The sequence below is a fragment of the Simochromis diagramma genome, unplaced genomic scaffold, assembly GCF_900408965.1.
Source record: "Simochromis diagramma unplaced genomic scaffold, fSimDia1.1 OVJJ01000321.1, whole genome shotgun sequence".
NCBI lineage: Eukaryota > Metazoa > Chordata > Actinopteri > Cichliformes > Cichlidae > Simochromis > Simochromis diagramma.
Window position 1 is genome coordinate 2,544,969 of NW_024386772.1, and position 144,179 is coordinate 2,689,147.

Genomic DNA, 144,179 nt, shown 5'->3' on the forward strand with positions numbered 1-144,179 from the left:
AAAGTAACAGGATTACTTTCTTGGAGAAATAATCAGTAATTAGCAACTAATTAATTTTTTCAAGTAACTTGACCAACACTGATCATGAGTACCCACATGGTGTATTTGTAACTGTCAAAAAGCAGAGAATAGAACTGTTGCGCTTAGTAATTAGTAATCATTATCATATTGGCTATAGCAGAGGGGAGGGACCACCGAGCAAAGGACTGGGCTTAAAACATTAAAAAAAAAACCAAAAGATATTTCATCAGCACCCATAACAATCTCTGCTAGCTAACTGTCTGCTAGCTAGCTAGCTAGCTAATACAAAGAGAAAAACAATCATTTATGTCCACAATATCCAGTTTAAGTTATAAAAGGCAGAACAGTGAGTAAAAAAGGTCCTAAATGCATTTAGAATTTATTTAGAACTACAAATTAAATTTCTTTTAGCAATTATTGTTTTTTTAATGTCACAATTCCAACCCTGCTCCTTTATCCAGGCTTGGACCAGCAAAAGTGACCCGAAATAGGCACTCTGGTGGAGTTACTTTGTGTGTGTGTGTTTATAAGTAGTTTTAAACCTTGTGATCCACAAAACAGCATAACAGTAAAAGAAGAACTGCGTTACAGTCAGTGCGGGAGCGGCGGCTTCGCTCATGGGCGATTCATTTGCAGTTTGGACGCATAGGTGTGAACATCTCCTGCCCTGATAGCAGCTGGGGGAGGATTATCCTCCGCCCGTGAGCGCTTTGGCACAGGCGAGGTGCCCACGGCAGCACCCGCTGCTTGTTGAGAGTAAGAACGATACGCGGTTTCGCGTCAAAAAGTCGTCATAAATAAGTCTCTAACTACAATTTGTCGCTAAAAATGGTAAATGGCCTGTATTTGTATAGCGCTTTACTCAGTCCCTAAGGACCCCAAAGCACTTTACACTACATTCAGTCATCCACCCATTCACACACACATTCACACACTGGTGATGGCAGCTACATTGTAGCCACAGCCACCCTGGGGCGCACTGACAGAGACGAGGCTGCCGGACACTGGCGCCACCGGCCCTGACCACCACCAGTAGGCAACGGGTGAAGCGTCTTGCCCAAGGACACAACAACCGAGACTGTCGGAGCCGGGGCTCGAACTTGCAACCTTCTGATTACAAGACGAACTGCCAACTGTTGAGCCACGATTGCCCCACGTCGCTAGTGGCTTTTTAGAAAAAAAGTCGCTAAGGGGGTTTTAGCGACTTATAAATATAAATATAGCGACAAAGTTGCTAAGTTGGCCACACTGATCATGTCATGTGGAAAATCTCTACATGCTTTTGTGGCTTTGTAACATTTGGGGATTTTATGTCATTCAATGCAACCTGAACAGCCACAGAAAATGACAAAACTTAGGAATTTGGGGATTATTATTAATATTTACTGTCTGTTATTTTTATTTTACCATCTCAGCAAAAGATTCAGAAGTAAACCCACAATTCAATAATAATAATTATAATAATGATAATCTTTAAAGTCTCTGAATCCTTGAGGCACTAAAATTAACTGATCAAATAAGAACATACACACCTATCACGGACCCTCATCTCGTATTTCTTCTTTTAAGCTGAAAGCATCAAACATCACCCAGAGCAACACATAAGCACCACGTAGCTGTGGTTACCAAGAAGCAAGGACACCCTTTTCTAGACTTTAGGTAGTGTGTGTGCAGTGCTGGGTGAAATTAGCACTCTCTGATTTGGCAAATCACAGGAGGGAAACAATATTAATTAGGTTAGCAGTTAGCCTGGTTTTCACATCCCTGGAATCAAATGCAGCACTTTTCATCTGGCAATTCATGCAGTCTGGCTGTGCCTCTTTCTGAAATGCCTCTACACCCATACGCTGAATTTTTTGTGGCACATAACCTCGTTTTCGGGTCCCAAATTTCAGATGACCCCCCGCAGAGTTGTCAAGTTATTGTGTAATTTTCACAAATTCTATTTTCAGATCTCAGCCATATTAGCATAATAAGCTGAACTGCGTGGCTTTGAGCCATAAAATGAGAAACCTCCATTTTAGCTCCATTACTTGTACGGTATGACAAAGATTTACTTCAAGTTTCACAGAAAGTCTGAGGAAAAGAATACATTGACTATTTTTTTTTTAAAATCTAAAGCAGGGCTCAGATGAGTCAGTCTAAAAACTGGAAGCACAGACAATATAAAAGATGGATGTAGCCACCCTGATGTCACCCAGTGGCTTTTAGCCAGAAGTCACCTTATACTGATTAAAATTAGCAAACCTGGTTAACAAGGATTCATAAACTTTGCACATTAAGTGCACAGAGACACGTATCAGCTAAATGGTGCTAAGTAGCATGCTATTAATATGCTAAAACTTCACTTACCAAAACTGAAGCACAAATTTGTTGAATGCTCTGCATCTCTGTTTGTCAGACGCTTCCATTGAAACACTCCAAAACACACCAATAGCACAAACATGCTTGAGAGGTCTAATTAGCAGAGGGGAGCAAACAGCTTTCAGCTACAGCTGGCTGATCAACAAACCTGCCAGTCAAGCACTCCAATCAAGTTTAAGCCTTAGAAAAATCCAGAAGAAGGGCGAGATTAAAAAACCCATTGTGCGCTATTTTTTAAAGAGGCACCAAAACTAACCACACTAGGTAATAACTCTGCATATGTAACTTTGGGCTCCAGAAGGAACCAAGTCTGCAGCCGATCACAATGGCAATGTCCATCGTTTGTATAAAGCCTATGGGGTTGTGATGACAAAAATGATCATTTCTCTTATTTTTTACTCTCTTTTTATTTTCACTTTCATTCTCGGTCACGTTTAGGCTCTCACAACGTGTTTGTTATGGTTGGTATGAGATTGTCTTTCACGCCAGTAACCCTTTTCAGTGAAAAATGAGGAGTTACAGTTACGGCCTGATGCTCAAGGACATACTGAGACACACCAGCAGCCTGGACCGGCTGGCATTGTTTGACACTCCTCAGAACAGTGGTACCAGTCTACCCAACAACCCCCCCGATTAAAATAAACAAACAATAATTAAATAAACATCTCTGTCAAATAGAAGCTTTTAGCATGGCTAATTATATTTTACTCTATGTATCAGAACTGTGACTTTTAAATGAGTACAGGTATGTTACTATAATGATCATAGTATATATATGTCTATATGTGCCCTATCTCCTTAACGACTGGGTCTATCTTAATGAAACACAGTCAAACATACAGTGAGTATTAACATGTATACGTTTTAAAAAACTGATTTCCTATAAATCCAAGGTCTTTTGATTTTCATATATATTATGTTCATTTCATGACTCCCCTGCCAGTGTGGTGTAAACTGTCTGTTTGCATTTCTTTTACATGCCTACATATGTTGCCTGTATGTAGCTTTTCAGTCATCAAACAGCCTGAAGGCTGAGCTTCCACCATTTTATCTAAAACATGCTGGATGTGTGGGTAGGTGTATTGTTACAGGCACAGATAAGGTGATGAAAAACAGTCCAGGAAGGCTAGATTGGCTAATGGCTGCATGCGTAATCTATGAGCAGGTATCTAACGAGCTAAAGAGCTCGTCAGATTTATATGTGAAATTTAAGGCTCAAGCAGAATACAGCATTGGTATTGTTAGTGTCAATGGCTGTAAGGTGCTATCTCAAACTCTGAGTTAAAGTAGGCTGCACCAGATCACAGTGCTCAAACACAGGGTGCTGCTTTTCCTCCAGGCTTAAGGAAATAAATCAGAGCTCTGTAGGTTTCTCTACAGTAGAAATCAAGGTCATACACTGTTTTTTAAATCTAGGACAGTTCGCCTCATGAGACAAGCTGCTCATCTACCTCATATTACTGGGGTGGCACCATGCAAGTCCACAAAATCAGCAGCACAAGTACAAATGTCACTGCACAGCTGGACAGGTTTACTGCAACGCCCACAACAAGGTGGTATAAATATTATTACCTGTTCTCATGTAAATCCTGGCATATCTGAGGACCCAGAGATCCATTGGAGGATCCTAGGCTCGGGGTTGTGTCCACTGCGGGATCAATACTGTTAACTGATGAATTTGTTACATGATCTCGTGAACAAGCCACCTACTATAGAAGCATGTGACAGCTGAGAAAGCTGCAGACCATTTTTCTTTCTTTTGTGTGCTTACTTTGTGCCCCTCCTGTTTCCTCTGAGACGCTTCAGCCTAGTTGCCCAGATTAAAGCTGGGCAAACACTGTGCGATTCAGCTCCTGCTCAAACTGTACGATTGACTCGCAGAGGTTAGAAGTTCGTAGGTCACGATGCAGGGTCTCACACTATACGACCTTTCCAAAGTTCTACAAGTGCCTCCATCGCTTGTGTCCAGATCACACGCTGCACTGCCGTGCTACTCCGTCTTTTTCACCGACATTTATGTGCTTGCGCGTGTGCAGTGTGACAAGCTGCGGTGACACCCTCAGGACGGTGATGGTGTCACGGCCTGATTTTGGCCTTCATCGTGCGTCGTGCATCGTGTAGTATACGTGGGGTAACGAGAATCAATTAACACCTCACGACCAGCTCCCGATCATCAATCGCTTGGTCGGGAGGATTTCAAGCAGGTTTGAAATCCTCACAACCAGTGTTGAAAACTTAGCGACTTTTTTTTTCTAAAAAAAATTACATTAGCATGACCTATTATGCAAATTAGGCGATGACATCATTTAGCGACTTCTAGCGATTTTTGGGACAGCCAATAGCGATTTTCCTTACTGAGGAGTTGGCAACACTGCTCACGACCACGTGATGCACGACGATGCACGATGAATACCCAAATCGGGCTGATCGCCAAAACGGTCACACGACTGAAAAATCGGCTCAAAATGGGCCAAAAATCGCACAGTGTATGCCCAGCTTAAGACTCTGTCTGCATGTTTCAGCTTGCATGCAACCTGGCGTAAAATGAATCTAAATATGTTAAAGTGTTAGACAGAGGAGGTGTTTTTAAACCATTCACTAAGTCTACTGCATCATAGTCTCTTAAGCCACAAACAACAACCAACAGCGTTTATTTAAAGATAAACCTGCACAGTGAACACGCGCGCAATACACATAAACCTCTTTGTAAACAAGTGATGGTCTCTGCTGGTGGTTCCCTCTGTCAGACGCTTCCCAGCAGGATACAGTCAGATTAGCAGCATCTCATTGATGGCTTGTGAACATCCTCGTTTCATCATGTTCACACAGTGGGAAGCTTCACATCCCACCTCAGCCCCATCCTCGCACAAAGTGAAGAGGGGGTGTCACGTGCTACGGTGTTGCTGGCAGAAACCACACTCAGACCGGCACAAGTAACGCTTATCAATGTAACCTATCACACGTTAGGTTTAAATTACATGTGCTGAGGACTTTTTTCTTTTCCTTCACTACGCCATTCACGGGTACAGGTCTGGTGATCGTTCAGGTCAGCCCATGTGATGGAGCACTCACACTCACTCCGCTTCTTGATCAAATAGCCCTTACATAGCCTCGAGGTTAATTTTGGCTAAGGCTCAAGCTAAACCTTTGATGATATAAAAGTGAAGCCTAAGATCTCTTGAATGGCCACTGAGGATAACCCATACACTGTACATGGAGGACAGGTGTAGCTTGTCAAGGTGAAGGGATCCGAAAAGTGAAGCAAGCATAGGTATTTTTAAATATCTCAACCTTGTGAATTTTGTTAAGGCTTAAAGTTAGAACACGTTGACTGGCAGGTTTGTTGATCAGCCAGCTGTAGCTGAGCGCTGTTTGCTAGGCTTCCTACTGCTAATTGGACCTCTCATGGATGTTTGTGCTGTTGGTGCCTTTTGGAGCCTTTTAATGGAAGTAAGTGAAAACAATAAATATGTCTTGCTGAGAGATACAGAGGGTCTTTGTCCTTTGAGTTTTGGTGAGAAACTTCTGGTATTTTCTCGTATATTATGGTTGTTATTAGCATGTTACTTAGCACCAGTTAGAACCCAGAGAGGATGGATGTAGCTTGCTATCTTGCACACCAGGTTCTGGACTAAACATGGCCACTTCTCTCTCCAAAAAAAAACCAACAGGGAGGTTTCCAAAAGGTTAACACACACTTCAAAATGTGGATTGGAGAATAGGTGTCACGTTAGCTATGGCTATTATTTATATATCATACAGTTAGTATAGCTGTATTTAAAGCATGTTTAATGCTTTGAAGAAAGCACTGAAGTCTTTTTTTTAATAGTTGGTTGATATTTCCATTCTTCAGTTTTTTTTAGCTTTAATTTACTCAAAAACTTTGTGTATTTTTGTGTGTATTTCTTGTTAAATGGGTAAAACCATAATGGGTAAATTACCTAATATGGTCAAACACTGCTGCAGTGCAAATAATCAGGTATAACATATATAGGGTGTTATAATGTAATTTTATATAATCTATATTTTATGTAATGAAATGATATACCACCCATAAAAAATGCCACAATACTAGTAAATGGGTATATAACTACAATATTAATTTTAATAAATTCATTAATTTTTGATTATATAAACAGTAATATGGGTTTTCATGTTTAACTTAAAAATGTCCAGAAAATGTTATTACAATATACTAAAAACCATACACTGTTATTTACAGTTTGGCCTCTTGTAGACAGAAAACCTCTGTTTCAGTCCAGGTACAACTTCACAGCGAAGCAGAATGAAACAGTTACATGTTTCAGGTACCTGTTGTTACCTGAGTCGATACTTGCAGCCCATTCAGGTTGAACAAGCAGTTTCACTTCTCCAGGATGGTGCATTCATGGGTGCCATTGCAAGAAAGTTTGCTGTGTCTCACAGCACAGTATTAAGAGGCTCCAGGAGACGGGCTGTTACACATGGAGAGCTGCAAAAGCTTGTAGAAGGGCATGAATCACACCGCAGAACCAATATCTGCTGCTTAGTGTGAGGAGCTGCAAGACTCCTACAAAATGCATATAGACCAAATTGTCAGAAGCAGACTCCATGCCATCACCTAACACCCTTTAGCGGGACCTGTGTTCACAGCCCAGCACTGCAACCCATTTGGTATTTCAGAGAATATCAAAACTGGAACCTGTTTGGGTCACAGATGAGAGCACAACTTTAGTTATAGGAGACCGATCGAACACCAAATGCCTGCTGGAAGTCTCCTCCTCTGTTTCTCGCACGTATTACCTTAAGTTTTAAAAAAAAAATAGTTTTAAAGTTTGTGTACACATTTACAAACCTTAAAAACATATCCATCTCATATTTACATGCTTATTAAAACTGCATCTGCATATGACCATTCATTTACACGGGAGCTGTCTTAAACTGTTCAACAGTTTCAAGCAGCTTTAATTCTGGACATTTAATCATTCATGGAATTGCTGTACTGTTGCAGCGCAGCTCGAGTGCAACCTTTAAGTAACAGGGCTGTTGAACACTGAGCTGTTCTGACTGCAAATAAACTGTGAGTAGTTTTAAAAAATCCGGAGTGCTTTCATTTTGGTTGCATGAAAAGAAAGGCGTTACTTTTTTCTGCTGGCATTTGATCAAATGGACACGAGAGCCGAGCTCGGACTCTGGAGAGGGCCCGGCCTCTGGTGTTCTGCACATTGATCTGCTCTGTGACCTGTACTGTCTGAAGTCTGGAGTATCTGCTGTGCTTCACGAGTTAAAGTCCAGGTTGAGGGAGGGAAAAACTCTGAGTTTGCCTAGAATGTGTGAAAAAAATGAAGGAGAAAACAGAAGGGAAGGAGGTAAAGAATGACTGAGAATTGTGAGCATCCAGCGTGTGTGACTTCAGCAAAACTAGTGCCATTGTTATCTCGGTAGCAGATGGAGAATGAATGGTGTGTATGGTGTGTGATTAATGAAGGCTGTTGTCAATAAGACAATGCAGGCAGGATATCTGTGAGGCAGTAAGCTTTGTATTTAATTGAACACTGGAGCAAAGAAACAGGACTTTTTAAGAGCTTGGAAGATAGTTATGTGCAATATCACAATATAATTTAGGCAGTTACATTCAACAAACATCTAATTATGGTCAATTTTGGAGGGATTTGGAATGAATTTGCAGATTTTGTGTCTTGTTTTCACTTTGTTCTCTTCAGGGTCTGATGACTGTGTTTGACAAGTATGTTAAAGTCACTCATGAAACCGTGGCCATTTGGATGCATTGTGACATTTATAGCAATGGCTGCTCTTATTTGTTGTAAAACCCTGCAGCTACTCTGATAAACATAAGGCTTCCTTTGGTCTACCCTAACGAGGATGTTTCCATGATATTTGAGGAGGGAGTTTGCAAGAACTCCCATAACTGTTGTTATTATCGTTATGACGGTAATTATCATAATCATTTTCTGGACAGAGTCCTCATCTCTGATGCGCAGCTCAGCGGCCCTCTAACTTTTCTTGGTGGGTAAAATTGACCAAGGTGATGAGGTCTGGGATCATTTGAGGTATACAACTAATCCATCTGTGGTCCGCCGGTGCTTTGCCGAGCCCATTAGGAAATTACTCTAATCACATCCGAGTTATGGATTATTATCATCTGCAGGTAGCCACTTCATAATCATTCACTGCTTAATTTGTGGGTTATAAAATCACGAAAGGGATCATTCTGTGGATCCTGTGTAGGATTCACAATGAGAAATGTCTTATGTGACAGAAAGGAAATAATGAGGTTCATGTAAATGCAATGAACAGCAGCACATCAGCGCAGACCACAAGAAGGTAAGACACACCACACAGTTCCTACGGAGACAGTCATTTTGGATCAAAGGAGAGCCCTGTAAATGATACGAACCACATTTGATTAGCAGAGTCATTTGTTATTTCTTAATTAGTCATTTATGTATTCCCCGATAAAGTCATTTATTTATATACTATAAAGTTTATGCTGCATAAATGCCAATACATATCACACAGTAAGGATTGAAAGCCAGGTCAAATCTGTGAAACTAAGTCAATGAAGAGATCTGAGGTTCTTCCCTTCTAGAGGGAGTCAAGGAAACATGGATGTGTCCTATGCAGAAGCCTTCAGTCAAGTAAATTCAGCCACCTTCAGTCACCTTTCTCATTCACTATGTGTTAACAGACCTCTCTGCAGTGATTCATACTTGTTATTAACCTCTGTCTCTCTTCCACAGCATGTCTTTGATCCTGTCTTCCTTCTCTCACCCCAACCGGTCGCAGCAGATGGCCCCGCCCCTCCCTGAGCCTGGTTCTGCTGGAGGTTTCTTCCTGTTAAAAGGGAGTTTTTCCTTCCCACTGTCGCCATGACCCCCTATGAGTGCTTGCTCATAGGGGGTCATATGATTGTTGGGTTTTTCTCTGTATGCATTATTGTAGGGGTCTACCTTACAATATAAAGCACCTTGAAGCGACTGTTGTTGTGATTTGGCGCTGTATAAATACAACTGAATTGTATTTATACAGTGTATGCAGCACTTTTCATATACTTTGAATGCTTTTCTTTTTCCTTTTATTATGATTTAAAACACAAAGGATTAAAACACTTAAGGCACTCTCTTGTGACTGTAAGAATCTCAGACGAATGCTCGATTGTCTGTCAAACTCATAAAATTAACACAAAAAAACTTAGATTGTATTTATCTGCAGAATGCACATCCTTTCCAGGTTATTGTTACTTTTTATGTTATAGTTATACAATTTCCTCCCACCCATCCCCTCCACCCCCATTCACCAACTATCACTAGAGGCTATCTCACACACAGCTCTGCTACTGACTGCTCTCATTTAAGCAACAGCGAAGCAGTATGTCGGAGGGATCGATAGCAGCCGCCTACGAGAAAGTCGTATGTGTGTGTGCTTTGCAGTGGGAACAGCCGCAGCCTGTTAGCTGCATTCATCTTCAAACTCCCATGGTGCTATGGTCACCAGTGAATGGCACGGTGTTTACACAGGCTCCTTAAGCACCCTACTCTATTAACTCTCTGCATTTACATGGTGCCCACATCCATTCATTTCTCCCGGGAGGTGAGAACTCTCGTAGTGAACCATAGATTACATGAATTGTCCAATTTCTGCTCAGGTTGGATCCTATTGGTATAATAGCAGCAAAGATAATAGCTTCTATTTCCACCCCTGTGGCTGGTCAGCCGCATTTATTATTTGAGTATTTCCTCTTTATGGTTAGGTAAATATTCTACTTAACAATCTAATGCATTCACTCATCTGCCAGCTATGAGTATGTGTTGCACAGTTGGAGCTTATATAAAGGTATGATTACAGTTTAAAGTGTAGAATGATTGAAATTTAAGAGTGTTGGATGCAAATATGAGATGATAGACGGAGGAGATGAAATTCAGTTCTGATGAGTTTGAGAGTTTTAGTGTTTTGACAAAGTGACGAACAGACTAAGTTAAAGTAAGAGAAAACTGGAAATTCAAGAAAATTAAATAAAAACGTTTTTAGTATAAATCAAAGAATATAAACTCAAAGTATTTCATGAAGATCTTATAAAAATGGGCCCTGAATAAAACCAAGGAGTGCCAATTGTGAATCTGCAATATTGGAAAAAATCATCAGGTAGGAAGAAGGGGAAGAAAAGTAAATAAGTTAAAAGACTAGAACACACAGATTGAGAGAGACTCGTACAATAAAATGGAGGAGACACAGTGGAAGGGTAAACACCAAAGAGCGCTATAAAAATTCAAAAGTTGTCTAAAGTGGATGGTGAGGATAAGGCTATGGGTTTTTTCCTTTGGTTCTTGCTTGCTTGCCTTCTGTCCGTTCTTTGTTTGGCACATCAATCAATCAGAGCAGCGTTTGTCCCTCACGCTGCTGTGGCTTCTGATTGGATCACAGTGGTGATTCAGCAGCTTGAAATCCTTTGTCCTTCCAGACAACTCAGATCCCATATTTCAGCACAGATAAAACCCTGAAGTTCTCTGCATGTTTTTTTGTTTGTTTTGTTTTTTTCTTCAGAAAAATACCAACAACAACAAAGGAATGATTCATGAGTGTACTTGGTTATTTTGCATTGTTGGAATTAGCACTATAGGGCTCAATAGCACAAGGATATATCCTTCTGACTGTTGGTTTACCACATTACAGTATACACCATATCACCTTTTTGAACACCAGTGGCTGTTGATGATGGTCGGAATCATTCAAGCAGCTATCTGAATTAATTAACCTGATAAAGGACACAGAGGGAACAGGATTAAATTGCTTAATGGCCAAACATTTGACCATTGCTCCTCAATTTGGGCCACAGTTGTCCAAATAACCTTGTTCGTTTTTCCATCTAAATGCAAATGGATGGGTGTTGAAGAAAGTGGAAACCACTGCTATTTGCCATCTGCCCATTTGTGTGTGCACTATTGTGACCATTAGGTTTTGTTCTGGTATTGTACAAAATGCATGGCCTGCTCACTCCGCTATGAATTTCAAGAGGGTTTCAGATGGACCAGGACATGATGGGAGCAAAAGGTATTAATACATGTGTCATAAAAGTAATGAGGCTCAGTGCTTTTTGTTGATGGTGTCAGTGACCAGGAATGCAAAGGCAGGTTGGGGTACTGGTATTTTTGTGTGTTCTTTGAAATTATTATAAAGCGAAACCAACCACATTGTAATTCTCAGTGGATCCAAATCTGTTTTTTTTGTCTTAGAGATATGCACAAGGTGTCTGTTGGTGTGCCAGGACACACCTGGTTATAACAATGCTGAGATGGTTCTTATGCCCAACTCATCTTTTCTCATAGAACGACCTTTACCGGCAATAACCTTGAAGTAAACATTTTCTGTATGACTTTATCAACCTCTCAGGTTGTTTTGTAGGAATGTTGACCAACTCTTCTTCATTAATTGCTTCAGTTCTGTGATTTTGCAGGCATTCATCTATGCACAGCTCTCTTAAGGCCAAGCCCCCAGCATTTCAGTCAGGGTGAGGTCTGTATTCTGACTGGACCATTCTACTGTAGATTCACTGATTTGCTTGGCATCATCATCCTGTTGCATGATCCAATTTTTAGGCCAAGCTTGATCTGTCTGACAGAAGGCCTCACATTTGACTCTAGGATAGCTTGGTGTACCGAGGAGTTCACAGTCAACTCAATGCCTGGAAGGTAGCTTGAGTTGACTGTTATTGTGAGTAACAGTGTACTGTAAATGAAAGGAAAGGAAATGAAGTGAATAAAAGAAAAAACATACTCGGTATTTTTCTAATTATTCTGTAATGCACGTTGACTTCTCACACTAACTGAGGCCTGTAGAGTCTGAATGTAGCTCTTATGTTGTTGTTGTACAGTTATTTTATTTTCAACTTTAATTTATATATTTTATCTTATTCTTTCCCAGTTAAATTTACCCTTCATTCTAATTTGTGTTGTACAGTTATTTCATTTTTAACCTTAATTTATATTTTATTCCCTCCTAGTTAAATTTACCCTTTTTAATTTTTCATATTTATTTCCTATCTTATTCATAGCCTTTTTTTTTTTTTAGGTCACGAGCAGTTGTCCAAGCATTTCACTGCATATCGTACTGTGTATGACTGTGTACGTGACAAATAAAATTTGAATTTGAATTTGAAATTTTATTTTATTTTTTATAATTTCACTGAGCATTGCATGGTCAGCACCTAAATGCTGCACATCAGTAAACTGCTAAAACCTTTTGCTTTTATAGAGGTGGTCACACTTCCAGATGATCAAGTAGATTTTATTAAGTGCACTTAACTGTTATTTACCCCCAGAATTCCTATGGAAACACTTCCAGGACTGCATAGATTCTTTTTTCACTGTAGATTATTGTAAGAGAGCCCTTTGGACTCATTTTTGAATGCAGAATCTTACTCTACTTACTTTATCTAGAGCAGACCTTCCCAAAGTGTGGGGCCTACCCCCCTGGGGGGGTATGGCGCAGAGCCATTGCAAAGGGGGGGGGGTATGAAAAGGGGAAAAAAAACAACAACGCTTGGACACTACTAGTACGGGGCGCCCACACAAACGCAAAGCAGGAGATGAAGCATCACTGAATATGTTTCCAAACCAACTTCATTCTAAGCCAAAGACTAGAAAATATGGTGAAGCAAATCTTCCCTTTGGCTTCACCTGCACAAGTGCCGAGGTAGGTCTCCCTGCAGAATTGGTTTTCCCTTCCTCGGGAGCAGCGCTGGGCTCTTCATATCACGGACAAACAGTATCCCACATTCTTGATTTTTAGTTCACAAACACTTGTTGTAATGACTAACTACTCCTGACATTTTGGAGATGTTAGCTCTTTATACAGTAAAGTTACAGCTGGATACAAATAACATCAGGCTGATCCTGCCACGATTTGTTCCCTCGGTTCAAATCACGGACAAACAGGATCCCACAGCTGTTTATGTTTTTAAACCTATTTTGCACAGAGAGGCATTTTTTTGAAAAAGGTATTGTAATTATTGCAATGTTGAATATTATAGCACAGGAAAAAAACAACTACACGTAAAACAATTACACTGTGACGCCTCTGCCTTTGTAAATGGAGGGACAGTAACTGCGATTCTGCAATTCATCTCATGTAAACAATAACGTGGCGCACAGCGTGATGTGAAAAAAGATGTGAACATTTTTCTTGTAAAACAAAAGGTGGCCTAGCAATAAAGTTTGGGAACCACTATCTAGAGCATATTTATGGCCAATTTAGAATCACCAGCTAACCTGACATGCACTGGACTGTGTTAGGAAGCTAGAGTATCCATGGAAAGCACACAGAAGTGAACCCACCAGGGTTCAAACCAGGAAACTTGCTGGGAGGCTCCAGTTTTGACCAAGTATGCCACCTGTGAAGGATTAATTAGTGAAGTAGATCGCCCACTTTTTTGCAAAAAGGCTATCAGACGAGGGTAGTGAAACGTCAAACGCTCAAACCACAAACAAAAACAACAATTGTGTCCCACTGCTGAAACCATCATGTTTCCAAAGGTTTGCATTGCAAGTTTCACAGTTTTGCAACCTCTTAGTGAGTAGTTGGCGAGAGTTCAATACAAAGTACTGACTGTCAGGGCAATCTGCTAGCAACAAAAGCAATTGCAAGGAGGTTTTTGCTGCAGCATCATATCTTTCTTTGTGACTAATTTCACCTAGCAACAGCAAGCAACCTCCTGCAAACACTTACCAACTGGCCCGAATTCACATTTTTTCCAGCTGTAAGCAGTAAGGTTAGTGACCAGGCCTATGTGGCAGAGACCTTACTTTGTTTTTTACTGGCTTTTGGAGGAAAACTCATGTGGCCATTTGAGGAACTGCAGTTTTTCGTGCTTCTGCATCTGCATAATATCCAAGTCCTCCCCAGGTTCACGCTACGGGTTTCATAGTTTTGTTATCTTGGACTAATATAAGCACACATTATTAAACGCATATATACAACACACATGGTTTGCTTTAATAATTTGTAAACAAACAGAAAAATGCACAAGAACAGTCATAATTTGTTTGTTGAAGCCTTTAAGTTAGTCTCCGGTTATTTGTGCAGTTACATAGACGTGTTTTCATTCATACCACATTTATCTGTATTATAAAAACTCCTCTTTGACTATGAAAGACAACACAATCCTAAATAAAAAGGACAACAAAGCCTGTATGGCAGCCAATGAACTTCACAACTTTTTAAAAAGAGTAATAGAGCTATAGAGCTATACTGCATGAACAGGAAATATTGCACATAGAGAAAAGGCTCTTGGGATGACATCATTATTAATTAAGTGAAAAGAAGGAGCAGAAGTTTGTGAAATTAGTCGAGCGAGTTGGATGAACACATATCTGTCTAAAGCAGTCTATTAATCACGCCGCCTTCAAATGGCCCTCATTTGTGCAAGCACTTTCCAATATAGGAAGAAAAAAATAGTGTACAAAGACAGTAAAGTTGGAAAAAAGACAACCTCAAACTGACATCATTAAATGCATATCTGACATTAAAACATAAAGTGGCACATTAAAACAAAGAAATACATTTCTTGAACTTAAGATACATTTGGCCAACCTTTCATGCTCCACAACGTAAATCAATTTTAAATGTATTGTCATGACAAGAAATGAAGCACACTTAAGGAAAACGTGCAACAATGCATGAGCGTACTTGAGCATAATCACAGAATTGAATGGAATGAGCCATTGCTTTCCTTTGAAGTTTTCCATTTAAATTGCACAGTCCAAATCACAAGTAACATTGTATCCAAGTTGTATATACAGTGGCTGACCACTCAAATATCTAAAGAAACAACAGTTTTCCTGATATCTTACTTGTCCAGTCTGCTGAGAGTTGTCACAAAGAGACACGATTTCAATTTCTTATTTCCTGACATTTTGGGAATGGAAATAGCAAGTCTGTAGAAATACAAAGGTTATTCTGAGGAGCATTTCCTGACCTTTAATGAAAACATAATGTCATTTCTGGCCTTTATACCATAAACTGAGCTACAATATAAAAGTTGGATGTAGCTTTAAATCTCTAATTTATGGAGCCCCGCAGGGGACATGGGAGAAAAAACAATTAAGACGGACTTTTGCGAGATATCGCAAAACAAACTCGGGATCTCGCAAAAGTTTTAGCCGCATTCTTCGGAGGCCGCCAGCTCGAAGCCGACCGGGAGGTCGAGGCACGATGTGCCGGGAAAGCAGTGTTCCTCCCGGCTGTAGTAGGTCTCGACCTCCCGTCAGCTTCGAGATGGTGGGTGTCAGATCTCCGAAAACGTCGGAGCACTTTTGCAAATATGTGATGTCTTGTAAACCGAGCAGGTATCTGACGTTTACACAACTACATTCACGCCTCAAAATATCTTAAAAGTGTATTTTGTGACCCAGAAAGAGTTTGTTTTGCGAGATCTCGCAAAAGTTTTGCGAGATCCCGAGTTTGTTTTGCGAGATCTCGCAAAAGTCCGCCTTAATTTTTTTTCTCCCATGTCCCCTGTGGGGCTCCGTACTAATTTTATAAAAGTCTATCAGAAAATGACTGTACTGCTCACTTGATGTGTGACACTTTCTGTATGAGTTCATAGTTTCAATTGTTAGTTACAAATTATCTTTAATTTAGCAGGATGTTTATTTCTAAAGGGTGTGAAAGTGTTTTTGGATTCTCCATCAGACACACCGCTTCAGCAGAAAGCTGAAGTTGGTGGCTACGTCCATCTTTTATATTCAGTCTAGGCTTAAATTAAGATGGGACTTGTCTTAGTGAGAAAGCTATTTTTTTGGACATGTGACCATTTCCTAAAGGAGGTGCTTAACTGGCTTTATTGGGATTTGAATTGGGACTTAAATAGGGACTAGATTGGCAGGAAGCAGCATGACACTCCACCTGTAGTTAAAAAGTGCAATGGCACGCTTAAATTTTCCTGCACTTAATAGAAATTTGCCTTAAAAAACTGTCTTTGGCAATCTTTATGACACACTGTGGCGAGTCCATGTAGAAAACCCAAGCCCTGAAGGAATTACACAAATCCTAACAGCCACACTTCTATTAATAGTATAAAATCTGGACCCCGACTGTCTCACTTCCTGGACTGGATCTTCATATAGCAACCGAGAAAACCTTCCCCACCTCCCAGGTCAACTGAAAACAGAAGCACAGTATTTTCACATACCTGTAAGCCCATAAAACTTTAATAAATCTTCGTCGAGTAAAGTTTAAACAACTTTCAATAAGAATTGGAAGATTGATATACCTAATGGTTGTTTTGGCTGCAAAGTTTGAGACTTCTTCAATTGAATTTTTGAGGTATATATACTGCAACATCTCTCAGCGTATAGGTTTTCGCTGCTGGTTCTGCTGGTAAACTATAGTCAATAATATTGCACAGAAAGCAAAGACAACAAGCATGATTGTTCAGTTAAGAGCATATGGGATTCCATACAATAAGGCATTGCTTTAATGAAAATATCTCAAACATTTTAATCAATGCTTCACTGACAGGCGATTGTGATGTCCTCTTTAGTACTGATTGGTCCATCACATCGACAAACTATTACACAACCTGTGCGCTTCTTAACACGGAGTGCTTGATATGTAGAGATGGAAGCAGCTGACCAATCACAAACTGAGAATTATGGATGGATGGGGTTACGGATGACAAAGCAAGGATATGGAAATTCAGCAAATTTGAATGACCATCAGGCTCCGTTTTCACCTGTAGACTTATTTCTGCAGACTGAAGCTGCCAGTCAACACTGGTAAAAGTTTTTTTCACACACAATCATTCTATGCTACAAGCACAGGTAGTAAAGAAAAAAATACCCCCCAGATATATATTAAATCCACATATTTTGCCGACATCTGTGGAAATAATGTTATTTGGGGGAATTCACCTTATCTAAAACAAAATTTTAAAGTAGGAATCAAGGATTCCAGGTGGGAGAAAAAATAATGCCGGAGGGCCAGCTTTTCTAGGTTAATGCTGCTAATGTAGCCTATTTACAATCTCCTATTATATGCAACAAAAATAGCCTCGTTTTTCACTAATAAGCTGATATGTTCTGGCCATTCACCGAAGAAGAAGAAGAAGAAGAAGAAGAGAAAACTTAATCGAAAAAAAGGGAAGTCATTAATTGTGCTTTTTAACCCACAAATCCACTTCATCGCTGAAATGGGACAATTCAAGAGGCACCATCTGAAGTGCTTACATCAGTTAATGAGAATCTCTAAAGCTATAACAAGGACTGAAAATACAAATAGTAAATATATTATATTTATATATTTATAAAGTTGATACAATTCCCTTCCAGTCCCAAATCCAGTTTAAAAAATATTTTCTTCACATTGTCTAATGTCCGACATGAAGGATCTTTGTGTCGCCGCGCAAAGCCCTTATGATGCTCTAAAAGAGAAATGTCTTTGCCAGGGTTTGATTCTAATTATCCAAAATCTGGATGACACAGAAAGCTTGTGCTAAAAAGCCGGAAGAGTTATTTTTTTTGTTCTCTTTTCTTAAATGCAGGAGGTTGTTTTGATGAGAAGACTGAACAGTTCTGCTGAGTATCCTTCTGTCGATGTTGGTGGTGGGTGTCAGGAATGCTTCAACCCCGGAGTTAAACAGTTACCTCGTTCTTACTGGCAGTGTGGTATGTGTGGTGGTGGCCGGGAATGTACTGCAGGTGGTCCACCGTGTGTGTTCGTCGGGAAGCAAACGCCTGCCTCTTAGACGTGGTCACTTGGTGGTTGACCGTCAGCGTGTTGTAGGAGTCAGTAGAGGCACTGGGTTGAGAGTACATCTTGGTCACCTTGTGGCGGTCCATAACTGGCGTGGTGGGTATCAGCATGTCAGCATGAGACATCGCCCTCGCCATGGCCTTCTCCCGGAACTTGTCACGCCTCATTGCTGGGGACAGCAACAGCGGATCCTGGGAATGGAGGCGGTCCGCTGAGAGCAGCTGCTCTTCCGAGAGGTGGCGGCTGCTTCCATATGCTGCAGCCGCCATCACACCGTATGAAGACAGGCCGTACTCTCCACGTCGCGGCGTCCTGGGAGGAGACAGGACGTGGTCCTGCGACATGGCCCTTTGGACTCGACGAGGACGTTGCCGCTGCTGGTGCTGCTGGTGTTGCTGGGGTTCTGCGTTCAGCTTCACCATGTGGGTTGGTCCCCGTCCACCAAAGTCAGGATGATGCTTCCTGGCGTAGTAGTCATCTATGTCTTTATCACCTGGGGAGTTAGGAGACAAAGATCATCAGGGAGAGGCAGGCGCATTGAGTCTTAATGGCTTTGCTTTGAATGGCTGTAATTTTGGATAGCTTGGCTTATGACACATCTCTCCGCAGCTAGCTTTATTTCAACAAATTAGCAAAATGCACCCATCAATCACTGAAACAGCAACATTGCATCCCTGGTCAAAAATAGCTGCAGTACACTGGCAAAAACTGCAGTGTGGCTTATGAGGTGGAAAGACAGATGGGGGGTGGGGGTGCTGTTTCCATGCTCAACAGCGGGAGTCGGGAACCTTTCTTATAAACCAGGAAATTATGAGCATCCACCCAGTTTCTTAACTGTTTATCCAGCTTATGATCAGGGGCAGCCTGATCCTGTCTCCCCTCTCATAGGGCAAAAGGAAGGATACACCCTGGGCAAGTCACAAGTCCAGAACAAACAGAGAAAGGCAGACAATCACACATTCATACCCATGGCCAAGTCTTTAAACCGTGGGAGGAAAACGAAGAGAGTACTAGGAGAACATGCATATACAGAAAGGCACCGGTAAATCAGGGAACACTGAATAAACATGTTTATGTCGTTTATGTACACAGGAACATCATGGTGAGCTTAGCTGTACTGACCTTCAGACTGTCACATAATGCCCGACGATCATCACTCTGCTCTTTCGGTATGAGTAATATAATCCAGTCGTGTCTAACCCTGGACTGTCAGCAGCATAAGTCAGTGTGTTAGGAATCAAAGGTTGCAGAATAATCCCACCTTGTAGCTCGTGAATTAAAAATTATCTTATTTCCATTTGATTTACAAAGAATTCTGGGTAATAAGCCCCCGTTGCTAGAAAGTCTAAATTTGGTCCAATCATGACACAATGTGTTGAATGAATATTAAAGCAATGGTTGCTCATTGCCAAAATGTTTCCTGGGCAAGTCGTGCTTTGCAGCATATTAGATCATTTTTCATTCTGATACGTTTTAGTAATCAAAACAAATCATTGCACAAGCAAGAGCCTGTACCTGCATCAGAAAAATAAAATCTCTCCCCAGTCTTGGTGTCCACCTCTAAGGAGACTCCTTACTGAGCATAAAATCTCTTTTCTGTGGCCATTTGGGTATTAGAAGCTTTCTATCTACTATTACTGAAGGCCAGGCTCGTGCCATTTGTGTGGCTCAGTACAGATGACGGTTGTGTAGTGCGTCTCGCGACATCATTAAGTCAAATAACTAAACACTCAGCTGCGGCGGCAGATTAACCCGGTCTTTCACAAAAACGCGATCCCCACGGTAATAGTGGCAGTAAGAACTGATAATATAATCCCACACCAGCTGGAAAGTGCTATTCAAAGCAGTTTGAATTGGTTTGTCCTTTCCCCTTCGTGAAAAACAGGATAACTCCAAGCTCTTGTCAATGTGTTTGTCCTTCAGCATTGAGAACACTCATCAGCAAACCACAGTACTCAACAGTTCATGCGCGGGTGGTGCCTGAACGGGCAACCAGTCATTTAATCCTCTGCCAGAAAGCAGGCCGCCGCTCCGCTGTGTGCACACACTCCTAATGGTAAAATCATTACCGCAGTATTAGCCACAGGTAGCTCTCAGCAGACTTCTGTCTACCTGGTTTTTGGCCGTGCTCGCAAAAAGGGGAAGGCTACCAAGGAGCCTGCCTGATTAACTATTGTGCTGAGCAGTTGTTACCTCTGCAGTAGTTAATTACTGCAGAACACAGAGGTTGAATTGGCGCTTTAGGACTATATCACGCTTCACCAGGTCGTGGAGAAAGGGGATGATGGGAATTGTTTGTCTGGATGCTCGTCTCTCTGGGAGAGATGTCACGCCTGGATGCAGAAGGTCACCTTATTTTCTCCCACTCTGAGGTTTTAATGTCCACTAGTCTCTGCATTCCTAATGAGGGAAGCCCAACTCTTGCCTGTGGCGATGCGGTCTAGCATTCTTCCCCGAAGGGTTGGTTTAGATATGACATTACGGCGGGAAATGTCAACCGAACTACAAGTATAGACACAACTGACAAGCTGCGGCTCATATCTCTAATGACAGGTCAAAGTAAAGTTTCCAGTCAATAAGATCTCAAGAGTTACACTCAGATAATGATATGGCATAAATAAGAAAAAAACCCACAACACGGAGCAGAGTCTATATAACCTTAGGGTCTGAAAAGGGAAGATTAAAGATTAAATTAGCATTCATTCCTTGTGGTAAAATGTCGTAAACTGTGGTCTATGTGAACACCACCATGGGGATATCTAAGGTTGCAAAAAGTCTCATAAAAAGTCTACGAGAAGCAACTTTCTGATTTCGTTTCCAAAAGGATGACCATCTGTGGTATTTTCTGCGAACTTGTTTGCTAACGAATTGTCAGTCGTTAGCTAATGAGCAGGCAGTTTAAGTCTTCCCAACTCCTCCCCACATATATTTTTTGCAGTCAAGATGCCTGAAAAGCTCATCTTGAGGCTTGAAAACAGGAATTTGCAAACCAACAGGTGACGTCACAGTAACGACATCTATCTTTTGCACTGTCTCGACTGTGGTGCAAAATGCCTGTTTTAGTATAGAAGTCTATGGGAAAATGACTGTACTGCTTTTATGATTTATGACCTCAGTAACCACTTTTCTATTCAGTTTACTGTCTCACTCTCTACTTTTTCTTTATATAACTCAGTATTTATCTTGGAAAGTATGATCCCATTTAGATGGATGCTGAAGGATGCCATTCTTTAGGGTTGGATGCTTTGCTATTGACACATCACTACTGCAGTGTTTTCAGTTTCTCAACACAGAGATGGCGATGTAGTAAAATGTAGCAACGTCCCCCACTTTCTACAAATTCCTACACATTGTTTACTTTTATATTTGAAGTCAAAGTTTTCATAGGACAGGACAAGAACAGATCAGAAAACAAGAGATGCTTTTTGTTACAATCAGCTGAAATTAGCTATTTTTTCCTTTCTGCCACTGAGATAAGTAAAGTCATCCTCGAAATGGCCTGCTCCTCTATAACTGCCTCCGCTTCCATTTGATTTAGGTCTTATTCTTTATGGATGTACACATGTTCCACTGTTTACAGTGTAAGTGGCTGAAATGATTTAAGAAGGGCAATGGAAATTACTTGATCTCATCTCTGCGGCTCAGATAAAACGCAGCACTTTACTGTTAAAATGATTGCGAGAGGCTGAAGGGTCCCAAATGTGAAGCAGCGCTACAACACAGGAAATTGCTAACAACTGCTAATTAAACCCCAGCTCCCACTTTGCTAGATTACATGCAGTATAGCCAGTGTATTTATGTGTCAGCTATTGATCACAGAACACCGTAATCATATAATGCGCTAACACTCGTGAAACTGGTGGAACATCAATTATAAAGTGATTGTCAGAGGTTTGGAGTAGGAGTGGTAGAATGTAAAAGGGCGATAGAGTAATATCATTTAGGTATTTCTTTTTGGGCGGATTAAAGGTGGCTTATTTGTTCTAAAAGGTGTTTTAATCCCTTTTAAGGGTGATTAAGGGGAAAAACAGCAGAGCCAAATATGATTGGTTTCTCCTTCTTTGTGCCGCCTCCTTGGAGGAGCTAAGCGGGTTATTTTAGAGCTGCGTCCTCAATCCCTGCGTCGTTGACGTCGTTGAAGGACGGAGAGGATGGAAGTGCCGCTCTCGCTCTCTCTCTCATACACACACAAAAACTACACACCAGAAATGATTTATAATTGCCAATTTTAAATTGCAAATAAACCATGCTAATTTAATTTACTAATCATCGTCTCTCCAGATGGTTTCATTAAAATTGCAACTAATTATATTACTTTTAGGCTTGTTTCCAAAGATCTCACTCATGCTAGAACTTCTTTTTTCTTCAAGGGATGACTTTCCTTGCGTGTTTGACAAATTCTGCCGGGCCCCTGTCTCAAATTCAAAAAGCTTCTTTGTAGTTCAACATGATTCATCTCTGTGATTTTCTGTGTTTGTACAGGACTCTGGCAAGATAAGAGCAAAGCCCTGAGTTGATAAGTGAAAGAAAAGACAAACTTATAAAAGACAAATGTGGAATGCGCTGAGAGGAGATTGCTCTGATGCATGTTTTTCTATCACATAACCACACAGTGTAAAAAAGGACCAGTGACATGTTTAAGTGGCTTTCTCTGTGTGCGTACCTTGTCTTAAGATTCCTCCTGATGCTTTGAAGGTTTTATTTGAACCATTTTTGCAAACTCTTGTGAAGCTCTTTCTGAGCTTAAGGGAAAACTAACATACACCCAGAAGTCAGCGATGAAATGTGTACTTTCTGGGTGCTAAAGCTATAAGCGAGTAGGATAAAAGCAATTTTATATATACATATAATATATATGCCAGTTGTTAACAGTCATGTCAGCCCACATCAGCTGCTGGAATGACTGATCTGCTTCAGCTTTATATGTTTTGTGGAATTTTAGAGCATTTAGAGCATACTATTTAAAAAGGGAGTTTTTCCTTCCTACTGTCGCCAAAGTGCTTGCTCATAGGGGGTCGTATGATTGTTGGGTTTTTCTCTGCATGTGTTATTGTAGGGTCTACCTTATAATATAAAGCACCTTGAGGCAACTCATGTTGTGATTTGGGGCTGTATAAATAAAATTGAATTGAATTGAACTATTTAATGCCCCACTCACACAGGCCTAGACACTGGTTGGCAACTGCCTGGCAACCACCAGTTGCTAGAGAAAAAGCAGTTGCTGGAGGTTATAGGCGGTTGCTGTGAAATTGTCTGCAAAGCCAAGGACACACAGACCTAAAGATCTGCCAGTGACTCAGTGAGTAAGGAAAAATGTGTCTTCCCCGACAGATTGGAAAGTGATTGCTTGGTGTTTGGTAGGGAATAGGTATATGCTGCTGGAACAAAAACCTCCTTATCATTACACCGGATGCCTGTATTTTGTATGGAAGATGCATGTGTATTCTTTTTAATGCAATAGAAAAACATTTATACTTTATGTTGATGCAAATGTGTGGAGGTACTTTTAATGCAGTTGTTGAGTTTGATTAATTTTGGCTACATGGAAACATGCCCCAGAAACGTCAAGCATGAATAAGGCTATATGCAATCAATATTTGATTATAAAATCTCACTAAATACGTCAACTCAATGGACCCTAACAATCCACGTGCCCAGCCTAGAAATTAGCAAAGCTGCAGTTTGATGACCTGGGATTGAATTAATTCACAAGATAAACATAACATTAAATAAACAGCTTAATTTAAAGATCGCATTAAAAATTTTTTTAATTCATAAATAGTCGAGATTTCCTATTTGTTTTCTTGCTCATGCCTCATGTCCCATCTTACTGTGCAATAAAGATAAATGTAATTTACTGTCATTTAGGAAAGACCTTCCACACAGATGGAGCATACCTCAGGAAACTTGTGGCTTTAATGAAAGTTAAATAAATGAAGAAAAACTTGACTCATCACGTGAAACCATTCTACGAACCAGTGGACGATGCACCAGTCAGGAGGTTAAAGCAGCAGCATCCACGTTATCATCAAACTGAAAATGTCACCATGAGGATAATGAACTGTAGTATTGGCGAGACATTAAAGTGCCATCCAGTTGTTGTATAGAAGCCATTCAGCTGAAAAAAAAATGGTTCTTAATATGTCATTAAGAGACATTAGCAACATGACATGGGCCACAGATGGAACTAAATTACACGCCAATTAGATGTCAGTCTATGAGCCGATAGATGAGTGGATGGGAATGAGTGTGGAGCCTCTGAGCGTGCTGTCATGCATTTTAAAAAGTTTATTTCCCTAAAAAGGTGAAAAGTGAGGGTACTATCTGTATGATGAGCTAACAAACATCTGGAGGTAGTTATCATGATGCATGTCTCTGTAATGGACATTGAGATGTTTCATCGGGCCCGGCGCGGTGAATCGAGTAAAACCTCTAATGCACAGGCCCGACATGAGGGTGATGTCATCGCCTGTGTTTTTGCAGCGTATCAGGTATGACACAGTGATGGAGGACGACTGAAGGACCACTTGCTAGATCTGTGGAAAGTATTTACTTAAGTCAGACTTGAGGGCCAGCTCGTAGGAAGGCGGCAGATGGCTCAGGTTCTGGAAGGATCTGGACAGGGACAGGTCGTAGGCTTCCGTGGCTGAGGTCAGGATGTTGTTCATCCGCTGGGGTCGCTCTACAGGGGACAGGGGAGGAAGTGGTGCACTGCAGTCAGCACACAGTCAGTCAAAAGGATGGGCTCTACACTGGGAGTCTTTACTTGAGGGGAAAGGAAAGGAAAGTGATGCAGTGGGAAATGTGTGTTGAGAAAGATTGAGCAGGACTACAGAGCATTTAGGGACTGTTTTACACATTTTTGGTAAAAAAATAAATAAACAACTGAGACACTGAACAGCAAGTTAGAGTATTAAAAATGTGAATGTGGGCACGGGTAACTGGGGTAACCACTGTAACTACACCCACCATATCTTATGTGCATGCTGGTCAGATTTTGAGCTGTTTTAAAGTCAGAACTAACAGAAAAGGCCAGTTATTTCTGTTCTTATCCTCCATATGCTCCTTGTTCCTCCTCCATCCACTCATGAAATGATGTGGTTCAAGTGGTTTTTGTATCTTTCTTCTGAACCATGTCGAAAGTTTTCGCCTATTCCTTGCGTCCGTCTGCAACTTTTTCTTGTTTTTTTCCCCTTTGTTTTCAAAGTCCCTCTCACCCTTTTATATTTAAGCCTGGTACATGGCTCCATTCAGATGAGAAAATCTTTTCTTTTGTGACATTTGGATAGTTTATTTTGGGCAAGATAGTTGCATGAGTTCTCTCAGAAATGCCAAAAACTTGGGGCTCGCTCCAAATGATCACTGTCATTTTTCTTCTGAACTGTGGTGCTTGTTAAAAATAGCCACAACTGAGCAGTGAATTTCGGCATCATTTCAGCTTGTGATGTCCTGCTTTTTGGAATCTGGCATGGCCAGGCAAACATCTCTACACATATTTCATTTTCAAGATGAACAGTTCTGCAAAAAAACTTTACAAATCCTTGTTTTTCATTTCAACATTTGTTGACCAACAGCTACCAGTGCGTCAGCCTTAACTACTTTATGGACAAAAGTCCCGCTGCCACTGGAGGAAAAAAATCAAGTATGCATATATCAAGGCATGCACTCTGCCTTTCCAAATATTTGTGAAAGAATGTTGTGCTCTAAAGAACTCAGTGAATTCGAGCATGGTATTCTCATAGGATGCCACTCTTGCAACAGAATTTCCTTCCTACTAGATATTCCACAGTCAACTGTAAACTGTATTTTTGCAAAATGGAAACATTTAGAAACCACAGCATCCCAACCAGTGCTGAGGCACATGGTGCATGAAATTCACCAGTAATTCCAGACTTCCAAAACTCCTCTGGGATTAACATCGGCACAAAAAGTGTGCACAGGGAGCTTCATGGTATAGGTTTCCATTGCCGAGCAGCTTCTGTAGGTAATGTAAAGGTAGCTCAGTACTTTTGACCATACAGTGTATCTGTTGGTTGCACAATGTGAACCAAGCTTGCTGGGACTGGTTGATAGTTTACACTTCAGCCTTTTGTCTAAACATGGCTACTTCTGGCACTAAGAACCTCTCAGACTGGGATCCCAGTTTGGAAGATGTAATTTTAATTCTTTGCTGGACAGAAACATACTCAGAACTTTAAAAAGAAGAGATAACATGTTAGACTGAACTGAACTAAAAATTAAAAAGTCAGAATGGGCTGTATTTTAGAAAGGACTATGCTTAACAAAGAGCGCTTTGCTTGCTAAGGCTTGCTAAGGATTTTGTGTCAAGGCATTTCAAGGATATTATTTACTGAAGTTGCAGCTTCAATGAAATGACTAATTTGTCTTCTTTGCAGTTCTGAGTCAGCGGGAAACTGCGTCACTCAACTGCATCTAAGCAGCTCAAACGACAGATCATTTTGCACGCCTTTAACAGTTCATTTGGGGATATCTGTGATATGTATAACACCATTACAGCTCCCTGCACTGCACAGAGCTCCTGTGGCTTCAGAATTTAGGACGCCCAGTCACGGGTCAGGAGGCGCGGTGGGCGGAAAGGGCTGGGATTCAGGCAGGGACGCGGGTGCTGGATTTAAAAATAGGACCGGGCGACTACTGCAGCAAGGAGGATAGGGACACACAACACCAAGGAACATATGGTGTAGAGGGGAGACATTCACAGAATCAGAAAGTGTGTGTGGGGGTTTGTGGGGTAGGTTGAGTGAAGGAAAAAGAAAGAAAAAAAAATGTGTGTAGAAAAGATTTTTAAGGTTGGACTAAAGGTCATGGATTGTAATGCAGCAATGTGAAGTTTTGCAACTGCAAAAAATACACAAGCGCTTGAACAAAAGGAAAGAAAAGGAGAATAATGACCCTCAGTGTGCAGGAAAAGAATTCAGTTGCTACTATACATGAATTATGTTAAAGAAAAACTGATGAAAAGATACACATAAACACCATGTGTATGTGTATTACTTACCGTATCTCATTTGTCTGTGGGCTAACAAATCCAAGTGAGAAAGAAAGGATCAATAACAATCAATGTGCACAGTATGTTTCAAACTAGAGGTCGCCCTTGGTCAAAAACAATATTGCAGGAATGCTGCCAAGGGTTAACAAAAACGTCCAAACCAGCAACTCTTGAATTATGCATTGCAGCTATGATCCTCATCAGAAGCTAAATAGACTTCAAAAGTGCTGTTTGAAGAGTTTTATTTGGTTCTGAAAGCACTTTCGAAACCCATTTTCCCATGAAAAGCCGGCCTGTTTAAGAGGCAGACAAGCGCAGGCAGGATGTGGATGGCAGCGCTCCGTTAATGGTAAAAAACTTTGTTTAATGACTCAATGACGATAACTTTAACCCGAAACAGTGACACAAAACACTGGCCTCTGCAGTTTTAGAATATCACAGAGGGGATTTTTGTAAGTAATTAAAAATCCAGGTTGCCTCTTTCATTTCACAGCCATTTAGATGCAGAACCGTTCAGTAATTCCACAGTGAAGAGCTGCTCCCCTTTCACAGAAAATCACATTTAGAAAAATAGATGGGATGCTATGAGAGTAACTGGGTTTTCAATAACTCGAGCAAACTGCACAGGCGATCCTTTGATTATCACACTTTTTGCTTTTCATTTTCTCCGAGGATTTCTTTATCAGCTCCTCGTACTTTAAATTCCCTGTGAAAGGCATACTTTTGTTTTTGAAATTGGAAATAGTCTATCACAGAAATTGCTCGGCTTTCTATCACTTAGAGATAATAATGCATATCATTTTGGAAAATGAAGCCAATGACTGCCATGAAATCAGGCTAAACTAAAAAGAGTATATCACGTTATCAGTCTAGGGTTACATTGGACTCTGCCTGTAACTACACATCAGCAGTCAAGCAGTTTCTTACCCATTTTAGGTGTCAGGGCGGTCAGGTCCAGGTGGCTATGCTGGTAGTCATGGTGGTGGTTTCCTGTTACGAGAAGAACAAAAGCAAATAAAAGTGTGTCAACATCAGCAGACACAAAGAAAGGCAATAAAAAAGAAGCCCCTTTTTGATTTATTCAGACTGCATTATTATATAGAATAACTGACCCGACTCAAAAGTAATAACAATCAAGTCAAAAACATATACAAAGCCAAGTTAAACTAAACCAGTCAGCAGCACAGCAAACATGAGGTATACAGCCCAAATAAAAATAAGATGGTTATAACTGGAATCTAATCCGGTCGTTAAGTGATGACGTGACGAATCCTAATTCCGGGCCTAAAGTAGTCTGCGTTTAATATGGCTTTTGTGTTGTTAACATGTTTAATGTTTTGTATTTTCTTCTATTTGATCTCAAAAGGCTCCTAAAACAGTCAGTGATCACTGTTGACCTCCCTCTGCTTTTATTACCGCTAATCATTTATTTAAGCTCAGTTTTTAAAACCTTAGGATGTAACTAACCTCGTATTGTGGATGGATTATCTCAGTTGTTCTCCTGGCTGAAGTTTGGTCCTTTTACAGTATCCTGCCATGCGATTACATTTGTTCCTGACCACCGAGAACACTCACGTTAACTTTTATCGAGTGGAAAAAAAGTTAGCTTGTTTATATTATGCTAACATAGCTGTGTCGCTAGCGGTCACGTAGCACATCATTATATACCAGCTAGCCAAACTTCAGTAACCCTACAAACGTCACTGCTGTTTAGTTTTTGGTCTTCATTTATGTTGGAAGTGATAACAGAGCTGTACGTTTTAATTTGTTTCCAAAACCCCGCAGTCAGGACATGCTATATTGTATTTAGATAGAAGCTAGCGAGCTAACTTCCTGCTAACTTCTAACTCCGTTAAATGTCATAAATTCCATTTTCATGGATGCCTGGATGTTAAACTCAATTGTTACACCTGGTAGAGCAGAACGCTGATCATTTTATTAAAGATGAAAGACTTTAGACAGTTTTTCAACTCTCAGTAATGCCATAGTGATCGTTTGATATATGGACCTGCAGCGGAGTTTAGGTCCAGACACGGCTAGTGATGTCAGACTTAACGACCGGATTACTGTTATAATACTGTTAATATGCCTGTTTGACAACAGCTTATGAAAAATGTCAACGTATCTCATGGCTCAAGGGATCCAATTTTTGTTTTCGGGGTTTTTCGAAGACTCAGAATCTGAGAACAGATTCTTCTATCGGTCCTATTCAATACATTATACACCCGTGTTATACAGGCCATCCATAGCTGCTGTGCAATACAAATAACCTTGCTTTGCCTTGACAGTCACTACACTTTATGCATTATCTATGCCGCAGTGTTGAAGCAGTGAAAAACTGACCTTTATGAGTTCGGCACGACTGGCTCTTCTATAATAACGTGACAAATGTTGTTCTCTATTTCAGCAGAGTATCAGTCAGCCCTTCCATCCACTCAAGTCAGTATTTGCTATATCCCCAGACATGAAAGCTTTGATTTGTTCAGTGTCTCAAGTGAGCAGTAAACTGCCACTGCTCAGTTATGAGCCTGTAAGTGTTTCTTCCATTTGACAGAATCCACTGTTTAGCAGCGCTTTACCAAGATGATTGATTATAGTCACTTTGTCTGGGTACGTGGAAGCGGCTGCACCTCACGGTCATCCATCTTTGCGGCGGGTGTGTCATTTGATGTTGCGCTAATATTGTAATGTGTTGTTTTGTTGGCTATAGAACAAAGCAATATGTTGTGAGACCTCTGTCACTGAGAAGCAATGGGAATTCCAATAAGTGAAAATATTGCCTTTATTCAATTATATCTTCTTTTTTCCCCCCCTGAACAACATACAACTCATGGTTATGCAGTTGTGGCTTATTTCCATTTAAATATGTTCATCTATCATTCAATAAGGCAGTAAAAGCACAGCTCTGATAGCTGCGTGTGAGCTCTTTAAGAGGCTTTGAGCTGATGACAGTGGCTTGAGTTCTGCCTTTGTGAAAGATCGGTGCCCGTAGGTCACCGACGCTGATTTGCCGGTGGGAGTTTGTGACATTTCAGACAAATGTTGACTTTTGCTAACATCCTTAATGTGGAGTTGGTGGAGTCTCTTTTACATTCAGTTAGTTTTTGAATGTAAAGGCTTTGAGAGTTAAACGGTTTTGACTATTTTGGCTAGGTGCGTTGCATCATTATAAAGCATGTCTTCGGTCCGTCCTCCCTGCAGCTGTACTCTGTTTTCCAGTCACACAGGTTTGATCAAGGGGCCAATTATAGCAGCTATAGAAAACCCAGTTAAATTACCCTTCTATGAACAGAGGTTTTGTACCGAGTAAATAACCTTTTACTATCTGAGTAATTGGGGAAACTGCTTTTTCCCCAGAGCAGAAAAACAGACCTCTAGATAAATTTCACACATTAAAATGTACCACAAATGTTTAGCCAAGGTTCAAAAGCTTATCACCCGGCAAAGATGGTTTCCCTTTGAGGTAATCTCCGGTTCAGAGTATGCATGGGTGTGATGCCTTTATATAAATATGAATGGGATCACCAGCATTGTGCAGTGCCTCTGGTACTAAACTGAGCACATATCGGAGACCTAAAGAAAATATTAAATATTATATATACATATAAAAAAAATAAATCAGATCTAGTCCCATGCATGGCAACATGGAGCATGGAGCTCATTCACACCAAACTCAGTTACTCATGAGGCTGGAGTCTCTATTTCTTTAGATGTGTTTGGTCAGCAAGCTGACATTTCACATCAAATATATGAAATTTAAAGTCCGTGCCTTCAAATAAACTGACAGCTAAAGAATCCTGCTACATATTAAGAATTACAGGGGATTACCAAATGAAGTGAAGGTAAATTGATGCAAAAAGTATTTTGTTTTTAAAAGTAAGAAGAAAATCTCCCCCACTAGAGAACATCAAGTGCGTCATGCAAAGCCGAGCCTTTTAAAAGATGTCCTCTTTCACTAAAGCCTGAAACCCAGCAGGACGACAACACAACAAAACTCTTAGGGCTATGCAGTCTGCTGCAACAGCAGTGCACAGATGCACTACAGATGCATTACATAGATAAGGCTTAACACTGTTTTACATACAAAACCTGGCAGTTTAATGCACTACTGAAATATACTGAAACATGTGGGTATAATTAATAGTCTTCACCCATCTGCAAAGGTAATGCCATTAGTCTATCCAACCATACATCTACCCATCCATTTTCTTCTGCTTATCCAATTCAGGGTCATGGGAGGGTTGGAGCCTATCCCAGCTGCCACAGGGCTGAATGCCGTCAGGCTTTTGGAAAAGACTGCACGTATTTGCTCTTATTTAACCACTGAATGTTAAAGCTCAGCTGACAGTCGATGCTTTTAGCAAAGCTCAGATTCAGATTGAGACTGTGCCGACCAGTCGAGTTCTTCTAAACCAAAATGTAAAAATAAATAAAAAGATTCTTTATGTACCCAGGTTTTTACTGCGACTGTCACCAGAGTTGAAAATGATCTTGTATGAAAATTTCCCTTTACTGGAACTAATGAGCCTTAACAAGAGAAGAGCCTCAGACTAAAGGTAGAATGAGAGAATAATACAGATAAAAGAATTTATTACTGAAGGTGCATTTACTCAATATTAAATATGAATGCATAAAATTGATAAGTAAAATATGAGTACTGCACTCGTTGCTGTATTTAACAGCTTCTAAAAGCACAAACGTAATCTTTCTTCCACGGCCAGTGGATGCTGTCAGTTCATGTGCGAGGGTAGGTTTGGGAATGTCTCCTTGTGTTGTACTGACAATATAGAGTTAATAACTTTTTTCATTTTCACCCATGGGCGTGGTGTTGTTGTACTCCATTATAGGGTGTTACACCCCTCTGCAACCCCTACTCGCCTTGCAATTGGAGTTACAGCAGAGTCTTTCGGGGTTGCCAAGGCTTAATTCCCAGTTGTCTACACCTGACAAGGTATGGTCAAAAAAGTATGCTTGAGGTTGGTTTGGGGCAGAACCACTTCGTGCCTTCATGCTCTAGGATGTCATTTTTAGTTTAAGTTGTTTAGTAACTTAAAATAATTCCAGTGTTTCTACCAACGCTTGTGTCAGCTTTCACTTTATGTTTCAGCTTATTAGCCCGGTGTTAACAGCGCCTCTCTTTTCACGATTAGTCTCTTGTGGATTCTGATTTTTCTTCTCTTGTCATTTCAGTGTCTCACTGCCCTGTGTTTGCATTTTTTCTCTCCCAAAAGGAGGAGGAGAAATAGAATATCAGCAAAAGAACACAGACCATTAAACCAAAGTTAGTTATGCTGCAATAGGTGTAGGCTGCTGGGGGATTCCCATGATGCATTGAGGTTTTCTTCGTCAGTCACCTTTCTCACTCACTATGTGTTAACAGACCTCTCTGCATTGAATCATACTTGTTATTAACCTCTGTCTCTCTTCCACAGCATGTCTTTGATCCTGTCTTCCTTCTCTCACCCCAACCGGTCGCAGCAGATGGCCCCGCCCTTCCCTGAGCCTGGTTCTGCTGGAGGTTTCTTCCTGTTAAAAGGGAGTTTTTCCTTCCCACTGTTGCCAAAGTGCTTGCTCACAGGGGTTCATATGGTTGTTGGGTTTTTCTCTGTATGAAAAAGCTTATACATGTATAAAAAGTAAAATGTTAAAAATGAATCCATGTGTCACTTTTAAACAGGAAATTCTCAGGTTTTATCTCCAGCAATCCTTAAACCCATTGCAGCACCTATTATTAAAGTGCTAAACAGCAGTTTAACACTTTAATAACACTTTAATAACAGTACTTTTTTGATTTGAGTACGGAATCAAAAAAGTACTGTTATTAAAGTGTTATTAAAGTGCTAAACAGCAGTCACTCGAGTACGGAATCAAAAAAGTGGAGCAAATGTCAGTTTTGTCATTCACACAGAGATAGTGGCATGTTGAATGCATCAGCGTGTACTGAAAAAGAACACACCGTCTAGGTGTTAATACATAATGCAGCAGCTCTCACTGTCAGTAAAGTGTGTCACATGGATTGGCTGTAGTAATTCAGGCAGATCTGTCACAAATGAACTGAATGCTTCCAGGTTCCAGCGGGTGGACAGAGGGGATCCCACTGTGACCCAGATCCATTTTAAACGCCTCGCTCTGGGGGAAGCTGATGGACAGACGCTGGCTACCGAGACAGCCCATGCTATGTCATTATGCTGGCAGAGTGTGAAGTACCATGTGGTCTTGGTGGGACAGATCACCTCATTTTGCCCTTCTACATATGCATGTGTTATGGAGAGGCCAGTTTACAGAGGAAGACGAGTTTCTCTAGAGCCATTCAGGATTTTAAGCTCTCATGTATCTGTAAAGGGAAGCTATGATGGATACATTGAATTATTACTAACACTTTACAATCTGAAACAGAGAAACTACATCTGTAAAAACAAAAAAAAGCAGTTTAGTGACATTTTGTGTATTTGGCAACTACAAATCTATGATATATAATAAATTAATGTCGCTTTTTTGAACTGGAAAAGTGAAGTGAGGCAATTTGACTAACCACATAACGCAACAGATGAATAGAGCACTACTTGTGGGAGCCCACTTGTGTTATTTGTTAATGTTGGTGGAAAAAAAATGGAATAAATGCCCAAATCAAACCAAAATGAACTGAAAAACGTGTATACAGAAACTGAAAACTAAAATTTAATGTGACACCAGACAAGATGAGATGCTTTGGATATTAAATTCAGCAGTCATGTTTACACCTCTGCTATACTGACGACAATTACATAATTCTGCACATGCTATTTATCAGATTTCCTCTACAACCTTCGTCAAAGCTGAACTAAAGAAATGACACATTTTAATTAACAACTTTGGTCAACCTAAAAACCCTACTGTGACTCAACTATCACTACAGCTTACATTTAAATTGCCAGACGGTTCTCTGCTGTTTTGTCAAAGGCAGGACTGCCTTGACTTTGTAGAGAGATGCACAAGGTGTTCTTGGGCACTGGTGTATATATATATATATATATATATATATATATATATATATATATATATATATATATATATATATATATGATTATGATATGTTTTATGGTTATACTTACTTGTAATTGCTTTACTTTCCTGAAACAAATGACTTTAGTCATTCATGTTTGAATGCCTTCTATGCACAGCAACTTTTTAGACAGGCACAGTTTTACATACATTTAATGAGTAACCTATATATAAGGGATATATATGGGAGATATATGCACTACTGCACTACACTAAGGAAATTGAGGCAGGTTGGAAAATACTGACAAGGTAGAAATATTTAAAAGTAATACAGGTAAAAAATTGTTGTGTAAAGTGCTGTTTTTTGTTTCTGTTGAGTATTGCAGCTTCGACAGCGATCAACTCGAAGGAAAATGACGGAGGCAAAAATGTCCTTAATATTTTGGGAACTTTATTCCACATCAACATGCGGCAAAACTTTTCCTCATGGGTGCCTTTTTTCTTGTTGTATACTTTTTTTTCCCTCAGGGGCGTGATGACTCAGCATACGTGCCCTTACAATGAAACAGTGCCTCCTTGTGGTGACAACTATAATACTGTCTCTCTGTTAAACAACAGTTACCATAATGCAGTTAAACACACTGTACACCATGAGTACACACAATGAATATCTTAACAGTTTCCCCAGGGGGCTCATCAGAAATGGAAGGAGAAACTGTGTGACCCGAAGAGATGGAAAAAACAAACTAAATTAAAAAAAAAAGTCAATCGCAGGCAAAGGAAATAGGAAGGGGAGAAAAAAGCAGGACCTAAACTTAGAAAACTGAGAGAAACAAGAGGGATAAAAACAGCTGACTCAACAAGAACAAAGAAGAGCATATGATCAGGACCATTTAATACTCAGGGCTGAGTGGAGACTGGTGGGGAACGAGTCACAGGTGAAGTTACTCAAGACAAGCACACAGGGGGAGGGGCAAAGCAAGACAGATGAAAACAGACTATCAGAATAAAACAGGAAATAAACACGTACCTGAAACAAGGTGAAACTACACTGAAGGAAAGTAAACCTTTAAAATGAACCAGAAAGTAGACAAACGACAATTTAACTGAAACAGGGGGACAGACATAGAAAGATAAGACAGAGGGAGTAGACATGGAAACACCGAGGAAACTAAAACAACTACTGTACTCTGAAAAATGTAGACAAAAATTAAAACACAGAATCAGAGAAGAGAAAATGTGAGTCAGAAAGCTCACGAGCTACTAGAACAAACAAACCTTTTAAAAAACAATGACAAGGACATCCTGTATGACTTTGGACTACACTTGTCTAATTAATTGTGATCTCACTCGACGATATTTCTTTCGTCTGCTAATTTTTAGGCCATGGCACAGGAACGTGTTACCATTATTATTTAACTGTTGTCCCTTCCAAGCATAGACAGTATGAACAAAGGGGTAAATCCGACGCATGCCCTGAAAAATCCTCCTTACACACTCTTGGAGTGACTGTAATCTACTTTTAGATATGACCCAAAATGACTGATTGCATCTATAATAATATCACAAAAGCATTTATAGGTCAAGATTTCTATAGGAACAGGCTCCACCCCCTAGCAGCTATTAAAAGAACACAGACTTAAGGCCCCCCTGCTTTAAATCTGCACTCCCAGCTTCACTTTTCAGACTCGGAAGCAACATCCATCTTTTATGGTTTCACAACACCAGCTGGTGGTGCAAACGATTCTTTTTCCCCTTCTTTCTTTCACCAAAAAATAAATTACTTGCTACTTATTAATCAGACATTTTCTTGGAGGACACACATGAAGTTACAAAGAGTTAGACTTCATGAACATTCAGGGGAATGACTTTAGATAAGGCATGCAACGTTCAGTCGTTTATTGGCTGCAGCCCATCTTTGATGAGTTTTGGAAGGTTGTTGCTCATCTCAGCGTACCGGGTATTTAAAAATTCTCAGTGTCATTTTTCACTTTCTGCACTCAGCGTAATTATAGCATTTCTCTGTGCACATGACTTCATCTTATTTCATTCTACAAGTAAACCAAATCATCTCATCCTGTAAAGACCAGGATTTGAAAAAAACAGGAAAGAAATCCTTTCACCAATCCTTTCATGCTTTTCCATCTCACATGGTGCTGTGGTGAAAAGGAAAGTTGCTTCATTTTGCTTATTTAAACGCCGGTGTCTAACATTAACGCGATCCACACAAGTCTCAGAGCCTTACCCACACGCTGCCACGAGCTTGACCGATGGTGTTTCGGGGAGCACGGCTTCTTGGAGTCTGTGAATTACTAACAAGGATAAGCACAGATTTATCTGATGTCTTCTTCGATATGTCAGAAGTCACATCACACAAAGCTGCCGTTATCCTTGCCGTGAAATAGAGGACTCCATGAACCAGAAGGCTGAAAAAGGATAGGAAACCTGAAGAATCCAAGTAAGCAGCTGAAGTTGGAACAAACAGATTTAGAAAAAACAAAAGCAGGCTTGCAACTGGCCAAAAGTGAAACGGATTACTGAAGAACATATTCACAAACCGTCCCCCCACCCCAAAGGTTTATCTAAAGCTTTCTCCTTCGACACGCCTTTCCATCCACATATAGTTCGGCTCTGTTTTTCTTGGTTTAGGAGCATCCTTTCCTCCACTGCAGAGAAATCTCTGCTACATCCTCCAGTGTTTTTTGGGGGATCTTTTTGTTAGCTGTTCTCCCTGTTTCAATAAAGCCAGCCCTGTAAACAAATGCTTTCCCCACTTTAGTGTGGAGAAGCTCAACTTGTGTACACACAGCTCTGACCTTCACCCCATCCAACACTTTAGGGATGAACTGGAAACAGAATGTCCAGCTTTAATGGAGCAAAAAGTGCAATGCTTTTACAGAAATACACAAAAGTCCTCCTTTAGTGTGAGTGTTTAAAGTGCAGACGTTCCAGGAAAATCCATTTTAGCAAAAGATCCATGAAGGTTCACAAGGTTCACAGTAGATTTAAGCAAATTTAAGTCAGCTATCCAATGTGTAATGGATTATAATAGAAATATATAATATGTGCAGCTTTTGATATTTGGAAAGCAGACTGACCTTTTCGCTCCCCACAGGGGATAGACACCAAACTCTGGACGCCACAGCTATGATACTAACTCCTTCTTTGCTGGATGGTAGTCCCACAGCGCTGACACTGGGCGAATCGAAATTAGCGACATCGTGAAGTCACCGACGTCTTATGTTCCATAAAAGTGTGCTCGACGTGTCGGCATAGCAACAAACTGAACATGAGTACCTGAACCGTCACTCAGCCACTGACCTCATTAAAAACAACGAGAATGTGCACATATCGTTAATGATTCTGCCAAAAGATTTCTTTTTATTAGAACTTTTTCTTCGCATCAATGCAGTGTCCTCTCAGAAGCAAGAATGCCGACATCTCTGCATTCATTTCAGAGTAGCTCTCATTAAATGGCCACATTTAATGAGAGCTGTAATTAATGAGCAACGCTGAATTCCTGTTCTAGCGTCTTCTGTCTGTGGAAAGTTGGGCAGGCTGAAGGAGAGGAAGCGAGAACATAGACAAGCTGCTCAGTATTAAAGGAAAACCCCAGAACTCTGTGATCATACTTGTAAAACACACGTGCTCATTGGTTCAGATGAAACTATATTCTGTGCTCCTGAAAGATTGTTTTAATGCAGTATTAGTTAAAATACAGCCTTCATTGTCAGACTCACTGTGACAGTCCCAAGCTGATTTTCTATTTGCTGTTTTAAACCAGGTGTAATGATCGACGAATGGTAGACTGAGAGACTGAAGCACACTGCAGACTCATGGGCTTGCAACCTGTCAATCATAACCTGCTTTATCCTTCAACTTGTGACTGAGACCAGTAAAGTGTTAACAGAGGATTTTAAGCAAGTGAAGCAAATGCTAACTTTCCCACAGACTTATGCTGTTTCCCCCTGGTGGCCATTGGAAGGAATTGCACTGCACTGCCTTCACTTTTCAGAAGGTCCGTCGATCTTTTAATTGGCGAGACCTGATTGCTACAATTTTGTCAGAATTAAGGCAAATCCGTGGAGCTATGTTCTTCTTCTGTATTAAAATAAAAAAACATATTTCACAAACAAATTGTAGTTATATTAGTAACAAACCTCCTGCTTGTTGCAGTTCTTCAGTTCAGTAGTTGTTGTTTTACCATTTTTAGATAGAACTTTTTGGCCCATTGCTTTTTACTGATTTTATTTTTTTTAATGCCAAAGAATATGTTTACAGACTTTTTGTGTGTAACCAAGAGAGATTATAGCTCAAGCAAAAAGCTGAATTTAATAAGCCTCATTGCATGAACAGAAGCAAATGAGTAAAAACTGGCAAAGCGTTTTAATTCTCATTATAGATGTAAAGGAAATCATTGATGTAAAGGAAAGACAGGAGAGTATTCAAAAAACAAATTATCCAGTAAGTTATTTTCCATAATTGCGCTCCGTGTTTTCCCGTAATTACATTGGTCGTTTGGCACGGAGCAACTGTTGATAAGCAGACTGATGAAACGATGAAATGAAGGAGAAATGGGCAGGTTTTGTCAAGACACCACAAACTGGAAAATTGCAACTGGGATCTTTTAATGACTTTGTAATTATGAGGCAGCCTCATCTGCTCGTTGGCATTTAACAGAGAGCTCACGGAATACTAAAATTAAATGTTTACGTCTTTCCCTTCAATTTGGGAATGCATTTCATTTTAGTTACAGCTAATTGGAGTTCGTGCAAGTTTAGACTTTCATCAGTGACGACTGCGCAGTCAGGCGTCACGCAAGCTTCAGAGTGAACTAGAAAATCGCTCTGAACAAACAGCTGAAGAATGCTCTTTGTTTAGTCTCTGATGTGCACTTCCACACTCTGAAAACAGACGAGTGCAGTCGCTGTTTCCAGTGATTTAGTATGTTTTTAGTTGTTTGTCAGTCTGTCAGTTGTGCCCACAGTTCTGACAGATGTTGGTCTGTTTTCAAAGAGCTCTCCCTCTTTGCCGAAAAGAACAGACCGGAGAACCGAGACGACTGTCTTGGCATTACATGATGGCTTCCCACCAGGGGCCCGCGAGGCCGAGGATCTTTGTTTCTCCAGTATCGATTAGGGATTGTGTGTCACAGCTCTTGGATGCATCATGTGCTCCTGACATGCTTTTTCCAGTCAAGAGGAGGCGCAGCCTGTTGTTTTCCCCTCTCCTCCTGTGACCTTGTGACTTTTTAACAGAAAGAAGAAAATACCTGCAGACGCTGCAGGGCAAAAAGCAGTAACACATAGGTGTGGAGGGACAAGCCTAAGCTGTGTTTATGCACAATATTTCTTTCTGTGCCAAGGCTGTGCTCCCATTCTGGGAATGTGCTCTGTACTTTGCATTTTGTGGGATATCTGAAGGAATCAAGGCTCTTTAATAACAGGCTCTCCCATCTCTATTCTACTTATCACACAACAAATTATAAATAAATTCAAGATTAAGGCTTTAAGATCATTCAGCTATAATCAGCTACAGGGTTACAATTTCTAGAGTAACACCTAAATCTCATCTTCAATATGTGGCTACTGTTTTAATCAAGTGTGAGCTGGAGGAGGTGGAGTCTGGTGACCGGGAGGTCTTCTTAGACCGCTGTCGACCTTAAATCGCAAATTCTCAGTTTCGTCTGTTCATCGTCGTTGTGAAAGGTTTGGTCGATCAGCAGAAGGTTTCAGTTTACAGCATGAAGGTTGGGAATAGGTGCTTTACTATGTACTGCAAGATGATAAGTTGAGCCATCTGCCTTTTCAGATATCCAAAGAGAGAAAAAACATTATTAAGGTTAACACTAGCTCCCTTTTTTTAGCTCTGTTTTTGGTCCCCTCCATCTGATTCTTTAGCTGCTATCTGCTGCTTTATGGTCACCAGTTTAGTGCTGTGCAATGGGTTTTTAGAGGTTTTGCTCAGAAAACAGAGTTAATTAATTATAGAATAGAATAGAATAGAATAATCCTTTAATTGTCCCACAAGGGGAAATTTGGTTGTAACAGCAGCCAAAAAGACACATATACAAACAAACAGTACACAGGACACAGAACAGAAACATACACAATTTTCTTACATATCTATATATTTACATATTTACATATTTATACTCAAGGATGCTCTTCGATGGGTCACGGCAGCTTAACATTTAAAGTTCACACGATTTCAACCATTGCTAATATCTGTTGTGTCAGAGAAACAATAAATATTTGAGTATATTAATGTATATACACTAGCATTGTGAGGCTTTTACTCTGTGTATATGTTAGGCCATTTATTTCCCAGGCTAACCTTGAAAAGCAGCATCAGTGTCTTGCCATTTACTGACTACTGAGATGATCTTTTTCCGGGAGGCTTCAGTGTAAGTGGGTGTTATTTTACAGCCTTTCTGGCTCCCTGCATGTCTTTGAGTTGCTTTGTCTCCTTCACACTTCTGTCACATTCACAGAATTAAAGCAACAAACGCCCGTTCCTCCGCCGCCTCCTGAGTAATGTGCGATGATTACAACAGATAATTACATCTATTTACATATAAATGTGATTGATATTTTTCCTACAGAGCTTCAGCTTCTTTAAGCTGCTGCCGGAGACGTTTGGCACTGATCTTGTTATAATCTATCCATAATATTTGGATCCTCCATCTGAAGTTACCTAATTAAATGATCATTCGCGACAAGTAAACAATCGGAGATGATGACGCTAATTAATGACGGCGCAACGCTGCGAGGCCGTATGTGTGGAGAGACGCTGCTATGGCATCTCACAGTGTTTATTCGAAGACTTGTGATTATAAGGAGTCAGATGTTGTGTTTTCTCAGTTGCATACTCAGAGTGACTGCAGAGGCCACAGGCTTAATTGATGAGGTGCTGTCATCCACAATATCGACCACCCTCATAAGAATCTCAAATGAACACTCCAGCGATAATGCCAGCACTCGTTAAAATCTGAGCGCAGTGGGACTTTCGGAAATGTCAAGACAAACCCAAATGGTTTCAAAACAGGAGGACCTTTTAAAATAGATGCCACAAACCCCATTTTCATAACAACGAGCAACAATATCTTGATTGTGCATTCATAATTTTCAGATCTCCCTGCTGTGCTTTTTAATTTTTACTGGCCCTGCCTGAAGAGACCATTTGCTCACCCTGTGCAGCCTTGTGTCAAACATGCCCGGCAGTCAGGTCGCGCCTCAACAGGTACATAGTCAGATTACTTATTAAAACGTTGGCTTTAAGCCCAAAAGGTCGGCAGCTTGCCACTTGGCTGCAGGTGCAAAATGCGGCTGGCAGGAGGTTTGACCTCAGGTCAAAATGATCCTTGATTTCCTTTGACGTACTGTAATAATTCTGACACACTTAGAAACTTTTACTCATTAGCTGCTGAGGACTTCGGTGTAGCACCTGTCACATTCGTGACACACGCAGTATAAAGTTGACTGATGTATGCCTCGTACAGCCTTTTCATGAACAGTTTGGTGCACATAATCCTCTCACTATTTAAAGAAAAGCTATCTTCACAAAGTTTAAGTGTCATATATCTACAGCATGGTCAGTTTATGAAGCTCACAGGCTTTCCTTGCAAGCTTGACTGACTGTAAGGACAAAATGTATGTTCCCTGACTGGGTCATGGGGGGGTTGGTCAATGCAACTGGTGATATTGTTGGAAATAAGTATAAAGTGCTGCACCAAGTCTGCATTTTACTTGCAAACTACTGGTGACTGTGACAATGTAGTAGTGACCAAAGCAATCCCCAGGAGGTTTTTGGTGAAGCTAATTTCACGCGGTGACAGCTAGCAACCTCCAGCAGCCACTCACCAACCAGCGAGGGAACACACACTTTTCCCTAGCAGCTGGAGTTTTGCAGGGGATCACTTACTGGTTTCCAGGCCTGAATGACTCAAAGTGTCAAGCAAAACAATAACAACTTGTTTCACAGGCCTCTATCAGACAGCTGCTAGTAATATGGGGCATTTAATAAAACCCAATACATCCTGATCTTTGATATTTAAAGACTACAGCTGTAGTTTGCATTCCTCACCAATCTATACCTTAAAAATGAGCCTTTGAAAACCCTTGAAAACATTTAGTCTGAATAAACCCTTTCAGGAGGTTGAGATGAATATAAGCCACACATGACAACAAAGAATGTGGTTCGCTTTTCGGCCTCTCTCAGAGTTGAACTAACACTGCTTTATTTAAAGCAAGCAAGGTGATCTTCGCTGACCTTAACTCCCGATGCTCTCGGCTATTTTTTGTAATTTCATTTATCAGTAACATCTCCACAACTGTAAGGCCAAACTGAATACATTCAGTCCTTCCGCACCATCACCTGGAAAGAGTGAGATATGTGAAAGTCCAGCAGAAATCCAGTTTAACTTCAGCCCCATCAAAATTCTAATCAAAATTCAAAACAGTGACTTTTTATGACGAGTCAGTGGCACTGTTGCATCTATAAAGTCAGTGTTAGTATTATGCACACTGAATGTGCCGACCCTTTTTTAAAAATGTCAGGGGTTCTGTTTTAGTAATTTGCATTATCCTCAGTGCAGGAATTACACAGTTTGGAAAGGCTCAAACAAAGAGGTAAAATAAACCAACCTTAGAGGACACATCTATGAAGATGACCAGCTTGTTTTCTTTTACACCTGCCATGACGATCAATATCTATTAGTTTTAGGTGTGGAATCTTTTTTAGGTGATGTCATGTAAATTTTTAACATATGTTTGTCTCCTCTAGTGGATTTGCTCTCAGGTTTTGGGATATACTTCATCGATATATAACACTTGAACAAAATCCAGCCAGTACATACATACATATATAGTCACAGAGAGGAAACGGAGGCTTTGGAAATTGAACTGAAAAGAAGCATGCATCTCTGGACAGAGGGGTCTTTAGAGTTTAGGGTCTATTTTTTCAAACCAAGCTTGATTTTTCAGATCCAAATGAACAGATTGGACCAATCAGACCACTGCATGTTGCAACAGGTGCAACGTGCAGTGGTACTTAATATACAGTGATACACAAACAGGAAAATGTTACTGTTTTACCTCAGACACAAAACAAGACATCAGCTCTCTGAATGATTCCTCTGCTTCCTCAGATGAGGCATGAATTATGTCCAGCTGCCTCTTTGTCATGAGAAGTGAATAAACCCAGAATCTCATTTTCTTCCTTCTCTTGTTTAGAAACATCAGCTCATCATCGCTTGATGTTGATTAAACTTCTTTTCCAAGTGCATTTTGATGTTTTTATTGGATTACACGAAAAGTTTGTGTCACTTATTTGCAACTCACTCGGTGTGTAATGGCCTTAAGACTATATGGTAACCATCCATCCATTCATTATTTAAAAGAACAATATTATATAGAAGTTTCCAAATGCACACTTCAAGTCCTGTTGGCAGATTTAACATCCCATATGGAACAGATATATATCAATCTTATAAAGTTTGTATCAGTCTTGTGTGAAACTCGTATGAAAAGCATACAAGAGTGAAAACAGATTAAGATCCCTTGAAAAATTATATAAATGAAACTTGTATGTTTTGGATATTTACTAAAACAATATATGAAAGTAATGAGAAAGTGGCCACATTCATGGGTAAATCATATAAGCCTTCTATGATTCACTATATTTCTTTTCCATATGTGATAAAAGTTGAATGTACTGTCACCTATCAGTTTGAGACGTCCTGTTTGAAGCCTTAGCCTGAAGATTGTCATCTCTGATATTTTAAAGTTGGGCGTGACAGTTGAGGAGTGGCTCTTACAGAAAAGCTGAGGGTCACTGCACACCCACTTAGCAGTCACAGGCTGTCCTGCCTTAGAGCAGAGCCTGTTTTATAATCCATTTGACTGTAAATATGAAAATACAAAATGAACATTCTTCCCACTGGCTCCACTTTTAAGATTTGAAAGCTCGGTCATCTGACACATGAACATGAACCCTGTGTGACTCCTTGAGCTACGACTTTGAGAGATTTCTCAGCAATGACACATTTCTCAGCACTGAAACGAAATGCACTATGTTCAAATATATGATATATGTCAAATATAAATATATGGAGAATATGATGATTGATATCGAAAACCATCAGTTTTATCAATTTAATAAGTGGAAAACCCAAATATGTACTTTCTGAATCGACTGTATCAGCCCGCTCAAGGTTTCCTCGAGTGAAAACAGTTATTCTGTTACAAAAAAGCCGCTCAGTGTTTGTATAACCGCAGCCTGTACCCTGCAGTTTTGCCACTAGTACAAAGGTAAACATGTGGCATTAACAATTTGACAATTACAATGCCAAGTAACAACACGGCAGTCCTTTTATAAAGCAAGTTAATTGACTCTCCTCTTAGGAGGTCTTTTTATACTCTGTGTCTCCACAGCATTTGGTTGTCTACCCCACGCTCAAAGCACCCCCGTGGTGCTGACTGCAGGAGTGACTACTAATTAGACAACAGCAGGGATGTGTACAGTAAAACAGTATTGCTATATAACTTGACTTTACAAACTGCTTCTTTATGTGTCTTTTTTCATGCGTAATCTTTTGCTTGAAATATGATCCTGACCTGAGGCAGGTGTCAAATATACAGAGGAAATGAAAACTCATCAGCTGCGATGTTGCTACCTGTCAGTACAGAAATACGCCGAGTGAAATCAGAAGAAAATAAAAATTACACAACTAAGTGAACATTTCTGGGGATTCAAAACACTTTTCTACCCAAAATCTGAAAGGCTGAATTTCAAAAGGCTGAGATAAGATAAGAAGTAAAGGAAACAAGGGAAGATAAGGAGCAGGTGAGAGGCCAGAGATGAAAGGAAGGATTGAAAGAGAATGAATGTCTATGAAGGTTTGTGTCAGAGCTTTTGAAGACATGTCTGGTTCTTACAAAAGGAAGGGTCAGTGAACAGATAAGGGTAGAATGGGTGGTCTGCCATATGCACAGGTGAAGAAATCCCACACTGCCAAATAAAAGAGAATGGAAAACACAGGTGAGAATGAAGGATGGATGCATCCTCCAAGGGATGCCAGACATTTTCTGACCTAGGCGATAACAAAGAGGTGAAGATGAAGAAAGGTGAAATAGACTAGGACCTTGATGTGTTGCTCTTTCTGTTCAAACTAGAGAAATAATGGTAGAATTTGCTCATATTGCTTTTCTTTCATGGAAATTCAGGGTTAAATGTGTGGTATAGACATACCTAAAGGTTGTGTTTGGTGTTTATGCCATGGCTAATGCACTGCTGTGGTCCTACACTAGGTTTTCTTTAATCTAGTAAAAGAAAATTTAGCAACATATAAGGAAAAAAAAAGAAGATATCTCTCCTAACCTATGGTTTAGTCAGTAACCCAGATGTTCTCAATGCAATGATGTGGACAAGCTTCACATTTCTAAATAATTTTAAGCCTTACCAAAACCTCAAACAAGCTGAGTGGCTCTCATTTCTTCTTTTATTCACCAAATCGATCAGACATCAGATCCATCTGCAAAGGCTCGTTTTCCCGAGCGGTAGTAAATGAAAAACATCTATGCCTCCCTCTGTAGTGACATTTGCAAAACCAATACTAAGTCTCGCTGCCCTCAACCTCCTCCCCTTACAAACAGCTACTCGCTTTGTTCAGTTTAATACCTTAAATGTAGACTCAACGAAACAGTTTCCGCCTTAAGTAACCTAAACAATGGACCCTGCTCTTTTTGCAGAATGACAAGTGTATAGTCAAGACACGATAAACACCAGGGTATCCATTCAAAGATGGGAATTAAGAGAAAACTAGAGTCAAGCGACAGTTTGTAAGACTGATTTGCATTGTGCCTTCAGGTATCTTGGGGAGTGTAAATGAAATTTCTGCAACCTCTTGTCATCTATCTGAAGACTCCTGCTGTCAGGGAGCCTCCACCAGCCACATTTTGATCTTTGCTTTTATGTCTCTCAATGCTTTGTCTCGCCTCTAACCAAACATGTGTTTTAATTAGACTCAGAAAGAAGCTGCTTCACTTTTCATCTGTTTTTTCTTTCAGAACTTGAACCTAAAATATTATTTATTATTTACTCAGAAAGAAGATTGCATTAGCAGAGGCAAAGATTTCTTTATGTGTTTACTGCAAATATGTGCCTGTGGATAACACAGCGTGACGATCGCACAGACAGCACTTATATATATATATATATAAAAAGACAGGAAATTGCATTTTGATGGCCTGAAAACTAAATAAAAACTGAAACTAGACAAAAGTGAGAGATGAAAAGACTCGTGCAAGTCTGTGAATATGGGAACAAACAACGTCCAGCCGCTTCCCACAAGACAGAGTGATGCACTAACAAGCTCTCAGAGTGCCTCGTTTTTCCACCTCTTGCTGTTTCTGTTCATTTTGGGTGCCAGACACATCTGTCTGCGAGCCTGCAAAGGTTATGACTGCTCGGAGATGAAATCCTGGTGGGCATTGCATGACTGGAATCCACATAGAGATTCAGGTGTCTATCAGTGTCTGCTGTTGCTCCTGACAAGCAAACCTAATAACAAAACAAGAGCTTTGGAGGCGTGAGAGCTGCTGATGATAAACGAGTGTGTTCAAATCCGGGTGGAGGCACCAGTGCGCTGCACCGCAGAGCAAAATATATCAAGCATAAATCAGAGTGTCTGCAGGGGATTGATTAGTTGATACTAATGAACTCCTGCCAATGCCTTGCATTTTTAACTACTCCATGATGAACGTCTCTGCTATGACTGAGCAGCAGGATATTTTATTTTAGCTCGAAACTATTTCAACTCTTGGAAAAAGTACAGTTTAGTGTACTTCAAGTCTGCTTGAATGGTTTTGGGCAGGAGAAATCTTAACACTAGACCGCACAGCTTGTAAAATGGTTTGGGGAGCACCCTTTCTCTGCTTCAACATGTCGGTATTACAATTACGGTATTAAACTAAGATAGCAGAGGGCATTATACAGCGGTTGTTTTGGTTGCTCTCAGGTTTGACAGCCCTATTAAAGATTAATATCAGCCTGTACCTGCTCCAGGTAGCTTTTCTTCAAATTCTTTAACTCTCACTCGCTTTTGTAACTTTGTACTTTTGTGTTACTCGCAGCAACAACTCCACCTCATTGTTAGTCCATTTAAAAAACTCGGTGCTTTTCCTCGACATTTTGCCGCGACGTTTCAAAGAGCCGGAAAGGAAATAAACGGCAGAAAGAAATGAGGAAGGTCAAATTGTCTTGCGTTTTCAGTCGTTTCAACTTTTCGGAAATGATTGAAAACTGTAGTGCGGACGTGGAGCATTTTTAGACTAAAATGCCGTATTCAAATTTATCCAGATTAGTGTAGAAGTAACCTAAGTTTTTACCCCTCAGCCATAAAAGGCTTATGGGTTATTGTTGTGACCCTGCCAGGTGGGCGAGGTGGATACTCAAGTTTGTGAATGCGATAAGTCAAGAACAAAGCGGCGTAGGAGTTTCAAATTGATATAAAAGTTGTATCTACTAAAAATCTCGGACGAATTTGAATCTAATGGACCTCGACCTCAAGGTCAAGGTATAACCTTTAGTCAGTCAGAAAAACTTTGGCTCGTGGTGACGTGGTGACACGTACGCTTGGCAGCCCTGCTTTTCTATGAGAATGTAACCAGACTACAACCAGTTGGCAACCAGCTGAGCCGAGTTCTTTGTTGCAAACAGATGTGTTGCAGATGAGTTGTAAAGAGGTTGCTGTGTTATTTTTACTTTAGTGTACCTGAGCCATTAAAAGGAAGGTGACCTTAAAGGGGGGAAGAGATTGTTTCACACAATCTGGAGGCACAATCAATCATATCGCGCTTGTAGAATCTAAGAATAAAATGATGGCGAGCATGAAAATCTTCTTTAATGAGCATCGCTTTTGATTTCAAGTTAGCAGATGTTTTTATTAAATTCTGTAAATTTATACAAAGTATGACTCAAACTGAAGCAGAGACTAATTTTTTCTAATTAAGAGAGTGTCTACAGCCAAAAGTGTCTGACAAATCAATAAGACTGATGGATTTCAAGCAGCTGAAGGTGGAGATTTAAACGCAGTCATAAAAAGGTCTCCACCAACTTGCCAGAAATGCTGATCAGCACCGTGTGAAATAGAGGCTCCATTATGAAGTGGTAGGCACGTCCCCTTTATTGCTGACAGGGTTGGAAACCTATCATCATCTCTGCAGATTAAAATAATCAAGCACAAACATTTCAGAGTTCGTCATTATTTCCTAGTGTGCAGTTTGTGATGAATGAAATCTGAGCGGAGATCATCGTGCGAGTAAAGCCAGTTTGAGAAGTTGTTACTCCAGGTTGTGAAGAGAGGCACAAATAACACGTCGCAGAGTGAAATGTGTTTTCAAATAATGTTCTGCTAATTATATTTCTCTGAAAGTTGAGCAAAAGCCATTAAAATGATTTCATTGCCGTTTGAGTGGAGCATTATTGAAATTGCCTTCATGTGAAGAACATAAAGACATAAAAATGGCTGTAAGGGAAAAAAAAATCCAGAGCCACTGCTGGGTCACGTCATTACATCCAGGTTTCACTGCTCAGCTCCACTCAACCGATTATCAACTCGTCCAACATAACTTCACTCATACGTGGTCCACAACAACGCGAAACCAGATTTTGTGCATGCATGTCAGAGGTCAGTGTTAGAGTCAGGGAGGAAGGAAGGATGAAGACAGCCAGAAAAGAAGGAATAAAGAAAAGGAAGAAAGTTAGGAAAAGGAGGTGAAAGGGAGAAGACTGAAAAGAAGGAAGGAAGAGAGAGAGAGGAAGGAAGGGAGAAAGGAAATAAGCCAAACAAGAAGGAACAAATGAATGGAGGAAGGTGGAAGCAATAAACAAAGGAAGAATGGCAGGAAAAAAGTGTAAGATGAAAGAAAGACAAGAAGGGAGACCAGGAGTAGGAAGGAACAAAGGAAAACTGGGAAAAGGCATGATGATAGAGGGAATGAACAAATGGAGGAAGAAGAAGAAGAAAGTAAAGAAGATACAAAGAAGTGAGGAATGAAATAAATGCTAAAAGAATACAAGTAAGAAAGGAAAGGAGCTAGGAAGGAAGGAAAAGCAAATTATCAGATGCATCATGTAATCACTGCTTAACACTGACCAATAAATCAATAGTGGTGAACATGTGGATGTGTCTCTCAAACAACCAATCTGTCAAATAATTAAAGGAAAAAAAATCTCAAATGTTAGTTTTCAAAGAATTTTACATTTATTCTTTCACAATCTTTAAAGTTGTTGTCAGAAAGTGCCACACAGACCGTCTTCAAACGTCTTCATGTTCCACACAAACCGAGTGGCATCACAGGGACAAACAAGGTTTCCCTGCAGATCCATCGCAGCGAGCAAAAAACAGCCACCGAGGGGAATTGTGGGCATCGGTGGAACGAGCCTGTCCAGGCTGTCACAATCCACACAGCACAAAACTGTCAGGACTTTGTTCACAATAACGACCCAAAATCTGCGGTGGGCAAAGACTTGAAGAGTCGCGATAAAAAGATGACACAAACGGATGAAAGACAACAGGGAAGGAGTAGAGACTCTGACCTGACATACACTGAGGGAGAATACGCTGACTAAATACAGACACCAGGAAGAGAAGGGTCATGTTGAACAGATGAACTAAAGGAAGAGAACAATGGAGACGAGTTCAAATGAAATCAAAAAGTAAGCAAGAGGGACCAATAATAAGCTGACAGAGACAACACTGAGATGGAGGCGAACACAGTAGGTGCAGAATTTGACACTTTGGGGTATCCAGTGGATTCAAGGGACCCTGATAAAACATGCAATGTACACGTGAGGAGTTGGAGGTGTCGTCCCTTACAGCACTGACACCAAAGGACACCTTGTACACATATCTGGGACGCCAGCAGCTCTGACCAAATTCAAATGAAAACAGTTTCATTTCCTACCAACAACTTCCAACATGTTTGAAACCGATGCTTATCCGTCTCCATTACTTGAACAATACGACAGTCTCGCACCCAACCTTTACCCGTACAAGCCCGATGACCTATTTGCCGTTTGATGACTCGTTGGAGCGCCTTTTACAATACGCCAGGAAACCCATCCCATTTCTAACACGCAGCTCCTAATTCATTATAACAATGGTGTGTAAATTACCTCGGGCTCCTTCCTGTGGTCTGACACTGAAGAATGCTTCAAGAGGAAAACAGCTGAACTTGAAAAGGAGATAAGGGCAAATGAACCCGTGTGGGAAGTCTTAAAATACCCCCTTAAATAGGGCAGCGCAAGAGGCTCGGGGTGTAGCACGCTGTACGGCGAGCCCGTCCACGCAGACGGGACACGAGTTACATAAACCGACACGAGACACCGCGGGATCCAGCTAACTGGAGCTCCCGATAATGAAAGGGAGCGTTGAGGGCCCTGCGAGCGATCGGGACCGAAATGTCACCTGCTGCACGGCGACCCAGATGACTGCGCAGGTACGGCACCCAGCCGGGGATTAACTCCAGAACTTATACTTTGAATTTCAGCTCTGCCAGCGAAGCAACTTGTACAACTGGGGTGTTCTAAAACAAATGAAAGGAGCAGAGGTGGTTAAAGATTCATAGGCTCTATATTCACAGCCATCCGTTTCACTGATGAGGTGCACAGTGAGGGATTAGGGAGGCCTTGCATATTGTTAAAAGTAAATTGGTGCCTTTCAAATTTCGCAGCATTGCCCGGTCTGTCCTGCACATATAATGAATTCTAGTAATGAACCGCCTTATACAGGAGCTGTAAAGCGTTGTACTATGCAGACCACATTTGTCACCATTACAGTCAATATTTGGTGACTGCCACAAGATGAATGTTGCCCTGGGGAACAATGAAAGAAGCCTGGTCTAATCTAAAGTGAGTCATGATAGTCTCTTTGGCTCCTGCAGGCGCAGGTAATGGCCGGCATTATACAATGCAACACCAGCTATTTTCTATCCCTTTCCTTTGATTCTTCTCTGTATGTATCACACTCTGAAAGCATTAATATTAGTTCGAGGAAACAAAAAGTAAAAGGATTAAGGCAATTATACAACAAAAAGATGGAAAAAGAAAAGCTGAAATGGAGCAGATGTATTTTATTTCTGAGTCGCAGCACTGACCCAAATATTAGAGGTACATTCACCTCATTTTCTATTTGCGCTGGCTGTCTCTGGTGACCGAGCTTAACATGGAATCAATTCAACTAATTGGAGACTTCAAATGGAATTGTTCTTGCCCAGCACCTGAATCATTGCCAAAAGCGCCTCATTCAGACAGTGAAAAACAAACAATAGTGTTACTTCTATTAACTCTGTCTTCAATTAACTGCTTAAGTTCCCAGTTGTGTCTTTAAAATTCCCCGGTAATGATATTAAAATAAAGGGGTGGGTTGTAATCTCAGGTTTCTTTCCTCCTACCCCTGTTAAACTATCGACAACGTCAGAACAATAAAGGTGTTTACGTACCAGACAAAGCGACTGCGCGTTGATTTTACCTAAACGTGCATGTTCAGTCTCAGTTTCTGCATCTATGTGTGGCCAAGGAAAACAACGTGAGTGGAGTTTTTTCTTTATCCGGCACAAAGCAGGTTCGGCACCTTCACGCGTGTAGACTCAGTGTTTTAACCTACTTCAGCTTTAGGCCAGCTGGTTGGGACCAGCGCTAAATGTGGCAGACCCTTCACACGAACGCACAAAGTTTGTATGGAGATATTGTAGGAAGCAGATTGAAGCTGACCTGAGTACGAATGATCTCTTTGTTCCAGGTGTCAGCACTCCCCTACCAGCCGTGCAGTGGCAGTTCAGAAGCCTTAAAGGTAAATTGGGGTTAATTTTGTAATTGTCACACCTGAGCGGAGTGAATAAAGGCATGACTGAGCAGCTTTGTGATGGTCCCAGCATCTTTCTGCAGAAACCTATCATACTCTTCTGGTTGTGTTTTTTTTCGTGTACTTGAATCTTTTTTAAATCTTTGTTTTTAAAAAGATTTTTTTCAGCATGAACACATCCAAAGTTAAAACTACAGTCTTTATGTTCTGTTGCAGTTCATTAGCTATGTGACACCATGTGCTGGTTTATAGATCGTGATTCTTTCAGTCCATGTTCCCTCTGTTTGCTCCAGGCAACTAGGCCCAGTCTGGGCTTTGCCTTACAATCAGTGCAGTTCTTAGTTTTCTAAAGCATTCACAGGTTCACTGGAGGCAGGAATTACTAATGGATAATTCAGCATACATTTAATGTTTCTGATTTTCCAAACATTTAAATAAAAATCTAAATGGTTCGAGTTGCAGTCGGCAACGTGTGCGATCACAACTGTCAAATCCATTTTGTCTTTTCTTGAAGGAACTTGCAATCTCAGACTCCCCTCTGGCAAATAATTTCTCCAAAATGTCCATCACTAGCATCTTTTTATATGTTTTTACTGAAGGTTTACAGAGGTACTGTCACACTGAGTGAAATCTAGGATCAGTCATATTTCTGATAAACCTGTCGTTTATACACGTCTAGAAATCAAATGTTAGATTTGCAATTGTATTAAATCAAATGTCTGTGGCTCTTTTAAAAAAGTCTAGTTCATTCCATTTCCATTAAACCCAGAGATATTTTTTTCACATTTTCAGCCAGCCAGAGGACAGCGTCTTGCTTAGCAATTCACCCTGGATTTTCCCTGCACTGCCGGATAAATCCAGCCACAAACAACCTAAAACTATCTGACCGTAAAACCTTTATTTTCTGCAGTGGTGTTAAGGGACCCATGCTCACCTCCCCACTTTTGTTTTTACTCCTAAGTCCTTCAGCTTCATAAGAATCCAGCTTGTCAGCTGACAGACTGACAGAATGCCTCGGGGCCACCCTGCATCTCCAGCCGGGCTGGGGCATTAGCATGCACGCAGAGTTTGAAGCTCGTGTCCGTATCACACTGTGTGCGGTCATATCAAACCTCCTCCTCCAGTGCTGCACACTACAGGCAAAGGCAGTTACAAAAAAAGAGTCGCCATGGCTACAAAATATAGCCCAGCATACGATCTGTAAGAGAAGCATTTAAATTAAATTAATTAAATATTAGTTAAAATATTTTCAGATGACAAATCCTCAATTATTACTCAAGCCTGCACTTCCCTTCAGCTCTGTGGAGCTTTTTAGAGTTCGTTGTTTTAGGTTTTGTGCCCCAGTCTTACCTGCAGCATACACAAAAATAAAAGCATATGAAGGATATTAAACTTTTTCTGTGAACTGGATGCATAAGTGATGGCAAAGATATTTAACTTATCTGTAAAGTGTATTGCATTAAATAAATCAAGTCATTTTTTCCCAGCTACAATATTAAACCACTAAATTGAGAATTAAAGCTGTAAATTTTATTAATAACAGTTGTGATTTCTTTTTCCTTCATGCAAAAATAAAACACCGGTCATGATGTTTGTTTGCTGTATTATTGCTATTTTAGTGTTCCAACTGTATTCCCCATAAACAGTTTATTAGCTACAGCAGTCTTGGTCACGACGGCCCTTTGCCAGTGAAATCTTTACGCTGTTCTCAGTCACGCAGACAATGGAAACCACAGCACATACCCACAGCAATCAAAGTGTCACTGGAGAATAGCTAATTATAAAAATGCAGAGTGGATTGCTGTTAATTTGTTTTTCCTGAAAGGCATCAGCATCTATAATATTCCACAGCATTCACAAATAACTGTGCATTACTGTGTTTTCACAGCAGTTTGTTAGTGTGCAAAGAAGTGAGAGGAGCGAGATAAGTTTACCTTCGGCTTCACTCATTGAACCACGTTATCATTTGTATGTGTCTAATTAAGCAGATATGCTTTAATCATAATCAGAAAACAACAGTTTGGTAATTTAAGAAGTGGTTTCTAATCATTATAACATCTAAATAAGCATGAGAACTGTGCACACTTAACTTTTAAGACGTGTAAAATAATGCCCGTCCTGAACTGTAACCATATAATCAAAGGTCACTGTGGTTTGTGTTGCCATCAGCGATCAATTGAAGTTGTGTTTTGTCCTGTTAGTGCAGCTTCTACGAAATGACCTTCCCTTACAACTGCTCTCCCTTCTCAATTATGTTTTGAAGGGAAACAATTTTTCTCCCAGTTAACTTTTGTTTGTAACCTTTCACGGATATTTTTGCTATTTATGTTCTTGCTCTCCTCGTGTGGCTCCTTCTCAAGCAACAATGCACCAAGTGGTTTTACCTGTACAGCGTAGGAATGACCTGTGGCAAAGTATGTGACACAAAAGTGTGCAAAAAAAAAAAGCAAAATATTTGCACACTTTTGTTTTGTCCGCTGACAAAGCACATTTATTCTTTAAGGACCAAACCTATAAATCATCCTATTGCAGATTCAGCATCTTTAACAAAACACATGTTCAAATTAAAAAGCTTAAAGAGCTAATTTACTCTTGTGCCTTGCTACTGTGATTGTAGCACAGAGGAGAATATTCAGCTAATACCCGTCACTTTTTAGACTCATTTCCTGAAATTCTCAGGTGGATTAAGAGCATTAGAGAACGACTTACAGTGTTTTGAACAATGCCTTTGTGTTAAGGCTACATTGTGAAATAAACCCAGAAAAGAATATGACCAAAAAAAGAGATTTAATATAGCAGGAAGCGGAGGATTGCAGCGCAATATAATAAGCGCGGTTGTTATTAATTCAGTGTCTGATCTCGACAGAGTGCTTATCATAGCAGAAAGTAGGCCACCGATTCCAGCCAAAGATCATGTAATTTTCTGAAATGAACATCGTCAGTGCAAAGGCCAATAAAGCAGAGACACACCTCTCTGCTCGATCTCCATAATGAGGTCAAGCATTAAATATGCCGCCTCTCGGAGTGAATTTCACTTCCGCTCTGATCTCTCTCTCTGATCTACGTCTGTATTCTTAAGCTTTTTCTCTCCCGGTGACATTTCAATTGCCACAATAGCTGCTCGTGTAAATGCTGCCAGTAAGTGAATCATCACAATTAAGTTAAATCATCACAAAGGAACATCAAAGCCATCAGTAAAACAAGTAGAAATGAAGAGCGACCGCAAAGGTTTGATGTGAGAGAAATGTGAAATAAGGAAGCCGGTTATATTAATACATAGAGGACATTTTTCCTGTTGTGAGTCGCCGACACAAAATGAAGTGTTTCATTGATCTTGTAAGAGCCAATAAAGCATTTGTTAACCTCTCTAATCCCTCTTCAGATATGTTTTAATCACTCCGTGCCCATTTTGTTTCGTTAGCTGCACATACAGCAGCTCTTTATCAGTGTTTTCCTCCATTGCATTTCCCTGAAATCTAATGAACTCGTCAAAGATGCGGCTTTTCATATACGGTCCCCGCTGACTGCTCAGTTAATATCATTTACCTCCGTGGAAACGCATCTGAGCCTCGGTGGATCACGACAAATATTAGAAATGTAGAATATTTATTTATATTTAGTCACAGTTTTTGATGAAAATGTACATCTAGGGGCAGGAAGATGATATTTTGTGAATATTTAAAGAGGTTTGGTAGGAAGAAAGGAACTGATCTCACTGCGTGTGATACATGGAGTATGCAGTTTTATTAAATGTTCATGCGCGTTTTATCAAAAGGAAGCTTTTAAAGAATTAATGGAGGAGTGTTTCAGGACTGTCTGCACTGTCTCGAGGTAGTTTTATATGGAAGATCTGTGTTCAGTGAATAAATCTCATTTCATATTAATGACACGGTGTCTTGTTAAGCCTCTGAAGAGTCAACACGAGAATTATGAAGAAAATTTAGTGCAGGGTGATGCCTTTAGAGAGATTTTGTTTAGTTTTCTGCGATTATTAAGTGCTGAATGTGAGATAAAGTCATGACCATGTCTAAAAAAAGCTGTAGATCCATCCAGCTCTAACCGGCAGGAACATGGAGGATGTTAAACCGTCAGTCTTAAATATCTGTTGACCAAACCTGGAACTTCGTCTTCCACTGAAAACATCTCTCCGGTCTAAACAGGTGAAGGCTGCCTTGTTTGTGGCAAACCCCACAGAAAGGTCACCAGCTCCAGTGGATACAGGCTCGGGGTGTTTGTGGAGGCGTACCTTTGTTTAAAGACTGTATGATTAATTCTGCTGGTGTAAGGTAAAACCAGAAAGCAGCAGTAACAATGCAATCCACAGAATCCTGACGTTTTTACAGTTTTATTGTACAGCTGCGTGTTTTTATTGAAGTCTTTGATAAATAGTAGATTTTATCATTTATTCTTTTTTTTTTAAATTAATTTATTCCAGGAAGGATTTTACCTTAAGTGTTGGATTGGATTACAGTGAATCCTCCTAAAGGTGGGTGCAGTTACTTTAAATCTCGGAGCGCATTATCATAAGTGGCTTTCAGTTTTTCTTGCTTCTTATTTGCATGCTTGGCTTTTACGTGTGTTTAGTATTCGTCATTTTTAGTGCAGTGACTGAATGTCTCTCGCGTTCTTTAAATGAGCTGCGATTCTCCTAGTCTTGGATTGACCAGCCTTATCCCTATATTTCTATATCTTTTAATGTTATTTGAACATTACGTTTGTTAATACTCAATGAAAGTAGCACTTTTAAAAATAACTTTATGCAGATTTTGGATTTTTAAATGAGATACGATAAATTCTATCATTAAACGCGATGGGTGTGCTTGTGTTATAGGGTGGCCTTATGGTGAGAATCAAAGATGCATTTGTAGTTAATACGAGAAGGTAGATTGTGTAGGTCCTGAGGGGGTGTTACTAAGATCATAAATATATATTTTGCCAGGTTTTCTGTTGTGGCTGCACGTCCATCCATCTTCTGCTGATCAGGCTTTTGCCCAAGTGGAGAAGCCTTCTCTCCAACCATTGCCTCCAACTCTTTCAGGGGTATACTGAGGAGTTCCCAAGCTACACAACACCCAACCTCACCTGGAGGGATCAAGAACCTCAAATCACTTCATCTCAGCGCGTTTGATGCAGAGGAGGAGCTGCTCTCCTCTCAGCCTTTCCTAAATCACTGAGCCTCCTCATCCTTTGAAGGTCTTTGAGGATAAGCCCAAACATCCTTCGGAAGAAACTAATTTCCACAATGTAATTTTTTAGGTCACTAACCACAGCCTGTGACCATAGGCGAGAGCAGAAACATAGTTTAACTAGTAAATTGGCAGCTTCACCTTCACAGCAGAGCGGGACAGCATCAGCACCACTGCAGACACTGTGTAAAATCTCCTGCTCCACACTTCCCTCACTTGTGTTTTTGTCTTACTTTGAAGGTACGCGAGGAACAATTAGAAACCTGCAGCCGATGACTGATTTATGTGGTGAATTACAATCATATGTCCTGTCTGAGCCAAGCACTGATGCAGCAGAGTCTTAACGCTGATAAATCGCCGAGGTGAGGAAGAGCCCAAAGGATACTAGAAGTTAATACCCACCCGAGCCACAGCCTGTTCACCCTTCTGCCATCTGGCAAGCGATACCCAAGTATCTGCTGCCATACCGCCAGACTTTTGGAGAAGTTTCTCTTTTCAGGCTGAGAGAGAAGCCAGTGTCATCCTCCTAACAACGCCACCGATATTAGCTTTATTATTTTCTCATGACGTGCTTAATGTGTGGTTCACTTCTGCTGAAAAGAAAACAGATCAATGTGCCCACCATAAAAATCACCAGCACATTAATTCACATAACATTTCTGATGATCGAGTGCAAGCGCCGCACATGTAGCTGCTGGTCACATAAAACCTTCATCACTCTCCGCAGAGAGCTCTTTGTAATATACCTGGGGAAGAAAATAATTACACTGAGGCTGTGGGAATCAAAACACATGCATTATAGTGCTCCTTTTTCAATATGTAATTTACTATATTACTGAAAAAGTTATTAGCCTGACAAAATACCACAAGTAGGATGTATACACGTATACAAATACCACAGGTCCACTATTGGCTTGTAACCTGGATGGACATGATTTACAAGCAACAGCAGGAAATGACAAAGATTTTCTGGTAATAAAAAGAAAAAGAAAAAATCCTCCCGAACAACCTGTTCAACGCTGGAAAAACAAACTATGCTAATATTCATCAGAATCCAAAGTCATTATCTTGATTGTCATGCTGGGAAGCAGCCTTGCTTTAAAATAGTGACACTTATATTTAAAAACCCAAACAGTGAAAACTCAGAAAGGAGATTGTGTTAAAATATTTAAACAGACACATTAGTCTCTGTTTGCATCACTTGGTGTCAGTTTGTGTCCTCACATGGACACTGGAAGCAATCATGCTGCACTCACACCAAAAAGTAGACCCTCTGTCAAGTTTCATGTCTCAGGACATAAGAAAGCATCATTTGGTTCTTACCAGAAGCAATGTGTGAAACAGCAGCAGTAACTTTGTGCTGTTTGAAATTGATATATTATTTTGCTGGTAGTGATTTTGAGACTTTATCAGTCTCTCACTTTTTGTGGAGGAATGTTAGCACACAGTTCTTTACTGCATCCTTTCAGTTCATTGAAATGTGCAGCATTCATTCATGCACAGCTCTCTCATGGTGCCACCACAGCACCACAAACTCATTGCCCTCTTATATGACCCAAACTGGTCCAAGATTTTGCTGTTGGACAGATGGCCTCACGTCTGACTCTAGAATGTTTTGGTATACAGAGGATTTCATGGTAAAGTTGGTAACTACAAGGTGCCAAATTCCTGTTTGTGCAAAAAAAAAAAAAAGCCCCAAAAATCAGCCCTCCTCCACTCTGCTGACAGTCGGTACGAAGCGAAAATGGTGAATGTTTTTTCCAGACTTGGTGCTTTGCATTGTGGCCATTCACATTGTTGAGGTTTTGTGGTTTGTTTAGATGCAGCTTTGCAGATCTAAGCCATGCTGCCATGTTCTTCTCAGACAGAAGACGTTTTCTCCTGGCAATCCTTCCAAACAAGCCATACCTCTTCAGTCTATTTCTACTGTTGTGAACTGTAACATTTAATCTTAACATGCTAACTGAGCACAGCACCGTTTGACCGTGGGGTGAATTTACTGGAGCGTCCTGAGAAGGCTGGCAGCTCTCTCAGAGTAGCTGATGGCCTTAAAGTTCTTCCCAGACTGATCATTTTCTGATCATTTTCTGTCTTTTTTAAAGATCATTGCTAATGCCTTTCCTCCTTGGTCTTGTGATTACACACCTGAATGCCTCAGGACAGCAAACTGTCAACACTTCTGCTTTTATAGAGCTAATGCTAAAACTTAGTGATCAGTTAAGAGTGCATGTGATTATCCTCTCCGTTACTTACCCTTATAACTCCTATAAACACACTGATGGTCTTTGTGGTTGTTGACGGGACTGTTTTTGCATTTTGGCTTCATTTTAGTTAAATGAATAGTTGCACATCATAATATATCATGTTTTGTAATTCGTATGAAGTTGCCTTTATCTGGCATTTAATTTTAAGGACCTGTTACATCAGGAAGACAGCTGGTAGTTAAATTTTATAGTGTTTAATATATTTACTGTTGCTTTAATGTTTTGGACTGAATTTGAAGGTAACTGTGTTTGTAGCTGTTGTGAAACTCTCACAAACAAAGCCATTTTTCATGCCAACAAGGATCCCTGATGGTGTCAGAGAGGAAACACCATCTGTGCACAGCAGCCAAGCCTGTCAGGACAACTGCAGCATTCAGAAAGACTGACATCAGGATTATGTTCAGATTGTCTAACCCCGGCATTCACAGGCAAACAACAGACGAGGATGCTCTTAACTAAGGAACAACCAGTGAAAACAATCACAGTTTGTCTTTTAAAACTTGAGAAAAGTTGAATTATTCTCTCATGCTCATGCTGGTTGCTCTTTAAGGTTATTTTTTCCAGGAAGAAAAAGCGCTAAATCCCGAATACTCGGTGTTCTGCTTACATTTTAAACCTGCACAGCATCAGGTCTCAGGTGATACCATATTTATGGTTGTCAAACTGGAGGTAAGTGTCACCACAGATCCCACAGCAGCTTTCTATGAGAGCTTCCACATTTTTGAAGTTTTAATCACGCAAAGGCTTCACTCTGAGATGAAAGATTTATTTTTAGTGAATCAAACCTTTAGGTTCCTGTTGATCACAGAACTTTTATACCAACATCAAACGCTCCGTGTAAGTAAAAACCCACAGGCTGGTTGTGCAAGCTGTTATTATGATCTATTTTAGATGACAAGCAAAGTGTATGTAAAATTCACACTGGTTTTTCACCTTTAGATAGAAAGGTGGACGAAAACTGAGCTTTCAAAACACTTTAAATTTGTGTATGTGTTAGGCCACACTGTGAGGGTTTCCTTGCCCAACCCAAACAGAGAGTTTGTGTGGCCCACATACCTTCCAATGTAGACTTTTTCTTTCTTTTAAACACTCCTAAATTATGAGGTTTCGGGAACACGAGTTTAGTTGGAGGACGTTGTGCATATGGAACAACTGTAAAGGAGAAACAGTTCACTTCTTAAATTTAGACTGCTGTTCTATTTTTCTATGTTTATGCACAGTATAGTGATACAAGTTGTAGAACTCTATGTTTCAACTGAGAAATGCAACAGAGGAGCAACGGCATGCGCGTCACTGGCCAGAATTACAGCAGTAAGTCAGAAGCATGCGATGAGGTGCATAATATCTAAACGCGCAGATTTGTGACACCAAAATCAAAATGACGGCGTGCTGCTTTATGAAGCACAAAGATCTCGGAGCGGTTAACTGAAGACTAAATTATCGGACGGTACAAGCGTTTGAAGCCGAGCCACTCTGTGACAAAAGGTGTCCAAATTACCTCAGCGACAGACCGCGCTTTCTGTTAAAGTCCCGGCGTGAGCATTTAATTGAGTTGTCAGCCCAGTAAAAACAGAGACTGCTCTAAGGTCGGTCTCCTGTTGATTGAAGGTTTTGTGGCGAGGTGAGGTGATGAACCTCTGGAGGAAGTTATTGCCGCTGTGTGGAGTGGCAGCTCTCAAATGATCTCAGTGGGAAAAAGTAGTGGGATGGGACCAGAGGCCACGAGGTTAGACCACACTAGAAGTGTCCTGAATTTCCAATCAGTCCAGCAAAAGGTAAAAAGAGACCTGTCCACTAAAAAAAAATTTTTTTTGTAAAGGTTTCAGAGGAATTCTTGTCCTAAGAATTGTAAGAGCGAGATATCGTCTTGATTTGTGTCCAGGGGATACTTTGGCTGGATCTCACACCAATTGGTTGCCATATTTTCATAATTCCTCTCTTGTGAAAAATAACTTTGTCATTGATTTAAATGTTTTCACACTAGAATTGATAAGAATCATGGTTCAGTTTCTTATAGACTGAGATCTGCTCTATTCAAAGGCTCGGGGCTATTTGTAGCTGACTGTGGTCCAGGAAAGGTTTCACACTTCTACACTCAGGCTGGAGATAACTGAAAAGAAAGCTCTCTAATGGTTTGTCTGTCTGATTCTAAACAAACTCCAGAGCAGTTTGTTCATGGCCAGAATGTAATTCGACCTCGAGCCAACTCAACTAGCAGGTGTTCGAGCTAAACGGCTTCCCATAGCATTCTGGGATGTAGCAGAATACCAGAAACACGCAGAGTACACAAAGTGCAAACACGTATTAATATGAATGTTAGAAGTGAAATTTTCTTTCTTTATCTGCTTTTGTTGCTCATGCCCGACCCGTCTGACCAGCAGGCAGCATAAACGTTTTCGCGTGGTTTGTAGTGATGCCTTTTGGTTCACGTGGAATTTTCTCTGTGTACAAAAAGAAAAAAGAAAAGAAAGAAACAGAAGAAGGCTACAAGTTTGCAAACTGATCAACTGATACATCAACTACAGGTGTGAAAACGAATGACATCAGCATTTGTTTGCTATTTATTATTTTGCTGCCATTTCCTGCAATATTTTGTTCCTGTGCAATATTTCGGCAGATGTGCATTTTCATCCCTTAACTTGTCCTTAACAACTATATTATTACACGTCCTTGTTCCCACCCCCACAACGTTTCCTGTAACCCAAACTTCGTGTATACACTGCACACAGTGTTCTTATATTGTTTATCTTCTTCTTTTCTTGTATATTGTTTTCTTTACTTTTGCACCTTCATTGTGCAAACAGCTGTACAATGGCAATAAAAGTTCTAAGTTCTAAGTTTAGTCTAAATGCACAACACACTAGTTGGTTTAGTGCCATGTTGTCGTGAACAAGATGTCCAAGTCCAGCTAAGTTTTCAGTTGCAGGTTCACAAAATAACTCTTCAGTCCAACAATTTATTTCTATTATTTCTATATAAATAAATCTATATAACCACTTACAAACAAGTCAAACCAACGTTGAAACCTTTCTCCTTCCTATCATTGCAGCAAATCTTAAGTCATATTGGACCTAAACCAAGCCATTTCATATGCAGCCAAGTCAGAGCACTTGAAGACAATTCATATTCTATTCATTTAAGTCCCTGAGAAAATTCTGATGTCATTTGCACTTACATCTGTCTTGGCTTCCAGATCTCTATTAATATTGTGTAGAAACAGCTGCAGGTAAATATTTAAACATAAAAGCCTCAAAGCTCTAAGGACCTCGCTCTTGCTTAGTTATTTACGGTTACTTGTTTTTAATCTGTTAAAAACACGACACGATCACAGTCTTGTGTTCAGATTTTAGTCTTAAGTAAAACAGTCTCATTAAGCTCAAATTAAACTCTCGAGTTTAAGTCTTGAGCGTCCAGCTCTGAAATACAAAGCTCCTAAAATTAATTCAGATATTTCATGAATACTGTATTAAAAAAAAAAAGAAAACTCATACAAGAACAAAAGCACTCAGAGAGCGCAGTTCCCAAAGGAGGGCCAGAGTTATATTAAAACTTTCATGTTTTATGACATTTTTATTACCACACGCTAATGTCAGCCTGCTTACAATACAAAATGCTTATGCTTGACCTTTGAACTATGACCTTCATGCATGACGTACTAAAATGACGTATGTTATTATCTTTTTTACCCTTATGATTAGAGCAGAACTGGATGACATCTTTGGTTCTACAGGCTGTAAAAACGTGAGATTTTAAGATATATTCATGCTCTCTCCATAATGTATTACTAAGTTTTGATTCTTGACTTCTTTTTGGTAAAGGGTAAATGGACTGATTCTTATACAGCGCTGTTCTACTCTCCCGGAGTACTCAAAGCGCTGTATACAACATGCCACATTCACCCGATCATACCCATTCTCACAAGCACTGACACTAAACACTAAAGTGCTTTTTCTAACAACATTCACACACATTCACACTCCGATGGACGCATCGGAGAGCAACTTGGGGTTAGTACCTTGCCCAAGGATACTAGGCATGCAGACTGGAGGAGCCGGGGATCAAACCACCAACTTTCCGATCAGTAGGTGACCTGCTCTAACTCCTGAGCTTTCCAAGATTAACTTTGACCTTGAGCACTAACAGTGGGGCTGGCTGTAGCTCAGGAGGTAGAGCAGGTACTCTGCTGATTTCAAGGCTGGTGGTTTGATTCCTGGCTCCCCCAGTCTGCCAAATATCCTCGGGCACGATACTAACCCCAAGTTGCTCTCCGATGCATCCATCGGAGTATGGAAGCACTTAAACGCATAGAAAAAGGTGAATGTGGCATGTTGTATAAAGCGATCTGATTGCCTCAGTCCATTTAACAATGAAGGCCAAATGCCAAAGGTCAAGTATATTGTTGTGAAGCTTGAAGACAATCCATTGTCCTTTATCCAGTCAGCTTGAGCTGTTATTGGTCTCCACCATCACACAAAATTTGAAAATTATATCTTGAAATTTGTGGACTCCTAACAAACAGTCGATTACATGCTCCCTTCATTCAGGGGGAGAATGATGGCCATCATGAAAAATGTTAAACACCAGAGGTTTGAATTTTTATTGAATTTTAAGGATTAGTTTATATTTGAAACCACAAACCTTCCTAATCACAGCTATGTGCAATAAAGACACTGATTGGCATCAATCACAGCTGCCCAGAGAGGCTGACTGTTATAAAAACCAAACAGATGGTTTCTCATCAGGGAATAACCTCAGTGTGACACTCGTTTATTTATCCAGCCAAAAGAGAGCAATATTTTATTAGAACTTGTTAGATATGTTGTTCAGAAATCATGACCTTCGGAAAAAACCCAGCTGTCTTTGTTCCAAATAACATGGCTGCTTGCTTGTCTTAATCAATTAAATGTGTAAGCTCTTAAGCTCATTCCTCTTGATATCTGTGATATGCATAATAATGACCTCATTACTGGAGGCGTCAGCATTGTGTTAGGGAGATTGGCTGCAAAACACACTTTTATCATTTGTAATTTATCCTTCCGAGGGGCCGAGGAGGAAAAAAGAAACAAATGGTGAGAGGAGCCAGGGAGGCTGCGACAGAGAAACCAGACACTGTGTGAAATTGAAGCTGGTCTGAGTCATTCCAAGCATGAACGCACATCCAACCATATGTGGCATCTGTGCTATCTGCCCATCACCGACAGCAGGCTGAAATGTAACACATAAAACACGTCGTCTGCTACCTCTTTGACAAAAAGGTGCAAAGAGGAAAGAGAAAAATGACCTTTTCTCGAGTGACTCAGGGCCTTGGACGTGTTCTTTTCCAACCAGCACTGTTTCATTAAACTCCATTTTCAAGATGTGTTTCTGTTGTCAAGGTTTCAGTGTGACGATTATCTGTTAAAGGACAAACTTTGTGTTTTTATTGAATAATCAGATGGTCCTCTGGCACGAGGAGAGACTCGAATATACTTCATCGAAGTAGTTGGCATGCTGTTTGACAGAAACGTCAGTTTAGTTTTAAGCACAAAAAGTCAGAAAATAATCATTTATCACGCACTGTGCACTTTCTTGTGAAATGCATTGAGCGTGCCTCGCATTTAAAGGCGTTTTGTTCATAACTTATTCATGAGTTTTGTAATTCTTTCTCATGCAAACAGACAGAATGTCAAACAGGGAAATGTGTGAAAAGAGCTGAGAAAATGCAAAAAAACAAAAAAAGAGAGAGATGTTATTCAGCGCAGCCTCGTGTCTAGACTTAGATCTAGTAGTGGACATTTGTGATTGAAAATATAAATTCATTTAGATTTAAAAACTGCTTCTATAGCCTGTTTCTCACGTCTATTACATTATCTCTAATTAGCTTAGTTAGGTATTGCTAAACTGAGAGTTATGAAGTGCTTTTCTATTTTTTAAACAGATGAATAAGTTGTGGGAGTAACATTTATACTTCTGCTGATTAGCTTCATCTTTGAAATTGTGTCTCGGTTACAGTGGCTCAAGTTTGTCGTTTAAATGAATAAATTTAGACACTGACGTCTGCTGACTAAATGCATCTTCTGATGTCTTTCCTTGAGTTGTGTAACTGTCTGATGTAACTGCACTTTTGTTGAACGTGAGCATGATGCGCAGGATCAAGTCGTCTTGTCTCGTTGTGTTTTAAACTTCCAGCTCCAGGTCCAGGCCTCGAAGCCCTCCAGGCGTTCTCGCTAACAAGCGCTAACACGCAGGTGTAAAATAATCTTTAATTTAATCATTATAATTATAGCCTGCACTGTGTGAAAAATACTGGTTACGAAGTTGATATGAGAGTCACGGCATCTTTTTACTGGGTTTCCTTGCTGTGTCATATCACACGGAAAAAAAGGCATCGTGTTGTGAGCCACGCTCGAGTTTCGTTGCTCATCCAGGTCGTGTGGCTAAAGGAAGATAATCTATGACCGGCAATATGCTGATGTTAGATACATGCCAGGGTAAAGGTCAATCAATATCAAGTAGGGGGACATTTGTAGCATATGTGGTGATAAGTGCAAAGTTGTTATGCAGATTTCTGCAGTGCATTCGCAGATTTCCTGTGTGAAAACAGAACTAAGGTTAAAAATGTACACGGCATCACAGAAGATGTGGCTGCTTAAACATGTAGATATAAACAAATTGGAGAGGATGAAGGTCAGTCGCTTGAATCTTTGTCTCCAGATTTACTTTCAAAAAGTCAAGACTCTGTAAACAAGACTAGATAGGATTTAAAACATTATGGATGTGTCCTGCACCAAAAGCAAAAAGTCTGCTGTTTAACAGCATGGAGCTGAAATATTATGGTTTCTAGCTTCATATAAAACATTTTACTTCAGAGTTCACAGATTGTGAGAGATCTCTGCCACAGGACTCACAAAAGAACCTTGGTCATATCACAGGCGGGCTTTGTGCTAAACTAGTTTGAACCTAAAGGTGACCTGTTGATAAAGAAATCAGGTCTGTTTGGAGCTGTGGATTCAGCTGACCTGAAACACTCACCCAGCGCTTTGTCACGTGTGCAGTCTTCTCTCCGCCTGAGCATCAGCGGAGGCAGCAGAGTCTTGGAAGCCCTGCTGCACTCTGTGGTGCAATGTGACCTGGATGAGAGTTGGAGGAGACTTATCTAATGTGGGGCGGCACAGATTGCATTGTGTCCACAGGGCCAGGGACCACAGTTCTGAGAAACCTCAGGGACACAAAGCGCTGAAAGCAGATCTCTAACAGAGAAGACCAGTCTCCAGCCTGTTCGGCTTAGCCTGTGGTCTGAGGCTAAATGAAAAAATGGAAACATGTAACTGATTCGTTTAAGCCAAGAACTTTTATGTTACAACAGTTAGTCATTTTTTTTGTTTTTTTATTTGACCCCTTTGGCAATGGTCACTACTGGGGAAAATTAAAGTTAATTTCAACAGTTATGATGTTAAATTGGCTTTCACAATAAATTTCAGAAAAAACAATCATAACTTTGTGTTTGCTCATTTTTGAGTGGAGTCCAGAAGTTAAATGAGGTGAATTACCGCCACCTGTAATGATGATCCTTGTTAATGCTGGTACATGTGTACAGTTATATAAACTGAAGCAAATTTTAAAACTCATCTTTTGTGGAGTTGGACGAGCAATGAAAATGAAAAAACAAAAGTCATGAAAATACTGCTATGGTTCAGATAATCATCCACCAGGTGCAACCAAAGGCTTTAACAGCAACAAAACCTCCACCCCTGATGCCGATGCTGATGCCAGGCTAAAGTTTATTGTGGTCTCTGCTAACAGTATAAAAATCCAATTTGGCCTGGATTACTCTGAGGATCGGGACAAATCAAAGGAGCTCGGAGGACCTCTCTACACCAGATGAGGTCATTGTACAATTGTGTGTAAAGAGAAGCATCTTTATGTGTGGTCAAACAGTCACACTTGAGTGCATCACAAAAAGTCTGCTCTCAAGTACAGAATAGAAGAGCGAGGCGTCAGCGCACACTGTCAGACAGTCTTGTCAGAGCTGTCTGTTGTGTTGCACTTAATTGTACCTACAGAAGATTCACAAGTGAGGGACATTACAAGGGAGAGCTGGAGAAGGAGTCCACACCTTGCCTGCCTTCGCACTGCGGCAGACGGTGTTTCAGAAAGTTACACGTTCTGGACAAAGCTTGTTAAGTTCTGTTAGAAGCAGTTTGTGCTGAAAGTGGGAAGTATAAAGATCCTGCAACACAGAACATCAGTAGCTGACATAATAACATTCTGGTATTTTGTGTTTAGCTCTTGGTGGTGACGGCGACTGAACTACTTGATCTAAGAAGACAGATTTAGTTAAATCAGACTACCTGTCAACAGAGATTACGTTTTTCAAGTAACGAGTAAAGTAAGGGATTACTATTGCAAAAACGGTAATTAGATTACCGTTACTTTCCCGTAGGAACGCTGCGTTACTGCGTTACTAAAACCGTGATTTTTTTGCGAGAATGTCTCATGACAATGACGTAAGCGAGTGCGACGTTCGTGGCAACAGCTGTGTGCAGATCAACAATGGATCATATATCGAGTGCAGGAGAGAGTATGAGCGTGCAGCGTTTAAAGCGTGGAAGTACTGACCTTACTTTGAGTTTGATTCCATAAAAAGTGACAAAAACATTAGCGTCCGTCGTGCGTGGGAAGAAAACTTCTTTTTACAGCGAAAAAAACCCCTAAACAAGCTCCGAGTGCGCAACGACGTAATGGGAAATTCACAGAGAAGCTGCCGTATCCTTCCACTGACCGCTGCAGCACACCTGCACCAGGGTAAACCTCCGCCTACCTCAGTCCTGCTTTACAGGTGAAAATAGAGCAACAGGACCGCTGAGTCTTTGACTTTATTTATTTTCTGCTGTGTTTTACTTGCATCTATTTGAAAGAGTGAGTGTAAACACAAAAAATATTTTATTTTATGTGCTGGAATGTGCAGAAAATAGGTTTAAATGTTAAACTAATTTCTTCCAGTCAGTGAATGTTGCATATAATTTAATTTTTGCTTGATGCATAAAGTTAAAAGATTAAAACTGATAAAACAAGTTTTAAAAAGAGACTTTTCCATTTGATTACATTTTGTATGATGGATTATGTAGAAAAAGTAGAATTGGGCTGAAAGATCTATTACTTTATCACCTCTTCAGGTTGTAAATCGTGTTTTTAAAAAGTAACTAAGTAACTAAGTAATTAATTACTTTTGAAAATAAGTAATCAGTAAAGTAACGGGATTACTTTTTTGGGGAAGTAATCAGTAATTAGTTACGGATTACTTTTTTCAAGTAACTTGACCAACACTGCCTGTCAACAACGAAATGAAACTAAAAGGGTGACAAGTGTTAAGATGCACCGCCAACTGATTCTGACCGAGCTTCTGTACATGATGAACTGGGAGAGAGGCCCCTCTCAAAAACCATATGTTAGCTGTAGCTAGTTTATCATTACAACTTGTGGAGACGTTTTATACCTCGTGTGCATCTACTTGTCACCAAAGCTCAGCTCTGAATCTGGCAATCTGAGCAGCATCTCTGGCCAAGAAAACACAAAATCATTATCTACACGCTCATCACTAACTTGACATGGTGGATCTGTGAACAAATCCAATTTCTCTCCAAAATAACGCCTCTAACAAGAGCCAGCAGTGTGGCAGCACGTCTCACACGATCACAATGTCATACGAGTCAAGTGCTGCTCAGCCATTACTCGAGACATCTCGTCGGGGAAACTGACCGCAGATCCAGTCGTCGCCCGTGGCCTTGGCTGTTCCTTTGTCGTGGGCTAATGTAAGCACGAATGTACACTCGCCTCCTCAGGCCGGATGCTGGTCTCTACCCTTCGGATCACAAGTTCAATTAATTTCACAGTCGGCGGCACCCGCAGTCATTTCACCGGGGCTTGTTGTCTGGAGCTGGAGAAAAATGGGAAGAATATGATGCGCCCAGAGTCAAAGCCGCTCAGCTGCTCAGCCGCTCAGCGCCTCCTCCTCCTCCTCTCTATCCACTGCACCCATGAAGGCTCCAATCGCCCGGAGCCACATCTTATCAGATAGTGCCACGGCTGTGCAGCATATTAAAGCTCATATCACGACGATAAGGGGAGATGAGACGGATTCATGCATCATTACTACTCTGTAAAGACATCTCTTTTCCATCTCATACAGCAGAAATGTTGGAATTTAGGAGAAAAAATGCAGTTCATTAAGGAGTTTGAGCTAATTCACAGTCTGCTGGATCAAATGGCTGTTGGATTCTCACACAAATAAATAAACCAGCGACTGCTTCAGACGTGAATGGAGGTCACGTAAACTCTGCATCATAACACAAACATTTAAGAAGCAATATAGTGGAATAGCTCCACTGCAGACACCCAAAACAGCTCGATATGCTGCCCTCAGTTTACCATTTTATTCATCAAAGCAAACATGGTCTCACAGAAATGTATTCATCAGGACTGTGAGGCTCCGATTTGCACTCAGTTATTATGAATGACTACATTCACAAGACACCTATGAGTGAAAGGGGTATAACTTGCACCTATCAATACAGAAATCACTGCATAATTACAGCTTCACGTAGACGCTCCTATTGGCAAAGTTCAAATGTGTCAGAGCTGCGAGGACTACTTGACTGGTTTACTGGCAAAAAGTAATTGCAACCATATTGATAATCAATTGCAAATGATTAAAAATGCCAAACATTTGATAATTGGAGCTTCACATGTAGAAAATCACTAGGTTTAGATAATTTTTTGGCAAGCTAAACCAACTAACGATGTCTCTTTGTGCACTGCAACTTAAACTTTTGACTATTTTATGAGATTTGAAGTCAGCTTAGTACAGAAAATTAGCAGATTGAGTTTAACAGCTAACAAAGTTTATGTAACTATTAGTAAATAAGTATTTGTTAAAGTGTTAATTTCGTATTATTAGTTAATAATTATTCATCCGTAATTCAGTCCTGCTCAATGCAGAGTCCGCTATTTTGCACGCCTTCCTCTTCTTCCTATCCAGAGCATCTTCCGGTGTGCCTTTCGCAGCCTTCATATTGACTTTGATTCGGTCCTGCCAGCGCTTTTTTGGCCTTCCTCACGGGCTGTTGCCGCCCGTTTCTAACCGTTGGGCTGATTTCTCATTGCAACGGACAACATGGCTGTACCATCAAATCCTCGACTCTCGCATCTTGTCCGTGATCAGCACAACTCCCCATCGTTTCCTGATGTCTTCGTTCATCACTCGGCCAAGTCGTTTGAGCACTTTGACTCTGTGTGCCACTGGGTGCACGGCTGACTTGTAGACTTTCGTCTTGAGATGAATTGGCATTCTCTTGTCGCACAGGACTCCAGTGACCTGATGCCACCAGTTTCGCAGTCCGAGGTGACGAGGGACCCGAGGTATTTGAATTGGGTGACTTTGGTCAGTGGCTCGCTGTTGATGGTGCCGTCAGTTTGGGGGCTGCATTCGAGGTACTCAGTCTTCTTAATAATTAATCCGTAATTGTTAAGTATTAATTAAAATTTAAGTATGGATATTGTGTCAATAAGGCACATTTGATAATATGATAAATAAGTAATAATTAATGTTATTTTATGCAATACGTGAATGACCACAGCATTCTTGCCATTTAAAAATGATCTGTTGATACTGGGAGAACAATATTATTGTGTTTTTTTATTTTGCCACAGTAATGATGAAGTGGAAAGCAGACACCATGACAGCCCTGCTTGGAACAAGAAAACTGAATTACACTTGTGTTTACTTCTTTCGACAGGCTTTTGGCCTTCAGCTGCACGCTTAATCACTGCAACTGCATTGTATCAGCGGCACTCACACTCTCACAAACAAAACTTCACACTTGTGTAAGCACTGATTTGCAAGTGTGTGTGATCAGAAAACTTCAGACAAAAAAAAGAAAAAATACAGAGTGATAGATGGAGACTCTGTCTCATCACTGGTTGGCTTTTAAAAGAGTTATTGAAACACACTTGTGTCTAAAAATGTCATTTTAGGAATCTAATGCATGAGTCTATATGCATACTGCTTATGACTTGAGACAGACTTATTTTAAGGGTGACCTGGTTTCACTTTTCCTTTGCATATCTATAGTGCTGGTTAAAAAAAATGCAGATATGGCCTTAAACCTCTGTGTCCTCTGTGAACTGTCCTCTTGTGGCACTGGAGCCTACCCATGAGGCACGAGGGCACTCCCTGGACAGGGCTCTTTAACAGGACCTGAATCCAGACAAAACCCCAGCTGGACCTGTCCCCAACCTTTTTACTGCGATGCCGTGGGCTGCGCATCAGCTCAGTGGCACGCACTTAAATTAACACTAATGCTGATAGCTCTCTGCAAACCACATTACACTCAATGATGAATGAGTCCAACATCCGTAAATATTGTAATGAACCATCATGCATTCCTGCAGGCACCCAGCTGGCGTCGACTCTAATGAGCACTCGGAAAAGTGGCCACACGGCTTGTTGAAACACCCCTGATAGATGCATCGCATTATGGGCAAAAAGGCCACCTTTAGTAGAAGTGAATTCACCCTGCTCCCCTTTGGTTTCCTTCTTTAACATTTCTCATTCTGTCTCTTAGCCTCTCTGTCATGCAGGGCTGTGTGTGCTGGTTGCTTTTCCAGGACAACACACAAGGGATGATACTAATCGCAGACCTCTCAGTGCTACCCACTCACAGCTTATACACCTCAGATTTGCTGTGTAGTAAGCCTTGAACTCTCTGTCACAGTGTGCTGCAGTACGGCAGCTGAATTTTTCATACTGCTTCACATCTGTGCTTTTTAAAGAGCTGGATTTATGAATGAAGCCTGGTCTGTGAGCGAGTCTTCGTGCGTGCATGTGTGAGTGCATGTGTGTGGCGGTTGTATCGCTCAAGTTATTCAAGTTAGGTTTGCCCAAAGGGTCACGGGAAATCTGTGGGCAGCTCTGTTCACACAAAACATGCAGAGGCACTGACTAACGAAGCATTTAGAGCAGAAGACTCAACCTGAAGACGAGCTGCAAATGTAATTTCTGATGATGATTTACATACAATTAGCATCATTTTGTGAAAGCTAGCCACTGGTCGCAATTTGACAAGAAGCACCAGTAAAACGAGCGAGGAGCGGGAAGAGTGGGAAGATTTCACGAACACGAATCACATCTCTGCCCAACTGCAGGCTGATTTGTTTGGACAGGATTTGTCTCTGATGAGTTCAGTGCGCTTTAACAAAGCTGTTTATGTAATGTGTGCGAGCGCCTATCAGAAAACACTTGTGCTTCTACATAGATACTTCAGTCGACCAAAGTTGCATTTTAACACTGTCCTGGGTCAATTATGCATCTTAAGATGGCTCAAATATTTTAAAAACGTTTTAAAATGCTTTATTTTGTCTAAGAAGGATATTAATAATATTTAAATCCTACATACATCTTAAAGTACACTATCAGCTTCTACTGAAGGTGTTCCAAGGTCATTTCTAGGACTCCCCTCAGAATGTCCTGAGGTGAACAGACTCAGCTGTTCACTATGATAATTTGAGCATTCACTCTTTTTCCCCACAGTTATATTTGGCAAATTTTGGATATCATCTGGAGGTAAGCAATATGGGGCGAGACCCTGCCGCAAGTGGAGGAGTTTAAGTATCTCGGGGTCTTATTCACGAGTGATGGGAGAAGGGAGCGGGAGATCGACAGACGGATTGGTGCAGTGGCTGCAGTGATGCGGACGCTGCACCGGTCTGTTGTGGTGAAGAGAGAGCTGAGTATAAAAGCGAAGCTCTCAATTTACCGGTCGATCTACGCCGTTACCCTCACCTATGGTCACGGGCTGTGGGTAGTGACCGAAAGAACGAGATCGCAAATACAAGCGGCAGAAATGGGCTTCCTCCGAAGGGTGGCTGGCCTCTCCCTTAGAGATAGGGTGAGAAGTTCAGCCATTCGGGAGGGGCTCAGAGTAGAGCCGCTCCTCCTCCACATCGAAAGGAGCCAGCTGAGGTGGTTCGGGCATCTGACAAGGATGCCCCTTGAGTGCCTCCTGGGCGAGGTTTTCCGGGCATGTCCCACCGGGAGGAGGCCCCGGGGCAGACCCAGGACAAGCTGGAGAGATTATATCTCTCGGCTGGTCTGGGAACGAACGCCTTGGTGTTACCCCAGATAAGCTGGAGGAGGTGGCTGTGGAGAGGGAGGTCTGGGCTTCTCTGCTTAGGCTGCTGCCCCCGCGACCTGGACCCGGATAAGCGGAAGAAGATGGATGGATGGGTAAGCAATATAAGACACAGCTACACTTAAAATGGGGAGGTTGGTTTTAAGTTGCGCGACCTTTTGCAGCTGGGTTGCTATCCGATGCACAAAACAGCTCAATAAAAGTGTCTTTAATGGCCACTTGAAGTTGGCAGTCAGTCTCTATATATTCCCTTGTTAAATTGCCCAACTTGACAGCATTAAAAAGCAATTTTACAGCACAGCCACAAAAAACAGTTTTGACCCCAGCCAATATATCAGGTAGGTTGGACAGTGACCATATTTCAATGCGAGAGCTGTAACCTCACATCTATTACACTGAGTCAGGCATAACATTATGACCGCTGACAGGTGAGGTGAATAACACTGATTATCTCTTCATCATGGCACCAGTTAGTGGGCGGGATCTATCAGGGAGCAAGTGAACATTTTGTCCTCAGAGTTGACGCAGGAACAATGTGATAGCTAGATAACTGGCCGCCAAACCTGCAGCTCTTGTGGGATGTTTCCAGTCTGAAGTGGTCAGTATCTATCAAAAAGGGTCCAAGGAAGGAGCAGTGGCGAACCAGTGATCCAGCATCTGTGGTGCGTGCTGGACAAACAAGTCAGTATATGTCCAATGAAACTGTGGTCCCACCTCACAACATCAAGGACTTGAAGGATGTGTTGCTAATATCTTGGTGCCAGATACCACAGCACATCCGTCAGGGGTTTGGTGGAGGGTTAGAGCTGTTTAGGCAGCAAATAGGGGATCGACACAATATTAACCAGGTCCCTGATTGGTGTTCAATCTCATATTGCAAAAAGCTCTTTTACATTTATACTAATTATGAGGGAATTTAATGATGAAAGATCCAAAAGCCATCGATCCTTAAATGCATCCTCTACATTATTTATCTCATCTGTTTTTTCCCTGCTACTTGTGCTTCTTACCTTATATTTTTCCATTTACTTACATCAGGGTAGTTAGTTTTCTTTTTACCTTTTTCCCTATTTGCCACAGCGATGTTCTCAAGATTCAAAACACACACTTCTCATCTCGACTAAGGCCGTTCTCTGTTTCCCCAAAGCTTAGTTTTGACGTTTAGCCAAAAGCCCATCATTACAATGTCAGCGTGCGCGTCTCTGCTGGTCAAACGAGAGTAACTATTACGAAATGGAGTCCCATTTGTTTTCCAAATGAGCATATTGTCCTTCACAACAGAGACATTAACATTCAGCCTCTCCTCACAACACTGAAACTCTTTTTCTTTATCCTTGGTTGTCAGCTTTTTTTCTCGCTTTAATTATTCTATCGCTCTGGCAGCTCTCTGGTCCCATGCAGTCCCTCATCATTGTAAAGGGAGAATACGTCCCGCATGATAAAAGCAACGCTGCCTCGAGCTTGCCTGCCTACTGTACGATAGCTAATTCTTTGCATACCAATACAAGCAGTCCTCTTGGTATTTGCTTGTGGACAGTGTGCTGACTGAAGCATTTCCATGTCCAGCTCTGCCGTGTCCTTGCCCCCCACTCATAATAGATATTGACAGGTGCGGCGCAGATAACACTAATCTGCATCCTAATAGGATTTTACATGTCATAGAGTGCTTTCTCGTCACCACGGCATTCAATTCACAACTTTGTTATGCGGCTAATAGCATTACGGTGGCACAGCCTCCGGCCTTCAAAGGCAAGGATGTGAAAGTGGAGCCTGACTCATTCACAGGTTTGCTGTCTGAGCAGATGAATTAATGCTTATTGGACTCAGCATATGGTCCATTAACAGTCACGATAAAAAAACATGTCATTAAAATGCATCAGTGAGAGATTTAGTCCTTCAACGAGAGATATTATATCATCTTAAAGAGCATTTTTCTTTCATTTCAGCTCAACGATCAGAAGGAAAACAACACTGTGACGCGTTTTAGTGGATTTTCTTAAAACCTTTAAACATCTAAGATAATTGGAATGATCTCAAATTAGATTTGAAGATCGTAACTTTTATCAGCTCTATTCCTTTTTCACAATGATTCTAGTTTCTTCTGAAAATCCCAAATTTATAAATACCATAGGCTGCTTTCTCTTTCTTCCCCTTCTCTTGCTACTATTACAAATACAACCAGCCATTCCCTTCCTGTTGTCCTCAGTGGGTGTCCACCTTTCCATATGACCTCCACACCCACCTGCTGCCACGTGTCCTTCAGCCATTGTCGGATCATCTTTGTGCCACTTCAACCATGGGGGCCCTGCGGCTTTCTTCTCTCCTTTTTTCTCCTTATCACCTTTTACCGTCAGAGTGTTTGTGTCTGAGCAGTGAATGTGAGTTCATATCCTGTCATAGCGAGCTGCTTCATATGATGGAACTGCAGCACAGCATTCGTGGAGTAATCGTTTAAAGGGCCCCTGTTTTCCAGCTCCATATTTAGATTCTCCTCTAGGGTAGTTTTCCATGATTCAGACAGACAAAACAGAATAGAAAATTAGTGGAAGCCATAATAAATCAAGTTTAATTTGAGCTTTTAGGGACTGTTAATGAACTGTGTTAACTAATGATTTATGTTTGCAGAAACTCACAGTATTGATAAAAGAAAGGCGTGCGGTGAGATCCAGTACAACTGCACTGCAGAAAGTGCCCGTGGAAGGTATTTTTCTCACTCTCGTATGTCTTTGGGATTACATTTAAATTTGGATTCACATTTTTCACAATACTCTTAAAGCCTCCCGTATGAGGCAGTTCTTGGTTATTTTTTCAGTTTAAATGTTTGTGAAGCACTTTGAAATAGCCCTTCTGTGTAAAGACATTTTCCTTCCTTTTATCTTTTACTTGTAACTTTTACCCACATTCAGTCACTACTTTGACTTTTTTCTGCACTTATAAAATTACATACTCTTAATTTAAACATTGACTACTAAACCTGATATTAGAATTCAAAGCGATATACAAAATGTTATACATAAATATGTTCAGACAGATATGCACTAGCCTCGATATCAAAAAGGACAATATATATTTCCAATTTCAGGTAAACGGTGTCAGGAAAAGATACGGCGAGAGCTCGGGTTGACCTTCCATTTGGTGAGCTCTCGAGATGTTATTTCAGTGTACAAACAAGCGCTACATAATTCATGAGGAGAGGCTGGATCAGACGAGGTGTTAAGAGGCTATCTGTGTGTGTGTCGGGATGCATGAATGAGTCTCAATATTCAGTTCGCGGCCATGTGGTTGGAAAGACTTGTGGGATTCTCCGAGTGTGAGTTTCATCTAACCACTCTAATCAGGCTCATTAGCCTCCTATTTAATGGACAGGGGAGATAAGGAGACAAATCAATTCATATTGTGCATTTGGCAGCCGCAGATCTCTGCACGGAGACTGCACCATCTCCCTGCTGTTTGGAATCACGCTCATTGAGAAAGTTGCGGATTAGGAAAACGCTGCGCTGACTTGAAATGACTTGATAAAGACCAATCACAGACTGATGCTGCCTGAAAATTGCCCAGAAACAGTCAAATATGTTATTACAAATCAAAAAGGTCACGTACCAAGTTTATCTGGAGGCTGGTTTACATCAATGATTTTAAGAGTTGCAGCAGAAATGAACTTCTTAAGGTTTTAGCATACAGGCACTGCAATAAATGCAGTGACCTTTAAGTTATTAAGGTTTGTTATTGCTAAATATTTGCGAACGTTTTTATATTTTGGTGCAACGAAAACGTGATTCACTTGCTAACAGATATCTGCATATATCTGGCTTTGCACTCTGTACATGAAGTTTTAAGGAATTTTGCATTGCAGCATCACACTGTTGAGGGTACGCAAGTTACAAACTACAGCTTCTCTCACATACTTTTTAGAGCTTTAGAGGTCGTTGTGTACAATTTCTTTTTACCAACATCATATTTATAATTTCATATCCACATGCAGACTCAGATCCAGTAGCCAATGTTGTGGAAGACATGAATGACGCTTCGGTAACACAGGCCTTGAGGGCGACCCTGCTTTGAATTATTGGTCTCTGCTTCTGGTTTTTGAGTCACACTCTTCAGTTTCACTTTCACTCAGTGAGTAGTTGCTGAGTGTTTGCAGATAAGTTGGCATCTTCCGTGCAAACTGCTGCTGGCAGTCTGCAGTCTCTTTGTAACCAGTGTCACCTAGCAACAGCCAGCAACCACTCAAATGCACATTTTCCCCTAGCAACAGGTGGTTGCCAGGCAGTCAGCGACCACTCTCGAGGCCTGTGTGACAGCGGCCTAACATGACTGTACCATGGGCTTGTATTAAGCTTATACTGACCATCTTGCAGTAAGTTGTACCTTGTTTTTCATCAATGCCAGTGGTCATAAAACTCAGAGACTTGCAGCCCTCTTCACATTTAAGTTTTTGGTAGGCTAGCGACAACCAGGCCTGTGGTGTTTTTCCAAATTCTTAATTTCATATTTCTTGGTGGCTCAAACCAAATTTTATCGCTTATACAAATTTTGGTGACGGTGTGGGCGGAGTTAACACAACGGAGAACGTAACATCGCATTCACAGGGAAATGATGGAATCAAGACAATATATAGGAGAATCAAAAGAACTGAAATTTATAATAAATGCTTTTAAAAAAAATCTTAATGTTAATAATGAAGACAGACAAATATTATTATAGCGAGAAAGACTTATTTATGTTCCTGTGACTTTACTTCCAAATTAACTGCAGAAGACTGCAGCTTTTATCTCATTTCTCAATCCAACATGTAAATATAGTGCATTTAAACTGAGTTAAAATAATAGCTGACAGTGTAAGTGTCTCTCACAGACAAATGTTTCTAATGGGCTCTTCTTTTAAAAATGGAGTTTCTATGACAATATAATCCCATGGTGGCCCAGCAATATTATGCAAATAAACCAATTACTCTTTGGAATAAAAGCAGATTCATTTTTCTGCATAAATACACAATGCAAAAATAGTCCATTTAACCTTGTTACCACCTGCTCCTCTCATCTCAGTAAACAACCGCAGCAAAGGCCGTATGACCCTGACATCATGTTGAATATTTTATTCCACCCCACTATGCTGAAAAAAGGTGTCTGATAGTGAGAGTAGCGCAGTTTGCCTTTACAAGATTTGTGCGTTTAGGTTCATATGTAAAGCAGAGCAGGATGAAACGCTGCAGGGATAAGGCACTTGTATTTCGCCCGATGTGATGCCTTGCCTTTGAGTCTCAGCCCTTTGAATGCTCTGATCATCTTAATCCAGCAGGTTTGATGCTGCGTCTACACCTGGATCCCACGCCACGTCTGCCATTTGTATAGATGTGACCAGCTGGGAGATGAGCTGTGGCTTGTAAGTAAGCGTGCAGAAGACGAGACTTGATGAAAAACAAAACAGCTTCTTCTTTTTTTTTAATCTAGTCGTATTTCCTGTAGAAAACCAGCAGCATTGCCGTGCTCTGTTTCACCACCTGCGAAGACTATACATCAGATGCTGCTGGTAGCCCTGCTGGTTTTAGATAAGTGTTGGGATGGGAACTGGTCTGTGTGGGCAGAACACAGCGGGTCTATCACAGACTTTCCTGCCCTTGTAATAGAAGTCCTGTAGCTCTGTAAGCTCAGTAACTCTGTGACATATAGCGGTCGTGGAACATCTCAGATCTTGTATCTTTTATAAAATAATAAATATGAAGACTGGAAGGAAGCATATTAATCGGTTGAAAGAAACAGTAGCTCTTATCAAAAGGCTTGTTGTCAAACAATTTGCAGTGATCTTTTTACAGTTTCAAGACAATTTTTTTATTTTAATCTTACTGTAACAAACCACATCTTGTTGTTCATGATGTCGCTCTACAAGGTGAGGAATTCAGTAACCAAACACACAAACACAGGTACATGTTAGGGCTCCTGAAGATATTTATCTATGCCAGAAATGGTGACATCATCACGTTGCCTAGCAACCGCCTACCTATGGGCTGAAACGACTCATTTTTGCACATACAACAGCTTATATAGGCATAATATTTTATTTAATTTCATAATAATAATAATGTTTATATTCACATAACTTGAATTTTATGGTATTGATGCTGCTTGTAACCTCCTAACAAGAGAGCATAGGCATGCACTATTGTTAAGTTAATGTTGGGAAAAGACTAATTGTGGCAGAAACTGTGGTCAAAGCATGTAATGATTGATGAAAAATAACTGCAAAGTCAATAAAAACTGAGTCATTTACCAAAATGTGAGCACAGTCTGGTTTTCCTTTACCACCCTGCACACCAGTCTGAAGGCCGGCACTGAATGAAATGTTCTTGTTGTTGTTATTTGGACAGTCTTATGTAAATAGGCAGCATCAATTTTGCTTATCATTATGAGTGTAGTGTCGATGCACAATGTAGTAGCTATCGAAAAATGATACCAGCAACATTTTGATTGGTGCCTGTGACCCTCACTGAGCATGAAATCTGCCAGAAAATTGAAGGCTTGGTTGAGCAAGAAAAGGCTGTTTTGGTTTAGCAGGTAGCTGAAACGGTACACACTGGGAAAAACAAAATAGATTTACTGTTGAAAAATATTTCCATTTCCAGAAGCGGCAAAAAGAAAAAACGGCAGATTTATAAGAAAAAGACAAGCTGCAGATGCAGACGGTCCTTCAATTCATCTTATTTCACCACCCAGGAGCTCTGAGACGGGTAAATGCCAGAAGGTTTGCTGGGAAACATCCACCGGCTAAATGGGAGACATACTGTACAGCTGAATGGGACATTTATTGGACTGTAGAATGGGGCACACCCACTCAGTACCAGTAGTGCAACTGTACACACTGACTTCATTGACTATTACTAACAGAATATTTTGCTTCAGAGGAATCAAAATTCTCTAAGAGACTTTCTTTCATCGCTAATTCTTTGTTTTAGACCATCTGTCTCCCTTTTAGACTCAAAAACATTATAGTTCTTTTCTTTTAGAGGAGTTTCTTTTTCATTTCATGCATTTTTTTCAAGACGCATTCCACAACGACTACAATCTCAACCCAGTGATATTTGGATATTTGTACCAAGACTGCCGAGGAAGCATTAAGCCTATTCAAAATCAGATATCAAAAATAATTACACATTATCAGCTCCAATCACAAACGGTGGCTGCACACTGAGGGGGGAATGCATGATCTTCTATAACCAATAAAATCTCGGTTGCTGGTGCACATCCTTATCTTTCCAGATGAAGTTGGAAACTTTAGAAAGAATTTCAAGCAGCAGCAGCAGCAGGGAGCCGTCACTGGATCCAGAAGGAGCTTGACTCACCACTGATCCCTTTGAATCAATATAAAGCGTCATAGTCTCGTTTGGTAAACATGAGTATGCAATTGGCTGATGTCACCTTACAGGATTTTATTGATCAGTGATTCTCACGTTTGACGTTTTCAGTTACAGCATGCTCAGATTTTCAGCCGCTACGAGCATCTGTAAAGACGAGCCTATATAAGGACTCGGTAATGGAGGCAAACTGGAAAGTGAAACCTACTTGGCACAATTTGACACCCCTCCATTTGTACTCACACTCAGCTACGCAGCCCCATACATGCATAGGCACAGACACACTGTAGGCCTGGAGGGATTAAAGCAAGGGGAGGTGGGAGCGCTGCAGCAGTGCGTCCCAATAAGACAAGGTCACCTTAAGTGGATTGGGATGACGGGGTGGGGAGGTGGGGGGGTTGGGGAGGTTGGAAGACAATTCCCTCAGGATGAAAACAGGGAGCAACTCATGAAAAAGTAATTAAGCAGGATGCACATCAGTGGATGCCACAGGCGGGGAAAGCAAGGAGAGAGATGAATAAGCCCCGAGGACGAGGGGGATGTTTGTACACAAGATGTCTGGGAGATGTTCGCTAAATGCACACATTGGGACTGTTTAACCTCAGAGATATTACACGTTAGCCTCAGAGTTACAGTGAGTCGACAACTATTCGGGAAACAGCAGCGAGCATATTTTAGTTCCTGCTTCTCAAACATGACTGGACCGTGTTACTGCACGGCTTTTGTGGCTGATTTACTCCATTAAACAGTATTTTAAAGCTGCAGATTTTACTTTACTAGTAGAAAATGTTTGCTAATTGTTTTTAAATGTCAACAGCTGGAGGAAAACTCTTGCTGCTTACGGCACCCTTTTCTTTGTAGTCGCAACAATAAATACTGTAGCAACGTTCTCTGTTTCAAAATAGACATTTAAAACTACAGAAAAACTAATGTATGTGTAATAATTGGTAAAGTCATATAACTACTTTTGAAAGAAGTCCATCCATCTACATTCTGCTCCCTATCTGGGGGCAGCAGTCCAACCAGAGATGCCCAGAAACCCCGCTTCCTGTCACCTACACCAGCTCTTTCAGGGAGCCACTGAGGCCTTTCCAAGCCAGCTGAAAGAGACAATCACTCAGGCATGTCATGGGTCTACCCTGGGGTCTCTCCTCTAATTACCAACCCAGAGTGGGCTCTCCACCCTTTTCCAGCTGAGAACAATGGTCTCAGACTTGGAGCTGCTAATTTTCATTCTTGGCGCTTCACACTTCACGCTGCAAACCACCCCAGTGAGAGCTAAAGGCCAGCGCCTGATGAAGGACCACACCAGCAGCAAAAGGAGGTGATCTTCAGCCTCTTGGCTCTGCCTAGAAATTCTGTCCATAAAACCATCCAACAGCCAGTGCAAACAGGTTTGACTGAGGACGCAGCGAAAGAAGCTGCCTCTGTAGCTAACTTGTGTAACACCGGTCGTGTACATCCATCCATCCATGGATGGTAGAAAGTCATTTTTAAAAAATGAAATAGCAATAAAAACTTGAAAAATCTACCAAAAAATGTGCTGGACCAACCAGAATAGACAGATTTGTGTCACATCAATGAGAATCTGAAGTTTAGATGTAGATCTAAGAACTCTGAGAACAAAGCTGAGCCTTTAATTCCATCACTGAGTCAAATTTCTGATACTGATGCACAAGCCAGTCAAGCTTTCTTTGAATCTTACTGTTATCTAAAGCGCTGCTGATTAATTATTTCAGATAAAAGAAAGAAGGAAAATGCCCTGAATGTCATTTTGATGTCAAATTAAACTCAGAGAAACAGGTTGAACAAAGAAGAGATCTTATTTTGAATTTTCCTTTCCTTTGGGAACATGTTCTTAGACAAAACCTTAAAATCTGTGCTACTTTGATTAAACTGACATTCCTTGACTTGCAAAAGGGAGCGCAAGCGTTTTTACTAAAGGAAGCTTTTCTAAATCAACAATGTAACAGTAGACCCTCTTGTAATTATGATGGAGTTAAACAGGAAAAATCAAATAAACTGAATTATGTTACTTTTGGCCTTAAAATAAACCACTCACCCTGCTTTCTCCTGCCTTATTTCATAACCAGACCTTATACGAAACAAATACAGTGATCACACTTCTGGATAAACCAAAACACGGAGCATCTCAACCAGTTTTATTCAGTTAAAATATTTAGAAACATCAGCTGTTTGCATCTGCTTGACTTGCATATAAACTGACATCTGGAGCTGTTAAGCAGCATCGCTACATATAATCCATCCAGCCTCACTTAGTCACTTTACCACCTGATCCGAGCACTCCTGCAGGCAAACCAGAGATGCTCGTGTGTCTCTGTGGATGCACTCAAAGCTCAGAGAGTCATGTTATATCACAGGTGCATGAATATTAATGACATTATTTGGATCTTTGTTTAACAGCTTGGTGGGACTGACGTACATTCAAATCTGTACTGTTTGTACTGTTCCTGTCACTATAGCACCCCCACACAAGCAAAACAATGCTGCACACACACACAATATGGGGCGTAAGGTCAAAGTATTCATGCTTAGATATTGTCTAACGGAGTGATTGTGAATGTCTCATCCAGCCTTTTAGGCCAATAAATGCATCCAGGATGTACCTGAATAGAAAATGGACTTCTAATGAAATAGTTCTTCTTTCACTGATATAATGTGTTCAACTACTGAACCTGGTCTATGTGACCAAAGCCTTGTATCTCCAACACTGGTGTGTTTAATGGTAACTGATCCATCGAAGGTGAAGCAGGAAGGACAAAAACTATGATAAATGCAGTAAAAGATAAATAAAGGAAGGAGAAAAGTAATGGAGAATGCATCGTGACAATCTAGAAAGAGTGAAAGAAAGGAACAAACTGAAAACTAAAAGAGGAATACAGGAAGAATAACACAAGGGAGAAAGGGAGAGAGGAAGCAATGAAGGAAGCAAGACCAGAAAAGGAAGGTAAGGAGAACAGAAAGAAAAGGGAGGAAGTAAAGAATGAAATGTGTAAAATTCCTCCAAACGGTCTCTGACTACAACACAACTTGAGTAAATGAACTTTCCACCTCTTCACATGAACCAGAATTAAGGACGTGATGTCTGCCTGGAACAGCTGACCTGTGCAGATGTTCGCTGTGGATGATCTTTGCTAAAAACAAATAAATAAATAAATGTTTTTGGAGCAGATTTGGAGCCAGGGCAGGATGCAGTCAGCTGTGACACGTGCACATCTGTCAGTCTACTTCCTCCTGACAGTAGCCGTGTGTTCGGGAAGTGTGTGTGTGTGTGGGGGGGGGGGGGATCCCGCCGACAGCCAGCTGTTAAACGAAGACACGTATGATGGAAGCTGACAGGACCTCCGCTTTGAAGTGACAGCTACCGCCATCAGGCTGCTAAAGCGTGTCAGCTAATAGGTGCAGTGAGAGGGTGACAGGTACAGTCAGGAGAGGGTCGCTGCCTCAGACAACAGCTGAAGCGTTAGTCTTTAGTTAGAGGGATTCATCCAGTTCATGAAAGCTGACGTTTCCAGCTTTCATGAACTGCTGTTCAGTATTTGCTTTAATGACATGCGCATGCTAGCTTCACTTTCAGCATTTGTGTTGACTCGTTTTGTGTCTTTTGAAATCGATTTGCTTCTTTCATAATATTTCCAAGTAGAGTTTCTGCATTACCTCCAACTTCTTCAGTGTGTTACTGTAAGGGAGCTTCAAGGCTGAGATTTTGCCAGTTCCCAACAATATATGTCAGCAAATTCATTATCAGTGGCAACAATTTCGCTTTATTCTTAGATTTTAAGGTTTTTCTGTGTCTGTTAAATGAAAAGCTTTTAGGCATTCTGCTATATTTTATTTGGTGTTGGTTCTGTTGCTTCGGAGCAAGTCCTTCTTATCTGAAGTTAGCCTCAGGGGAAAATACTGTACTGTGCAAAAGTCTTGAGCCACCCCTCATTTCCTTTTTTTTTTGCTTCCAAGGAGCCGGACGTTGTTGTATTTTTTTTAGTGCTCTCCAGCAGGAGATCTACAGGCTTTCTGAAGGTGTTTCCAAAATATTCTGTGGACACTGTTTGTTTGTTTGTTTGTTTGTTTTTTCCTGTTAGTCATTTAAGCATTAAAAAGCCACTTAAGTCAAGGAAAGATAGTATTCAGTTCACACAGATGGCAAAGAACCAACTTTAAAACAGCTATTTAGGCACATTGTTGCTAACAGCCTGATGCTTAAACACATGATTCGTTAGTTTTTTTGCAAAAGAAAATAATCCAGCTTCATAAGAATGAAATTGCATTTTGTCATTAGCTGAAATGTGTCAGCACGGTGTGCAATGTGCCCTTAAAAAAACTGAAAAAACATATGTACAATAACATCCTGCACACATTTCCCATTTTTCTAGCAGAATATAAAGAAATGAGGGGTGGCTCAAACCTCTTGCACAGTCCTGTACATAAAACATTCAGTGGTCATTAATACATTTAAAAAGATAATTTTTAAATTGATTAATTATCATCTCTGATCTTTATATCTGGGTTTTATTGAAAAAGCGCATCTTTTACGTATGTATATTAAGGTTTAGAGATAAATGTTCACATACATCGAGTGAAGTTGCAAACAATTTGCAATTTGAAGTCCTTTCTTGAGCTTTTCTTTATGTTGAGTACTGAGTTTTTCTGGGTATTTTTACAACATCCATCCATCCATCCATCTTCATCCGCTTATCCGAGGTAGCAGCCTAAGCAAAAGTCCAGACTCCTCTCCCAGCCACTCTCCGGTCGGGGAATACCAAGGCGTTCCAAGCCGAGAGATATAATCTCTCCAGGTGTCCGGGTCTGCCCGGGCCTCCTCCCGGTGGACAAACACTCGCCCGGAGGCGCCCAGGGGGCACCTTGCCAAGCCCGAAACAGCTGGCTCTTCGATGTGGAGCAGCAGCTTACTCTGAGCCCTCCGAGGCCGAACTTCTCACCCTATCTCTAAGGGAGAGGCCAGCCACCCTTCGGAGGAAGCTCATTTCCGCCGCTTGTATCCGCGATCTCGTTCTTTCGGTCACTACCCACAGCTCGTGGCCATAGGTGAGGGTAGGGTTTACAACAATCAATAATTTTACAATAATCCAAATGTAACCTATGTGATTGTTTTCCAGACAGAGACACACTTATTCGCTGGTTTTAGCTCAGTGAGAGTCTGTGCAGACATAACCGAGACGAGTTACAGTGGTTTCTCAGGTGACATGTTAGGACTGTGAGCTGGTCAACTCGACTGGTCCAAATTTAACGTGTTCAGGTTGTGTGAAGCTGAATGATCCAGAAATGTTCTCCCCTTTTTAACGACACTAGACTGTTTTTTTTTAATCTCACAAAGCCATTTCCACTGCATTGTCGCTCTCTCTGTCGCTCTCTATCACTGGGACTCGAAACCTATCAGGTTACAATCATCAGTTCAATCACCAGTCCTCCTGCCACCACACTTTCTAAAGGAGAAACACCTCTTGGCACATCATTGTCACTTAAAAAGACAAGCTTGCAACAAAATGTTCTTCATGGGTCTAAATTGCAGTCTCCTGAGAATTCGGATCAGTTATGATGTTAAAAGTGAGAACTTCAAAGATAAACCACAAATTTTAGGTTTAAGAACTGGAAAGGATTCAATAGCAGATTCAACATTCAATAATAGAACATAAGACTAAAGACACGATAAAGAAGCAAGTATTTTCCCGATCAAAGTCACATAAAAGTCACTCATCACGTCCTGCAGCCTCGATCTTCTCTAAACGTTACCCAGCAGAGCTGTGTGTCAGAAACCAAATGTCCAAATGAGTCACGTTGGACATTAAGCACACTTCACCCTCCCAGCTCTCTCATGCAAATAGAGCAGGTAATTATCTGGATAACTCACAGTCAGAAAGTGGGTGACATGCGACTCATCGCCATAAGCAAATTCAATATTTCCAGTAGTAATAAAACATCTGATACAGAGGATCATCTGCTGCGTGACACAGCTGAGAAATGGCCATTTCAACCTGATTCTCCAGGAATTCACATGTGAAAACAACTAATCACACGTTAACTCAACAAAAGAAGGAAAAACAAACAAACTTCAGACTGTGAACCTTTCACTTACCTTCCCGACTGCTGAAAAGTGTTAACCCCTGGCTAGGCTCTCACTTATAAGCATCAAAGCAGCCCTGTTAACGTCTGACATCCTCACCTGTGCGTAGAGGTCATACAAATAAAGCCGACCAGTGTATTCATTCAGAGCTGCTGTCAAACAGCCACCAGCAGAAATGCAAGGGCTCTGAGAACCACCTCCCATAGAATAAATAAAATATTACAACTCTGGCACTGTACACCCGGTGACTGAGCTGTGATTATCGGCCAAGGGCACTCCACTGATCCGTGTGTGTGTGTGAAGTGTGAGCAACTTCTCTTATCAGGTGTGAGCAGAAAACAGGTTGTGAGGCTGGAAAATGGAAGATTTAGAGAACATACCGTAGGACATGGGGATGTCCAGATCGCCCTGCCAGGACATCTGCCCCGATTCGTCTATGGAGTGCTGCGCTATAAAAACACAACAGGCCTCTTGTTTACGGCTCATTCTTAATCTAATGCTCCTTACAGGACAATAGGAGGGAAATCTACAACTGTGCCATGCTACGTTCACACTGGCTGCCTACAGAGTTGGAAAGTGTTACTTTGTCATTGGAAGTGTGGATTTAATCATAGATAAGAAATGTGTGTCTGTGTGGGAACTTTGCAAGATGTCACTTAAAGCCATTATGAATTGTAGCGTCCAGTTTCCACTGAGCTGAAACAAAAGTCACATTCTTTGACTTTTTTTTTTACTGCGCAGTCCTGCACACAGTCATTTGGCAGAAAGAGCTCGACAGCACGGCACAGCGAGTGAAATGATTGTTATTCTGCACTTCACTGTACTGTGAAGTGAAAAACAGATAATGAGGATGGACTACCTTTCAAGTGGCCACGTCCAAGTGTGACAAACCCAGAGGAGATGAAGTTGTGCATGTCTTGGCCTCCGCTGCGCAGGTTCTCTTTTCCGTAATGTCCTGGTGAGACAAAGATTGTGGAAAATTAATATTTCAGCAACAAATTTGAGAGTTTAAAGGACGTGCTGTGTACTGTGCCTCAAGTTGAGACACGGGCTTCGTGATGCAGACTCAGATAAGCTGACATCATCTGTTTCACAACTCAAAAGGCAGTTGCATCATCATGTTAAGACTGACAACTGTTAAGTGAATCCTTCCCTGCTGTTACTGATCTCTTCATTTGTTCGATCCTCTACTGGTGAATATCTTAGTGTTCGGAGGACCTAAGGAAGATACACAAAGTGTCTGACATATTTCACATTCAGTTATTTTCCAAGTTTGTCGTCACTGTTGGAGCAGCAGAGCTGCTCGATATCCTGGATTCTCCAAAGATTATGAAAAGTTACATGAAAACTAAAGGAAAACATGGATTATTGTGCACTTCTTGGGCCAGCTGGCATTCAAAACATTCATATTGTGACAATGGTGACTTTTTAGTATTCATAGCTGCAAGTGTGCTGTGAAGTCTCATTCATTTTTCCTCTAATAACATTATGAGACTCACAAGTTGAAAACCTTGGCCAACAGAAATCCTGCAGATTATATCGATGCGAAAACGGAACCAAACAAATGGTAAAATATTTGAAATCTTTCGAATATTTGTACATGCACGTGGACTAAAAGACCGTACTTCAGTTTAAAATGTCATTTAATTTTGAGAGCCATCTGAAAATCTACAAAAAAAAAGTCCCAAACAATTTTTGAATTCTGGTTCTGTTTTGTGAGCAGCAATGACAGCCGAGTCTCACTGACATCTCATTTATGTGAACCGATTTCGAGCCAAACTTTTAGATAAAATGGGAACAATGTTACTCGAGATAATTAAAATGACTGGAGTCAGATAAATTGGACCAACGAATGCCGAAACACACTTTTCCTCTTCAGAGTCAGTCGCTCACTCCTTCACAGATCAGTGCTCTCAAGACAGTTTGCTATTGGCTACCAGAGCAACATCGCCAAAGTTCAACTCACCTGAATTTACTTGACCCCCTCAGGTAAATCCATTGATTAAAAACGCTTTATTGGAAAGAATTTAACAGAAACATTTCACCATGTTAAATACTGGTGTGGCTGCGCTTCTGAACTAAGGAGAGTCTGCAGTGAATTCCCAGCTGTTTCTGCCATTTTATAAAAGAGCAGCCGCAGATGACAAGAATACTAAACAGGGATAAAATGGCAAAACTGGCAAAACTGACTCTCAGGTGGGTTGATTAGCTTGTCAATATGCATTGCTTAAGGATGCCAGAAATGAAATCAGCAGATTTCAAGGTTTCATATTTCCTCTTTTCAGTGGCCCTTTGTTTTTTCTGAAGTAGCTGAAAGCCTTTGATAAAACTGCAGAGGTTTTGGAACCTTAGTAAGGACAGAACTGGGTTTTCATATAATTCAGACTAGATTAAAGTCTTTAAGACTTTTGGAGGCGTATGTGTAAGAATGACCAATGTTAAAGCTTAAACCCCGTTTGTGTTAAAAGATCTGTAATCGGTGATTTCCCCTCATCGGGATGAACACGGGTGTAACTGAGAGCCTGGTGTGAACACAAAGGAGCAACACAAGGTGTCTGCTAGCACCGTGGCAGTGTTGAGTGTTCCTGTCTCCCACAAAGCTGCCTAAAAGAAAATGAAAAACGGCAGCATTAATTAACCGATGAAAACGTTTAAAAAAAAAACATGCAAACTCGTAGAGGTGGTTCATCAAACAGCTTCTCCTCCTCCTCCTCCTCTCTGCTCTCGGTTCGCACCTCTCTGCATTAACTAGCAAAGAGTTAAATGCCTATTTCTCCAAAGAGCCACTTCAAAGTCAATAACATCACTCAGACCTTTGGGCCAGGGGAAGCGGAGATCGAACAGCATTTCAAATTATCATAATGAGAAGAAACAAGTGGGAGCATTAGGCCTGGTCTTCATCACGCCTCGGCAACACAGCTCGTTTGTTTCCTTTTATCAAACCCAGAGGATGACTAAAGCCTGATTACTGACGCACTTTGACCACCACTGTTAGTTTGAGACCTTGAAAGAAATCAGGAAATATCCGAGGATGGGAGGCAGCATTTTTCACTCCTTTTAGTGCCTGATTTTTAATACTGCTCTCTCTGTGCAGATATGAATGCTGTACTATAGCTGTTTATTTTTTCTCACAGGGTGAAATGTTGATGATTCACAAGTTCTGTACACTCAAAGGAAAACACCTAAAACACTAAAACCATGAGCTGGAGACGCTCACCATGATATAAATTGCTCCTGCGAGGCAGCCTGAGCCTAAAGCCGCTTCGATTTATTATTTTATTTTATTTCTACTTGATGTGTTTGCAAACTTTGAGGAAAACACTGTATGACTCCCTCTATTTATATGAAACTCCAGCCTGAAATAGTTTGGCTTACTCTTATTTAGTTTTAAAGGGTTACTTACAGCAGCAGGATCCATATGAGTGTCACCAAAGCAAAATGGTTCCCACACATTTGTTATGCTTGGAATACCAAATATAGTGGTATCTTCATTTTTTTTTACAATTGTTAATTATTCCTGAAACTGAGATGGAGTGTGTCAGGACCTAAAAGTGTGACATTTCACCTCCATGAAATATAGAGAAGCATAAAAGGGCATCGACATGTTGAGTTGCACTGCAGCTGCTGGGAAGTTTAAAAACATGTTGCTTTAAGGTGTGTTCTGGCCAAAAACTAAGGTTAACCTTGTTTCCTTTGGACATATGTTACTGCTACAGATAATGCACTAAATATACAATGTTTTAATATTTGTCTTCAGGCCAGCTTCTTGCTGTTATCATGTTCCAGTTTTTCTCCAAATAGTTCTAGGTCAAAATTCTAGGGACATTTCAGATTTTGTTACCACTGGACAGAAATAAACAGACTATTTCCCCCAGTTTGCTAAGCTAATCTAACTAGATGCTGGTTGCAGAGATTGATATCCTATATAAACAGATGAAAATGGTATCAAGTCACCTGATTAAACAAATAAACAAAATCAAACTCTTTATTCAGAGCAGCATTTGTCTTTTTCCTCAAAAACCAGCTGCGTGCAGAAAATGTTTTCTCTTGCATTGTTCAAAGCCTCTGAATCTGCTCACCAGGACAGCCGATTCATCTGGCATCTTGACCTGACACCGAGGTTTCTAGTTTGAAAAGGTGATTGTGCTCATTAGTCCTGCAGGAGGATGTACAATTACCCATATGAGCAAAAATCAAATGTCCCTCACCTACAGAAATCCTTCAGAGAGGAGGCAACAACAGACTGAAGATGGAAACAGAGTGCAAGGTGTTGACAGTTTTGTCAGGTAGCAGTCCCATGCACCACCTTTGGAGCGCTGACAGTGAGCCAGGCCTTATTAGCCCATATCAGTGCTGGGCCACACTAATTCTCTTGTGGCTGAATGTGAACAAATCCCTCCAGCCAGGGTTAAAAATGCGGTGCAACATTTTCTCGGGGGAGTGAAAGCTGTTAAAGCAGAGGATTAATGTCTTTTGTATTCACCACAGTGGGTTCCTTCCCATATACAGTTATATCTGAATGTCAAGTAAAATAACGGAGTACAAGTATAATACATATAATACAGACACAGTTTTTTGCTACTCTTCAAGCAAACTGATGCAATGACATCATCTATTGAAAGTTTCAGCCCAAAGTTGTTTCCATCAAAACTAAGATGAACCCAGTTGCTGTAAGTGTCCTGAAAGGATGATTTCATTCTCCGTGTGGAAAGTGTGGAAGACATTTGTCGCCTATTTTCGCAGCAACATAAAAACTTTAGAGGACAAAATGAGAGTAGAGAACAAAACTTCAGGAAATTGAAGTGATAATGCTCACTCTGGGACAGTTCTGGAGGGGTACTATCCTCACCAGAAGACACACTCCATCAGCATCATATCTTGATAGGCTATAATACAGTTTCTCCTCCGGAACAGCAAGTGCGATTTGCTCATAACGCACTGCTGATGTTTCGAGTTCACATCCAGAACACAACTTGCTACACGTCATAAACCTCTTTTAATGAGTTTCCCCCCCTTTTTTTCTAACTCTGTCCTTTTTTTGGGGGAGATATGACTTGGCTCTTGTAGGCTTATAATTCTTTGAAGGGCTATTTTTTTAATCACAACATATAAAGACAGTGATAAAAAAGATTAAGAAGAGAGAATGAGCTTCATACTGTTAGAGCCCATCCGCTGAGTGTAGCTTCTTCTGAGTATATTTTATTCTCTTTCATGGTTGTATATCAGTGTTTCACAGAAGTCTATTCAAATCTGTCTTCATTCTCTCTGCCCATTAACTCTGATTTGTTGCAGCGATCCAGAGGATGGTTTCAGGCTGCCAAAAGAGTACTGCACCTGTGGGATCATCGACATCTTTCTTTCTTTTTCTGCTTAAATAGCTGGCTTAAATAGTAAACACCATGAGGTCAAGGAAAGGATGAAGCGGGAATTCAAGTTCATCTACTGTTTGAAACAGACGAGCAGTGAAGAAACATGAAATGTAAATCGCTCCAATAGAGTCCAAGGATAAAAATATAGAACTAAAACATAAACATGTCCTCTTTAGCGCAGACCTCTTCTACTACTTTAAAATTACTGCAGTGTTTTGTTGTCGCCCTCATAAAAACGTACATTTCCTCAGTTTCTCGATATAATGAAAACCAAACGCAGTCTTATGAGACGTGTGTGTTTTGTGCATAAACTGATCTGTCTTTGTAATGTTCTGTAAAGCTAACAATAATTATGATAATGAAAATAAAGCCGCATGCTGCCAAGCAGCAACAAACTCTCCCCGTTCTTCTGGTGTAAATGAGTGGGCTCACAAATCCACATACTTAACAGTAGTAGTAATAATATGTTGCAATACATCGTGTAAATGCTCGCACTAACACCGTAATACTTAAAAGAGATAGTTTTCCTCATTTTAAATTCCCAGCACTGTCCAAAATTTCAGCCATCTCAACATCCGTCATCCTCCTTAAGGTCACCATTCACCCGTTCACTGGGAGGTCTTCTGTTCACACAGCAAACAATAGCCGGGTAATAAAACACGGGTTTCATAACTTACCAACATCTTTTCTGTGGGTGTTACCATATACTGAAGAACGTTATGTGTCACTTTGTGAATCACACACAGACTAGTCCTTACACGGCGTTTGTACTCACACAAACAGACACTGAAGCTTATTCTAAAAGCTGCTTCAATGTTTAATCAAAGCGGATGAGCTTTTAAACTTACCCCTAGTGCATTTCTGCTACTTTGGCGTCACTTCTGCCTGTTTCAGGTTGCTAAATAGTAAATGGCCTGTATTTGTGTAGCGCTTTTCTAGTCCCTAAGGACCCCAAAGCGCTTCACACAACCTGTCATGCACACATTCACACACTGGTGATGGCAGCTACATTGTAGCCACAGCCACCCTGGGGCGCACTGACAGAGGCGAGGCTGCCGGACACTGGCGCCACCGGGCCCTCTGACCACCACCAGTAGGCAACGGGTGAAGTGTCTTGCCCAAGGACACAACGACCGAGACTGTCCAAGCCGGGGCTCGAACCGGCAACCTTCCGATTACAAGGCGAACTCCCAACTCTTGAGCCACGATCGCCAGGGTTAAACCTAGAATTGGTTTATGGTTTAGGCAATAGTCTCAGGCTTGGTTGTGATGTTTAAAGAATGCATTAATGCCAATAAAGATTGTCAAACAGACATGCATGTGTGTATGCGTGCCTCTCCCGCAGGCTTCCTGGCTTTCACAACTTTTTGAACCAGTGCTGCAGCTTATACGCCAAATTACTACTGCATCAGAAAGTGATTGTATTAGCTCAACCTTGACAAATAAAATGCAGTTTATTACTTTAAAGATACACTCACTAATTCAGTTATAAGTTCCAGTACCAAAGGCAATATCTCAGAAAACATCCCCCTGGGTCTCGGCTGTTGTTTTGAGAGTTTATGAAGTTCACCTTTGAATCCCAAAGCAGAGCAAAATGGCAACAAATTATAGGAAAATGATGGAAAAGAACGTACACTGTATTATTTTCGACCATGTGAGTTGGTGATTATGTGAGACGTGATTTACTTTTCTTTCTTGTTTGCTTTTCTTTGGTAAAACACAAACTTATAGGCTTGTGTTGCTTCTCCTGTCTGTTGGAGCGGCTCCATTTCAATCATATATGCCAATGAAATCAAGTCATTCTGTAGCAGAAAATGAGTCATGCTCTGATATCCTGCTACTCAGTATGAGCTCTCCTCTGACACTTCATGTTGGGTGGTGGTGCTGATGGAGAAAATGGTGAAGGCAGAATGACACCAGAGTAAAACATAACACTACGGAATCTGGGACACCATACTAGGGCACTTAGCAAACAAGCTAATCCCTGGTGCAGGGATCTGGAGACCAACCAGATAAAAGTAGCAGGAACAGCGTTACACCAGAATTATCTCTGGACAAAAAGCTGGCGTAATCCCGCAGAACATAATAGTTTACGACTCAATTTTTAGCCAGTGCTGAGTAGGCTTATGCAACCTTAGCATGAGGAAGAGGAGAACTCAGACAGAGGATTGTGCTTCATTTATGCACCTCCGTGAGTGCTGGCTCTACAGAGCAACTCAAGAAAAAGGATCTGTTTCACTGGACGCCAATCACAGGACGCTGTGGCAGATTAACCAGAGCAAAGGAGGTCTCTGTTTACGCCTTCACGTCACCACATCGTAAAGCTGGATTTGTAAATGGACGTACGGTGAGAGCTACACATGAAGCCAGTTATTTGGCCTTCACACACACACACACTCTATTTTACAGTCAGTGTCACCTACCGTGGTTTGCTGCCTTGGCGTGAACAGGTGTGTAATGATTCTTCAAGGTTCTGACCGGTGTCTCATCTTTGGGGGACCCGTCAAGCGCTGCGATGTTTTCGTGCTCATACTGAGATATGGGAACCGGTCCTTGTTGTCTCAAAATGTCAGCCAGGGCTCTGAAAGGAAACCGCAGTGATGTTAAAAACATGAACTGATATGTTCTCGTTTCCAATTGCCAACATTTTCTTTTCTTAGCTCTTCTTAATTTGTTTAGCTGCAGCTTCAATTTGAGCCACAGAGGTTTGGGGCAAGGCGAAAAGGAAATCCTAATTACATCCACAATCACGAGGGAGTCAGGTGGTCAATAAAGCAATGCACACGATACAGAGTGTTATTTGTACCGGACTCAAGCTCGAGGCCTGTTTGCAAAGCGATAAATCCGTGTCTTTTCTTTGCAGCCGCAAAATAAAAGTGATATTTCACTAATTCTGCTTCCAACTTTTGGAGGCTCAGTGTCTGTCTCTGACACGGAGTGCCAGCAGTGCGCTTTCTTAGAAGAAATGAAAGGGCAATTTAACTGTGTCAATGTCAACCTAAAGGAACCACATAGTCCACTTTTCCATAACTCTGTGACTTTGGGAGATATACTGTATATTAATAGCATTTCCCTTCCAGGATGAGCACACTTTAGCTGTTTCGTTTTCACAGACAGAGGCGACCTGATTTTGCATTGTCCCAGTTGATACCTCATTGCGTGCAGCAGGAGCACATCCTGTATAGTTTGCAGGAACTAACCCAACTTTAATCAGGTATAAAACTGCAAAATGTGAAGGAAGCAAGTTTCACACAGCTTCTTCAAAACTGTAGGAGCAGCTGTTATAAATGGAATATATTCTATCTATCTATGTTATTTACAAAGAAGAAGACTCAATATGTAAAAAAGTACTTGGTAAAAATAAAGTCCTAAAAGTAAGTTACAAGTTTAGATAAACTTTGTGCCATGATTACATGAGCTCGGCTATATACAATATTCATAAAAGCTCGTGTAAAGAAGAATCTTTTAGGATACAATAAGAAAAAAATTTGGAGCAAGAATAATCAGTCAAAGATGCATACTCCAATCTGATCATATTTTACAGTCAGAACATTAGAGATTTTAAAATGAAGGCAGCCTCAAAATGAACTGAGAAAAATAATTACTGTGGTAAACCAAGTTTTACAATAGTAATTACAAAGGGCCAAGAATCGATCCTTGGGGAACACTGCAATTAAACTCACCTACTGTTGTTAGAGATCTAATAGCAACACTGTGTATGTAACAACTTTAATATAAAGGATAGGTATAATATTGCAAATGTTTTCTTGTTGAACTGAACTGAAACCAAAAATCCTCCAATTTCAGTGATTTACGTGAACGTGAGTGAGTCGAACTGTTGCAAGACGCCTTTCATTTGTCTTTGAACATCTACAAAGTTACAGGTGAGCTGTGCAGGGTTAGATTTGAATAAGAATGTGTTTAGCCACATGCTAAATAGTAACAATTATGGAAACTTGGAGCTTTTACATTTCAAATGAAGTCTCGTCCTTATTGATGTTATACGTTTTCTGATAAAACTGTCATATAAAGGGTTTGAAAATTAACCAGACTCCGCTCCCAAACCCTAGATGTGGTCTCCCGTGTCCTGGTGGATGTGAAGAGGTAAGTCAAACCAACCGCCCTGCACCGCGCTGCCCCAAACGCTCACAAGCACCAAATGTGTAACTAGCATAAATTGCATCTTGTTTTTTTTTTTTCCGAGAAAAGCGATCAATAAAACTTTAGCTCTCACTCACATTTCTTGCGTTTCGGTGAAGGTCACAGACCAAACAGCAAAGGTCTGCCAACAGCTCAATATTCTGCTCACATTCCTCCCTCAGTCACAGAGGTAGGAGTCTAAATCACTTTGGAGAAGCACCGGAAATTAAGAGAGACGCTCACACTTTTCAGGAGCAGGCCCTTGCCAAATATAAAGCTAATCCCATGTTCCACTACTTCTTTGTGGTCACGGCTGTCAGCATGAATGTCTGCTGCCAGCCTCTGAGGTCTATTCCAGCAGACATCATTACAACAGCTCTATGTGCCAAATGGTTGGTGAAAATAAATAAATCATAAAAAGAGGGAAAATGCTACTGAGCACCCAGCAGGCCGTGCCTCCTCGTTTAATTGTCCTCTCTCTAAACTCTCAACACCAGCCCTCATATTGAAGTGGTGACATTAAGCAGATCCACTTGAAAGTACACCCCATGGCTAGGATGGAAAAGCAGTACGAAGGCATAAATCTAAATGTTGCTTCACTTTTCAGAGTACAGACTAAAAAAAAAATCTGCATCGTGATATTTGTTGTTATTTTTGTGTCCGTTACAAACACAACACTGTATTATAAAGTCCATATGGATATTAAAAGCTTGCTGTGCCAGCTTTTGAAAGGAGAAAGCCAACACTCTAGCTTAAATCGAATCTATAATTGATTTGCTGAAAAGGTTTCTTTGTGTTGTTTGTCAGAGCTTGAATTTGGACATTTTCTATCAAGAACTTGTTACTTTGTTTCTCTAAGAAAGACAGCTGAGTAATCTCCCTCGACATTTTCAAATCAGCAGGCAACAAAGCTTCATGACCCGAGCATAACAATGCGCAATTATCATTAAGTCAACTTCTGGGCTCTGGAGAGAAACAAGACATCCTCTACTGCTCTGTCCAGAGTCAACTATGGATAATAGGAGGTGACTCCAGAGACTATTGAACAACAGCAGTGACTAACTGACTATAATTTTTCTTTAATTGTTGGTGGAAAATGCAATTTTAGTCAAACCTATGACTAATTAAACACTATCCTTAATTATCCTTTTAATACCTGCTTCAGTGACGACGGAATATCCATCAGACATGGAAGCAATCAGCTACGTGCAAAATGTCTATCAAACAGTAAAACAGACAGTGGTTTTCCAGTTTACCTTTTCTGCAGCAATGCAGACGGAGATGCATCTAAAAAGATTTTTTTAATCTCAAGGTGGAAACCAAAATTCAAAACACAAGAAATTCTAACCACACGAACAATAAAAGAACCCTTACTGTAGAAATTTACTCTATAACAGCATGAGCTGATATACTACGATACCATAAAAGTCATTCCTGTGGATGAAAGCAACCTATAAAGACTTCTGTAACATTATGGCATCACAGTTACAGTCACCACACTCTGCTAAATCTTCAGAACAGTCCACCATCAGATCCTCTGTTACCTAAAATGTTTCAGCCATGAGCAAAGTAGGCCACGTGGTCTTTTGCTGGTATCTGAGGAACTGAACAAGTTTATTTCTTTTATCTTTAATGTCAGCACAATGCATGTCAAAACTGTGAAGCCAAATAACAAGGACATAACTATTCGATCGTTTGGTGTTTTTCCATGATGACTTTTGTGCTACCATTTGGCATAAAGTTGCTTCTAAAATGTTTCCTATCATCATTATTATTGTTATCACATTATAGTTCATTGTAAAATAATAGTTCAGAAAGGCAGAATAGGCATAATTTTTTCCATTCGAAGTATCATTCAGTCTGTGTCAGGTGACATGCGATCTGTGTGCTGCCATTTCACAGACCTCTTCCAGAAAGATGGGGTGGCCACAGTGGCTCACTTCCATTTAAAGATACAGACAGTGAAAGAGCCATATTTGAAACCACAGCTGTACACATTTGGTAGCAAACATGAACAACTAGTGTGGCATTTTGAGCTATCGTGCCAAAGAGGATGATTAAAATGTAGATTTACTTTATCTGTAATCCCTTTGTTATTAAAGATAAGAAAGATAACAAAGTTTTCAGTCGCTTTAGGGTTCTATGGATGGATGGATAGACAGACAGTGACAACACTTGAAGTGAGAAATAAGCTCCCAATGATCTTGCATCTGGCCTTTGATTTGCATAAAGTACCAAAGTTCTCAGTTTTATTCAAATAGGGAGTAGGGTCCTGCACGTTTTATCACTTAGAATGCAATGCAAAGCCTCCAGACTGCACTGCATGGAAAATAAATGAGAAATTTGGAAATGATATATCCTGCTGAAATGAACCACAGTCTGAATTTTTCCACAGTTATCTGGCTATTTCTGGGCTGCAGACAATACAGTCCTGAAAGATCAGTTATTCTTTCTAATTTATTAAGAGTCTAGCTGCAATACTCCAAGCTTTCAAATTGACAGTCATAAATTTTTCAAATTATAAGAAACTGCAAGATTTTACACCCAGGTTAAAGCTTTCTATACAACAGCACACCATTTGCAGTGTTTAGCACAGCAGACTTTCAAATGCACAACGGTGCCCATAATTTGGTCAGCGGAATTATTTTTAGGCAACAAAAAATGCCTTGAAGCTGAAAAAAATAGACGAAGAGGTCTGATTCAGGACATAAGGATGGAAACAGAAGTCATTTGCATGGAAAATATCTTATAATTGACTTTCTGATGATGATGATGATGTGTGTGTGTGTGTGTGGGGGGGGGCAAACATTGCCTTTGGCCTGTTCCACACATCATACAGCAATTTGTTCAGCTTGTGACTGAAATGGCTACAGGATGTGTTTTTATGTGGCTTTAATATTCACTGAGCAATTCAGTGACCACTACTGGTGCCTCGAGGACTTAAAAAAAAAGTCATTGCAAAAGAGACCACTCCCATCACGATGAACGTGATCACTTATAATGGTTTTCAGTGGCATTTGCTTTATTCCCTGGAGGTTTGACGGACATAAAATACCACCACCCGCCTTCAAGGATTGCCAGAGAATGGGATGTGTGCCCTGTAAAGGTATCTATGGTTTTTTTTAATGCAAATCTCTGGGAAAAAGAGTAATGGTACATGTTAAAAGGTCATGGGGTAGACTGAACCCATGATACTGAAGGTGTAAGTTATGTGCGTTACTATAGATTAGTTGATTCCCCATGAGAGCAACTATATAGATTGGGTTTTAAATCTATTGGAAGGAAGTGACAGCAAAAAATCTGATTGTGAGCTGAAGTCTGTGTCAATCTGCAAAAAAGGCTTCCCCATCTGATCACTTGATAAACTGTAGTTTTAAGAATTAGTCTTAATTACTCTGACACATGAAAACAGGTTCAGATTTATATGAGTAAACGGCACTGACAGAGTCCAGACAGGAACACAAGTGTAAAACTGAAATTACATAAAGGACATCTTTTAAAATTTATAATTTCCCAGATTGGATTGTGACAACATTAAAAAAAGAAAAAAAAGATCTCACCTGTGCACGTTCATTTCCTGAGGGGGCTTCGTGGCTTTATCGTAGGCAACTTTTGCAGAAATCCCAATGGCAATGATGAGCGCAATGACCCCGCAGGTGATGTACACTGTGGTGTTGGTCTGGTCCAGCGCGGGGTCGTACGTGTCACCTGTTGGCGCCGGTGACGGGGGCTGGGTTTTGATCCAGTCCGGGGTGATGTAGTTGTTGCAGCTGTTCTGCTCCAGCCGCTTACCCCGGTCCGCGCAGCAGAAGCGCAGAAAGCAGCTGCCGCAGCAGAAGCGGTGATCGGTATTGTTGCAGGCGAACGCGTTGTCGAACTGACCGCTCACGTCGTAGTAGCCCTTACAGGTGTCGTGCTGGAACGCGACGAGCGGCGGAGCCTGGACCTGGGTGATCTTCCCCGGGACGGCGGCGGCTCCGGGGACCGCGGTGGTGCTGCCGTTGACCTCCTTCACCTTTGGGATCCTCCTCGGCGGGGTTTTGTTCTTTTTGTTGGTGGTGGCGGCGCACAGGACATTCAGAGGGTCTAAGTAAACCAAAAGAAGCAGAAGGTGCTTTATCCCCATCATTTGATGACGCGCTGGTGTTTGTTTGCTGGCCCCCACTCTCTTCTCTTTCTTCACTGAATATCACTCTTCCACTTCTTACCGGGTGGAGCTTCTTGCGGGTTTCTTCACCGCGGGTACTCCTGTCTGCGCCGAGCTCTTGATCACGGACTTTAACTGGCAGATTTTGCACTCATCGGACACGCAATGCATCTTCACACGTCGTGGTCATCCAATAAAGAGCGTGTTTTTCTTCTAAAGTTGGGTCTGACCAAAGGTCTGGATTTATATCTGGACACAGATACCCGATAAATACACAGAGTCCTTCAGGGGAATCTGTCTTTGCTTTGCCACGAGCTGTTGGTCTCGAGTATGATCGGGGCTCTTAGTTACACTGTGGAGAAGAGAGGGGTTATCCATGAGAAACTTTGTCAATACAGACAGAGATAAAGCTGCGACAACCGGACCGTCTTTAAACACGCGAACACTTTCAGCACCGTGGACAGCGCCCAAGTTTCCCTTTGGTTTGCTGGAGCGCTTCAGCACCCGGAAAGTAAAAAAAAACACCGACCCGTTTCTATATTCATATAATTCAAAACACCAATATCGGCTACTTTGGTTTAAAAAAAGAACCAATTCTTAATGTTGACTTTCACGGAGATCCCAAATATGCCGCTGCGTTGCGTTGTGTCGCCTCATCTGTTTCCATTTTATGCGCAAACTTTATTTCTTCCGACTTCCTGACCTGTAAAGTAACTTCTGCTCGTTTCTAAAGAGAGATAAATGGTAAATGGTCTGATTTAAAGAGAGAGAAGAAGAACATGAGGACTTACCAGGTTAACAGTGGCCGGTAACAGGGTTGTCTCAGCCACTGCCACTGAATCAAAGAGCCTCGGCAAGACAAGAGGCAAGACCTCTCTCTCCTCTCCGGCCCGCCTCCTTCCATCGCTCTCTCTCTCTCTCTCTCTCTCTCTCTCTCGCTCTCTGTCTTCCCCACCCACGTCACCGATACAGGTACTTCACTTAATTATCAATCATCTCTGCTCCCCTCTCTTTGGTCATATGCCTGCAGGCTGCACTCGATAAGTCGCGAGGTGGAAAAAACACAAAGATAACAGTGTATTAGAAGTTGTCTGCAGAGGCGAGGCGCTGCTGTTGGTGTATATTCACGCATCAGTGCGCACACAAGCTGTGCGTGCGTTTGTGTGTGTGTGTGTGTGTGTCTATGCAAACATGCCCCAGCTGGTTTACTTTAGAATTATAAATCAAAGCCCATCCAAGCGGAGGGGGAGGTGAGACGGATTTGGGCGCTGCAGAAATATGTTGAAGCGGGGAGGAAGTTTTAATTTGACGTTCAGAGTAAAAGCTGAATTTAGGGAAAGGGCTACTTTAAGAAAGGTTAATATTAAGCACATACATATGAGAGTATTTCAGAAATCCTGCTTTTGCAATCTGATTACTCATCCCTTCACTTTAATGCCAACATCTGACTGACATATTTGAATATTCTGTACACTGATGGGAAACAAATGACTTTAAGATGACATTTTCTCAGTTCACCGCAGCTCCCAGAAAATATTTTCTACAAATGCTGACTTGATTTTCAGGATATGCTTCACAGATCTGACAATTTAAAAGTCAAACTTGAGAATGTTTTACTAAATATGGCTTTTGGGAATCATGACTTCGGGCTGCTATTTAATTTCAGTGTTAAAGATTTTCCTAAAATCATTTTCCCATTGAAGTCATTTACTTTATTTCAAATTTCTGGCGAAATCAATGTTAAGTGATCTTTTGTGTATTTGTCTTGATGACTCTAAGCTCACTGTTTTCTACACTACTATCAAAAAAATGTAACTTTTCACTTACTGGTAATTTCACGTTTACATCATATGATACTTGGTAACCACTTATTGTTAGGGAACGATTATGTTCTAGGTCATAACACCTGATCGTGTGCTGCTTTCTGTGTTTCCAGAGTGCCAATTTTGTCCCCTTATAAAGGTGATGACACCTGAATCCTGTCACAGCCAGGATGGCCAGTGTGTTGTGGAGTGGACCCAAAAGCAGACACAGGAAAGAAAACAAAGTATAACAAAAAGCGCGCCGTTTATTTAGGCTGATGGTAAAAACAAAAACAAAGGCAAAGACGAACTGAGGAAAAGACTAAATGATAACCTAAACTGAGAACAGCTAGAATGAGACAAGAAAAGTATGACATTAACATGAACCTGAAAAGAAGCATGAAAAATGGAGACTTGTGGATAGGGATGGGTACTGATATCCGGTGCCATTATGGCAAAGTCTGGCTGTACTTCGCAGCAAAAGATGCAAACTCAGCAGCCTGCAACAAGTGCTTTAAGCTGATACTGTGATACTGTCAAAGGAGGTAACACCTTGAATCTGATGAAACACCTGGCGACGTATAGCGTTTTGTTAAAGCCGAGAAATGCGCCGTATTTGATAGCTTGCTGCGAGACCTCACATCGAGCACATCTACTGCGGGTGTGGTGCCTGTTATCGGACCTGGAGTTAGCAACATCCCCAAAAGCCCGAAGAGGAGAGTCCTGGCCCCTAGCCCTGCCAGTGTAGCAGAAATGATGAGGATGATGATGCAGCAGCAGCCGTTCTTCTCTGCGTGAGTAGCTTAATGTTGTTTGTGTGTAATTTACGTTGAGTAGGCTAACCACGTTATTACATTAATGCATGTAAGGTGAACTAGCAAACACCGTCATAGTTACATGCAGCTGTCTTCTTGTTTGTTGGCAGATACTCCCTTCACCCTGGCCAAAAAGGCTAAAAGGACCAAAGAAAAAGTGGAAAACAGTTAAACATGAGAGGTTTTTGGACAAAGTTTGTGTTTTTTTCCATTGTTTAAGCACTGCTTCCAGCCAAGAGTGATGCCATATATGCCCTATAGCTGCAGAAAAGGCGAACATTGTTATCTTTTTACAAAAAAAACAGTTAAACATGAGAGGTTTTTGGACCAATTTTGTGTTCTCCATTCTTTAAGCACCGGTTTGAGCACCGTTTAAGCACCGGCACCGTTTCAAAGGTATCGGATAAAACCTAAACGATACCCATCCCTACTTGTGGAAACACAAATAATCCATAGACATGAGGCGAGATAAGCAGATATCCGGACAATGAACAGAGGGAGACAGAGGACTTAAATATACAGAAGGGTAACGAGGGAAGTGGAAACATCTGGGGAAACACAGCTGACACAAATCAACATGACGCCACAGGAGAAGCAAAACTAAACACACTGAACATGGAACACAAGATTCTTCAAAATAAAACAGGAAACGGGACATAGGACAACAAGAGCTTGACAACATGTAACACAGGAGACACACGACAGACTGGGGAGACACAGAACACAAGGAGAGACACATGAGAACAGATAAAGACTCAAAACTAAAATGACCTTGATGACAGCATGGACTAGACTAAACCTTAAGAAAAAAAAAAAAGGTCATTTTTGCTTAAAATGGTCACTAAACCAGAAGAATCAGTGAAAGTCACATTGAGCTGGACCATGCAGTGTCTCAGTAAGACCCACACTGCATCTGATTTCATCTAGTTTCAAAACACCAACATCGCCTCAGTTTCACGATGAGCGTACGGCTACTGTCACAGTGTTTGTGTCCATCTTCTTTATGTAGTCAGTGAATTGTACATATACTACATCTCCCGATAGCAGGGTTTTATTACAAACATATTGCAAACATTTTTTATGAACAGATCACTCAAAAGGAGAAATATCAGGAGTGGGACATAGTTAATAGAATTATTTTTTTTAAAAACTCAGCCTTTCCCATTTTCTCAAAGGTTTAATCGTTTTAAAATATGTGCTTTATTCTGGCCAAATCTGACAGAGCAGATGGTGAGCATTACCACATTAAAACATCCAGACAGGTAATTTGACAGCAAAAGGAAACCGTATCAAATTGACTTTCAAATACTTTGCTGTCATTGCATGAAGTCTGCTGTCCTCATTCACTCAGTTATTATCCCGCATGTCAAAGCTCATCCATCTGGTGTGCAGACTAAAACTACTGCCAAGATTTATTTGTTTTAGCCAGCTCTAGTGCCATTTGATCAAGGTGAATGCTGTTTGACCAAGGTCTGCTGTTATTACTTTTACAGCAATTCTATTTTTCACATAGCAAGGTGATGATATTTATGGGGTCCTCTGCAACATTTAATGCACTTAAGTTGTAAAACTGATATCACTGGTGCATTCTTGTAGTATTATTAATGTTAAAGCCACAACAAACAGTTGTTAACATTTATTTTATGTGTGAGTGAATTACTGTCAGCCATAGTTGAATTATCACATGTGAATCTTATGGTGACAGATTTAATTTTAAGGGTAGGGAGATTAGATTTGACATTTTAGGACAAATAATGATTTTTTTTTGTGGGTTTTTGTTGTTTTTAAATGTAAAACAGTTTTTGTTTTCATGAACTGCACCATCTCATAACATTAGAATATTGTGACAAGCAATACTTTTTGTGTATCCTATATTCAGTACACACCATTTCATGCTTTTTTGGTTTAATTTTGATGATTAGAAAGTACACCCTTTTGTCACTTCTAAAGTTTTATATATCAGGACTTCAAAAATCATCTGGTCCTTCGCAGATCTTAGGATTAGGTGTGATATATTACACTGTGTGATTATTTATCTTTAAAAAAAACAAAAACAAACATGAGCAACATTCAAAAGCAGAATGTAAAAACACTAAGCAGACCTATACGGCTTCTGTGAGAACAAAGAGGGTAAGAAGCAGCCAGGTGATCATGGGCAAGTGTGAAGTTTGGGCAGTTTGCTAGTCGGAAGCATTTAGGTGTGTTTTAACACCGTGCCAAAGAGGAAATACATCAGCAACAATAGAGAAGGAATTGTTGCTGCCCATCAATCCGGGAAAAGTATTAAGGCAATTTTCAAACAACTTCACTCTACAGTCAGAAAGATTGAAAATTCAAGACAGTTGTTTATCTTTCCAGGAGCGGACATCCCAGCAAATTCACCCCAAGGCCAGACTCTGCATTCCTTAAAGTAATTGCAAAATAAAAACCAAAATAAATAAACTACATGTCATACACTACATGTACAATTAGGAAAAGAGTGAACCAGTATAGTTTGTTTGGAAGGGAACCAAAAGATTTCTTTAACAATGCAGATGTTTGGTCATGATGAATATCAGCACAAACACCTCCTACCGACTGTGAGCATAGTGGTGGAGGCGTGCTGACTTGGACGTGGGCACCTTACAATCACTGAGTCGTCCATGAGCTCCACTGTATAACAAAGTGATCTTTGCATCATATAACATGACAGCAATCCCAAGCACATCGCCAAACCTGCAAAAGAAGGGCTGAAAAAGAAAGGAATCAAAGTGTTTCAAAGTCCCAACCAGAGTCCAGGCTGCGTGTAAACAAATACCTGCAAACCTCAATGAATTGAAGCAACACTAAAGAAGAATGGAGATTACATCAAGTTATTGCTTTGGAGAGTCGTACTACAAGTTACCCAATCAGAGCATCTTCTTAGTTCTTCCAGACACTGCTTCTGAAATTTTATCATGAGCTGTGAGTTTGTTATTTTGAGTTATTTCCCCAGCCAGCAGTATCCCTTAGTGTCAAATTGCTGTATGAGTATTTTGACTTAGTGTTTTGTCAATGCTTGTTTTACTTTGTGTCTCTTGTGTCTTGTCTCAAGTTTTATCTTCTGTCTGTCATTTTCCCTGATTGTCTCGTTTTCCCAGATGCGGTCGCTTACCCGATTATCCGGTGTGTGTATAAATAGTGCTGTTTTCCCTTTGTCGGGATGTCTGTTATCCTGCTGAGGTGTTTTCCTTCTAAGTTATTTTGGATTTTGTGCTTCATGATATGGACTTTGTTTTAGACTCTGTCCATTAGCCTAAATAAATAAATCATTCATTCTGCTTCCTGTTTCAAGCACTTGGGTTCTGGTCCTAAAAAGCCTAGTTTTTGTTTACTCAATAAAGCTCAGGTTGTATTTACTCAATTTAAAGACCCAGTAGATCATTTTATTATGTCTTTTACCTTTTTATTGTACCATGGCTGTATCTCACAAATCCCATATCCCATGATCATTCAAAAATAATATTTCTGAGCTTCTGAACATCTTCCATTACCATGAAGCCTTCGGCTTGTCTACAGTTTTGCATTCGACATTTCTCACCTTATTTTTGACAGTAGAGTCTCTGTGGGGTTCAGGTCAGTTGAATTATCAGGCAACATTAGCACAGTATGATCAGCAAACAATCTGGTGGTAGTTTTGGCACTGTGGAAAAAGAACTCAGTGTCTTCAGATGGTCCTATGAAGTGCTCTAAAGCTTCCTGGTAGATGTGGCATTGGCTTTGCCCTGTGGACACAGTTGTTCAACCACCACCAACACCAGAAGATGACGTGACATCCCAAATCATCACAGACTGCTGAAACGTTAAACACTAAACTCTTCCTTCAGACACTGAGCAGCTGTTCAGTTCTGTTTCTTCTTAGTTCATTTAAGGTGGTTCTGTTGTTGTCTCTGGTTCATGACTGCCACTTCTTTCTGAAAATGGATGGATGCTGTTGCTCTTGATGCTCTGATACCGCCTCAGTCCTCTCTTTGTGAAGCTGTCCGCACTCTTGAATCGACTTTGCTTAACAGTCCTGTCAAAGTTGCTGATTTCCTATATGCTGGTGTGCTTTTTCATGCTTGTGCACCACATTTTTCCCCTTCTAGTCAATTTTTCCATTAATATGCTTCGGTACAGCACACTGTGAACAGCCAGACTTTTCAGCAATGACCTGTGGCTTAGCCTCCTTGTGGTGTCGATCATCTTCATCCAGACAGCTGTCAGGTGAGCTGTCAACCCCATGGTTATGTTTGTGTGTACTGACACAGACTAAGAGGTACTGATGCCGTCTGAACAGTAACTTACTCAAACAAAACATATCTGATTGTCATAATCTATTAGCCATAATTATAAAAATTATTATTTTTTAAAGTCTTGAAATATTTGACTTTATATATAATGAATATTGTTTAAAAATTAAGATATAAAAATCACAACACAAAATATTTGAGCTGTAATTGTATGTAAAATTTGGAGGTAGCTGACTTGTGAAGAAGTGAAGAAGCACCTGAAACCTGCATTCTCTCTGCTGGCCAGCAGAGGGCAGCTGCCCTGAGAGCAAAAAGAAGTGTAAGTGTATAGAAGTCTGTGGGAAAAATGGCTCCACTGTTCACTTCGGTAAACACTTCCCCGATGTGTTTATGGTCTCAGTTTCTACTTTAAAGTCTTCTTTGAAGCAACATGATGTTTATTTTGTAAACTAGCATCCCCTTCAGAGTAAATTTAGATGATTATGCAGGGCACACATTAGCATTTGGCTGCTACCAGGCAGCAACCTCAGAGACACGAAAAATGAAGCCAAAAATCAGTTGAGTCCCTCTAGTGGCCACTTGAGTCTGGGTCCAAAAGCGAGTCACATCGGCGAACTCCCATGTTAAAAGTTTCCACTTGAGCTCTAAAATCAACATTTTACAGTCGAGTACAAATGGTTTCATAAATCACCTGTTTTATATTTTTTAAATTTTCTATTTAACGTTTAACCCTTTACAGCCGATCGGAGCGGGCACGCTCTGTTTTGCGTAACTATTTTTAAATCCCAGTAGCACTGCAACCACGTAAGCTAGCGCAATAATTTTTTTTGCATATGAAACCAGAGTTGTACTTACATCTTATGCCATCAGCTTGTCCTCGGTCACGGTTTCTTTCCACATAAAGCTTTGCAAAAACTGCATAAAAAGCGCTTGCAGGAACAAAAACATAATATTCCAGAAACACGCTTTACCGATCCGATCAGCTGGTCATAACACTTCCTACATTGGAATAGACGTCAGCGCGGACTTTTGCATTTCCGCCATTACCTGTCCGAAACAGGAAGTGACGTCATTTTCGCGGAAATGTAGTCTTTTTTACTATCAGGGCCTCAGGGCCTATACTCGTCTTTTTAAAAGTTATCTTTGACTTTATGACTTTCTGTGTCGTTTCTGGGATGCTTAGGACTCATATTGCACTGCTGGAAATAGTTTATTTTGATGCATATGCTGCTTTTTTGCAAATTTGCAGTATAATATTTATTTTCGTTTTTCCTGCAGTGTATAAAAATTGGTGTATTTCAAAAATAAAACTATGAAGACACTCAAAATAAATTTCCTGTGGTGGGAAACTATTTTGTGCAACTTTTTTGTATTTACAGTTTTGAGGGATAAGCCTCTTAAATTTTTCTAACTACAAATATATGTTAAAAAAGCAAAAACGATTTTCAATTTTTTTGTAGTTTATTGCACTTTTTTGCAATTTATGTAATTACTATGCACTTAATGAATACATATTATTAAAATCTGGGCTATAATGGTTGTATTGATGTATAGCAACTTGAAATGCTCCCAAAAATGGCACTACAGCATGTAAAAATATAATATAAGCTCTGGCGGACTTGGTTCTATGGTAGGTCTTAAAGGGTTAATGATATTGTTGAAATGTAATTCTCAGGGCAGTGCCTATCATTATCACAATTATTACAGCCAATAAATATAACTACAGTAACCTCTTATAAATGTAGCAGCTCGACTGTGTCTTTTGCTAAGATACCTGAGCAGATATTAAATCTTGCACACGTTGCACCGTGTTAGTGGTGGCGTTTAATTCCGTGCCCCTACTTGACTTGTCAGTTGTCTAAAGCACTTTATCCCACACCGCTAACTCCAAGTTCCAGATAAAAGAATAAAAAAAGAGAGAAGAAGAAGTTAATTGCCCACCCATCCTTTACATCATTCAAGTGATCTAACCATGCAGGCCTTTGATATATGGTATGATCAACTCTGCAGTGCCCCTGACAGCACTGTACAGATAATATGACAAGAAGACAAGAAAAAGGGCACAGAGCTTTTGATGAATGTCTTTCCACAGTGGATGCTCTGGAAGGCGGCATTTGCAAATTGGCCCTCCATTCCTCTGTCAGTCAAAATGGCACATCAGATGGCATGTTGAGCAAAAAAGCAAGAGGGATTGTCTATTAGTGTTAAACAGCTTCTAGTGTGCAAAGCTAGTTTCAGCAAAAAGAGCTGACAGGTAACGACGGGGTCGGAATTCGCCGAAGAATAATGAGACCGTATTTCCACAGACAAATGAAATAAATAATAATAAATGACACCGAGGAGCTCTCGAGCTCTGTGTCGGCTTTCCACACCACGAGCGCTAAACAATCACGCTGTAAAAATAATCGCCTTTCGCCCCACAGAGGGGATAATCTTGAAAGCGCTCGCCTGGTAATTGTTATGTTGATTAGTATCACAGATATTTGCTCCATATTCACTCTCTAGTATCCAGCTGGTCTATATTTTGCCTTTCAATCAGGGATTTTATGTGGGTCTTGATTTGACTGAGCTCAGAGCACCATCCAAAATGTCTGCCCCACTTCTGGTGCAGGAGGGAATTGCTCTCCTTTGACATCAGTCCTGTTCAAGGGTCCATTCTGTTGCCTTTGTTAATGAGCCAGACTGACCCGACATCTTTCACAAGCTTGACGTTGGATGTGAATTGAAAACTTAAAAGCTGGTTTGATGTGCGCCACCAAAGAGAGCCGGCTGCTCATATCTACCCACCTGGCAGGTGTTTGAGTTTCCATAAAACAATTTAAAATCCCCCCAATGCTAATTAGAAATATCCACACATTCAAAGTCACTGATGTATGCTAAACAATTTATTCCTCAGAATCTGTCAGTTAGGATATGTTGAATTTATTCAATTTATATTATTCAAATAATTAATTATTAAAGAAAATATGCTACGCATGAACCGAGTATATACCAGTCGAGGAAATTTTATTTGACCAGATTCAATTTGATATTTTAAACTGTACTGAAGTAACAGAATTATGTAATCAAACATGTAATCAAATTACTTACAGTCAGCATTTTGGGCTTAAACATTATTATTTTGAATATGTGGCACTTCAGTGTTAAAGAGACATAAATAAGTTATAAGTTAATTTTATCTCATAATTCACATTTATAAATAATATATGAATAAATAAGTCAGTTTTATATTGCAATGGTATATTTTCTGCTGTGTCTCTTTATCCTATATCAAAGAATCTCGATCAATATTTTCCTAAATTGAAGACAGGAGGTCTTTTTTTCATGAAATATGCAACAATGATGAAACTTATTGTTTCTTTTAACTCCATGGGTGAACATTAATAAGTAATAAATAAACAATATTAATAATAATAATTCAGATTGACATTTTTTCCTTTCTTTGGCATAATTAACTTCAAATCCTTCTTGAGAGAGAGTAAAAGAGTGCAGCTAACAGATAATGTTGATGACAGGTGGGGTGAACTCGGAGAGCATCGACACTCTGTCATCAAAACTTTTGTTCCCATGTGGAAGAGATCCCGCTGATCTGATGAATTATTTACCAAATATCATGCAAATGAGGGAAATAGCAGCTTTTTTGCCCTGTTTCATAAAGAGTGCTCCTTGAGCTCTGCGGGGAACAAACCAATTCTGAGAAAACTGATGAAGTTTTCTCAGTGTAGCTGTTACTCCTCCGATTTACGCTATAAGGGAAAACGTACTGAGTCACATCTCTTCATCTTTGAGTCCCGTTGCCACAGGTGTATAAAATCAAGCACCTCGCTATGCAGTCTGCCTTTACAAACATTTGTGAAAGGATGGTCTGTTCGATGCTGCTGTTGCAACATGTCAGTCTGGGAAATTTCCACTCTCCTAGATATGCCACTGTCGGCTATAAGTGCTGTAGGTGGAAGCACTGAGGAACTACAGCACTCACTCACAAAGTGACAGACCACATAAAGTTAGAGTAGGGTGCTGAGACACATAGTGTGCAAGTGTGGCCAACCCACTGCATTTATATAACTGCTGAGCTCCAAACATCCTCCAGCACTAACATCTGTACAAAACCGAGTGCCAGGAGCTTTAAGGCAGTGGTTTCCACAGCCAAGCAGGTCATGTAGGTGTCATGTGTAGGTGGCCCAGGACTTTTGTCCCTATGCAGAACTGTGAAAGTCTGCAGTCACCCCTCATTTCTTTTTATTTTGTTTCCAGGGAGCCACTTTCATTGTTGTGACTTGTTTCTTGTAATCAGATCAGTTCACAGTATCGACAAAAAAAAAAAGTGTTAGGCCTGAAAATCTACAGCAGATGAACACTATCTAAAAGTCATGTCTTTAATAAGCTGGAGAAAGAACTCCAGCAATGACCTGACACAGGATCTGAGAGATGCATCTGGACCTTCAGCCGTTCACTGAAGGCTCATCAGAAATGGTCTCAGTGGAAGGGCGGCTGTTAAGAAGCCAGGAGAAAAGGCTGAGGTATGAAAATCACCATCAACAGCTTGAAAGGAATGATGAATCCACCTTTGAATTTTTGTTTGAAGAAAGTACAAGAAAGCTGGCTAAGAGAGTTCAGGCTGTGTTTAAGAATAAAGGTGGTCATGCCAAATACTGACGTTGAAGCTGATTAGAATTGTAAGAACATTTAGTCTGTCATGTAATATTTCCATGAATGTTTGCAGATGTTTCAATAAATCCCTGAACTTCTTAACTATTTTCCTAGTGACTCAAGACTTTTTCACACTGCCGCCATGTTATAATGTTTATTAAAATCAGTATGTTAGGATGTAGTGTGAAAGAGATATCAGAATCTCCCCTGTCCTTAAGAAGAAATCCAGGTTCTTGAAATCCATCAGATTAATTTTGATGTTCACCTTTCACCTTCCACCATCACCACTTCCTGTCAGTCTCAGTCTTTATTGAATGTATGAACTTGTATTTTGTTTTCCAAAAGATTAACAATAAGTCAGACTTGGAGTTAGTGTTAAAGCATATCCAAGAAATGTTATGGAAATTATGGATCCAGGTTTGCACCCTACAGCAACTCCCTCGATAAGGAAACACAACGTGTCTCTGCAACTGCAGCAAGCAGCAAGTATGTCCTCAAGAACTACTGTATGTTCTGTTTAATCATGGTTAAAATGCATAGTCTAAAATAAGGGGATGTTTCTATGTGAGAGGGTGTGAAGGAATCAGTGTTGTTAAATGAGTCAAGCTTGCAGTATAGTCATTCAAAAAGGATTGTTCCATGGTCAAATGGATCCACAGACCGCTCCAGTACTTGGAGAGGGCGGTGCGTGCAGCTATTTCTTCAATTATCCAATCCCAACAAACCAATTTTCACGACCGATGCACAGCCAGCCAGGTGTTCAGAGGTTAGAAAGGAGTCGGGGGTTTTAACTTCGCTCCACTGCTGTCTTTTTTCGCAGTTGACACAGCTGTTTTGGTCATTTTTCACACGAACGAGCAGTTGTACAAAGTGTACTAAGAGTGTCTTCCAGGAGAAATTACCTGAAAATCCAGATTGATCAAATTTGTTATGGTTGGTCAAGAAAATACAATAAAGAAAGGGCAAAGGTTACCGCTTTACACTTGGCTGCAGGCCATCACAGGTCATACAGTGGTGGTGAAAGCAATAACATTCATGATATTGGGGAAAAGCACCACTCAGCTGGATCCAATCCATGAAAAGCACAAACAGATTGATGATGAAGGTATTGGTTTAGCACAAGCTAAGGCTGAGAGATGTTTGACCTTAAAAATGATAAAGGACATCGGCTGTTAGAGTATCAAGCCTTTTCTTTCCACTGTTATTAAACAGCTTATAGAAAGTCTGAGCACTCTAAGTATTTTAAGACCCAAAGAAATCAAAATAAATTGAATATTCTGCATCATTCGACCACTTTGAGGAACTTTGGAAAAGTATAAGGTGGAGTTGATGTGTACAGAAGCAGCAATCTGATTGGCCTGCCTTCACATTTTGGCTTTGACCACAATAACACAGGGATGTAATACTTCTGCCGTTTCAAACATCATGTGATGTGTCAAATAAAAAGGAAAGAACAACAGAAGGGAACTAAGATGGCTGGTGTGTCCACCTCTACACCAAATTTCAACCTGTTGATGGCAGTGACTGAGAGAAAGGATCCACTGTGGATCCAAGAAGATGACTCAACATCTTATTTCAGTCAAAAGAACAAAGTCGAGTCTTAGGAGTTCAGTTCAGGCACTTTGGATATTGGACAAAACACATTTCAAACAAAGCAAAAAGTGTACTTTTTTAAAATTTAACCAATGAGAGGTGAGCGCCAGACGGTTATTTGTAAGAGCCCCACAGTGCAATCTAACCAGAATACTTACTTTCTTTTTTGACTTGGCATTAAGTTAGAGCTTGATCAGGTGACCCTGCTTCTTCTTCACTCACCTTTATTCACTCACTATGTGTTTACACATAATCATTTAATCATTAGTTATTATTGATCTCTTCCACAATGTGTTTCCCCCTCACCCCCAACCAGTCACAGCAGCTGGACGCCCCTCCCTCAGTCTGGTTCTGCTGGAGGTTTCTTCCTGTTAAAAGGGAGTTTTTCCTTCCCACTGTCACCATGTTCACTCATATGGGGTTGTTTGATTGTTGGGGTTTTCTCTGTAATATTTTAGGGTGTTTAGCTTACAATATGAAGCGCCTTGAGTTGACCATCTGTTGTGATTTGACACTATATAAATAAAAGTGAATTGAGTTGAAGAGTTTTTCATCCCCCTGAAAAAGAGAACTTCTCAGAGTTGCAGCACTTTCTACGTGTTCTAAGTGGTTACATTGAAACAGTGTTAGTAAAAGGTTAAATGAGTGTTACATTATTTTTGTTTGTTGTTTTGACAGGAGCTTTACGCTTGAATAAGTTCTTCTGTAGATGTGGAGTTTATGATAACAGGGGAGCAACTAACAGAATGGCGCAGAACATTTAAGAAGTGCATTTCCATCTTTTTTTCATCAAATGAACTAAAGCCGCACGGCCAGAGAGACTTCTTGGTGCGCTGATTCCTGTAATTTGTTTCAATTTGACACATCTGACTGCTCTATGATGCATAGAAGGGGATTATAAGCTACACTAAAACTTCTAATTTGGACCTCGGTGACTGGATGAGTTACACCTTAAAGAATACTTAATGACTTCGTAAAGAATGCAAACTAGGGTTGAGGGAAATTAAAACTCTTAGCCTCTGTGTTTGGTTCTTTACCTTAAGTCCGTATCTTGTTTTTCTCACGTCTGAAAAATCACCACAAAGCGCAAGAAGGGAAGGAGAGAAAACGGCTCAGCGAGTTTTCTCAGAGGAGATCAATGATTGCAAAGTCAAAATCAAAACAGAAAGTCGAGCAGCAGCTGTGCGTGCGTGTGCGTGTGTGTGTGTGTGTCACACCGTCACAGCTGTTTTGTGACGAACAAATGAGTATTTATGAGAAGACATCTGGCCATCAGCTGGTGGGAAAACAAAGTAGAGTTTTAATGTCAAGCACTCCAGTCAAGAAGAAGGCGCTGATACGTTTCTGCTCTGCACAGTTAGGAGCAAATATCTATGTAATAAATAGTTATTATTGCACTCTGAGATATAGATCTCGAAGACTGTATACAGTACGTGCAAAAGTCTTGAGCTATACCTCATTTCTCTATATTTTGCATCCAAGACTCTTATTTTTTTAGGTGGTCTCAATAAATCTCCAGGATTTCTGAAGGTCTTTCAAACTTTATCTTTGGACACTGGTTGCTTTTTCACTCATCTTTAGTCCTGTCCTTACACCTGACCATTTTCCCACAAATCATTCAGTCTAAATAAATAAATAAATAACAAAGCCCTCGTGCCCACACATAACAAACAACATGTCATGAACTAGCTGTGTGCAGGCAGGAATTGGACCCAAATGCAAACTCACTGAAAACTGGATTTCAACTCAAAATGCAGCTTTATTCGCTGAATGGGGGGAAAGGCGGTACAACACTAAACTGGGAAATTAATAACTAATGCTGCTAAGAGGCACACGAGGAAACGCTGCCAAGAGGGAGGACGCGACACGGAACTGAGGGAGACGCAGACATGAATACAAAGAGGTATAACAGGGAGGTGAGGACACACGAGGAACACAGCTGACACGAATAACCATAACGAGACAGGGAAGCTAGACCAAACATAGAAACACAGGACCTTCACAATAAAACAGGAAACATGATACCGGAGTGGAGAGGCAGACGAGAGGAAACGAGGGAACACGAGGGAGAAAGCAGACATGACGGGCTGGGGAACATGATGAAACAAGGCATAAGAACTCACAATAAAATAAACAGACACACAGAGGGAGACAGAGGGCAAAGATGAAAGGGGGAATCTAACAGACTAAACTAAACAGAACAACCTAGGAACCATAGAATCCTTAGAACAACAAATGAACTTAACATGATACAGAAACACAAGAAAACTGAGAGCGCTGGGTCAAAATAACCCAGGACCATGACACAACATCACCAAGAACCAACTTCAGGCACTTAGTTACCAGGAGCCTGTCACAAACACACATCATTTGTTCTTTCTCTTTTATTTTTTACTTGAATCTCTGCAAAAATGCCTCATGTGCCCAACACTGGTCGACATTGTTTGACATAAATAAAACAATACTTTTGCACATACAAGGTGATGTCCAAAGAGCTACTAGCTGAAAACCTGGCATGTGGCATGTTGTGGAAAATTAGGAAATTTGAGGAAACTGGGCAAATGGAGGATAAAAGAATGCAGGCCTAGTTTACCCTAAAACAGGGGTGGGAAACTCCAGGGCTTGAGTGCCGGTGTCCTGCAGGTTTTAAATGTGTCTTTGATCCAACACAGCTGATTTAAATGGCTAAATTACCTCCTCAACATGTCTTGAAGTTCTCCAGAGGCCTGGTAATGAACTAATCCTTTGATTCAGGTGTGCTGACCCAGGGTGATATCGAAAACCTGCAGGACACCAGCCCGTGAGGCCCGGAGTTCCCCACCCCTGACCTAAACCATTCGTAATAGTCTCAGCGGAAGTGTGGCCGCCAAGAAGCAATTCCTTAGGAAGGGACGGTATCCCGGACTGAAACTCATTGGCAACAGGTTTGATGGAGTGATGAATCCAAACTTGAGACTTTTGGTTCAAATCATTGTCCGTGTGTTCAGAGGAGGAGATCAGGACGTACAACAGTGAGCGTCTACAGTCATCTGTACACGGTGGAGCCTCTGTCAGGGTTCACAGCTGCATTTGTGGTGTTGGAGATCCTGTTAAAATTGATGGAATGAATGTAAAAAACGTACTGTCAGATTTTACTCCAGCAAACAAAACCATCTGGAGAGCTTCACTCTGATGTAGTTTATGGCTGCACACTTTCAAGTCTTCTTTTTGACTTTTTATTCTCAGTCACTTTTTGTTCGAGTTCAGGCAAAGGTGGTGCTTTGGGGTTAACAACAACCACCTAATGTTAGAAGGCAGCAACCTTTGCTTCCATTTTCCCGACCAAGCTCAAGCAGAGCACATTTCCTAAGTTTGAATGACATTCATTTTGTGTGCCTCTGTGAGAAAATGGAGTGGAAGGAAAGAAGCCGGGGGAAAATAAAGGCCTTACAACTGAGAGAGCTGATGATTTCCTTCTTTTCATCACTCGCTCAACACTAATGAATGACGGGGTAGGAGGTGGGGGAGGGGATAAATCAGATTAGAGCAAACTGAAAAACACAGTTAATTTAGCTAAGATTGTAGTGCTAAACTCATTTTGCCTTTGTTCCAACCCGACCTCAAATTGAATGTTGGGGGCAACAGCTTACAGAGAAGCCGTGGATGGTTGCAATGAAGGGAAAAGTCCTCGGAGTGTAAAACGAGCCACAGGTGCACTAAAGTTTTTGGTGTTTTTTGTTGTTAACAGCCCGGCTCATGATAAGTGATGGCTTTCATCTGCGTTAGCAGCTGCTGAACGATAAGAGCGAGGACACGCGATGAACCCGGCCGTCAGTAGCTGGAGGTCACATTATATGGCCAATCATCGCTTCATTTGTTCTCGTTAAGCGTGTCATAATTGTAACTGTCCGTGGCTAGTGCTCACGAGTGGTAATCATGAGTGACAGCGCTGGCAATTTTGCAGGGCCTGCATGCAGTCAGCACGCTGGACGCGATGCCATTATTTCTGTTCAGCAGGCTTTACCATATCTGGGAGGATTACTGCTGCTTGTCTGTCCCTTGTGTTGCTGTTGTTGTTGTTGGTGGTGGTGCCTCGACTTCGCCGGTAAGACGCACCAGTAAACACAGCCTGCAGCCTGAGTGGGGAGGACTGCCTGTGACAAAGTCCATTCTGTCAGTGGCATCCAATCAATAACAACCTCAGCAGCATCCCTCCACACAAGCTGTGTGTGTGTGTGTGTGTGTGTCAAGTTAGGAAGCAAAATGTGGAAAACAAGCCACCTCTCTCTTTCCAGTCGTCTCTGCCTTCTCAGGGGGTCTGGGTGGGGATGGAGGGGGCTGTGTGGGCTGTCTTAAACACAGAAAACAACAACCTCCAATGGCAAAAAGGAAAAAAAGAAAAGAGAGAATCCTTTCTTTGCTTTCCGGGCCTTGATCCCCTCCCCCCTCAAGAGGAGAATTGTTAAATTGTAGCTGCATACTAACAGCTTCCTCTGAATCAATTACCATTTGGATATAAATGTCACAGCTTTGGAAACTGTCACTGGGCACAGACTGAGAGGAACTGCTGGTTTATTACGGATGGCATAGATGCTCAGGGTTTCATAAACACATTCTTGCTGGTGAAAAAAGTGACATATTTTCAATTAAACTATCATCTTACACTTGGATATGTTGCGAAAATAGGAAATGAAAAATATCGCTGGCCGCATTGTTGCATTAAACTCTTCAACACTGTGCGCGTGCAGGAAAACCACCAGCTGGAGTTTACAGTAGGCTGCTTTAACCTGAAAAGACACTCTGAAGGGAGCGCTCCAGTCGTCGTTGTGAAGACCCTGTTATCCGCAGCAAAGGTGGACCACAACAACATTTGCAACTCTGCACGTGACCTTTGCTTCGACAGCATAAGGTTTGCTTGTAGCCGAAACAAAAGTCCAAAAGAAAATGTCCTCAGATGCAAGTGTTCGCTGTCAGTGTCTTGGAAAAAGCAATAAGGCTGAGTGATTGAAATGTCAATATAACATTTACTTTTAATAACCTGGAGGCAATAAGGACTTGACGTGTATTATGAGAAGAGGAATCTCTTAAGCCTTCTTTCTGGTTAGTGGCCAGGTTTTTTTTTTTTAAACAGACCAGGCTTATGCTCAGTCTAAGAGTCATTTCTCTGAATCAGAAATGAAGGCCTGTCAGCCTTATCTCACTATAATGCCATGTAGCTGTGCAACTCCTGGATCTTCCAGGGTTTTGTGGTTGTGTCTTCTTTACGCAACACAAACACATGTTGTCATACCCGACACGTACTGTATTCCAGGCGCCCGCTGCATAACTGTGTCCCGTTCAGGCAGTGCTATGCTCTTCTCTTAAAAGTCTCTGCAAACATTTCTTGTGCTGACAGCATATAGCTTAAGTGCACCATTCTGTAATGTCATTTCAGGACATCACAGTGGATTCATTAAGAAACCCTGTGTAAGGAGAGGTGGGAGACGTTAGGCTCAGAGGTTTTTCCCTACACGGAGATGCTGTAGTGTGTAATTCTGCAGAATTCACCGCTTTCATTCTCCAAGCTCTGCTGCTCCCATTGCAGCTGTTCTTACTGTGTTTTATGTTATGCAGGGTCTTGCAGTCTGCTGGTCACTCCCAGTTCCCTGCTGTACTGTACCCTGCTTAGTTCATCCTTGCAAGCGGTGACCAGATCAGAACTCGCTAAATGGTAAAAATCACATACATGTAGTGTTAGGAGTGTTCTGCCTGGTTCCATCAAAGAGAGCTGACTCTCGCAACACTTTAAGCCAAACTAAACCTAAAAAATGCTGACTCAGAGCTTATCGCCAGCATAATTTCCCTCCTCAATGGGCCACCAGTGTTCTGGAGCTACTTTGCTTACCTAGCAGGTGCTTCCACAAATTTGAAGCAGAACTCTTTGGAAATACTTATGATTAAGGTCCATTTTGCAATTTCACTGTGATGCTCTTTTCTTTTTTTACTCACAAACTCATAATAATGTAAAGTCTGACCTCTCTACTACCTCACTAGCAAAGCTGCATGAATTTTGGGTATTGTTTTGTTTTGAGGACACAAAAGGAACAGTGAATTGCATTTTTTTTCTTATCTGCAAAAGAAGAGAAAATAACAAACATATAAAAACTGACTGAAAAAAATCCCTTTTGCTGTCTTTGACTCATTTGTTCATCACCTCACATTCAGGCAAGGTTCACCGAAACACAACTGCAAAAACCTGCGTTGTACTCCACGCCACATCTGCCCGTCTCCTCTGCCAAGTATGTTATCAGAGCCAGCCCCTGCTGTGCTGAGCCTGGTGTAACTGACCAGATAAAAGCCTGGTAATCTCTATAAACAGATATCTGCATTTAAATATAATCTGTAGGCAAGGGACAAGATTTTTGGTACAGGAAGCTTTCTGGTTATCGTTTGTAGTCCGCTATTCCAGGCTGATGTTTGAACAGGCTTTGCTTGCATGCAGGTAAACGGTCCATGCACAGAGCACAAAGTGTTAGAAACACTCAACCTTTAAACCACCATCTATCATCTGATGACTTTCTTTTCTTTCAGCTGCATTCATAAATGATAACCAGGGGTTGGAATAGGAATTGTTACACCCGATAACCACTTGTTACAACAAAAGATGTGAAATGTTGTCATCACCTGAGACTCACCAGTGGATTAGCAGACAGAAAGACTAACCTGGCATCAAAGGTTAAGCTGCAATGATTGATGGTTAATGCTTTTTGTCATTTTTTGGAGATAATATATTTTGAGTTCTGACTGTTGGGCAGGTATAATCTGAATCTATTATCTGGTTTTTGAGCAGCTTTCCCTATTTTTCTGATATCCTTGAGATGAACTTGTTGCAGTCCCATACAAATAAACAAAGCAAAAGGAAAAGGCTACGCTCGCTCCAGGGCACGAGCAAAAATTTCCAACAAATGCACTTGTGAGCAAAGAGCTGCATTCCTTCTTTTTCATATTTAGCCCTGCATATATCACTGTATGCATTCAGCAACACGTTGACAGTAGTGAAGTGTGTTCATTCAAGATACCAGTGTGAACAAACCGAGGCACCTGCCATCTTTGTGGGGAACAAAAAAGCCATAAGTCACCAAGAATGGAAGAAAAGAGCAATTTTTTTCGTGTGGTTTGCAAACTGAGTTATGGGCCGTGCGTTCTCCTTTCCCCAGTTATTGTTTTTAAACTAAATTTTAACTTGTTGGTGTGTCTCAGAGGGAAAATGAAATCTAATCTGCTTATTACACACACACACACACACAGTAAGTACAAATATTGAATTGTGCATATTGCAGAAGGTTCAAAGAAATGTTTGGGTCCAGCAGCACAAACAGAGGAAGAAAAGACAAAGAATGAGATGATTAAACCTCGACTGAGGAGGAAAATGTAAAACTCTTGAAGCAGAAATGTTTCTGCCTGTGCCCTTGCTTTTGTTCACACTCTGAGCACGTGTCAGTCTATGAATGGCTGCGGCAGGAAGATGCATGGAGACGGCACCGGCATAAGATGATGACTGATACGGTCACATCTCGCTGCTCACAAAAGCATAAAATATAAGGAAAGGATCCCCGTCCAACCTGGCAAGAACTTTGCTTCATTTTGCCCACTTAATGGTCCAGCGCCACCTGCCAGTCAGCCTTTATCACCTCCATCACTCCACTTAATCAGAAGTGCTGGCTTAGGAGACCCTCTAATCAGACCAATTATAGCTTAAGGACTTGTCTTTCTGGCGAGTGTCCTCTTAGTTCAGGAAACTCTTTTGGCTTCCTCCTGCCTGTCTGGCAGATTCCCAACCGAGCTTCCAGAGAACAACCTTGAGCAGTTTTATATTCTACATAACCTTTATTTAACAAGGGAGGTCAATTAACAACAAATTGTTTCTCACGATGACAGCGAAGATAAATGTCTGTTGGGGCTCTAAAAGGGACTTGGGGTAAAACAAAAGAACTCATAAGAGAGGTGTATGCCAGCAAGGCGATTAAATCACTCACAAAAATTGGCATGACTTTCTCCACTTTGTGCCTTTTGTAATTTTTAAGAGTTTAATACTCCTCATTAAAAGATACATGGTAGAAAAAGGGGCTAAAAATAGGACTCGGATGAAATAATGATTGAATGAATTAAAAAAAATATTCTTTATATCGTTTCTGCATAAACTTGAAAACAACACAGAGCATGCACGATCTCACGGTGAGTGTGCCCACCATATAATTTCACATAAATTATCTGAAGAACTGGAAAACCAACTCTTCCAGTGACCTTGTAATAGTTTTTGACATTTGGAATTTCTGAAACACGTTTAATCTCAGGATAATCATGGTAAATCTGACAGCACTATCCATCATAGCCAATTGTAATTACCTGCATATAGATCACTGTCACATGAAAAGGGCCATTAAAGGGAGCTCTGTGTGTGAATAGAAAACATTCAATCAAAATGCCACAGGCAACACGAGCGGCGGCCAGGAGCAGAGATTGAACAAGAATCCTAACCAGGACATCCCCCGCTGATGGCTTCATTCCCAGGTGGGCTGGACGTGTGACAGTCACAAACAGGTCTATCAGCAAGGGAAGGTTTTTTTACCCTTTTATTTGACCAGCTTGGTTCAGCTAAGCTCACATCCCCGGTGGGCTTTCGCCAGTCCCAAAAATGGCCTCAGATATGTTGGTGATTCAAAGGATATTTTTACTAAAATTGTTTTACTCATATTTTTATATTCATTTATACTAGTTTTTGAAGTTTACTTGCTCGGGCACATGTGAAAAAGTTTTCCAAAGTCCCGTGTACAACCCATCATTCAGTAGTGCGACTACAGCAACACATCTCTTTAAACCTCTTTCAGTCATCTTGAGATGCTGCAGTGGCTCCGGACTTTAACTGGGCTGTTTCAGCCATTCTGTTGGAGGTTTCCCGTCTTGGTCCAAGCTTTAGCTGTCAGACAGATGTCTTCACGTTTGACTCGAAAATACTTTAGCTCATGGTCGACTCAAGTACTGCAACTTTCCAGGTCCTACGACTGAAAACAAGCCAAAATCATGACCCTCCACCACCGTGCTGACAGTTGTTTGTGCTGATACGCTGTGTTTGGTTTTGTCTAAATATGGCCAAACATCTCCACTTCTACAACACGGGCATGTTGTAGAAGTGGAGAAGCCCGTGTTGGGCAAACCACAAGACCACAAGTCTTGTGGTTTGTTCAGATGCAACTTTGCAAACCTGCGAGGCTTTCTCCAGGCAACTGAATAAGCTTTTTCTGTTTGTACTGTCATAAACTCTGAGATTTAACATGTTATCTGAGGTCTGAGCTCTTTGGCTCTTTGCACGGTCTGACCATGGGGTGAATGTGCTACACTCCAGGGATAGTAAGTTATTCTGTTAACACACATCAATGCTCCAGACCAGCAAACTGCCAAAGCTTTCTGCTTTTAAAGAAGTGCTTTCACTTCATGATGATTAGCTAATTAAGTGCATCTGATTAGCAGCACCTTGCTGCTGCTTACACTCTGAAATGGAAGCAGTAAGGGTGTACCATACTTGACACTATACTTGACACTTTTGAGCTGGAAAGCACAAAGACTCATGGGACAAAGTTGTAAAATGTTAATGTTTGGTTATGTTTATATTGTTTCGATTTCTTGTGGAGTGGCTCCATAGTGCAGTGGTTTGCACGTTTGCCTAACAAGTGGAAGATTTAATCCAGAGAGGAAACACAAATCCTTTGGGGATTGCATCAGCGAGGGCATCCGGCATAAAAATCTGCCAAATCAGACATGCAGAGCTACCCGCTGTGGTGACCCTTGTGAATAAGGGAGCAGCTGAAGGTAGTTTCTAGACTTTAGTTCTTGTGGATAAATAATGTGTTTGTGTTTGTGTGGCCGCAAAAAAATAAAAGGAGGAAAAAAAAAACCACTTTATTATTTATCTGCTTTTCAAATGATCCGTCTGTTACATTTTAAAATGTTAATGTACAAATTCCTGTTCCTCTTTTTTCTTCAAAATAACAAAAAAAATAATAGAAAATTTAAACTTTATAGCACAAAGGACAACTCAGACATCATAAAAATTGCAGTGTTCCTAATTTGTGGTTGAAAAACACAAGAAAAAGATCACAATGGACTGCAAACTATGTTTGAGTCACGCTACCTATCAGCTGCAAGCTCCTCTTCACATCTGAAGCACCTGTTAGCTTAGCACGGCAGCTCAAGGATACTGATGTCGCTTCTGAGGAGGAAATAATTCACCCAAACAGCAACAGCAAGCTTTTAATGTGGCTGAAACTACCAGATTACTCTGGTTATATGATGGTCACTATTAAATGACTCAGTGTCATTCAGAAGTATTTATACACCAACATACAAGTTTTTGAAAGATATACACAGCAAGCACAGACTAATAGCGCTCTAATTTCACTTTTCTCACAAAGCAGTACTGCTCATTACTTCTTAAAGCAACACTGCTGATAGTTAATTCTTGGACAGAGATTTAAAAGTCTTATAGCAGGACTCCTTTATTTATTTATTTTTAGGCTAAGCGAGGAATATTTTCAGAAATAATGTGAATACAGCCAGTAAAACTAAAAAACATCTCTGTAAATGTAACTCTTCCCGAATATGGCAATCTTGTGTGCTCTAAAAATGTCATTTCACAGCACCTGATAGTTGTCCAGACTACTTCTCAAACCTTACAACAGTTCTTTAAATAACAGTTCTGTAGATGTACATATATAACACGGCTTCATTTTTACGGTTTATTATATATTTATTTCACATGGCTAGAAAGGAAACTGCTTGTATTTTTCTGAACCCAATTGTAAAGCACTGCTGAACATGCAGTAGTAGGAGTCTTTATAACTGGGACGCATGAGGAGTAAAATGACTTTGCAAATTAAGGCACTGATGGCAAAATCTATCAAAACTACATTTTTTCACATAAGTAACAATTTAAGGCCGATGTGTCGACGTGTGGAGGTTATCGTAGGTTCAATCAACACGATAATAGAAGAAATAAAACTTACAGAAACGTCAGAGCCTGTAATGTTGCAGAAAGACATAAAAATTGCATGCCAACATACAGAGCGAGACAAAAATAAAGGGGGCAAAATGTAAAATGTAAAAATGTAAGAAAGAAATGGTGGTTATCAAGTGTTGCAGTTAAAGGTGCTCTGTGTCTGCACATCACCTCACATTCTGATGTGTTTCTTTATTTTACTGTTGTATAAATGATAAAAGTTGAAAAATAAAAACACTTAAAAATGATGCTTCTGTTATGAATTTCTAGTTTTTTCACAGAATCAGGGTGGAGGATAGAAGTAACATGGCTGAGCTCCGTCACCTAAACATGCCCATTTGAAAGGCAGTACAGACCAGATATTCGCCCTATCTAAAAGTAGATGTATATACTTTTTTTTCCTTCCATTATCGTCAGGCAACTAAGTGGTGTAAACTCAAGCTGTATTGATTATGAGTTTGCTATGCCTCTAGCAAAAATACCCAGGAGGGTGTTCTTGCCTGGGATTATGGCACGGATGCTGGTGCAGCACCATAATCACAGAGAACATCCTGAAGGTTATTGCAGCTTTAATACAATGGTGAGAGAAGTCTGAGTGTGCTCTAAAAAGTTTTCTCCTAAGTAGTAAACATATAAAAATAAAGTCACAAGTAAATGTCATATAAATATAGGAAAGCTAGCAAGAGAACACATCCCACAAAGTACTTTTTTGGCTCTCTAAGTGCATTTTATACCAAATTCACCTTTGTGGTCTGAGCGGACAGATATAACAGCTTTCCATGGATGAAGAGAGCCGTTAAATCTACAGTGTTCCTCCACATCAACTAAAAATCATGTTTCTGTCTCTGTCCTACCAGCTTTCAGCTCATATATTTAACAGTTTCTCTCATGAAACTGTCCTTAAAGTCCTTTTCCATTTATTTTTCCCTCGGTTTAAAGTAGAAGGTGAAGCTGACCAAACCAATTTTTCTAATCACAAGGTTGTTGGTTCAATCTCCAACTACAGCTTTCTACACGTCCAAGTGTCCTTAAGCAAGATCGTGTATAAAAGAGGGACATATCCACTTAGAAATCACCCACTGGGGTTTTGTATTTACTAATATGTTTTGATTTTTATTTCATTTTGACTGTAGTTTTTCTTACTTCAGTTTAGTTTTCAGTTTCAGTATTAGCTTCAGTCTTTTTATATTTTATTATTGTTTTGTGGAGGGCTTTAGGCCAGAGGCACGATTTAGGAAAATTAGGACAGGTATTTAAAATGTAAAAAAAAGAAAATTAACTTTTTGAAGACATCCTGCAGATATCCAGAGTCTCAATAAACACATCCATCAAAGTCTCATCATCTTTTTTTTCTTTTCATTTATTTTTTTTACCAAACTAACAAATACTAAAGATCCTTCATCTATATGTTTATTTTAGTTAACCACATTTTTTCACATCTACTTTAAGTTTTTAGTTTAGTTTTAGTTTAACTATAATAACCTTGGTGCTAAACTATCAGCTAATAGCGAGCTTGGTTAGCGAAGCACATTCATGGATGCTAATTGGTGATTAGGAGCAAAACTGGAGCACAGATATCTTAAACAAGCTTTAAAGAGATATTAACCACAAAGCAATCTATTTTGTTTATCAAATATTTACAATTAAATACCTCAAAACACTATCAACAGGGTACTTAAGTTATGTAAATTACCACTGGTAAAGTTTAGCAACCAGATAGCAGCTATTGAGCTGCTGCACAGTAATCACAAACTTATTCAAAGTGCCATCATGAGTTAAAAACACAGTGTTTGCTAAGTTAAAGTAGAAAAGCTGCTTTATGAATGCAGTCCATGCATGCCAGGCGGCGGGGGGATTGGCTCCTGTTTTATTTATTTATTTATTTGCCTTATCTTTTTTTTCAACCCACCCTCAGACACCTGTTGGACCTTAAAACTATTTTTGAAGATGCAACCTGCTGCTGGATAACAGGCAAGAAAATTATTTTCTCCTTAAGTTTGCAGACAGTAATTGGAAAGTAGCTTTAAGCTCAGACATTACAAAGTGTGCGGTAATGAAGTCCACTCCTACGCAGTGGGTGCATCAGATTGCCCGTCGTGGTGAACGTGGCTGCCTGATATGCAGAGAAGCCGGTTTGAGTTTTTGGAGCAGCGTGCACCGTGAGCCGTGCCGCCGGGTTTGGGTTTTCTTGTTCCCCGCTGAGGTTGTTGTGGTGAAAAAGTGTCTGAACTGGGTCACAGCTGTGCAGCACACAGCGGCACCGTGGCACATTTCTCTGTGAGTGAGGACGTTGTGAAGGCTGGGAGTGAAAATGAGCATGCTTGTTAAACTGCCCCCCCTCCAAGTAAGATGAGAAGAGCAAGAAGCCAAAGCAATAAATCATTAATTCGCCATAAAGGCAGTCGGGAGAAAGGCAACCTCTCCCTGTCTTTTAAAAGCGATGTGGATGTATGGCAGCGCAGCCTGTACGTCTGCTCCCTCGCTACGGCTACGCTACGGCCTTCTGGAGAAAGACAGAAACAAGAAAACACAGTCTGGAGATCAGCAGTAACAACAAAATAGTTTTCGAAGAGCTGAGGAAGGCTAAACCGAACACCTTCTAATCGTTGTTTCTTTAAGCACTGGAGTTTGATCAGAAACCTTCTGCTGCACATTCACTGTGTATTTCTAAAATAAGCATTTTAAGCAGAAAAACAAATATTAAAAAAATCACACTAAACCCTGATAAGGTGAATTTAACAATGTATTAATTCATACATGCAAAACTCTTAGATTTAATTCCCTTTCAGCCTCGACTCTTGTGAATTAAAGGTCTGGCATTAAATGACTTTGTCTTGCCCTCGATTACCAAAGGGAATAAAGATCACTGAATCAGAGCAGAAGCGACGCAGATGCCCAGGTTATAAATTTGTATAATCTATAACTCTGTTGGCACACGCTGTCATTAAAACACGCTCTCATGCGTTCATTGTAATAAAGCCCGACTGCATACCTGCAAAGTTTTTAGAGATCTTCATGTCTGGTATTAATGCGAGGGTCTAAAAAGGTCAGGCCCAAAAGGTCTTTGAAGTCAAATTGAAGATTTGAAAAGATGGGAATCAGTTTGCCTCCCTGCTGGCAGGAGGTAGAGTCCTGCTGTGACATCCTCCTGCAATGCGATTCAGCTTCATTTTACCAAAAGGTGCATCCTTAATTGTCTTGTGCATGTTTTCTCTTTATCTGGTTTGTCCTTCTTTCTTGGTTTCTCATTTCCACACACCTGCAGGGCTTGTTTTGATTCATCTACTCTTGGTTATGTTTTTACGGCCCAGTATCATGAATTTATCTAAGACGGACACTCTCTGTACTTGGACCTTGAAATTAGATAAGATAAATTTCAGCCCTCCTAGGTTGGGAAAACAAAGGGGTGAAATTAGCCGTGTAGATGTGCGCCTGGACGAGTGAAGAATGCTGAAAACCACCAAAGGAAAAGCAGAAAAACAAACAATAATAAGACGTCACGGAGGAGCTGAGCGAGACTGGATGTGGTTACAATACTCATACTACCATTGTATTTCAAATACAGCCAAAGTACCTCAGTGTTTTACTGCGTGAGGTCGCATTTTGCAGTATGCAAGCCAGCATGTCTTTCTGGCCACTCTAACCCAAATACTGCATCAATAATACAAACCTACTCAACATGCAAAGAAATGTATGAAAATTGAAATGCAATGAGTGTGGCAGCTTCTCTCCTCTCACAAAAACCTCGAGCTTCAAGGCTACTACAAGGACACACATCCACACTGAGCTCCAACCACTAAACCTTCACAGACTTGAAGTCACAGCTGTAGTTCTGGAGAGTGAAATCTTGAAAAGGTATAAAAATGAACCTCCATTCATAAAAAATGTTAAGAATCATTAACATTTCTGATATATCAGGTATTTGCTTCTGCTGATACTAAGTTTTAGTCTGATGGCATTATTAAAATAATAAGCTGTATTCTTTATTTATTCATAAGATAAGATCCTGCTTCACTTTGTTTTCTTTTGCAACATTTATGTTTCTTTAAAAAGGGACAATGCGTATTAATTAACACGAGCACTTAAATTCATCAAGCAGGTTTGCCAGAGTTAGCTGCGCATGCTAATGTTCATCTCCAGTTGTCACGGTCTGGCTGGCAGACCGTGGGGATGTGGGGAAAGGAGGACCCAGGCGCAGAGCTCTGAATAAAGACAGTGCGTTTATTTACAGTGAAGGTAAATATTGATGCACAATTGATCCCCGTGCTCCCCAAGACTCCCGTGTGTGTCTTCTAGTGGCGTCCGTGTTCGTGCTCCCCGCTTTCGTGACTCTGCACACCCTGTGCGTGCTGTCCTTCCTCTCCACGTTCCTCCTGTAGGAAAACAATAGAGGCAGCCGTTAATTACTGACCCCCGCGGGCACACACGATCTGCACTTCCTAAACGCACACTGACTTGGGAGTCTAACGCAATGATCCCATGTCGGTTGGAGCTCCGAGTAGCTCCCCCGACGAGGCCTGATCAGCAGCAGGTGTGTGGCTTCGGGTGTGGCCAGTCCACCAGCAGGGCCACACCCACCAGGCCTAAAGGCGCCCGCAAACCGGCGCTTGCAGAAACACATATACACACACACATCCGCAAACAGGGAGAAGAGGGACAGCAACACCAAATATACATACAATAACAATATAATTCATAACTGCTCAGGGACCCTGGGTCGCTCCGACACAGGACCCTGACACCAGTACCTGCATTTTAATGGCATATTAAATTAATCAACAAAACCAAACATAGAGACACATGTGAGTGTAAGAGTGCAGAAATAATGCCCATATAACATTAAAGATCAAACATTAAAATCACTTATATTTAACCTCCTAGGACCTGGCGTCCACTTATGTGGACATCACATTTTGGGTTGTCTAGACCAAAATCCTAAATTTTGCTCTACAACGGCCTGATACAAGTGACATTATACTGCCACTCTTCTATCGAAATTTTAAACGAATATCCTCATATGTGGCTCTCATTTTTCTTAGAAACAAAATTTGGTAAAAAAAAACAACAACTGGTAATTCTTTGTTTTTACATTCATTCTGTTTTTACATGCTGTGGCTACAATGTAGCTGCCATCACCAGTGTGTGAATGTGTGCGTGAGTGGGTGGATGACTGGATGTGTAAAGCGCTTTGGGGTCCTTAGGGACTAGTAAAGCGCTATATAAATACAGGCCATTTACAATTTACATTCATCGGGTACAAATATGTCCAAATATCAAAGGGAAATTAAAAATGTTTGCCATGGAAGAGTTCAGGTCTTAGGAGAATAAGCACACAAGGCAAAAAAACACTAGAATCAACGACTTTCAGTGGCACAACTTCCAATCATGACAACATGTTTGAGTATTCAGTAACGACTGTTTCATAAATATAGAGAAAGAAGAGTAATACTACTCCTCATTTCTCTGGGTAATGTATTTACTACACCAGCTGGATAAGAAAAACGGACCTTTCAAAAGTACTTTTCCTGAGGATTATTTATGTAATAGTAAGATAAATGACATCAGGACCAAGATAAAAAATAAAAGATAAATTAAAAAAATGCATTATTCACCTCATTTATTTCACATTGAGCTTGCTGTGAGTCCACCTGCTCACACACATGGAGTGCATGTGGAGAGGAGATGACAAGAGACAGGTGACGTAAATAATATCAATGAAAGTGACTACAGTCCTTCGTGGTATCGGTGTGTACTGAAAGTTTCCCAAAAACCAAGTAACTGAGAGACACTGCTTAAAGAGTCTGATCTTTCCAGGTGTGTCACATGACTCTTTTAAATGCACACGATTACTGAGTTGGGATGCGTCTTAAACACAATATTGGTATAAACACGTTGGACGTTTCTCATTTGATTGAGCTCATTTCGGAGCATTTTCTGATTTTGTTTTTGTTCGCCAGGGACATCCTTGCTAAACACTGGCAACCAGGTCAGCAGTAAGCTCAGTGACATTCCTGCTTTGGTTTTCATCCCTTTCTCCATCCGTCTCCAGTTAAACTTGTGTGGAAATGCAGCACTGTGAGATTAAAAACTTCTAAACCAGGAGGCTGCTATTTTTACCCTCGGTTCTCTTGCAGAGGTTACATTGCGTTCTTTTGAATAGAGGTCAGGTCCTCTGTTCACATTTAGGTTCTTCATCTGCTGCGTTAAAGGGATGAGCAAGTAGCTGTAAAGAAAAGCAACTGCACAGAGTGTTCTTTTGTGATAGTCTCCAAAACAAAGCAGATTCTTGGATATCTTGTTTCTGGATTTAATAGAGTCGTTGCTGTTGAGAAACTGAGCTGTCGGGGATTATAGTAATTGCAGATTGTGCCGCATTTTGCTTACAAATTGGGGAAAGCGTTACATTTTAAAACAAAGCAATCCTTAAAAAAAGCTTTCTCGTTAAGGAAACTTCTGCTTTTTTCCCCCAGAAGAAACACGGCGTCTCAGCTGTTGCCTGCAATCACTGGCTAATTGTAGCACAACCTTGCTGCTATTAGCCCTGCGTGGCCAGGCTTGCCATTAGCTGATTACTGCACACCCACTATCTTATTAATGTAAATCCCTGAAAGAAAGTATGGCCGAGGCATAATATTTACTTTGCAAGCAATTCACATGGTACAGAGCCACAGTTGGCTGCGATGCTTTATAGTGATTTTTAATGAGTCTTAACCAGTCACCAAAGAGGAGGATTTATTATTCCATCCTGCTGCCCACTTAAATGAAAAATAAATAAATAAGCAAATAAATTAAAAGAAGAAAAAAAAGTTTTTGCAGCAGGACGAGACGCCTGCTGAGGTGAAGGTGCTGCATTTTAATTTACTGTTTGGGCACGGAGGTAATCCATCTATGTTTGTATCTGAACAAATATAATTTAGACCCTGCACTTATCTTGTCTGCACCAGGTGATATACAATACTCCTTCCTTTGTTGACTCTTTTGTTATAAATTAATCAGTGAGCTTGTCCCATTTCTCATTATGCAGCCTACGTGGTGGCATCTGACTGCAGCTAAACTGCATTCTTAGCAAAAAAAAAAAAAAAAAAGATAATTGATAGCAGGCCAAGCTTATTGATTTATACAGAAAAATGTCTTGTTATCTTATTTAAACAGACAGCCTCTGAAATATTTCTACACCGCAGTGCTTGTTTATCATTTGTATTTCTACTGTGTCTGCAACTCACAGCCTCGTTTTTGTGTCCAATTAAAATGCATCGAGCGTTGCGACAATGCAGTGAATGCAAATAATCGACTTCCTGTCTGCGACCACCGGCGCTCAGCTTCTTTGCTACTTTAAAACTAGACAAGACGTCCGCTGTCACCTCAGCACTCTTGGCTGCAGCCGTCCTGAAGCCCTCGTCCCCTCTCATCCTGCTTGGGCACCTGCCAATACGTCCTCATTTAAGAAATCGCCCGGGCTGATAAATAGCCGCACTCTCTGTCACCATAACTAACAGAGTGCCTGCTGCCCTCAGGGTCGACGGAGAGGTGCTCAATCTGGTGTGACCAAATTACATCTCATATTGGCCAGTGGGATGAGAGCAGGGGCCTGCAGATGAGAGCCAAATCACAGCATCGCCGGTACAAAATACTGCCTCCCTGCATTCTAACTGGGTTATCTTCCCGTCTCGCTCTCTAACAGTGTTATCTGATTTGCTGCAATTCTCTCCCAGAAATAAAAAAGCATGGAGCTGAGGGTGGAGATCTCTCTATGTCTTGAACCTTGAATCAATACCCAATCAATATGGCGAGCTCCATAGTCTCGTATGAAAAGAAGCCTTTTTTTCCTGCAGAGGTGTCTGGCTCTTATCTGCCTGAAGCAACCAGTCAGTAAAACTGCCTATAAGAGATTAATGTCAGTTTAATTAGCTTTCCATAATAGATTAATTTGACCTTCCTGAAATTATACAAGCTCAGCAATATGTTTCAATTGAAATAGCCCAAACAATTCTCTGCAGCCTGATTATTTCTTTTATTATCGCTCAACCTTTAACATCGGTGAAAGATTTCTAGCTTCTTTGCTGACAAAGAGACGGATATTTGGGCCAGGGTATTCCTGCGGAGGGGGGCGGTAACCTCTTTGTCGTCAAAACAGGCTAAAATTGGTGACATGTTAATTTTGGACTCTCCCCTTGTCCACTGGATGGGGTTGATTAATGTGGCTCCTCGTCACAGTGAGCTGGCAGAACCAGGACAGGCACAGATTTCCACCCTGCTCTCACTTCTCAGCAGCTGTGAGATCTGGTTTTTCAGTTGTCATGACAACAGAAACAAAAATATGAATGACAATATGTGGACTGTAAGCAGTTATAAGAAACAGTGAGAGGTCAAAGAGAGAGTAGGTATGTTGTGCATTAATAAAATCTTCTGCTTTGTTCATGCATTATGAACACTTGGTGTTGATGGGTCAACAGATTGGAACACAATTTGGAAATTCCAGAGACTCTGCAGTTGTCCTTTTCAGTTTCTGCACGGATTTCTTTCTGAAATACTTAATATGTGCAACAAACATTGAAAGGATGTGACATTTGAGCTCATTACCAAGAGCCCACAGTGCTGACAGTGAAAAACACTGGCTAAAGTAGGCTTAGAAATGTAAGCCACACCATCAAAGTCAACAAACAGCCAGATTATAGTCATGAAAGATGGGCGTAATGTCCAGTCTGCAAAGTGACACCAATGAACATGAGCCTAAAACCTGCATTCTTTTAATAGCCACCAGGGGCAACCCTTACGGTTGAAAAGCGACTTTGGGTCCCCTGTAGCTCTTTTCCTCGACTACATACTCATCTCCACTCAACTCGGTTTTTAGGCTTTTCCATTAGGTGGTATAGGGTCATTTCAGCAGATATTGGGCAAAGCAATCTGGGTCAATCTGAAAATATGACGTCAAAAGACTGCCCGCCACGAACTAGTCAGTCAGTGGCGTCACGCGATAAGACATGAGAGCGACTGCTTACAAAAATCAAACCCGTCATTTTTGAAACCCAGGAATGAGGGAAATGGCTCCACACCAAAGACCACTGTGGTCCAGTAACACTGGTTCAAGTTAGATTTTCCCCATTAGCATTTCAGAACAAATAGAAACATACCATAACATAGCTACAAGAAGAATCACAAGATGATTTGGATAAGAAAATAAGCTACAAAACTGCATACATAAAAAGCAGTGCTGTCAGCGTTAATCTCGTTAAAATGACGTTAACGCCATAACCGCATTAACGCGGCAAATCTCCGTTAGCGAGTGTTATGCAGACCGCCCCATGCATGGGGCTGCACAGCGCTAACACGTTAATCAGAATCAGAATACTTTAGTAATCACTAGGGAAATTGTGTAAACAAGCTAACTGTGCTAACGCATTGACACCGTGCAGCCCCACGCACGGGGCGATCCGTGTTAACTCGCTAACGGAGATTTGCCGGGTTAATGCGGTTATGGCGTTAACGTCATTTTAACGAGACAGCACTAATAAATAGTTTTTGCAGTGAATTATAATCTCTGGCTCTCTTCCACTCCATGAGCCTGGTTCTGCTGGAAGTTTTCCTCCCTTTAAAAGCGGGTTATCTATAGTTGGGGTGTTCTCTGTTTTATTGTAGGGTCTTTACCGTACACTATAAAGTGCGTCGAGGCAACTGTGATTTGTGATTTGGTGCAGTATAAATAAACTGAATTAAACTGAATTGAATAACAGTTCATTCCACAAAGTATTGCAAACTCCAGATTCCACAGCAAAGAACATCCAACTTTCTCAAAGTGATGATTGTTGTTTTCCATGACTGTTGTTTTTGTTTGGCTTGTGTAGTAAAGCGTTGCATAGTTATCAGTATGGCTTCAGTAAACTTTGCTCCTCCTCACTGCAATTTCTGCTCCCGTGGTTTCTGAAGTTTTGTTCTCAATAACCAATCTGACATTCACGGATTTTAACATTTCCATGGTAACAGTGACCTCCACCAATCGCAAACATTGCTGTTTCTGTTTACGATTGCAGGTAGACATCATGAATAAAATGCTTTTTTTTTGTTAAAACGAGGTTGGTATCATACAGACTTGTGGCTTCTACAGGAGCACATGCCTTCATTTCACAATGATGGATGGTGATAACATTATAGCTCATAATCAAAAGAATATGGATGGGATTTTTACTTCAGCAAATATGACAAATGACTAACAGCTTTCGCACACATATATCTGCAAACAATGCTGCCTGTGCTTAATGCAAAGCACCTCATAAATGCTGATGTACTGAAACGCACCTGGTGGTCTGTGTTTGTTTACTGTACGGCGTGAAAACTGCTGAGATAATGAACAAGAAAAAGAAATTTTGTGACATGCAAATAGAAGTGGTTATGAGCTGGGAAATCTTCCAAAACCTATTTGTCCAAATTGTTTCTGCTTTTGTTTTTTTTGGGCGATCGTGGCTCAAAGAGTTGGCAGTTCATCTTGTAACCGGAAGGTTGCCGGTTCGAGCCCCGGCTCGGACAGTCTTGGTTGTTGTGTCCTTGGGCAAGACACTTCGCCTACTGGTGATGGCCAGAGGGGCCGATGGCGCGATATGGCAGCCTCGCTTCTGTCAGTCAGGGCAGCTGTGGCTACAACTGTAGCTGCCTCCACCAGTGAGTGAGAGTGAATGAATAGTGGAATTGTAAAGCGCTTTGAGGGCCCCGAAAAGTGCTATATAAATGCAATCCATTATTATTATTAATCGCTTTTTTTAAATGGCTACCCTTCCCTTGAAAAAACAAAAAACAAAAACAAAACTAGGTTTGAGGTTCTTTAACGTTTTGGATGTGATGAAGATATATGAGGAATAAACTTCTATCCTGCTTGTTGCAAAGGGCCACACTGCAGCTTTCACAGCATATTATCTGAGGAGAATAAACAGTGCTTTCCCATGACAGCAGTTAGATGACTAGCACAATGCTAACAAACCAAAGGTAAACACAGGCCTGCCTTTGTGGACACCTGCTCATAGAGATTAATGTGGGCGCTGGGGCCAGTAAAAACATCATTAACACTCAGTCTTATTTGGTTGGCTCTGCAATACAAGGTTGGGCCAGATGTTCTGTGGACAGAAAGCAGCTTATAAATACTGTTGCACCCTCATTATTAGGCAGAAATGTGCTGGGCACGCGCACACACACACACACACACACACAAGGCCATGTCGTCAGCAAACTGAATATTAATCTCTTTTTGTTCATGTTATGCACTCTAGAAAATATTTCCAAAAGAAAATTCAGAGTAAAAACTTGAATTTATCTTCCTCGACACAAAGCGAGAAGAATCGTTTTAATAATTCGTAAATGAAATAATGTGTGGGGGTTGTCAGTTGGGTCAAGTTAACAGTAGCAGTTCTGTGTTTTAATGAGGCTGTGAGCAAGTGGTGTAAAGATTGCGTACAGTAGCACCACAATGTAAACAAACTAATTCCATTACAAAGATGTGTGAGCGTGCTGGCCAACTCCCAAATGTAAAGGAATAAGTTTAAACTGTTATTCTTTGGCTTAATTCTATAAAATCATATGCAAAATATTTGTCCTGACGATGTCAGAACGCATTTTAACGCCCACACTGGAGTCGTTCAGCACTTCTAGACCCACTTGGTGCTCTGGGAGGTAATTTTACAGATGACAGTAAGAGTGGAAAATTACTGCTGGCTCAGTTAATCAACTAACAATTAAGCTGAGAGGTTGATGAAGGTTTATTGTGTTAAACTAGATTACTGATAAGCTGAAGACAAACAACACCGCGAAGAGGGAAAGATTTTTCATATTTAGCGTTAATAGCATGCAGTCACCTCTTCGATGTGAAGATGTTTAGTTAGCTGGCCGAGCTGTCCACACCGACAGCCACAGTAATAAAAAAAGATAGTGGGCAGAGGTCTTGACTGTACAATAACAACTGTGTATTACCAGCATCTATATGTCAAGAAATTTCAATGAATACTTTCTATAACTGGAGACCAGTAGAAACCACATTTACCATACTTGTCTTTCCCACTAATAGTTTAGTCCGAACCCTGCAGCACAGTGATGTTTCATAATGTTTTAGCAGAAATGAGGCTCATTGTTGTGCATTACCATTTGTACCGATAATTGAATGAATGGAAACCAGGGGCTGCCTCAGAAGGCCTCAGAAAAATAGTATGGTCAATTACAGGTGCACTAGGACATTTATGTGAAATTACACCTCAAATTGGTGCTGCAGCAGAGAGGAACATCTTGTTGCATGTATTGAGTCTGTAAAGATGTACCTCATTTTCACCAATGAGCCTTTGGCAGCCAAAGTAGAAATGATACGATCATACTGGAACTACTTTGGTGCAAGGACATGTCAGAGAGGCAGAAGTTGTTGCAGACAGAAGTTTGCCTTTAAATGTTTAACAATTTTAAACTGCAGCGGGTAGTTTTAGTGCATAAACCTTTTTTTACCTTGTGGTGGAAACAGACCATATAGGGGTCTTCCTGTGTGTTCGAGACAACAGCAAGAACAAAGCTGTGGTGCACTGAACTTCCCTGGTTGCCTTTAAAAGTCAGACCAGGTCTGTGACCAGTCAGTTACCATCTGCAAAGTGACTCTGGTGCTTAAAACCAGCAATAAAATGGAAATTAGATGGAATTAGTCTCCTATCAGTTTGTAACTAAATAGGGTCAATCTGGCTAATATGTGCAATTTGTTTGTGATAACACAGCAATTAACAGAAATTCACATTCAGAATCCAACCAAAGCCTCATAGATGTGAAAACAAAATCAGTAATAGTTACGTGACTGCTGCAGGACGGCGATTTAAGGCCACAGTGACGTGGGCGCTCTGCAACGTTCAGTCAGGGGAGTCGACTCCCCTATATGGCACCTTATAGACTGGTTGCTGCCGTCTGCACAGACTGACTCAGATTGCAGCATGTTGGCAATCTGCATTTAGAAATTAGATGCCAGTTATTTGCAAGTCTTCACCGAATTTTCTGAGAGTGATTGAAGTCGATCCAAATGTTTAGAGATGTCTTGTGATAAAAAGCGGTTGTTTCAGCTACTTGCAATTGGTCTCCAACAGCTAAACAATATAAAGTAATCACCAGCGGACATTTCCAAGATTTTGACCTTCTCTGTATTGTGTTATTTTGCTGTTATCACCCTTAGCTCGCCGAAGGTTAAAGAATGATGAGAATGGATCTTGATCAATCATCAGTAAGAGCTGGGAGTGAGAAAGCGTTGTGTAAGGTGTAGTGCTATTTCCAACCTGGTAAAGGATCCATATGGAGAACTGGGTAAGTAAAACGCACCTGAGTAAGACAGAGAGAATTCCTATCCTCCTTAACAAGAGCTCCATCAGCGTCATTCCGATGTGCGATTTGGCTGGCTGGGATCGCACGGCAACCTCATCCATCTTTATCGCTGCTCCAGGAAGCACATGGTGATGGGCGTTGGATGACAGGCGCAATAGAGCTGCCGGCTTTATCTATCGGCATGTCTTCCAAGCTTCACCCTCTGAGAGCTTTGAAGGGCAACTTCCTCAGACTGATAGCAGGCAGATGAATGCCGGGACGAGGGCCCGAGGTGCTCCCCCCCTCCTCTTAACACCATTACTCCTCTCCCGACTTCATTCATTGTATTTATGCGCTGCTGCCTTGAAGCATCTGAAGCTGCCAGGCTGAAGTAGAGCCTGTTTGGGGTGACTTTGAAGGTAGAAGCACAAACAAGCACTGGATAAATTTTTAACCAGAAGGAAATAAAAGGAGGATTTCCTAAATGCCTCATATTTACAATAGGGGTTTTGACTTTTTTGTGTGCAGCACAGAATTCAGAGCACCAGGGAGGAAAAAAACATCTTGATTTATTTAACAGCCGTGTACGTTCAACCAACTGAAGAATGATTTTTTTAACAACTATTATTTTGAGTAAGTAAAGTGATTTTTTTTGTTGCATTCACGCGCAATTCTGTTTATTTTTCTAACTCTTTTAACCACTGTCTTTTCTCATTTTTTATCCCAGCTAATAGAAGTTATCAAATACACGAATACAGATGAAACATGAAGGAAGCCCACAAACCCTGCTCATAAAAAATCCACAGTAAAGTGAGACAATTCAGCTGCAGCTATTAAGATATGCAGTTTAATTATGAATGAGCAATGTGTGGGTGTAATAAGCATAGCTAATACAATGACTTTTTACACAGTATGTGCCTCCCTGTATGAATTAGTTTCAATTTGAAAAGAAAAAGAAAAAACACCACATTACACATTCAGCATGAAACAATAGTTTTATTACATTTCTGCAGGTCACGAGTCGGCCAGGCACTGTGTTAAGACATAAATAAAAGCAACTGCAGCTGATTCAGATTTAGGTGGTAGGTGGAAGAGAGTAATATTAGATAAGTGTAATTTATCTTTTTTTGTAAAGACTTTCATAATTAATTAATCCATAAAATTAAAATTAAATGTGTAAAACGAGCTCTCAGACATTTAGAGTACGAAAATTATACTTATTTTATGAATTTGCAACCAATTTGATTCCAAAATAAAAGCAGCCAACAGTAATTGTTTGCTGAAGAAATATATAACGATGTAGTTTAAAATGTCCTTAACTTGCACTGAATTAGCATTTAAATAACACTGTCAAAGTCCTTTTCCACACACGTTTGGAGTAACAACTTTTCAACAGTACTTTAGAGATAAAATGATTATAGTATAGATTTTATAAAAAGCCCGCATGAGATTGTCAATGTCAATTACTTTTTCATGTTTTTCCTAGCATGCTAAAGAGCAGTGTTTTGCCTCTGACCAGCATCTGAACTGGAGTACTCATGCATCATGCAGCAGGGTGAGCAAAAAACAAAGATATTCAGCAGCTTTTAACTTTAGCTGCAAGTTAGGAAGCTGTAGCTAACTTCTGTTGGGCACATGAAGACTTAATCATGTTGGTTTATTTTTTTATTTGCTTTTTCTGTCGGTTGAAGGAAATGTGTTTTCATCCAAGCTTAGAAGTTCAAAAACAGACAAATCCAAGAGTCTAGATTGATTGTTTTTCCAAGTCTTTCAATCGAATCACTAAGGAAGAAAGGAAGAAAATGCGATTGCCTTGAAAAACATGATTATTAGCGCGTTACAATGTTCTGAGCAGTTGCTGTTATTTATGAGATTTAGTATAGGCAGTAAAAACTAAATGGCAAAATGTAAGGTAATGATTATGGCCACTTAGCAAACTGTGCAATAGGTATTTTTGTCCACTGCTGCACAAAAACAATGCATTTTTTTATAAGAAAAGTTAAAACTGTCACACAAAATTAGGTTATATTTGCAGAGAGTGAAAAACTCTTTAAGAACTTTAATTAACAACTTAAAACAAACACAAAGCTCTGTACAGTGATGGCAAGAAAAAACTTGGCAAATTGGCAACTTGGATAAATTCAGAAACACAGAGAAACAGAGGGAACAAAGACTAAATACACTTCATGAAGACGGATAAGGAACACATGAACGTCCACAGTAACAAGAAGGAGAAAAGAACAAAGGCAGGAAGTGAAAACACTTAAAACTCCCTGGAAAAAAACTAACCTTCAGAAAATTGGCCTGAATAAAGAGAAAGTGAACAACTTAACTTCAAAAAAAGTTTCCTGAGTTAAAGTCTTGTAATCTGACACATGCTGCCACCATCAACCTGCTACTGCAGGCTCCACCAGTTTCACTATCGGCAATGAGAATGAAACAGATTACAGAATACAGGTAAAAATAAAGGAAAGGCCAAAAATAACATGTCACAATTTGAGAATATTATTTGTGAAATAAACATATTTCACCTTTTATTTGCTGGCACAGTACTTAAAGCCTTAAAAATAGGTGAGGAATAAACTTTAGTAACTATTATGATGTTAGACAAAAGCAACTTATCAATTTTGACATTTTCGCGCTGATAAACTGCTAAAACTCTGCATAGCTATAAGTCTTTGTTCTAAACGGAACACAAATCACAGCAGTAATGTCCTATTAACTTGTAATATTTTTACACACTCGTGGGCCATTAAGAAATTCACCAGGTTAATTTTCAGAGCCATTTCTCGTCGGCTATCTGAACGCCTGTCAGCAAGAATTAATGTGCAAATTAAGCGTTGAGAAGTTGCTTTAGGCTTCTTTCACAGGTCTAATGCAAAATGCTCTTGGGTGCATTGTAACAGAGGCTCTCCGTCCATAACGAGCACAATCACACTGCAGCTGAAACTCATCATGCCCTCAGCCTGGACCCCTTTGTTATCACAGCCGGCTTGCAGCAGATTTAGTGCTGAAGAAGATTTGGGCTACAACAAAATAAACGGCTTTTTTTTTTTTTACACTTTAGTAAACACAAGTAAACATGGGAAGGAATGTTGCAATGACATCTCCACTTTACTTGGCTATTAAATTCAAATTCAAATTCAAATTCAAATTTTTATTTGTCACGTACACAGTCATACACAGTACGATATGTAGTGAAATATTACCACTCCTTCTTGCTTTTACTTTAGCTTTCAAATGGAAAAATTACACATTTATTAAATTATGATCTTATATTTTAAACATTTGAAATGTTGCAAGACAGATTTTGTTTTTAAACTTTTTAGATACGACACAGGCTGTGTGCCAGAGACAGAAATGGCAGAAGTAAAGTGAGGTTACCTTTCTAACCTTAATGAGGTTAGTAAAGCTTGTTCCTCATCTTTCAGCAGACACAAATTAAAAGTGTCAAATATATACACGTGTTTTAGTCAGTATTACCATAGGTATAAGAGAACTGTACTTTTAACAGAGTGGCAATCTCGCTCAAGAACTGCAGTTCCACTAGTGACCACTTGGGGCTGTCTCCATAGACTAAGGTGTTAAAAAAGCAGAACTGTGTTATTTAGCCTTTCATCACAACTCAAGGCCCATTTTGAAGTCTTTGGGCTAATGGGCTTATCTTAAAAATAATTTAGCCAGTTACAAAGTAGAGTTCATCAAAGATATAAATTCACCAAAGCCAAAATATACACTGCAAAAAAAATTAAGGGAACATTGTGAAAACATACATGATCTTAAGGGGGAACTAAACAGCCTAGATGACTGAAGAAAACTTACTAACTGTTAATTTGTTATTTAATTAATTATTTTCTTAGGCTACTTATTGCTAACCAAGCTTGATAGCATTAGCTAACAGCGTAGCACTCCACCCTCTCATCCAAATATGGCAACGGCTGGCTCTAAAAATCTAGCCTGGCAGTGGCTAAATGACGAAAGCTTCAACATGCAGAGTCCAAAAAAACCAGTGAGTAACACTGAGGTGACGACTTCTATCATTTGTATGCAGACTGTGTTATCACGATGTAGCTTAGCTGTCCTTCAGGCCCTTTGCAACAGAAGCAGAAGATGTCCTCAGCAGGCTGATCGTTTTAGTCCTACTCAAAATAGTGAAATCTTATCAAATGAAGGGGAAACTCTCACACACACTCTCTACACCTACAGTTTATAAAGTTTATTTAAATAATCAAAAATGTCTTTTAGAAAGACAGATCAAGCTGATGAGTCAAAGAATGAAACTTACTGGTTTTCAGTGATGAGAAATAGCTCCTGTTGGCCTCTTAGTTGCCACTGCTGGACTGTAAGCAGCTATATCAGCTGCTTTAAGTATGAATATAAGATTAAAAAGAGTGAAGCAGAATACGTTTGGTTATTCCCCCATCAGGACACCTCACATTTATCTTAAATGTCTTTGTTAGGGTCTTAACAAATAGGTTGGGAAGCTCTAGATTTTGCTTCTGTAACTACACAGAACACTTAAAATCCAATGTGACTGCTATATTATTTCAAATGGCCCTATTAGTGTTAGAACTCCCCGTTATTTAGTGCTGGGAATACTTTCCCCCCCCCCTGCAAAGCAAATGCTTTTATATTTATGAGTACATTGTGATTTAAAGGGAACACAATAAGGGAACTAATCTGTATTCATTTTTACACTGTGGTATTTTTACGCCGTCATATTGGCAGTTTTTACCAAAGTATATCAATACTGCTTCCACCACTGTTTATCCACAGTTGACATCTCCATGTATCAAATAAATTAAAAAGAACGCAGAGATAAAATGTCTGCAAGCAGAGAAAATAAATAAAATAAAATAAAATGGCTCAGTAGGAACTCCACAGAGTCCCGGGCAGCATCCAGGATATTCAGTGTTGTGTACAGGATTTGTCATCATTTGTCTTCCATGACTTACTGAGACATCCATCCCTGTCGAAACTCCAAACAATGAAGAAAACAAAACTCGTGGGCCATGATAAGCTGTCAGCCATGGTCATCTAGAGGTAGTGCTCTGTCTGAGACGACCATTGAGAGAGAATTTATCAGGCCTGTTACAAATCGAAACAAGCGTCTAGGCAGAACATTTGGGAAGCAATTAGTCATGTAACGTCAGGGAGAATTGCATCAAGGCGGCTTTATGTGCGAGACTCCCCAGGCAGCTGGAAACCTGCTGGTTGTTGCAAACAGGCCGATGGTGAACATATGAAGCTGAAGTCCAGGCTGCCTCTGCCGTGACACTGCCAAAACAATGACAGCTCGAGTTTGAACAGTAACCTCTGATTACCTCTGCGTCAGTGTTGTGTGGAAAAAGTTACCTGGAAAGTTTTATAATTTTTACAGCATCCAGGTTCAGCAGAGGGGAGCCATTTCCTGCCTCCTTTCTATGCCCTTTATGAAATTAGAGCGAGGAAAACAATTCCATCAGTAATTCCATTTCCCTCATCGCAAACTGCATATTGCTCATTAAATATTAACTGACAGGCATGCACTTCCTTGCATTTTGATTGGGATTTTTTTTTTATATATCTATATATAATTATTTATGGCTGACAGGTTAAGACAGTTGAGAGAATTTCAATAAGAGCATTTCACCTGATGCAAATTGGAAAGCTAAGAACATCTAATGAGATTTCTTTCCCTCAATATTAAAAGATTACAATAAGTCGACCTAAAATTATTCCTTTTTGACTAAAAGATGTCGTCAGGGCTGTAGGTAGTACGAAGTCCTTCAGTTGGCATCCATTTAATTCTGATTACTCAAACTGATAATTAAATAAATAATATCCCGAACTCAATTATTCAAATGTAAAACATTACCCCAGTGTTTCCCAACACATTTTTCAGTTTTCTAATTTTTCCGGTTGAAAACTGAAGAGAATGACAATCTAACAGAGCTGAAACTGTTTTGTCACCCATGAATACATAAGAAGTTTGCATCTTATGTTCGCAATGACAATTTTAATATGCAGATGCTTAGTGGGTACAATATTCGCTTTCCT

At 40.6% G+C, this 144,179-nt stretch overlaps 1 protein-coding gene across 2 annotated transcripts; it reads right to left on the reverse strand.

Moving 5' to 3' along the window:
* Window positions 1-15,883: 15,883 nt before the first annotated feature.
* LOC120740204 (protein shisa-6) lies at window positions 15,884-101,827 on the reverse strand. 2 transcript variants are annotated; one of them, XM_040042388.1, is made up of 9 exons: window positions 101,509-101,827; window positions 100,131-101,069; window positions 94,854-95,011; window positions 87,921-88,016; window positions 87,442-87,510; window positions 28,070-28,132; window positions 27,152-27,172; window positions 24,686-24,814; window positions 15,884-18,625 (listed from the first exon to the last, which is right to left on the reverse strand). In XM_040042388.1, the coding sequence occupies exons 2-9, from the start codon at window positions 100,697-100,699 to the stop codon at window positions 18,012-18,014; spliced, it is 1,719 nt and encodes a 572-aa protein (XP_039898322.1). In that variant the 5' UTR covers window positions 100,700-101,069; window positions 101,509-101,827; the 3' UTR covers window positions 15,884-18,011. The 2 variants fall into 2 exon arrangements, with proteins under 2 accessions (XP_039898322.1, XP_039898331.1); XM_040042397.1 differs by lacking the exon at window positions 27,152-27,172.
* Window positions 101,828-144,179: the final 42,352 nt, after the last annotated feature.

Bases quoted from the DNA above. Each gene is read 5' to 3' on its own strand.
- LOC120740204 (XM_040042388.1), bottom strand. From the start codon at position 100,699: ATGATGGGGATAAAGCACCTTCTGCTTCTTTTGGTTTACTTAGACCCT. The intron at 88,017-94,853 runs GTAGGTGACACT...TTGTCTCACCAG, and splicing joins CGCCAAGGCAGCAAACCACG to GACATTACGGAAAAGAGAAC. The intron at 27,173-28,069 runs GTAAGAAACTGC...TGGATTTGTTAG, and splicing joins CGCCCTGACACCTAAAATGG to CCCACAGACAAATGAGATAC.